This window comes from Cupressus sempervirens, chromosome 2 (genome assembly GCF_028749045.1).
Source record: "Cupressus sempervirens isolate cs-2001-9-10 chromosome 2, ASM2874904v1, whole genome shotgun sequence".
Lineage (NCBI taxonomy): Eukaryota > Viridiplantae > Streptophyta > Pinopsida > Cupressales > Cupressaceae > Cupressus > Cupressus sempervirens.
This window is the reverse complement of record NC_143119.1, coordinates 396,086,079-396,206,078: the sequence shown is the minus strand read 5'-3', so window position 1 is coordinate 396,206,078 and position 120,000 is coordinate 396,086,079. Positions and strand designations below refer to the sequence as shown.

The window sequence follows — 120,000 nt, the reverse complement described above, 5'->3', positions numbered from 1 at the left end:
GTCAATTGGTCAATGTTCTTCTTGGTAAAACCAAAGGAGGTAGGAGAAGGAGATCAAATAGCCAAAAAAGAGAAGAGAGGGAAAAAGAGAAAGGGATCATCAACATATTTGATTATTTAAGGAAATCCAAGGGAGTAGCATGCTCTATTCGTGAGAAATGAAAATTTCTACTTGGAATGTAAGGGGACTATTGGCCCCTGACAAGATATGTTTGGTAAAATGAGTGTTCAATAGGATGGAAGGAGATTTGGTATTCTTACAAGAGAAAAAAAAATTAATCTAGATAAATCACTTAGTTTCTTGTGGTTTTGTCACATTTTACAATTAGGAAACTTAAAGAAAATAAAGTGGGAAGGTTTTTTTCAAGAAGCGGCAGGGACTTCTGGAGGATTGGGTATCTTGTGAAATCTTAATCACATAAAGGTGTTAGATTTAGAAAGATCTTCCCATTGGATCTTTGGTAGATTAATCTATCATAAAAATAACTTGGCCTTCCCATTTTTTAATGTCTATGGACCCACAAAATCTAGTGACAAATTAAAGACCTAGACAGAGATTTCGAGGAGGCCAGCTTTGATTAACTGCAGCAAGGTGGTTATAGAATGAGATTTTAATGCCCTACTGGATCAATAGGATAAATCTAGGGGTTTAAGGATGCCTTCCTAAATCATGGAGGACTTTAGAAAGTTTGTGCATCAAAATAATTTATTTGACATTGTGCTAACAAATGGTAAATTCACATGGACCAACTGTAGGGAGAAATTGACCAAAATCTCAAAGAGATTAGATAGATTCCTGGTTGGTTCATACTGGGTTGAATTATCTTTTAACATGGATTCTTGTATTCTTCCTTTTTCTCTAGCAAACCATTTCCTAGTACAACTTTCTATTCAAGAATCTCCTCAACGAGGAAAACGAAGCTTCAGATTTCAAAGCATGTGGTGGAGAGATAAGGATTTTTTTTCCAAACATAGAAACTTGGTGCCAAGAGAGTAATATTTTTATTGGGGCACCAAGTTATTGCTTCTCAAAAAGAATGAAAATGATTGAAAAAATATTTTTAAATGGATCAAGGAATCATTCAAAAACATTTTTGCTGAGAAAATCAAAATTGAAGCAAAGTTGGATGGTCTTAACAATCACGTCATAGCAAACGGACAAGAAAAAAGTTTGAAAAATGATCTAGCAGAAATATTTCAAAGAGAAGAGTTGTTCTAGAGGGATAAGTCTAGAGATAACTGGATTAGTGTTGGCGATCTCAATACAAAGTTTTTTCATGCTTCGGTTAAATCTAGGAGAGCTAGCAATAGGATAGTTGTATTCAAAAGGATCATGCAGTTTGGTTAGAGGATGAAGGATAAATAGAAAATGAAATGGTAGATCATTTTAAATCTCTTCTAGGGGAACCTATTGATTCTTCATTTTTAAACCCTCAACAATCCCTTGATGTGATTATGAAGGTGGTCTCGTCTACAAACAATATGGATTTGATGCATCCTTTTTCTATTCAAGAGGTTTAAAAAGTTGTATTTGATAATCTACCAGACAAGACACTAGGCCCAGATAGTTTTCCTTTGGAAGTATTTCAAAAATGTTGAAGTTTTATGGGTGAAGACATTTTTTAAGTGGTGGAGGATTTTAGGAAGAAAGGGAGATTTGTGAGGGAGATCAATAATATGGTCATCATTCTAATACCCAAGAAACGGGAGTGCTCGTCAATGTCAAATTGTAGGCCAATCTCCCTTTGTAATTTCTTTTATGAAATCATCTCTAAGGAAATGGTTAACAGATTGAAGGTAAAGCTCGACAAGTACATCTCAGTCGAACGACATGGATTTATCCCTGGGTGCAAAATTTTAGATAGTATTTTAATGGTAGGGGAAGTTATTCACTCTATGAATTCAGGCAAGATACTAGGTATGATTATCAAATTAGATGTTAGTAAAGCATATGATAGAGTAAGTTGGTCTTTTTTGTGTGAATTTCTTTCCAGATTTCGCTTTTGTCAAGAGTGGATTAGATGTATCATCCACTATTTATCCTCTGTCCACTTCTCAGTTCTAGTTAGCAGTTCACTTTGTGACTTTTTTCAAGAAACTAATGGATTGAGGCAAGGAAATCCTTCATCTCCATTCCTTTTTGTATTGATGGTAGAAGTGCTTGGAAGGAACATTAAAAAACAAACAAATTTGGGCCATTGGAAAGGGAGTTATATTCATAATTATCCAAAACCAGTTTCACACTCACAATTTGCTGATGATACTGTACTTTTTAGGGAATCTTTGGTTAGGGAAGCGTTGGCCATCAAAGAGGTGATGGTTGGATATGAAAATGGTTTGGGGCAATGCATAAATAGGGTGAAGTCCAAGATATATTTTTTTTCAATTCCAGCAGGAGCCTAAAAAATAAAATTACTAATGTGTTGGGATTTGAAGTAGGTGAATTCTCCATTGTATATCTAGGGTTCCCTTTGTTTTAAGGAGGGTTTGACCCCAAGATATGGGAGGCTATTTCAAATAGATGTTAGCAAAAGGCTTTAGGGTGGAAAATCAATAGTTATCATAGGCAGGTAGAATACACATGATCAAATTTGTGGTATTACCCTTCCCTATATATTACATGTCAGTCTATCAAATGACTATAAAAGAAACAACATCCATTGATGGTTTGTTGAAAAAATTCATGTGGGAAGGATCGAAGGAAGTGAAAAAGATCTCACTCATAAGTTGGGATGTGACCTACAAATTTGAAAAAGATGGAGGTATTGGTATGAGAAAGATGGACCTGCAGAATTGGGCCTTAGGAGTTAAGTTGACATGGAAGATGTATAAAAATATGGAGAAGCCATGGTATAAAGTCATGACAGCTAAATACTTGGATTCCACTAAGCCCAATAGAATTCTTACAGTGGCCAATTTGAAAAAATGATCTCACATGTAGCGCTTCCTATGTAACAATTGAAATCTCAATACTGAACATCTTACTTGGAAAATAGGAAACAACATAGAGTAAAGTTTTGGTGCAATTCTTGAAATGGAGATCCTCCATTAATCAATTCTTTCGAGGATATAAATTGGGTGATTGAAACAAAAGCACTGATAAGGGACAGAGTAGTTGATGATTTCAATAGTCAAGAGAATACATCTTTGGTAAGCTAGAAATCAGTGGGAATAGGTCCCTTGGAATATTAGAGGAAATTATTAGATCTCCTATCGGACCTTGAAGACTAATTGTTATGGGGTGAGGAAAAATCAAGGGAATATAAGGTCAATCTCAGGTATGAGTTGCAAAGGTACAAAACCAGAGACATTGAATGGCCTACAATCCTTTGTTAGGGTAAATGGTTTCTCCCAAAAGTAGGAGTATTCCTTTGGATTGCACTTCACAGTAGGATCCTCGTAGGAAACCATTTGAAGAGTATTGGAATTGAGAGGCCATGCTAGTGCATTTTGTGTAAAGAAGAAGAGGAGACGGTGGAGCATCTCCTACTTTGGTGTACTTTTGTGCAGCAATGTTTGGAGTGGTTGGTAGGAAGGTTGAAATGGCATGCAGTTAGGAATGAATTGATTAGAGATTTCCTACTATCATGGTCATTGGATAGGAGGTTTTCTAAATGTGGAATTCTCTGGATAGTGAGTCCATCTATGATAGTATGAAATATTTGGAAGGAGAGAAATCGAAGGATTTTTGAAGAAATACAGATGGGAGTAGAAGTTTTGCAGGAAAAGATTAAAGATGTCATTGAAGAAGTAGTAAACAATAGATTCCAAGGGCTAAATTATAGATACCAATCTAAATGGGATCATGATATGGAGGAATTGTGGTCACTTAAAACCAAAGGGGGTCATCTCATGAGAGATAGGAAGGTGGTCAAAAGGTTGATTACATGGTAGCCTCCTCAACAAGGATGGATGAAATTAAAATTTGACAAGGCTAGTAGAGGTAATTTGGCAAGGAATGAGATAGGTGTAATCATTTGAAACAAAAGAGGGCAGTTGGACAAAGCAACCACATGTCCCATTGGCATCACTTCTAACAATGTTGCAGAGATCTCTGCATTGGAAACTGATCTTAGATGGTGTTCATAAAATGAAATAAATAACTTAGTCATTGAGGGAGACTTGCAGGTCATCATCAATGGGGTAGCGAAAGGGGAATTCCAATCATGGAGACTAGCAGATTAGATCCCAAAAATCTTGAAACACTTGAAAACATTGGGAGAATATTAGCTTTAGCATGTTTTTCAAGAAGGTAACAAGGCGACAGACCTTTTGGAAAATTTGGGGATAGATAACAATGAAGAGATGGGATTTGAGTACGGTGATCACATGTCGGTAGATTTATAGGAGATAATTACAGAGGAACTAGGGACATTCACAAGAAAAGGCATTAGGTAATGGCAGAAGTTGGTGCTCTGATTAATGGAAGTGGAATAATTTGTGATATATTGAACATTCACTTTCACATACAGATTTCGTGTAATTTTTATTTCAGCAATGCAAAGGGTACTACCCCCTAGGCGGAGCTTACTTTTATATTTATATATAATTTAAGTTGAGCTTTATATAATTAAACTAGGAGTTCAATGAAAATTAGGATGACAATGTATTTTGGGCCTCGGCACATGATGGAAAATATTTAGTCAAAGCAAGGACAACTACAATCAGCAGAGTGGTGGATATTAGGATGAAAAGGAGAGCTTTTTTGTTTTGTTGGAATAATTGTACATTGCCTAAGCTAGTTGTTTCTCATGGCTTGCCCTTAGAAAGAGACCGTTGACTAGTGACAAGCTGGAAAAATTTAATATTGCCAAAAGATTTAAGAGCTTGCTTTGTCAGCAATTTCTTGAGGATGCTAATCATTTGTTCCTTCAATGTGATTTTGCACAGCTATGTTGGAATGTTTTTTTGAGAAAGCTGAACTTTTTTATGTCACTTCCTAACTTGTTGTGGGACCTCTTTGAGTCTTAGCCAATTTTGTACTCAAATTCCCTATTGGCCTCTATATGGAAATGCTTGCCATCCATTATTGTTTGGGCAATATGGTGGGAAAGAAATAAGTGCATGTTTAGAAAATCCTCCTCTTCAGTGGATGTTGTTGTTGTAAACATTGAAAAGTTAATTTTTGAATTGGTTTCAGTTAATATTAAGAATAACTCTTCACGTATTTTCTTTTCCATTTGGGATGATTTTATACTTAAGCAGTGGAAATTTATTTCTCTCCCAATCTTCTTGCATCTCAATCGTAATGTGTAAGGTATGGACAGGACTAAGATCAAATGGCTCCGCCTAAGCATGGAGTTATAAAAATTAATTTTGACGGAGCCTCGAGAGATAACCTAGGGAATCAGGTATTGGTATCTATCTAATAAATCACTTTGGGATTCCAATTCCTTTGAAATCCTCAGCTATTCCATCAAACACAAATAATATTGTTGAAGCCACAACTCTATTGCATGGGCTAGTTTTGGTCAACTCCTTGAAGATCTCTTGAGTTCATGGAGACGGTGACTCATTGGTTATTATTCAAACATGTATTAAGAGGATAGTTTTTAATTGTAAGTTGACATATATTTTTGTCCAAATACGGAGACTCATGGATACTTTTGACATCTGTATAATATCCAATGCATATCGGGAAGGAAATTGCATTGTTGATTTCCTTTCGAATTTGGGGTGTGATTGTATTAATTTAGAAGCTCATTCTATAGTGGATTGTTTTAGTTCGAATAAGGGGCTCATTGATCTTCTAAAAAGTGAGCAATGTTTAGGTAAGGAATGTCGATCTAGCTGATGGATAATGATATTTGGATTCATCTTTTTTGTAACTGGACAGCGAAAAAATATTTTCTTCCTAGTTCTCTCCCTGTGGAGCCCTTGAGCTAGGTTTTTATTTTATATATTTATATATGATAGCTCCAGCTACATTTGCCCAAAAAATAATAAAAATTAAATATTAATATTGGATTTATATGGAAGTTAAAGTAATACTCTAAGAATTGTATTGATATTAATATTTAATATAATCTTTTATATTATTAACTAAGCTATTTATAATTTAAGATCATTTAAATTAATAATAGTGTGATAATATGAAATAGTTAAAATTGATACAATATTAATATTTAATTAAAAGATAAATTTTTAGTTGAATATTAAATTAATCAATAAAATATAGAAAATAAAATCATTATAATATTGATTAATCATGGTAATTTACTATATATGAAGAATCTATTTACACTTAAATAACAGGGATTCATGCATGGTTTTGAACATAAACTCTTATAGGAAAATCAATGAATATAAATTAATTTAATTACAAATCTAAACTTGTATTATTATTGTGATTTCTTAGTTTATGGTTTTGTTGTATTTTCTTTTATGATGCTTTGAAGGTTATGTAGTTGGCCATTTAGTATTGTACACCAAAGGCTATGAGATTTTATTTTTTATGGGGTTCAATTTTTTTAAGTGAAATGATATTACCATTTTTATGTCTCGATTAGTCCATGTATGGTTTGGAGTGTAAGTGTGAGTAATCCTTCTTGATTCAATCATTGTGTCTTTTAACCAAAGGGGTGATGACCATTATTTTTAAAGTTTGATTTATCCGGTCACCTTATGTCATTTATGTTGACATTTTTTCTTGATGGTTGTGTTGTGGAGTATGTTGTTTTATGACTTACTATATAATTTAAATGGTTAAATTTTATGTGTGATGTACTCTATGATGGAGATGGATGTTATTGATATTAGTTTATTGTTCTCGTGATTATGAGACTTTATGGATTGTTGCTATGATTATGGGATGTTCATTATGGGATGGATGATCCTTGAGATGTTATATTGAGATGGACAATGAATCCTTGTGAAGATGTGATGTTCTTTCCAATGCTCCATTATTTTACTTCGGTGACTTTCATGATTATGGTTCATGAGAAAAAATTTTAGTATTATTTGGATCTTTTTGAATGGAGCATTAAAGTAGGTTATCTAAGTGTATAGGAGGGAAGTGGCTTGCAATGGGGTTGGTCCCTTAAGCGGTTGCGAGGGTAACTCAATGTAAGTAACTTAATTAAGTGATAACACTACACATTAAATGGGGGGTTTAAATGAATTAAAAAGATTAAGTGTTCCTCATCAATGCCTTGAGTGCTAGTATAGGCTAGGATGGGAGTGGGAGAAGATGCTTGATTGTGATCTTGCACAGTTAGTTTCGTTGTCTATACGAATGGATCACTAATGTCGCATAGATTTAATAGGGGGTTGGTCTAGAGAAACTACCAGGGTAATCTTAGAGTTGACTCATGTGATGACACTTCCCATATGCATCTTAGGTTTCCTATTTATATTTATATTTTTGTTTTCATTTTGGGTTACCTCTGGGATCATCTTTTCATATGAGTAGTACCACTTGTTGTAGAGATCTTTTAGGATCCTTGCCTAGCATTTGTATTGTTGATTTTGTGGTTTAACTTTTTTTTTTGTTATCAGAGGGTATCCCCGCAACCCAAGCCCAGTGGTTTCCCTTTATGGGGCGATCTTGGGGTGAGACTAGTCCCTTTGGTCACACTACAATCTGTACTTGCCCCTAGGTAGGCGTGACAGAATAACAACTAGGCAGGTGAATCAAACCCGAGACCATGGGGATCTTCCCACAACCTCAGACCAACTCACCTAACTCGTGGGGGCAATTTTGTGGTTTAATTATCCATGTGTGTATCATACATTATCTCCCCTACACAGTGGGAGTGGAAACCTAATTAGATGACCACACGGTTGGGAGGTATTGACTTCTTACCATTTGGGTCCCCCTCGTATTGGCATTGATGTTGGATGTTCGTTGATGTAGTTGTACCATTATCATTCTTATTCTTATCTTGGAAACCTTCTATTCAGATGTTGTATCTATGTATTCATGTATTTTGTATGTTGAGGTCCTACGAGATGATGTATTGTTTATTGATGTACTTTGTATATGTTATTGCATACCCTATGACATGTGTAGTGGATGTGGTTATTTGGATGTGCTTAATTGTATTAGTTGTACTTATGTATCTATTTATGAGATTATGTATCTATTATTCCTTTATGATTATAGACATTGTACTTGAAATTAAAACTAATTCATTAAACTTTCTTAATGTGACTCAACTTGAAGGAACCCTTCAAGAATGGAAATTGTATGTGTACGTGTACATGTATGTTTCTTATGCATCATTATCTATGTTGCATAAACTATTTCAAAAAAAATGTTCACTAAAATATTGTAACATAGTAGGTTAGTTTCTCTTGGGTTCCCAAACAGGGCATTACAAGATTGGTCACTTCCAACAATAATAGGCTCAACGACATCATGTTGGTTTGAGCCAACATCATCATTCTAATCAGAAACAACTAAAGAAACACCACTAACAACATAAATAGAATCAGCCATAGGAGGGATCGTAGAAACATCAACCATTTGATCTTGACCAACGGCCAACTAGTGATCAGGAGAAGAGACAGTATTACCATCCTGGTGCACAACAAAAGCCTCAAAGGGAGCTTCCCCACCAAATGAAGGCAACTTGGACACTGTATAATGCTACAGCAAAACACCCTTCCATCATGAGGGGATATGTTATGCATGAAAAGTGTGGTTGATCAAAGTGAAAAAGGAATAGTCAGTGACTTTTGGGGGTAGATTATTTCAATGCACAATTAGAGGTACATATTTATAGAAACCCTAAAGAAATAAGCCCCAACAAGAACCTACCATTCAAAGGAAATAATGCAAGAAAAGAAACTTATAACCCATCAATTTAGTAGTCAAGAGGGAGTTATCTCTAAGCCTCTACCATTTTACATTTTAACTTATTAGTAAAAAAAACTAGAACAATTGCATGATAAGATCAACGTGTAGTAAATCTAGTATGCCCAAAAGAAAATGTAGTGGCATTACTATGAACCCAAAAATATAGTTCTTGTCAAGATCCCAACGAAGTTCGAGCTTTGTTTGTCTAAATATTTCCCAAAAATGTTTGGAATTATTCATCTTTGGATTGTATCCATATGTTTCTCAAAATAAATTACAATGCCAAGGTCAAAATTATAGAAATAACTATTGTGTGCTAAAATGTTGACACACTTCTATGAGTCATTATTTCCAAGATTGCTCAAGAATGAGATCTCAAATGGTGACTCATAGCTCTCTATTCACGGAGTGGAAAGGTTTGTGATGGAGGCTCTCAGTTTGACCTAGTTTGTGCCTGTGCAAGTACACCATAAAATGAGAGATTCAAAGAGGAAAAGTAGGAATGCTAGTCTCCATTATCATCAAATATGCATGCAAATGAAGATGCAAGCTAATCTAAATGATAACAATGCAAAGCAATGCAAGAAAAGAAATCAAACCTATGAAAGGAAATAACAATTCGAAATTAATTTATGAAAGAATATATGATTCTAAGCTGATATAAAAATGTAAGGATGAAGCATGATGATGGAAGCCATGAATGCATGAGAGAAGAAGACAAGAAGAGAGAAGTTGCAATAAAGCTCCAATGTCCAAATCCTAATGCTAAAACTCCTCCAAAATTTCTCTACAAACCTACAGCATAACAATACTATAGCAACTAACACTTCTTCTTCTTCTTCTTCTTCTTCTTCTTCTTCCTCTTCTTCTTCCTCCTCCTCTTCCTCCTCTTCCTCCTCCTCTTCTTCTTCTTCTTCTTCTTCTTTCTTCTTTATGAAATGATAAGGAGAGGGCTCTTTTATATTCAAATGTGGAGGTGGGAGGCTTATCCCAACCAGTATGGGATAATAGAGTTTGATCCATGTGAGACAAAATTCCACCAATGAGAAAAAAGTGAGTGTTTGAGAAGAAAGTGGAAAGAGGAAATTAAGGAATCCCACTTAGAAATATGTGCATTCAATGTAGAGAAAAAGGATTTTTTTAATTTCTTTTTCTTTTTCTTTTTTCATTACAAAGAGATATTTAAGTGGGGATTTTATGTATTTAATCAAAAGGGAGCAAGTTCTTTCAATTAAAAGGAGATTTATTTTATTTAATTAAAAGGGAGGTTTTCTTTTAATTAAATAGGAGCTATTTTAATTAAAAGAGAAGTTTTCCTTTAATTAAATAAGATTTAGAATAAGATGATCAAAACTTAGGAAATATTGAAATAATTGAATTAATTACAATTTGATCAAAGAAAATTATTTGAATTGATTCAATAAAATATTGCAATACATTGGTTCAGGAAATTGAAAAATTGAAGAATGGGGGCCCATAGTCTAGGCGACCATTTTAGGGTACATACAACTATCGGCATACATCACTTTGAGTACTAACCCCAAGCTTTGATTAGTGTTGTTTATGCTTTATTCGCTAAAATAGAGTTTTATCACATTTGTTATTTATGAAAGCTAAATAGATATCTAAAATGACCAACTAGGCATAACTACTAAAATTTGGACCTCAATCCCTAATAGTACCTTTGGTGGACAAACATGGGAACCTTTGTAACTTCACATCATAAATATCAAAAGAGGCATTAAATAGCCTTTGGTTCACAAACATGGGAACCTTTGTAACTTCACCTCACAAATATCAAAAGAAATATCAAATAGTTTATGAATGTTGAAGATATATTTTAGTTGTGCAAAGAACAAAATTAAAGCTAGGACTATCATTGTCCTAGTTTTCTCAAAAATAGACAAATAGAAAATCTTATAGCTTACAACTTAACTTCATTAATAATCTTGTCGCAATTCTAAGCCATAAAACAAGGTCGCAATGCATAATTTAAAAACCTATGAAAGCTTATACATATAAGGGTTCGGTACCTACTAATTCTTTGTTGAAAATTTTTTAGACAACCAATAACACTAATTGAATGGTTGTGATTGGTTCTTAATTAAATATTGTGAAGGATTTGTTTGTAAATGAAAATCACTTAAATTACTCACTAAATCCAATCTCTCACTAGATTGTTTCTTCTAATAATGAACAAATTGTTCATTTTATTAACCAATGTATTGCATTTGGTAATGAGCTAATTGATAGATTTTCTTTGTGTTTTTGGTTACTAGTCAACAAATTGTTCATTTTCAAAGAAAAACGTCTCACAACCAATATATTGCATTTGGTAATGAACTAATTGATAGTTTTTCTTTGTGTTTTTGGTTACTAGTCAACAAATTGTTCATTTTCAAAGAAAAACCTCAGATTCGGTGATAAGAGATTAGCCAGAAGTGGATGGGTCTCACAATTCCCCAATTTTATGGTGGTGCGAAAAAAGCATTATAAGAGGAGTGTAAGTGGTCCACTCTGGCAATGAGGTGGTACAAGCTTAATTTTGATAGGATTTCCAGAGGAAATCAAGGATAGGATATGTTCATTGGGATGGTACAGAAGTAGCATAAGTGCCAAGATCGGCAAGGCCAATTGAAGTAGAAACAAACAATGTAGTGAAAATAAATGTTTTGATAGAAAGGCTTTTTATTAGTAAAGATATAGAAATTAAAAAGCTAGATATTGAAGGTGATCTGGCATTGATAACCAATGCACTCCAATGAGGCAAAACAAAGATATAGAAATAAGAAAGCTAGTTATTGAAGATGATTCAATGTTGATAATCAATGCACTCAAATCAAACAGAACAATCAACTACATTAAATCATATATATAGGAAAGGAAATCAAAAAAAAAAGTTGATTATTTAGCTAATCTATGGCCAATGGGATATGGCACAAGAAAGTATGTCAAGGGTAGGTGAAGATAAAATACATTGAAATTAGTGTTGTGGTTCCACAACACACACCCCATTTTGATCGAAAATGGGGACCCCCTACTTTTTTGGGGGGCTTTTCAGATCCCTAGTCCAGGGTCCGAGTCATTTTGAGGTCTTACCTAGTCCCCTAGTTCACATCTTGGGTCTTGATGGAGAAACCCAGATGTTGAGGAATCAAAATTTTAAAGGAACAAGTCATTTTAAAGGTTTTTCATGCACCAAGTGCACCTCCCTAGGTGCGCTAGTGCACCAAAAAATTACAAATTTAGTATTTTGCACAACTTATGTGCAGTTGCGCTAAAGATCCTCAAGTCTATATAAGAAGGGGGGGGGGGGGGGGGGGGTCCCCTCCCTCCTCACCTTGCTAGTTTCTCTTCCACCTCACTTAGAGTCACATCTCCTACTCTGACCGCTCTCCAAACACCACTGTTGTGCATCCTTGAGGTGTGTCATTCCACCTAAAACCCTACAAAAGGCACAAAAGAATGTATAGGCAAAACATCAAAAAATGGTGCGCTTATGTGCACCATATTATGTTCTCCATAAACCTATTTGCTTTTGAAAAGGCTTCAAAACTTAGAAAATAAAAACTTACCCAAATATTAGGTGTGTTGATGCGCGCCCAAACTCCTTTCAAGGAACTTTAAAACAAGGCACACACCTAAAAATAGGTGCACATCAGTGCACCTGTCTGGGTGCGCTGATGTGCACATATTACATTGTTTAAAGAATCTTAAAAGGTAAAAAAATTAATGCCCTAAAATGAGGTGCACTAATGTGCACCTCATATATAATATCTTCTTATACGCATTAGGTTCACCTAGTATGCCAATTTTGGCATTTTAGGGTTTAAAACAATGTTTTTTAAGTCTTTTCGAACAATCATTTTTCGAGTTTTGTGCGAGTCAGTCTTAGGGTGCTCGTAATCTATTATTTCCTTCAAATCCAAACTAATGGACATATCTTTTGTGCAGATACAATGGCATCTTTTTCATCTTCCCTTGGAGAGAAAATGGCACCAAAACCAGTAGTGTTTAAGTTCCAAGGGGTTTCGACAAAATCAAGGTTTCAAGATGACAACTTAGAGATCAGAGATACAGATTTGGGACACACAAATTTGGGAGAATTCTTGAAGACATGCAACAAACCCACTGACAAGTCCCAAATGATCTATGCACTTATCTGATCAGGGCTCGTCAATGCAGCATCACACCCAGTGTCAGTGCAGTCTTCAGAACTTATTATGACACTTGTAGAACATTTTGTCCTCGAGGAGAGGGTTGTAAAGAGCATAATGGTAGAGATCGTTCTAGATCTCTAACCCAAGAACATTGAAAAGGTGTTTCATCTCCCATAGGAAGATCAATTCATCAAGCTAACCTATGAGCAAGCAAAGAGGTGGTATCAAGAACATGTTGAAGAGGCTTCTGAGATTATCCAATCTTCATACCTCATAGAGAAGACTCCTCTAGGAAAGAAAACTGACAAAGTGGACATGACAAGGGGATACATGAAGAGGATATCGGATACTCAATCATACTTTTGAGTGGAGTAATGGGTTTGCTGGTGGCCAAACACTTGAACATCTTCATGGCGCACTTTATTGAAACAATAGGAAATTCTACATGACATCAAACTTGGTGTACTTATTAGCCATGAGAGCCATAGATTATCTAGGGCTTTATAAAAGGGGCAACATGCAAGATGTAAACACATGGCTATATATCGTATACCCTTAGTTGGGGAAGAAGAGGCTTTCAGAGAAAAGAAAAGAATATAGAATTGTTAATGATGCTTCAATCTTTGCAAATAATATGGTTCATAGAAGGGGATTACACGAAGAGAATATCAAAAGAGGCAACTACACAAATATCACTAGTCAGAGCTTATTACATCCATTTCCGTACATTTACATATTTGAGGGTAGCGGGTACCACTATTAACCCTAAGAAGCTTCCTAGATATCCCAGTGATAGACTCATCCTCCTAGAGATCTCCCGACAACTCTTGTCTGCATATGACAGAGTTCAAAAGCAACATAAGATATGTTGGACATGGCCTATGACTATAGGACCTTTTCAGGATGATTGGAGACAAGACATTTCGTATTTTGTGTGAATGGGATCAATATCCCTTGGAAGAGTATAATTCTCCTTAGCCATATTTTGATAATATTGGGAGAGTGTAATACTTAGCGCACAAAGCATTCCAACATGAAGAAGTTATTGAGGATCATTGGATGAATGCAACAAATGACTATGATGTCCGCATCAGGGATTATTGTAGGATGACTTTGTATCTGGCAGAGAAGGCTTTAAAAATAAAGGTTCCATTAAAGATTGTGCAACAAGACTCAAAGGAGTTGCTTCATCCTTTGTTCAACAGGGATAAAATTGGTGAACAGTCTATTATGAATGTTGAGATTGATAGAGTAGAAAACTTGGATATTAATCACAAGACAAGGCACGTCATCAAATTGACGTAGGATTGGATCAAGAAACCATTCAAACTTGATCCAATTCTAGAGACAGTGATCTTTCATGCACAAGCTCATCTCACTAAAGGTAGAGGGAAAAAGGTCACCATCCCTACATTTACTGCTCAGTCAACAGTAAGGCCAGAGACAATGTGCCAACTCGATAGGCCAATTGGTTATTATAGAGCTCAAAAGGATAAAGGCAAGGGCAAGAGGAAGAGGAATTATCCCCAACCTAAAGAGGGGGAGATTCTAGCACATCCACGGCAAGGAGAGGAAAGTCCACAAGGGCCAGAGAGTGTGGAAGTCGCACCAACTCAAATTGATCCTCAAGTGTCGCCGGTTGCACCAAGCCATATAGAAACAAAAATTGATATACAAGAGGTTCCCCCACCTCGGCAAGTAGAACAAGCCTCCCCCTCAATGCCAAAAAGAAGAAAAATAAAGACTCTAGTGAAGAGGAGACAAAAGGTGATCAAGAAGGTGATCCATTTTCCATTAATTCCCAAACCCATTCTGGAAGAGGAAGAGGAAGGGGGTGATGAGGATGAAGAAGATAATCTTCCTTTGAGTCAGAGGACCCGATTAGCTAGAGCCACAGAGCAAGAATGAAGGAGAAGCTCTACAATTATGCTACCATCTATCTCGGATGAACCCCTGAAAACCACTACATTAGAGGATGAAATGCAATAGTGGATAGATGAGCAGGATGTGGAGGGCACTAATGTCTTTAATATATCAGATTTTGACTTTATGCCTGTGGATACTGAGTTGGTCGGGGACACAATCAGAGACATGCCCACCAATCAACCTCAATAGGAGGATTGGACTCAGATGCCCCCCGAATCACAAGGACCTAAGATAGTTCTAGAATCCCAGCTGCAAGTCACATTTTGTGTAGATAAGGAATCGACTACACCTCTTCCTCTAGGTACAGAAATTGAACAAGTCCAAGAAGAACATCAAGAAGAGCCACAACAAGTGTTCACCAAGGAAGTGTTACAAGAAGGACAGGAAAGTGAACAACCACAGCAAACTTCTCGTGACATAGAGGTAAGGACTGTGGACTCCACAAAAATAGAGACTCCTAGTGTGGATCCCTCACAGAAGGAGAAGACTCTAGAAAGGAGTGATAAGGGGAAAGGCATTGCAAAAAAAACTCCTTCATCCTCTAAAAGAAAATCCATGATGCAACATATTCCAAGGTGACTTAGAAAAGAAGTGATAAGAAACAAGAAGCAATAGTTCACCATTGAAGAGGAGGATATAATGGAATTGATAGAAGTTCTGAGGAAGCATGATTCACCTTTAAAGGATGCAAGAGCATTAGCCTTCATCATTAGTGATCAGAGCCAGGATTTGTTTGCTCATGTAGCTATCCCTCCTCTAGAATCAAATGTTGAAGAACTAACTTCTAGGGATTATCAAATCTAGGAGGTTATGCTGGGGAAGCCAACTTTGGAAACTACAAAGCTAATGGTAACAACAGGGATGAAGGAGGTGTTCAGAAGCTTGGAACAAGATGGGGCAGAATTGATAACACTTCGGCGGCAGAACGAGATCCTTAAGGGATATTTGAGCAAAGTTGGTGTCCCACCCTTTGGATCCCATTAACCCTGAAGAAACTCTAAATGCAACAATTCAAAGAAGGGATAGGGGAATAATGCAATTGGACCCATTTTTGAATGCCTATCAAAAATGGTGGGAAAGTTTTGAAGAAAAAGGCGTTTTGATTATCCAAGGAAATCTTAAATTATTACACATCATGAAGGATAATGCGGACAAGTTAGGAGCAATTTTGAATCAAGATTTTGGTTTAATGGATGAAGTGCATACTTGGAGAAAAGACTTGCAAGCATTACAAGCAATTAAAGGCCCGAGGTATCAGATGCTCATGGATGTATATACAGTTGAGGAGTTGGATAAACTAGATGACTGGATAGAGAAAATTGTGGATGGTAATAAAGTAATGGAAACATTACATGCAGAGATCCACAGGCTCAAAGACAAAGCCCAAGAGCAGATTTTGGAAGCCAAGAAACATTATAGCGATGTATGTTTAGACATTTTTGAAGATGATGCACAGGAGAAACTAATTCCGGTAGAGGTAGTAGTTGAGAGATTTTGAAGGACTTTTGAAGAAGTTGTCAATGATGATGATATCAAGCAGGCATTCTGGATGGAAGAGGCACTATTGGAGCTTGATGGGAAACTCGAGGATTTTGCATAAACCCATATAGAAGTGGATAACTACTAGCAGAAAGTAAAAGATAAATATGAAGCCTCAGATTTTCCATATGGAGTTCAGGTCACTGAGATAATAGAGAAATTCAAGTGCAAATATCCAGACATAGCTTTGGGATAAAGGGGAACAAAACCCAAATGCCAAAATTTCAACTTTGACACTTCGTAAAATTTTGCATTTTTTGGTCTATGAGGTGCGCCAGGTGCGATGGTGCGCCAGTGCATTTTTTCCAACATTATTTTGGAAGATTTTGAAGAAGTCAAAGGTGCACCGACAGTGATGAAGGTACACTCTAATACCACTTGATGGGGTCAAGCCAGATAACAGAATGGACACAACAGGAAAGGGGAAAACTTTATTAACTATGTAAATATGCTAATACATTCAATACAGAGAAAATAGACTTCGAAAAATGCCCTAAGGGCTTACAATAGCATAAATCTGGAGATAATTTCTTCTCCCAGTACCTCCTCTCAAACTCCACTCCGAACTGCCTTTTACAATGCCAAAAATGTTCTTAAATAGACCCTGAAGGGTTAAGGATTAGGAATACATTCTAGAAAGTGCTAGTTGGCATCCACCGACCAAATAGAATGCTCCAGAAGTCGCATTAGAAGTCGGCACAAAATTAGAAGAATCCAAAAATGGTAACCAAACTTTCGAGAGGCATACCTTTTGAACCATAGCTCCGATTGACGAACCATTTACATTTTCAAAAAGCTCTCGAAGCGCTCTATAGCCCTATGGACTAGCTACGTTTGCCCCCATTTTTTGGCCCTTTTCGAGGTCATTTAATGCCCCTAACTTGACTTTGAAGCATTCTTAGGAGGTCTCCAAAAATCGAAAAACTACGATAACTTTCAAACCGTGGGGCTTTTTGACCTAGTTCTTTTTCTGAAATGCTCTAAATTACAATTACATTCATCCGGCCAATTTACACCCTCTAATTCACCAAAATTATGGCTCAATTACATACTCCTATTTTTTCGGTATTTACTCGTATCCCAAGATGCTCAAATACTCTATCCTAGAACACTGATAGTGGAATTGTGAGAGTTGGAACCTTTATTTGACCCAAATGGGTATCCAAAAATGAAAACACATGAAACAGAAACTAAGTCTAAGTACATTTTTTTGGGTGACACAGGATTGCCCTTATACCTCTGGATGCTCCTGCATCAGATAATTAACTATCAATTCCAAAATTAGAGCTTTCCATGCATCGAAAATGCATTCTGACGGCAGTTTAACTTTGACAGATGCCTAGTAAAGATGGGGCTTCTATTTTTGGCACTTTGAGACACTCCTACATTAACTGAAGGCTCTCTTCTTCTTATTTTCTCATATTTTATTTGTTTTATGACATGTAAAGGCTCATGCATCCAATTAATGATATAAAAATGGATGGAGTCCTATTAAGCACCAATTAAAGAGTCAGTTTGTACATAATTAATTTGTTTTATTAATTTAGAAGCATATGATTGCAAGAAGATATCTCTCACTCTCAACACAAATTTAGGAGATGGTTTCTTATCAATACGAAATTGTAATGTCTAATCAAGGCCGCCGTTATTTTACAATAATATATGCTTTTGGTGCTTGCATTTGGAGTGTAGTGATTCTTGCCTAAGTGTGTTATGTTTTGTGAATGGATGTTCATGGAATGTAATTGAGCCAAAAGTTTATTGCATTATTTTTTGTTGTGTGATCTTTTGATTATGGTGTTTGCTAACGTTTTTACAAATTTCGCTGACGTATCTAGTTCGAGAAGAGATCACCCATTTTGTTCTTTCATAGCCTTTTATCTCACATGAGCACACTTTCTATGGCCTTGTGATTTGAAGAAAAGTGAAACATCTTACGGTTGTTAAAATTCCCATCGATGATTGCATCAGTGGAATTAAGGAAGTGTTGCTCCTACTTTCATTGGTTACCTACCAATTTCTTCGAAGGCTTAACTCGCGGATGCGTTGTTTCTGTAGCTTATGTCCGTTAAGATTTTACTTTCATGTTATTTGCTTAAACTTCTTGCCACTCTATCTTTATTATTTGCTTTACTAACCCCTCAGTTAAACTAGGAATTCATATAGTTGCATTGTTAGATTGCATTCATCATAGAATAGAAAATACAAAAATATAGTTCTTTTTTGGTGTCCTTTATTCTTTTGAAGCAACGAACAGATTTTACATCTTATCTGAAGTTATCAGAACTAGAAAAGGGCTTCCTCGTGAACACTCACATTTATCTTCAACTGAGCAGATTCCAGTAGGTCACAAGATCACCTTGAACTTTGGATTTGATCCCAAATTAATTTTCAAGAGAGGAGTTCAAAAGGATTCCTATTGTTAAGCATAGTGCAAAACAACAGCTCAACAATTAGTTTAAGAAAGATGAATGTAACCTGAACTGATTAAATGATTCATGTATATTGGTATAAGTAAATGCTCTGCTAAAAAGAGCATTAGACCTAGTGAAACATTTTAAGAAGTTCATCATTAACCACATTGTAGAAAGATTGGCTAATCTGGATGCTGATGGAGAAATGATAGAAAGCATAAGCTAAGAGATATAGATTTTTTAAGGGCTTGGCAGAATTATGGTACACACTTGATAGCAATTTACTTAATAAAGGTAGGATAATTTGAAAGATAGTATAAGAGAGCATAAGAATAAACAGGAATATCAAACTAGTGGATATAGAAGTTAAACCAACATTTTGGCTTAACATTTTGTTGATTTTATCTAGTAAGAAAATTAATAAAACAAGCTAACATCTATCAAATTAATTTAATTAGTAATAGGCCTAACCCCAGAGGGTAGAAAGTAGCAGTAATAGGTGGTTAACTGGATACAGATAGATATTTATATTTAGCATCTATGAGATATGCTATGAAATCTTATATTAATCTTAAAACAGCACAAATGAATGCAAGAAGTTAATATAAAAGATTGGGGAATATCTCAAGACAAGAGATAATTGTCAAAGACAAGCAATACAAGTGCTTTAAGTGTGTCAAGACTTAAAACACGTATTCTAATTAATAGTGACTCCAATGTCTTCTAAATTCAAGGTAATTGATAAACGAGGGCATATGCTAATCATGGTAATTCTTGGCACATCACAGCACAAAATAATTCTATCTCTCTCTACCTATACTACTAGTATTACTGCAAAGTGCATATCATAGGACTTAGTAATCTTAAGGCAAAGTGAATACCTTTTCAACCTGAACTAATAGAAAGATCATCTATGTGCGAAAATAAACATAGGAAATCAAAATAGGTCAAGTTTAAAGCTTGAGAATGTGGCAAAACACGTAGACTATGATGGCGAAATTGAGAGGCTTATAGAAGGCCTCTAAAATATAAACTAAAACATAAAGCTTACCAAGGGGACACCTAGTTCTTTTTAGTGTCCCGCTTGGTAAAGCGTTACGTTTTAGTTTAGGCTTTATCTAATACCCTTATAGAAAGACTCTAGATAGAAAGATAATGTTGACTAATAAATGCTTACGTATGGGTATAAACATTTTCAAAAAACTACCTCCTTTAAACTGTAAGGTGACTTTCCCACATGTGAAGGCATGTGGGAAGGCCTTTTCCAAAATAGCCACAATAAACGATCATTTAAGGGTGTAGGAATGGTAGGTAGTTTAAGGATTGGTAGGTTGGGGTTCTATGGAAAGGGTTGTCCTCAAAACTAGAGGGGTGATCATTAAGGATTTTTAGAAATATTTGAAGTTGAAAAGTCTTATGAAGGTGTCATCGTAAAAAATAGAAGGGGTGATCACTAAGAATTTTTAGGAATATTTGAAGTTGAATAGTCCTGTGAATTTTATAATATAATTCAGTTTAAAAATGTCAGCTCCTAAATTTAAGCTAATGGTCCTACAAATTCTATATTGAAGATTAAGTTAAAAAAATTAATTTATGGTGTAATAAAATTTATGACACTACTTATTTTATTTTCATGTGAAACTGGTGCCCTCTTTTGTAAAGATTATTGTGATTTTAAATCTTAAGCCAAAGAATTCTGTTATGGCTCTTATGTGCATTATGTTATAGTATCAGGTAATAGTCTATGAGAACTCTTGGCTCGCAGGACTAGTTTTTTTGGGCCGCTTTCGATGTATGGATCTGGAACTAGTAGCTTTTTGAACTAAATATAACTATGTTTCCCTATTATCCAGTTGGGGCTTGTCTATATCATTGCTGATATTCAAGTTTGATTTTCATTAATAGATGGCAACTTTTGATATGGACTATTGTAAGGTTCCAATCCTTATAATAACTTTCGTACGAATGTTTATGGTGATACTTCATTTCATTTGTAGAAAATTTCTAAATGAGTAGAGCATCAGCCATTTCTACAATGAGGAGTATCACTTAAATTTAGTTATCCCAAGTTATAATCTATGTTTTCTAGGATGGTATTCTTTCTCAATCTCTGAAAAAGATGCAATTGACAGAGAATAACTAAAAGATGAGCATACTTGTAAACAAAAGTAATTTAAATAGTATGTGTTAGAATGGTGAAGCTTTGATTGGTAATATAGCACCAGTTGAAAAGTAAATATCTGACTAGGTTTTCTTCCATGCACCTATGTATAGACGACGGACTTTGTTTATAGACAGTCTATATGAGTATGTCATGAAGCCTATGGATGTAAAAGATAGACGTCTAGTAGGTAATCTTAGAATCTAATGACAGATATGAATAATGGCAAACAGTAGAAGATCATATAAGGGGCCCTATAAGATCCAAATAGAGTGCCTCTAATACTCTGGCTTAGGGATACCGATAGCTCTTAAAATTATGTACTAAGTATGTGCAAATCGAGTCCTTAGAATGGTTTTGTAACTTGAGGTTCAAAATCATGACCCTGGTCACTATATTGAACCATCACTGAGGCAAGATAAAGGCAAAGATTATATTTAATGGAATAATGAACCAAGCAGAAAGCAGGCACAGTAGCTCATACTTTTGATAAAGATCATGCCAGGAGTATAATACAGGAATGCGATAGAAATTATAAGGTATAATTCTTATAACTTATCCACCATTAGCAACCTCGACATTTTTATGGGGAAATTAAGGTTTGATTTAAAAGGAAGATATAAATTTTGTAAAAGCCAACCAAGGGATGGACTAGCATAAACGCTATGAGAAGCAAAAGGATAGTAATTTGCAGTAATAGAAGGCATATTGAATAAAAAGAATTGCGGTTAAGGTAGATAAAAGTATGAAGGTAACAGAGTATTTTCTTTTCTTTTATCTTTTAGAGTTCTCCATTTGACTTCAGCCTATCATCCATCAAAAAAAATGTTCATTTTTATTCATCAATATACTGAATTTAGTAATAATGCAGCATATCAAAAATATCAATAATATCAATGAAAATCAAAACATGAGTTTAAATAAATAGATAAATAAAGACGATCCAAGTGTAAACAACAAATTATGTCAAAACAGACATTACAACATTTCAATACTGAGAATATGAAAAAACGCAATATCAAGAACCATTTACAAATACATCAAATGGGAAAAAATATGCCATTAAGGACCTTCAACAAATAAATTATGTGAAAAGTAACACTAACATCTCAATAGTGAGAATGTGAATAAATACATTATCAAAGACTATTTACAAAAACATCAAATGGGAAAAAATATACTATCAAGCACTGTTCACAAATATGTTGAATGAGAAAAGATACAATATCAAAGATTTTTTACAGGGTCTTTTGAACATGAATCAAAGATCTATAATACATTTGACAGATCATACATTTATTTCTCCATGACTTGATCAAAAAAGTGAGTTTTACTCATCTAACAAATATGTCCGAGTCAAAATATCAATTATTTGAACAATTAATTCAATTCGAATAATAAAAATAAGTCAGAATCAACATTGACTATATAAAGGTCACAATTAGCTATCATCAATCAAGTCAGAGTCAATATTCACTATACAAAGGTCACAATTAACTATCATCCATCAAGTCATAATCAACATTGACTACACAAGTTGCAATTAACTATCATTAATCAAGTGTTACTAAAACAATATTAACACTTGTGCCTTGGAAAAAATGAAAACAATAATATTATCTAACTAAAAAAATCAAAATTTCTAGTATCCTTGATAAACTTTTAATAAAATGGAATATTACACCAACCATCTTGTTCCCGGCATCATCCAATATATCATAACCAAACAAATATTAAACATTGCCAGCTTCAATTCATCACGAAGAAAGGGTGTTTTAAATACCAATTAAATACCAATTAATACCAATTATAACCATCGTGTTCCGAGCATCATCCAATATATCATAACCAAACAAATATTGATTACCAACTTCAATTCATCCAAAAATGAAAACAATTATATTATCTAACTAAAATAATTTTTTAACATTTCTAGTATCCTTGACAAACTTTTAATAAAATGCAATATTACGCCAACCATCTTGTTCCCCAGCATCATCCAATATATCATAATCAAACAAATATTAAACATTACCAGCTTCAATTCATCACGAAGAAAGGGTGTTTTAAATACCAATTATAACCATTAAATTTACCAGTCTTTGTAAAATATAAATCCTCCTTTAATCATTCGTCATATTTTTGTGTACTAATATTAATCGCTTGATTTTTTATATTATTTTCCAAAAAGGTACAGCAGCGAGGAATTGAACATATGAAATTAAGAGTTTTTCTGGCTTCACGTTCTCTTCACATTGCTTTATTAAACAATTCAAGTCCTAGCTTTTACCCTCAAATGTATTAGTTGATTCGTCTTAAACTAACTTGAGTTAAAAGGAGAATAAAATCATCATAATATCATGAATTTGGAAGAAAATTAGTCCTGATTAATGTCTGTTTGTTTGTCACGTTAGATTGCAATTATTTTTTAATCAATCCCCAAAATATTACAGAAACAAATTTGGCATTCATTTTTAAACCAATTCCCAAAACATGCAAGAAACAAATTTGGCCTTTGAGATGAATGCCACTATTGATCCCATGTTTATCACTTCTTTTTTGTTCATGTGCAATTCATTCCAACTCCCTATATATAGGTAGCAGTTCAAAGTCCAAGAAGGAAAATGCAAGCTAGAATTTGCCACCTCGTGGAGACTTCATTTAATCCCATACAAACCCTACAACAAGACCCACTTATTGTCGATATGTTTAAGCTCTTTCGTATAGTGAATTAATAATATAGGCCCAAATTTTTGAAGGCATAAGAAAAGGCTCACTGCCATTTCACAAACGTGACAATTCCTTGCCAGTATTTTTTTGTTAGATAGGGTCAGAGATCGTGTTATTTACGAGACATAAATATTATCGTTATACCCACCGTATTATTGACAGCTAGGTCTAATTTTTTTTATCAATGTAATGTGAAATGACCATTACAAGCTAAGCTTTGTCAGATGCTTTGAAGTTTGAACACGCATTCTTTCCATGTTAAATGCACCAACTAGAATACTTTCATCTACGAAGTTGCAACGCTCCTGTTGAACTCAACATTAACGAAGCTGCAGAACAACAAAATAGCATACAATCAAGCTAACTCCTTGCAACAGGAATCTGCCAATAATACGGAAAATTTTGAAAACATTAAGAGGGCATAGCAATCTTGCTCAATCAAACTCTATGTTCTACGCAAAGAAAGTACATGCAAAACAAAGTATTGAAGTATTGATCGATCTAAAACCAACCGAAGATGCAACAGTAAATCCATGGCCCGTTTGAATACTTTTATGCCATCAAAACTAGTGTTTCAAAATGAGCTCTTTTTGCTTGTAAAATCAATCATTGTGCATCCTATAGGGAACGCTACAATCCCATTTTGTGCCCTTGGATATAAGTATATCAGATAATCTACATTTACGCAAACATTGTGCAAGGACAATTTTTGATATAGTTAACCTGTAATGAATTTTTAAGAAGTTTTCTAATGATTGCATATTTGGCTTAGGTGGGTTAAAGCTGAAAGGACATAGTTTGTACAATGCAAATATGGTAAAACTTTTTGCTTAATGTAAATGTTTAATTATCATTTAACACAGTTAAATTAAACAAACAAAAATGAAAATTGAAAGGCCCAAATGAAAGATACACTCAGGACTGGCAGGTTGAGAAACAGGAAGCCTGCCACTAGTCCTCCGTGTAACCTTGTGTGTGCGCCACTTGTCCTTCATGCAAATTATACTCTTTCTTGAATCTAGCAAATTAAATACTTATAATTTTACTGCTAGTAAAGTCTGACCATTACTGTCTAGTCATATAAATTCTGTGAGATGTAATATATGACTTCGCACTAATATTCAAGATAATTAAAATATCTAACACTGAGCTTAATTTGAAATCTTTTAAGTTCTAAGATATCAATACAGGGAGAGCTGATGTAGGGATTTTGTTTCACTGTGTCCTACCATTGGTAGCAAGCAACATGTTTACGCTAAAGCGCCATTGGAAAAGAATGGGAGAGTTTCACACCAGGAAGCATAAGGCCAAGTCTCAGTGTCATTTGGGAAGATAGTTTACCTGAGAACTTTGTACTGTTATCTTCTGCTTCATCCATACCATCCTTTTGAAACTTGCAAAGCCATAAATCTTGATTCTTGGTAATGGAACAAGTTTCAAGAGAAACCACGCTGAGGAAAATCTTTAAGACTGCCTAAAGATTTGATGCAGTTGGGAGATAATAAAGAATTATAAATTCATGTTTTGGCATGAAACGATGTTCCATGCCATCTATATAGGTGTATGTAAGGGAAGATTATTAATAGGCACAATATAGGCAGTACAACAATATTAATATGAATATAAAAGTTAGAGTAGAATTGAGCTTGCTTAAGAAAGCACCATTCTTAGCCATAAGCTGCTTTTAGCCTAGTCTTATTTTAGTGGTTAAATGCCTATGCTCACTAAATTTAGCAGGTGAATTCTCTATATGTATCTCCCTAAAGATGTTTCATGCCATCTATATAAGTGTATGTAAGGAAAGATTATTAATAGGCACAACATAGGCAGTACAACAATATTAATATGAATATAAGAGTTAGTGAAGAATTAAGCTTGCTCAAGAAAGCACTATTCTTGGCCATGTGCTTTTTTTAGCCCATTCTTATTTTAGTGGTTAAATGCCTATTCTTAGAGTCCACTAAGTTTAGCTGGTCAATTCTCAATATGTATCTCCCTATTGTGAGTTGATTAATTCATTCAGCATCCAGATATTGCATTCAGTGTATTTTGTTAACCAGACATACCATTCTTGTGTTATTTGTTTACTTGCAGCAAAGAGCATGTGAAAACTTGACTAGCATAGCTCAAATCAGTACGGGCATTATATCCAATTGATCTTCAAGATTCTCACGTGATACTGGCGAAATACTGGGTTTCATATGCTGGTTAAGTATTACTTGTCGAGTTTTTTTGACACTATTTTCATATGCTGATTGATCTTTGCTGTGTATGTTGTTCATACTTTAGTTGACGTGTTTTCTTCTGCCAAGCCTGGTGCAGCAATTGCACTGGGGTATGTCCAGATGTTGGGATGAATTTCAAGGACAAGGAGCTTAAGGGCCTCAATTTGGGACAGCGGGAGGCGGGGCAGGTTGGGTGCTGTATACTGTACATATAGAACTTGAAATGCTAGTAATGAAATGATGCTTCAGCATAAAATGCCAAATCGAAATACCTGAACATAGCAAAATTGCAATATGAACCAAAGCCATTGAACATTCAACATAGTAACATAGTACATAACCAAGGGCCAATAGTAACATTCAAAAATCAAAATTCAAATAGAAATTCAAGTACATGTCCCGGCAGCAGCATGGTTGTGGAATGGTGGTACTTGGGTACTCCAAATACCCTGTGCGGGGACATCCCAGGGATGGGTGCTTTGAGCTTTTTTTAGAGGAAAGGGGGGGTGGGGGGTGAGTCCCCGGGTTTGACTGAGAATTTGTGAATCAATGACTAGCATTATTGCTGGCACTGAAGACAAATCATCTTCAAGGGGCGTGATGATATATATTTTGGGGCAGTGATTAAATCTCTGTGCATTGACAAGCTTTGAATAAGTGTGAATCTCTGATAGGATAAGTCAGAACTGCACAAACACAATAATAGAAGAGAAAACAGCAATAAAGCCAAAAGCGTAGACATTTAGACCAGTGATTTCATCTCACTTAATGTGACTAAAAGCAATTCAAACTAAAGGGCACAAGTCTGTTATAGGCCGCAAACCCTTATATTGTGCAACTCGTATATTGCAAGATGTGAAGATACCTCTATAAAGGCAGAAACTGATTAAAACTAGAAGGCCTGATCTGGAGTTTAGAAAGGTGCAATCTGGTGTTTGAATGCACCAAGTGGATCAATTCTTGCAGGTTGATCTGCATTCATTCATGCCATTGGAAATAGCATATAAGGTTGATGTTTTTCTAAGCAATTGTAACCTACAAGTAGGCATGCGCCTGTATTGTTTTAGGCCTTTGAACCAGAAAAGAACCATGAGTCAAGCTTAGGCATTTTTTCAGGCCAGGCTGCTAGATGCCATATAGAGAAGCACAACTTGAATCCAGCTACAGAGCACCAACCATGGTTATTCATTGGTAAAATGAAGGTGCAAGAACCCACGCAAAACCTACATAAAATAGTGGCATATCAGTGAGTATATCTTTGCATGTAAATTAAGACAAGAAGAGGCATTCAACCTACTTGAAAAAGGTTTGCTCGACTTTTTATGCATATGCACTAAAATCATTAAGTGCCAAAAATAGGAGATCTCAAATTGAATCATGGGGAGTGTTCATGTGTCATGTTTTGTGTAATTCAGCATAGTTTCCTTCTTCTTTTTTTACATTTTTGCACTTATTTTCTTCTGCAGCAATCTACTTCAAGCATGGGTTCAAATCAATTCATCGTAACTTAAACACCCTCTAACCATTACGATTAGAAACTACAAGAACTTGTGCTAAAGAGCAAAGGGTTGTATAAGGTAATAATAGGCATTGAGAAAGAAAATGTTGCCCAGGAAGCTAAAGAAAAGTAGTTTATCAAGTGTGCATTCCCATCTGAATGTGTCTTCTAAACTTCTCTTACATGTAGAGACCTTGAAAACAACCAATGAGGTTTGGCTTGCATCAGAAAAACACTTTTGGAAGGTAAAATGAAGTAAGAGGAAATGAAATGAATGGTCATGAATTGAAGAATGATCTCACCAGTTTGTGTCCCAGTTCTTTTACTTTTTGCCAAATTCAAATCACTAAGTTTGTGTTTGAAAGAATGTACTTCTTGACAAAATTCAAGTCACTCAGGTTGCATTTGAAAGAATGTACTTCTTGACAAAATTCAAATCACCAAGGTTGTATTTGAAAGAATGTGGGATAGAGAAAAAGAATGATCAACCATCTCATTCTAAACTCTCCAAAACTCTCCAAAGTTGGTCTTGAATATCTTTTGTTTGTATCTACCTTTTACTCCACCAAACAGGCTCTTGGAACTGCATGAATGAATGAATGACTGAAGGTATTTTAATGATGTCCACTAGATCAGCCAGCCTATGGGACCCTCTTCATGTTCTTTTCAATGTCAGCCCACCTGTTATGAATCTTCTTTAAGAAGCTCACTGTTTTATGCAGTCTTGTTTCCTAAAAAATTTGGTGTAATTGGCCCTCCTTCAAATTGTCCTCAAACTGCTCCCGGGTATCTTGGTATGCCACACACTCAAAGATGAAGTGTCATTCCGTTTCAACACATCCTTTACTGCAGTAGATGCATTTTCTTTCTTCCGAATCCTCCTTGGGCACCATCCACCTCCCCGTCTCACACCATAAATGATGAGATCCCGTTCGTAACTGTGCCTCTAACAGCCTATATTTACCTTTCATGTCTACACACAGGTAATCTTTAATCTCATGGCACCACGTGGGATTAAACTCTTTCACATAGTGGGCCTTTTTCTTCCCTATTTGTTTTGTCCACATGACTGCTTTAAATTTGTCCAACACGAACCTTTTTATCTGTTCATTGGTGTTAGGGTGTTCCAGTATGTTAATGTCCCACTTAATTAGCCATTTTTTGTTTTGCTTCATCCATGTTTTCTTTCTTCGAGCTAGCTCATCTTCAACCACCAGTTTAAGCCATCATTGCTTGTCCATATTTTCCACCTTGTTTAAATAGCTCAACAGACGTATAACTGCAAAGACTTCCACTAGGAACATCCCTGCTTCAGCCAAGAGGATCTTGTATGGTATGGATGATTTGACTCTAAGTTTAGTAGTGATGAGGTTCTTTTGTATTCTTTCTATTTGCTTCCATTTGTGGTTGGATAGGCTGCTCCCCCAAACCTCGCATCCGTATAACACAACAGGGTGACCAGCAATCCAAAAAGAATCTTTTTGGTTTTCCAATCCCAAAGCTCCGCCTGTCTAAACCTATTTCGCAGCAAAAAGGAAGCCCTCCAAACCCCTTGTATCCGCTTAGCTCTACAAGTTTCCCAATTAAGCTTGTTGTTAAAGTCTATTCCCAAGTATTTATACTCTTCCACTATCTCAAGAGTATTTCCTTCAAATTGGAAGTCAACTTCTTGTTGTTTCTTTCTTAGAGAGAACACCATAACTTTGGCCTTGCTAGTGTTCACTTGCATCCCATCTTTGTGGCAAAAGCTCTCCAAAGTTTTCAAGTGTTCTCTTAGATCCTTAGCTGTTTGTGCAATTAGGATAAGATCATCCGCATAGAGAAGCAACTTCACCACATATCTAACCATTCCTCCAACTTATCAATGTATAAGCCAAATAGGGTAGACGAGAGAGGGCAGCCTTGCTTAACCCCAATATCACCACTAAAACATTCTAACATGCCATCTTTCGTTCTGATTCTAGCTCTAACATTCTTATACAGTCTATGAACGGCTGCTCTTAGCTCATTCGGAATTTTAGTTTCCTCCATCCGTTTCCAAAGTTGTCTCCAAGTACAATGTCAAAAGCTTTTTTGAAATCCACAAAGCAACAAAAAGCCTCTTTGCCTTGGATCTCCCAAACCTTCTCAATAAGGTGCCTATGAGTGATTCAGTGATCAATCATAGAATATTTGGGTCCGAACCTAGCCTACCCTTTTACTCTCTTTTCTTCTTTTTCAGCCCAGCAACTGATTTTGCGCTCTAGCATGCCCCCAAATAATTTGTCAAGGGGATCAACCATAATCGTGTGGCAGTTAGACGGATTGTTGATGTATCCACTCTTGTGTGGAGGTATGACCACATTGGTGATCCAACTTGTCAGAAAGCTGTTTTAATTAACTTTGTTGAAAATATCTAGAATGTGCAGAGCGAGAAGTTCCATGCCCCACTTTAAAATTTCAGCTTGCAGCCCATCAATATCCTTCGCTTTATTACTTGCTAGATTCTTTATTCCTTGCTTAATATCCTCTACCGAGAAAAGTTCAATAGAGGTGCTAATTTTGGGAGGCATATTTCTATCTTGGATTCTCTCATAATGGAGTTTTGCATACTCAAACCATTGGCTGTCCATGATATTGTTTCTCATTTGCTGCTTCTTTTGTTGTAGTTCTTTCCAAAACCTCCTAGGATTGTTGTTCAGCCTGTAGGTGAACAGGAAAGAAACATGTAATAAATTACAAAGTAACAATGCTATATATTGATCAAATGCTTTCTACACATAACAACAATGTTCCATACAACAATGATGATGCAAATACATAAGTGCAAGCCATATTTATAATATCCAATACGATGCTAATGAAATGGTACAACCGTGTCCGCACCAGTAATCACCTAATGACCCGTTTTGTCAGATAACATCATCCCCCCCAAAAAAGAAAATTCGTCTCCTGGCGACTCAAAACTAACAAAATTAGAAGACAACATACAACATAGAAACAACATAGACTAGGGAGGAGGTTGTGTCCCTTAAGTGTTCTGCTATCAACGCAACTCATAAACTTGATCAATGCGGATGCCTAAGTCCTCTTGCGTCTGCGTGTTAACTTCCACTGCCTCTTTCCGGAGAAGTGTTGCCTCTATGGCCTAGGCCCAAGCTGTCTACAATCCTTGTTCAACCACTTGCAATCGTTGTTTAGCCGCTTCCTTATCTCGCAAAAGCATTGCTCGCTCAACTACCCAAGCTGCCTGTTGGTTGACCAATTCAGCTGCCAACTTCTCCTATCGTAGACCTCTCAGCTACAATCCTCTCTACTGCTCTATCCGCCTCTACACACCTATGAGCATAGTAGACGTCTTTATACACCCTTACTATCTCATGTGCAAGCTTCTCCATAGCATTGTTGCATGGTCCCAACTCAAGCTCTGTAGCCCAATCAGCCAACATCTCTGGTGTTTCCACTATTGGCCATCCCCTAGCCTCAAAGCAGGAGCGAAAATGCTCAAGACAAACCACCCGAATATAGGCTCAAATCAAATGTAACTGCTTCCTACGAGTCAAAGCCTAATATCCAATGATTCGTCCTCTCTCCATCACAACCTCCATGGCTCTGATGTATGCCTTGCATCTATCCTCATCCGACCCATAATCCTCTTTTCCCACAATGTCGATATCCCACTCCATATCTATATCCATCTCTACCTCTCTTATGGTAGCCACGTCCACATCCAGTGCCGCCTCCTCATCTTCGAGCGCACCCTCGGAGTGTGGTACTCCCCCCTCCTGTGGCTCTAATATGGCAACTTCTCCTCTGGATACCTCTCCCTACCTTAGGGACTGAATGGAGGAACCGACCTTTGCAAGAATGAGTCGGAACTACTGTCTCAAAAATACATTGGTTCTATCCATCACCTCAACCTTCTCCGATTGTGCTGCCTATGTCATCTCAATGCTTACTGGCTGTGCTGGCTGTGCTGGCTGGGCCTCAGCCAACAAAGATGAAGATATGGTGACAACAGCATCAGAGCCTATCACATCTAGTCAAACCTAAGGTTCAAGCTCTAACGCGTGCATCTCTACTAACTTTGTTGTTGGCACTACTGGTGCAACTAGATCTGCTGAAATGTTCGGCGAAGTCATAACAGCTGTGTTTTTGTCATGGTTGTCGGTGGAGTCATGATAACTGGCGCATGCCTCTAGCCAAAAGGGGGAATAAGTGCAGTAGTGGTTGTCAAGTGTGCTAAAGTCAACAACTAGGGAGGGGTGAAAAGTGTGGACCCTAAAACTACAGCATCGCTCCCAACCTCGGCCGAGGTACTCTCCTCCTCAGAATCCACCCCATTGCTCTCTACGGTTTCCTCCCTTCTGTTGTTCGTGTGCATCCAACTCTTGCAGTACCCTCTTCTGACCGGCCGCAATTCCACCCCTATCTAAATGCCTACAATAAAATACTGGAGGTTCTTCTTGCACCAATTTCCCCCGCGGTAGAACTTCAAAGTCATCTGCTAGAACTTGATGAAGGGTTGCTTCCAGAAACAAACCGATGGCATGATGTGGCATGAAAAATGTCCTAAGTTGTAATGGCATAAACTTCTCCATTCTATCTGCGAGGACCATCACCCAATCATAACAGTACCATTCATGATGTCATTCATGTATGTAATCTAAGGCAGGGCAATGTCTGAGGCCCTACTCACCCCCGTCAACCTACTTTTCATTACATCCATAATACATCTCCAATGGCCCTCTTGGATGAAATCTCTTCGTAGTCCTCAACTCTTGGTACCTTTCACTGCAAACTCCATTTCCTCTAGTGTGAGATTGCAGCCCACCAATTTTACCCAATATTCCTTGCATTCTTGCGGCAACTTGTGATTCTTGGTCACCACTTTGTGGCCTCCTTGGCCAGGAAGGCTAAGTACCCTGCTGAAATCTCGTGCTTTGAAGGATACCGTCATCCGCTACTTCTTGTAGACAAATGTGCTTGTTCAGCTATTCTTGTTGTATGTTTCGATCATGGTTCTCAGGATCGTCTCAAACAGTCAAATAAAGAATACCGAGAGTTGTATTGCCTAATGTACTTGGGCATGGATCAGAATTTGCTTGATTAGGTCTGTATCTGCCATCTCTTGCCACCGTCTCCAGCACTCACTGCCATTCAACCCTTTGAATTGAACTATGAGATGTGACAAGTCGGTCTTCACCTTTTGTTTCTTGCTGCTGGATGCTGCCAACCCTGCAACTCGGACCTCGGAAGCCAACACTCACATTCTTTTCCATGCTATTTTCCTCCAACTGGTCTTTCCACTGTTTTCTTTTTCCTACCGATTGCATCGTAACAATCCCTTGTTTTGTCTTGTCTGTAACAAAAAAAAAGGTTAGGTTTTGTTCTCCCACAATAATGCTTCTCTGGCTAGCACTGGCTTGCCATGCTAAATGCTTTTGTTTCCTTTTGCTTCCCTGTGGATATTCTTCTTATGTCTCCTATGGATGCTCCATCTTGTCTTCGTAGCAAACAATCTCTATAGCCCAACCTACTTTTCCTCTTCTCACATGATGACCTCCTTTCTCCACAAACTCTCCTTGCAAGCGATCTCCACGGGGTTCTTTTTGTTGAATGATGATTTCTCCACGGACAGCGGATTATACTTTTCTCTCCTCAACACTTTATGGCCTTGGTGAGCTCATCGATAGTTCATTGTTTGCTCTCTCCCTGTGTATGTCTGCGAAGGTTTTTAGCTTTTGTTTTCATATATGTCCATGGGACTTTTAGCTTTCAAACCGCGGAAGGCTTCTATCCGAAACCGCGGAACAACATGCAGCCCCGTGGGACCACATGTCCGTGGGACATCTACCTATGGCTGCTTGTCCGCGGAACAGTTTTTTTTTTGATAAGTCTAATTCCCGTCTAGTATTATAGCTTATTTCGCCTTGTTGTCATTCGTGATAAATTTTCAGCTAGGACCCATTGATGGCGTCAGTGCTTTCTCGCCCATCCAAGGTCCATAGTTTTATAGAACCATTGTCGCCTACTTCTCTCACCTTATACAGTCCAAGCCATTTAACCTTAAATTTCCCTGGTTTTATCTTGTTGCAGTCGTTGTACCGAAGTACGAGTTGACCTAGCTGAAACCTTGTTCTTTTCAAATGTTTGTGATGTCATGCCTTTCAACAGGTCTGCACCACCTCCGTCGCCTATTGTGCTATCAATCTCCATTCATCCAATTTGTTCAATTGGTATAAGCGTTCTCGTAGACTCTCCATATCCCCGAGTCTATTTTCGATTGCAATTCGCAAGCTTGGTACCATGAATTCAGCTAGTACCACAGCTTCTTGGCGGCCAAACATTAACTGGAATGGCATCTGTCCGTTGTCGGTAAATGTATAATGTAGCCGACAGGTAGAATAGTATCCAAATGGGCGCGTGACGCTTGAGTCACCCTTTCGGAAAGGTATATGCACACGTCCGAGATGGACTTTGGAATCATCATAGATCATTGTAGTCATTGTAATCGAATTGTAATCTGCAAGTGCATACATGAATAAAGTACCTGTTCTGAATTGAATCGTGCTATACATGTGTTAACTTCTTACCCTATACAGTAAACATTTGGCATCGTTGCCGGGGAGGAGACTCCATTTTAGGAGGGCGCGCAGGCACAGAATGGAGTACTGCATAGCGCTATTGAGCATATGGCGGATGTAGTAGAGAAGGCTATGGGAACATAGCAAGAACACCCACTAGCGCAGGAGACAGTGATGACGGAGGCAATTTTTCTTGATGATGTCACAGCTCTAGCATCTCGGGCTCGCGAGGTTCTGGCTTTGGCAAAGACGCAAGCATTGAAGCCAGTAGGGAAGGAGAGAGAGAGAGTCATATCCTTCATACGGACGGGATGTTCAGCTACCTTTACGGTTTGTTTTGAGGAGAGGGGATGGCCCGATGTGGAGACCACGGAGATGCAACAGGATTGGTCCATGACGAGGGAACCCGAGATGGAGGGTCAAATTGAGATACTGATTCAGGGGATCACAAGGTTACACAGGGAGATATATTACACCCTTCGGAGCAGTCAGACGGACCAGCTCGGGAGGAGTCAGCTGCCAAGTTTGCTTTGGAGAGAGCAGCTTGGGAATCGAAGAGGGCGGCCTGGCAATCCGAGAGGACAGCCCTGTTAGCAGCAAAAGAACAGTTAGCAGCAGCAAATGAACAATTGACGACAGAAAAAGAAAAGATGGCAGCAGAGAAGGAGAAGGAATTGGGAGAGGTCGGAGAGATGATGCAGTCAGCCCTAGAGCTTCAATTGGAAGCGGAAGCAGAAGCAGAGCTGAAGATCAGGAAAGAACAGGTCTACAAGCTAAGGGCAGAGGTGAACGAGTTGCGGACGCAAACGGCCACTATGCCAGGGACGCATCCCTCTGTCTAGTACTTATGCATTGATGTATTTCGTTAGAAATTTTGTTAATGAATTTTGTTGTATTGTTGTCCGAAGACGACCTTTCTTTTTGGGGGGGATGATGTTGCCGGTAAATGTATAATGTAGCCGACGGGTAGAATAGTATCCGAACGGGCGCATGACGCTTGAGTCAACCCTTCGGAAAGGTATATGTACACGTCCGAGATGGACTTTGGAATCATCATAGATCATTGTAATCATTGTAATCGGATTGTAATCTGCAAGTGCATACATGAATAAAGTACCTATTCTGAATTGAATCGTGTTATACATGTGTTAACTTCTTACCCTATGCGGTAAACATTGTCCAATTGTGACTCTGAATATGGTGTGGTAGGCCCACAATGCCAAAGGCAACTTTTCCTCCCAATCTACATGTTCTTCACACGACTTATATATGATGGCCACGAGAATCTTATTTATCACCTCCGCCTAGCCATTAGCCCATGGGTAATGCAGACTTCAGAACGAATGAAAAATCTTAAACTTTGTTGTCAATAATCTGATCACGTGGTTGACAAAGTGACCTCTATCACATGTCAACTGGATAGGTATGCCATACGGTGTGATAATTTGTTCATACAAAAATTTTCGTACTTATTGCAAAGTTGTCCGATAGTGCCCATGCCTCTCCCCATTTTGTTAAATACTCAATGGCCACCACCACATATCGGCACCATCGAGCCCTACTCGCCTTCAGCGGACCCACAAAGTCTAGTCCCCAACATTCAAACAACTCCTAGGCGTGGGACGGATTTAATGGCATGAAGTCCCTCTTGAGTAGTTTGTTGGCTCTCTGGAATGTATCGCAGCTCAACACCCATTCCCATGCATCATTGTAAAGTGTGGGCCACCATAACCTAGCAAACAGAACCTTTTGTGCCATTGTGTCGGGTCCCATGTGGCCGCCTACTGGACCTTCATGTGCTTCCCTCAGAACACTCTGCACTTCTTCCATTACACATCGTCTCAGCACTTGATCAGGACCCATCTTGTACAGGAGGCCATTTATCAGTTGAAAAGTTTGGCTCCTTAATACTAGCTTCCGCCTCTTGAAATTTTAGACGTCAATAGATATTCCCCGATAGGACTTGTACCATCATGGAAGAATGGCGATTCTGAATAAGTATACATTCGAAAAATCATCATTGACCCCTGCCAGTGGCTCTCTGGACTTGATTTGGGAGAGGTGGTCCGCACTGACATGACTCTTCCTGGGTCGCACAATGATGGTGAAGGTGAATTCCTGAAGTAGTAACAACCATCTGCTAATCTTGCCTTGGATAATCGGTTTGTTCACCAAGTACATCAACGCCTGGTGGTCTACATAGAAGGTAAATGGTGTAGCCAATAGGTAATGTCTAAACTTTTGTATCAAGTACACCATCCCAAGAGCCTCTCTTTCAATGGTGTTGTAATTCTTCTCAGCTTTTGACAGTAGCCGGCTTGCGAAATACACTGGGTAATCCATGCCATGTTCGCTCGTTTGTGCCTACATTCCACCAATGGCGAAGTTTGAAGTGTCCACTTAGACGTTGAACTCCTTGTCCCAATTTGGATATGCCAATATGGGTGCCCCCAATAATCTATTCTTCAGTTTTGTGAAGGCGGTCTCCTACTCAAAAGTCCAGATGTATGGTTCTCCTTTCCATGTCAACTTGTCCAGAGGCAAAGCAATTCAAGCATAGTTCTTTATAAAGTGTCTATAGTACCCAATGTGCCCGAGAAAAGACTCGACTCCAGATACTTTCGTCTAGGCTTCCATTTCCACTATCACCCTTACTTTATCGAGGTTAGTCTTCAATCCTGACTTGCAAACAATGTGCACAAGTAGTTTTCCTTGAGGAACCATAAACCGACATTTTTTTGGATTCAATGCTAGCCTTGCCCACTGACACCTCTCCATACATTCCTGGAGTGCCTTCAAGTGGTTGTCCTATCCACTAAAAATGGACCAATCATCCAAAAATGCTCGGAAGTTGCCTATCAACATTTTGTCAAATATGTGCAAAATGATCCTCTGAAATGTGGCAGGTGCACTACACAATCCGAAGGGCATTCGGTTGTACGCATACACTCCATCCTCCACAAAAGTAGTTTTCAATTTGTCTTCTTCAGCAATGGAGATCTGGTTATAGCCAGAGAATCCATCCATGAAGGAATACATCTCATGTCCTGTCATTTCTTCCAGAATCGTGTCGGTGAACGGAATTGGGAAGGGATCTTCTATTGTGACCGCGTTGAGGCACCAGAAGTCCATATATTTCCAGATTTGGATCCCGTCCTTCTTCATGGATATCACAATTGGTGACACCCACTCACTTGTTTGAACTTTGCATATTATGTTGGCTTCTAGCATTCATTGTATTTCCTCATCTACGCGGGCTACATAGTTCTTGTTCATTCTGTATGGGCACTTCCGCATAGGTATGGCTTCGGGTACCAACTGTATGCGGTGGACACACATCTCTGGCGGAGGCCCTTTTAAATCCTTTCAAGTCCACACAAATACATCTTTGTACTCCATAAAGATTTTAAATGCCGCGGCCTTCAGTACCGGATTCCAATCCTCTCCAACAAGTATGTTCCTCAGATTCTCGGTGTCACCAAGATTGGTAGCCTCCACTAACGGCTCTTCGTATCTTATCTCTTTACCTTCAAAGCAATGGGCGGGACTCCCATTGATCTCTATGTTTCCTTCTCTGCATTCCACGAACTGTGGTGAGAATACCGCCTCATGTTTGGGCTCCTCGATGCCAAGCATGTACGTATGAAAGAGTTCATAGTCATCCATCTGCCAATGGAAAAGTCCATTCAGTGAACTAGTCTCATCTCTTGAACACTCCTCCAATTCTACAATGCCTTGTCGTTCAAATCCATTCTTCCCTCATCTGTCTAATGCTCTCCATCTGACTCGAACTCCGACGACGATGCCATTTCTTCACTTACCATTTGAGTTCGGAGATCAATGGCAAACTTCCGCCCTCTGCTTTCCATTGACAAATATTCTTCTTCCAATTGTGATTTACCTTGGCTGCCACTAGCCATCCTCTTCCAAGAATGGTGTCATATCCATTTTTCTTCAAGGGAATCACTACAAAATCCAACACAAATGGTTGCGTCCTGATGGTTACTTGTTGAGCCACCAAGGTCCCTAGGGGCTTTATCCCATGCTGATCGACACCAAGCAAGTTGAATGTGGGCGGCCACAAGGTAGGTTTGCCCAATTTCTTCCATGTCTCCTTAGGGAGAATGTTCACTCCAGACCCACCATCTATGATGGTCCGTCAAGATGGTTCCAAGGATTCCCATCTCGACCACCGCTGGGTGACGGCCATTGCCTACGATCAGCAACATGGAATTTGTGGCCGACCCTCCTAGTACTGTGGGTTTTTCCTTCATGTCCAACGGGTTTGCATAGGCATTCAATAATGTTGTTCGTAATTGCGGTACCATTTGTAATAAGTCTTGAAGTTTAATAGGTACCTCCATTTGCAGCATCTGATTCACCAAGTTGTTCTCTCCCTCCAATCATCCAGGAACATTACTTCTCATATCTTTTGCATTCTTCATCGCCTTTTCTATCTCTTTTTGTGCCTCTTGCATTCTCTACTTCTCCGTGCGGGGGTCAAGATAGGTTGCTTGCTTGGCCTGGTTGGGGGTGACAACAAAGACTTTCTCCTCGTCAATGTTAAGAAGGTTTACTTGTTTTGGGCAATTGACATCTTCGTGGTCCCCTAGACCACACCATCAGCATAATTTTTGAGTGTCATTCTTCGGACACTCTCTGGCAAAGTGGCCCCATTGGTTACATGCCCGACATTGGATTATGGGCCTTCCCTTACAATCATATTGTATCTGATTCCTATTGTCATTCCTGCCCCGTCCTCCTTGGCAATTGTTCCAATAGCTGCCAGATGTGGCATTATTGTTGCCCTAGTTCTCATTATTAGTGCCAGAAGTGGATGGTTGTTCCTATGTGAATAGTATCTATTGGCTTCTGGTCTTCATGTTGAACGGACACTCCTTTGTAGAATGACCCAAGACCTGAAAGATATCGCACATTGCCTTTTTAGGACACACTCCCTTTGAATGACCTTTCTCTTTGCACTCCATACACCAAATTTCTCCTTCCTCCATGCGGCCAGTTCCCTTCATGGACTTGAATTCCTTCCTCATTCACTCCAAGTCCTTTTGGAGGGCTTGTAATTTCTTACTAGGCTCCTTGTAGTCTACACTACTTCCCTCGTCGGAGGATTCATCACTCTCGGAGGAGGATGAGGATTTACTTCTCTTCTTCTTTTTCTTTGTTGTTTTGCTCTCACTTTCTAGATTCAGGGCACGATCGTAGGCATCTATGTATGATGTGGGCAGAACTATCTTCATTTTCCTTCTCAATGCCCCACAGAGGCCTTCTACAAACCAACATTTCTTTAGTTCATCCGCGGGTTGAGTACCCATCTGGCTAAGAAGATCTTTGAGCCTCCGATTTTAGGCTCGCACGGTGTCCTTCCCTTGTTTACAGTTATAGATCTCAGCAACAACCTCGTTGTCGTCTCATAGCAGTCACAATTCTGCTTGGAATTCTTTCTTTAGATTGTCCCAAGTGGAGATCTTTGCCTTGTCCATGTCACAAAACCAATCCACCACCACTCCCCGTAGACTAGCTGGAAACTAGTTCAACCATTCGTCTGCATCTATGACCAAGTTGGCAGTCCATATCGTTTCACATGTAGGACAATGTCGTATGGGGTCTTCCTTCTCGTCACTTGTGAACTTTCGGAGTTTTTGCTTTTGCAACATTGTATTCTTTGTCCTTGTGCCCCGGTGTCTTCCATTGGCCTCGCCTCATTTCCTACTTCCTCTTGGGTTCCCTCTCGTAGTGGTGTACGGGGTGAATGCAGAAATTGTTCCCTTATCTCCTCAAGCACCGTTAATCTGTGTCATGTTTCCTCGAGAAACTCATCGTTGCTCTATACTCACCGTTCCGACAAACTGTGGCACCCTTCGACAGTTCCGGTGCCTTCCGCATAGTTGTCGTCAATCACCCTCAATGATTCCTCTGATTGCCCCACAGTCCGATCTTCGGCAAGTTGTCTTAGCCACCACCTTCGCTTGGCTTGGATTAAATCTCCACACACAGATTGTAATTCGTCAACATCTTCCCTTGAGTTTCTATTTTTGTTTAAAAGATTGGTCATTTGACATATACCACAATATAAAAACAAACAAAACACTCTTTTATTTATCTAATCTGTATACATCATATGTCAACTCATGCGACAGTTACAGACTACTAAGTGCTCTTAGCACCACGGCTCAAAAACTCATGGTTCTGTTTTGCAATGCCGGGCATCTTGTAATGTCCCCTTTTTTTGGAGGAGTTAAATTATTTATAAAGTTATCAATAAAAATATATTACAAGATAACTTTATATTTAATTAACTCAATAAAGTGATATTTTATAAAATCATTAAATAAATCAATCTTCTAGAGGTTGTTGGAAGAAGCGATGAATAAATAAAAAAGAGGCTGACCTATCGAGAAAAAAATAAATAAATAGGCATTGAGGGCTCATTGCCTATCATCGAGATTTATTATTTCTTTTTGCTAATGTGCGTTGTGGAGCCTAGGGTTTCTTCAAGTAGTCACAATTGGCCATTGAGAATGAAAACTCTCAATTGGTACGCAATTTTGAGGGTGTGAAAGATCACTTGAATTATTGCAGCTGTGGGAAGGATATTTCAGTCCTTTCACTTGTGCTTAATTGCTGATTTGGAGTTTCAAGTGGAGCTGCACTTTCATCATATCATCTTCAGCGTTCAGTCTCCACCATTTGATCAATCCAGGTTCTTCATTTCAATCTGTAGTTGCAACAAGTTCTCAATTGTATACAGCCAGTTAGGGTTTCTCTGTAATGTGCTATGTCATAATGTTTTGGTGCTGAAATTTGCCATATCATTTGTAAAAACATTTGGTTTTCATTGAATGAATACATTGGCACTATTATTTCTTTTATTCAGCAATATATTTTAGCAGTATATTAAATTTAGGGTTTTGTTTAATGGCCTATTGGTACGGGTCATTACAGTGGTATCAGAGCGGTTTCCTACCAGCCTGATAGGGTTACCCAACCACCATTTAATTTAGTTTACAAAAGAACCAACATAACTAAGAATATGGTTGAGAGACATTTTCAAAGCCCATACAGAAGTGTGCAAGATGATGAGACTTTACAGCAACAAAAGAGGCTTCTACAGTCAATAGAGGCAAGTACACAAGCAATGATGGTTATGATGCAACATTTGATTGGGGAAAATAGGAGGAATAATCATAATAATGACCAAGATGACAGGAGCATAGCAAGATCACAACATAGGACACGATCTGGAATAGCTGACAGACCCACACGTCTTACATTCACAGAAGAAACTCCAACACGCACCCCTGATGCTATAGTAACAGATATTGTAGATTAACTCTGACAAGCGAGGAATGAGTGGGATTCATTACCAGAATATGTACAGGATGGATGGACATTTGACAAGTACTTGAACTATAGAGCTGCCAGGCAGAAGCAAGTAGATAAACGTAGTGAGTTGCAACAGGTCACCAACAAGTTGGTATTACCCACATTTGATGGCAGTGGAAAAATGGCTGCTCGTGCTTGGATTCATAAGGTGGATACTTTCCTATCTTTCAAGACGACAACAGAATTTGAAGCACTCAAGTATGCCACTTTACACTTAGATGGGGCAGCACATGATTGGTGGACACATGGCATGATCACATTGCAACACAATCAAGTAACCACTTACCAGGAGTTTGTGGATAGATTGATAGAAAGGTTTGATAAAAAAATCCTGAAGTTTATTTCCGGGAGTTAGCCCAATTGAGACAGTCAGGAGGCTTAGAACAATTTATCGATGACTTCCAGAAGCTTGCAGTGATGGTGCCTGACATTTTAGAAAGGAGGCTAATCATTTTATTCACAGAGGGATTAACTGAACCGCTCAAGGGGTGGGTAAAGGCCTTTGATCCTCCTACATTACAGGAAGCCATGAAGAAAGCCTGCAGTATGGAACTTGCAGCTCCAGCAAACCAGTTTAGTTCAAACAGTTCTTCATCATTTAGAGATAATAAAGGGGAATTCAGCAAGGGTAAACAAAAGGTTAGTGTGAGGCCTCGCCCCAACCCTTCGTAGCCTTAGTTGTTATTTTATCTTTTTGTTACTCACGACTCGAAATGTCGAGACATTATCAGATACTTGAACATATCATATTATTTCATGTTGTGTGATGTTATTTTCAGATATTTGATGTCTGTCATTTAATGCTTTATGTATATATATGTTGATGAATTAAGTAAAATGTAGGATTAATACATTGAGTTTAGAATCTTTATGGTTAAGGATATAAGTAGAATGCAAGAAACCCTGATTGATGTATGTTTCAATTTATGTGAATTTATGATACGTATACATACATATGTACATGTGATTTTCGGGACTACTGATGTGTGCAATGAGTGTGCAGATATTTTTAGCCGAGGAAAGCGACAAAGGAACATAACTGATCTCTATGTGCTAATTTTGGAAACCTTGTTGTTCGTAGTTCAAGTATTTTAAATTGAGATGTATGTATGTATCCTTATGTGATCAGTAAATGTTAGTGTTCGTAATTATGTTCTGTTAGTGTCGCTTGACACTCGTAAATTGGTTATGTTCTTCTGTATGTTGTTTAGGTTAGTTGTGTAACCCATGGACCTAAGTCGGTTTAAGTTAGTGTCAGTTTGCTAATTGAGTTCTTAATCGGGGTTAGTCATCCCTAATCCGAATTAGTGCTTAATTTGCATTTTAGAATTGTTAGTTGGTCCTAATTATTTCTTAGCTTTTGTTTGGCTCTAAACCTATTCCTAAGGCTTTAAATCATGAAATTTTTATACCCAAAGGGTATGGGTATGGGTTAGGGGTCTTTTCCAACCCCTAAGCCCCTTTTATTGACTTTTGAGGTCACTCAAAAAGTCTCTTTTTACCTTTGTGCGAAAATTGCAAGTGGTTACCATGAGTTGTCTTACCTCACCTACACTTAGTGTTTAACCATAGTGTGGGTTGAGTTAGGAGTTTCTAGAATTGTAAGTGGGTGGGAGTAGTTATTGATCCCTTTGGTGGTTGAGTTTGAGGCTTATTTAGAGGCCCTTCTTGGTCTAGTTGAAGTTGTTACCCAATCTCTACATTTAGAGAGGAGTTCTTGAAGGTTGAAGGAAGGAAAGGGAAACTCTACTCAAACTTATTCATTGCCATTACCTCTCTGTGAAGGTTGGAATTCTCATCTCCCTTGTTCAGAGTTCATTCTTGTTTTATGCTTATGCTACCTTGTTGTTGTTTCAATGTTTGTATGTTTGTGGGTATGTTGGGAAGCTTTGAAAACCATGTTATTTTTGGATGATTTTCTTTCATGTTTATGTTTGCAATTTTGAGATTTTTCTTGCATGGGTGTTTTGGTATTACTCACCCTTGGAGAGGGCAGAAGTGACCAATTTTGGGAAGGGTCTGTTTAGTCGGACTCCAACCAGTGTAGAGTCTCTTCTCAGGATGAGAAGAGGGAGAAAGGGTAGGGTGTTATGGGCCCCTACCTGTCAGCACAAACCTTGTATGATTATGGTATGTTGAAATTGAAGAACGAAAGTTCTTGGTTTATAGCCCCGATTGGGCATCTGTTTGGTGTTGTGCTTGACTTCTCCTGGTTGGAAGAATCCACCTTTCCCTAGTGTTGATTCATTGTAAATCTTTTAGTGATAACCTTGTGTGAATTTGCATGGTTGAATTGTTCTTGGTCATGCTTGTTGTCACCTGATCAGAATTTTGTTTCCATCCATGGTTCTAGAAATGTGTTGTAGAAAACATTATAAATACCTTGATGAGGATCATGAAGAAAATTCGATTAAATTGTTGAAATTTGGGATTGATATCCTATTGTAAATTGTATTTTTAAACTTTGTTGTAAATGGCAACAAAGCCGGGTTTTCTTCCTGGTTCTTTCCCGGCTGAGCCTTTGAATCAGGTTTCCCAATAAAAATGGTGATTGAGATTTATGTTGCTTACCATGGGATTTATTCGTATTTTTTTTTTATTATGTGGATGCTCATTAAAAATTAGGATGAATGATGATGGTTTAATTTAGCAAAATTTTCAAGTTCCTTATATGTTCAAAATGATAATTATGTTAAGGAAAGAAAATAACGTCTATGGTTGATGTATTGCAATCCAAGTTGTATAGGAGATCATATTAAATATGGTGTTAATATGCCTCAAACTATTGCATCCATATTTTAATTCTATTCAATATATCGACAAAAAAAAAAAAAAATACATTGCCATATATATCTTTACTTAGAAAAAAAAAAAATTTAAAAGTGTTCCAAGAGAGCAAAAACTCTTTGGTTTTTGTATGGGGAGCAAATTTAAATCCTCCTCTTGAAACAGAGAATCTTTAAAAGATTCTTTAAAATATCTTTAATATCTAAAATATGTTCTATTTCTTATTTCAAAAGAATAAAAGACAAAAAAAAAAAATATATGTATATATAAAAATAAAATAAAACAATATCTTTTCCTACCATATAAACTTTATGTCTTCAATGCTTTTCTATCACCTTGGGGTACGTCAGTTTTGCAATGATTATTTTAATAAGGTTGTATTTAGAATTGTGTTTAAATCTTGCAAAGTCAAAATTTGCTGCCACTTGGTGACATCACCGTACCTCCACCGTCTTGGTTTGCGCTAGCCCTCTTGTCATGGTTAATGTTGGTTTTGGATTAGTCTTGCTTAAAATTTTGTTTACCTCCATCTGTTGTCTCGTCGTCACCTTGCTTGGGGAAGGACCTGCACCTAATCCCCTTGGGCAGAGCGCTGTACTAATGGCAGCGCTTGATATTGCGCAGGGGTTTGGGGGTTTCGCAGGTCGATGTGACCGGTGGGTAGGAGGGAATGGAGTGGGAGTTAGGTTAGTGGAGTAGGGTTCTAGGTTGGTTTAGATGTTAGGGTGTTGTGTTAAGTCAGTTTAAATTGTTTAGTTTTTTTTTTAATTTTTTTAGCATGTTAGTTATGTGATAAGGAAATTAGTTAGTTTTAAACTTTAAGTTAGTTTTAGCTTTAGTATTATGTTAGAATGTAAGTTTAGTAGTATGTTATGTTTTTTTTTTTTTAATTTATGATTATTTTAGCTAGTATTAAAGTATAAGTTTAGTTAGTATATATTGTATTTTGATTTTGTTATAGTATTGCTAATGTGTAGTTTAGGTTAGTTAAAAGTTAATTGGTTAAGTTTTTAATTTGATTAGTTAAAGTTTAGTTATTTTTTTAATATTAGTGTTAATTTAGTTTTTGAATTATTTCTCTTAGGTTAAATTTTAAGATAGTTAGCTAGTTAAATTTTTGTTATATTAAAATTATATGTTATTCTTATTATTATTGGTTATCATTTGTTCATTTGTTTGTATCATATAAAATTTCGTTAATTTAAGATTAGTTTTTATTTGATATGAAGGATTAAATGTTATAGTATTAATTTAGTTAGGTTAATAATTATTAATATAGGCTTTGATTTAACTTGTTGAGTTAGAGTAAGTTTGTATGTTTTAAATTATGCTCTTAAATTATTCAGTTAGTCTAATTGATTAGGAAGATTAAGAAATATGTTTTCGTCTAAATATAAGATTTGTAGTATAATTAGTTAAGTTAAAGTTTTAGACTTAATGATAAGATTAATGAAATTTCTTCTTTAGAATTTGTATTAAAAGCTTGAGTTAATATTAGTGTAGAATACTAATTAATTTTGGAATATTAATTAGTTAAAATTCAGATATATGTATAATTGAATTTAGTATTTAATTTAAGTTAAATTTTGTTTAGATTTAAGTTAAGTTTTAGATTTTAGAGATGTTAGTATTAAATAGTATATATAATTACCAATATGATAAAACTCTTAAATTAGAAATTTGATTGTTAAAATAATTAACCGAGTTAATGATGAAAGATTAATGATTAATCCATGCGGAAGATTAAAAACTTAAGATGCAATGTAGAACACCTTTATTTAAACTGTGATCACAACCTTATCAAACTTAGAGCACTCTAATTATTATAATTTTAAAAAAAAAAAAAATTGTGTTTTTGCCCTCGTAGTTTGGGCATGACAGTTAGTGACTCAAAAGACAAGCTAGCTACACCTTGGGATAAGGAAACACTTAATGACCTGCGTAGGAAGAAGCTATGCTTCTTTTGCAAAGGTCCCTATGAGTTTGGTCATGATTGTCCTATGAAGCCTAAGGGGAAGGCTAACCGGGTGATGTGGGCTTATTACGAAGGTTCAGATTCAGACATCTCAGAGCACCATGATGAGGATCCTGATGAGGCAGAGGGTGAACAAGAGGTAGATAGTGCTGAGAAAAAAGAGGCTCCAGAGATACATTTACAGGAGGCACGTCTGTCTAGTATTCAAAGAGAGGGATCTTTCAGATTTCGGGGAGTCTTGGCAGGACAAAAGATTATTACTCTGTTGGATACATGTGCCACACATAATTTCATTGATGCACGATTTGTGGAGAGGCGTGGACTCATTCAAGAGGAGTTCGAGGGACTGAGAGTTAAGGTAGCTGATGTATATACTCTTCGTTGTGATAGGATGGTGCGAGATCTACCTTTGCGCTTGAACAACTATGAGTTTAAGGCGGACTATCATGTGGTCAACATGGGTGACGTGGACATAGTACTTGGGACGCAATGGCTAGGTTACCCTGAGATTGGAGGATATGGAGATACGATTTGTGGTGGATGGCAGGACTCATGTGCTGAAGGCTATCCGTAATGGTGATGTTAGGACTATCTCATTTAGGCGGTTGGAGAGATTAGCCAAACATAATAATATAGAGTGGGCGGCAATATGCGCTTTGATGCCTATCCAGGAGGGGCAACACAAGATTGAATATCATCCAGATATTCAGAAATTGAGAATCAAGTATGGGAAGGTATTCGGTGAGATTCCACCAGGCAAGCCACCAGATAGAGGTATTGAGCACATTATCGAGTTGGAGGAAGGTGCTAAGCCTGTCATGATCACACCATACCGGCACCCAAAACGACTCAAAGATGAGATCGAGAGGACCATCAACGAGTTGCTAGCAATGGGACACATCAGACCAAGTAAGTCACCCTTTGCATCTTCTGTTGTTTTGGTAAAAAAGAAGGATGGTACTCTACGAATGTGTATTGATTACAGGGTGTTGAGTAAGAGAACTATAAAGAACAAGTATCCCATCCCACGCATTGATGAGTTGATAGACGAATTGCATGGGACTTGTTATTTCACAAAAATTGATTTGAGATCAGGCTATCACCAGATTAGAGTTCAAGAGCAGGATATTGAAAAAACTGCTTTTAGATGTCATTACGGGCATTTCAAGTTTGCAGTCATGCCTTTTGGTTTGACTAATGCACCTGCCACTTTTCAGTCCACTATGAACAAGGTCTTCCACCATCAGTTGAGGAAATTTGTGCTAGTGTTCTTTGATGATATTTTGATCTATAGTAGGACATGGCAGGGACATTTAGAGCACTTGGAGATAGTATTAAGCATTTTATAGAGCGAGTCCTTGTATGCCAAGGAATCCAAATGTGATTTGGGGATGACAAAATTGTTGTATCTTGGACACATCATTAGTGCGGAAGGAGTGCGAATGGATCCTAAAAAGATCCATGCTATTGTTGATTGGCCACCACCAGAGAACCTTACACAGTTAAGAGGGTTCCTTGGTCTATGTGGATTCTATCGCAAGTTTGTTAGTGGCTACTCACGACATGCAGCACCCATGATAGATTTGCTGAAGAAAGGGGCATTTGTGTGGACTCAGGAGGCACAGGAGTGTTTTATGCGATTCAAGGAAATAATGACTACATGCCCAGTATTAGCATTGCCTGATTTCACGAAGCCATTTGAGCTTCAATGTGATGCTTCTGGAGAGGGAGTTGGTGTTGTACTCATGCAGGACAAGCATCCTATAGCTTATGAGAGTAGGAAACTCAGAGGGCCTAAGAGATCATTCAGCATATATGATAAGGAGATGCTGGCCATCATGCATGCCTTGGCCAAATTCAGACAATATCTTGTGGGCAGCAAATTTTGTATTAAAACTGATCATAGTAGTTTGAGGCACTTTTTGGGACAGCGGGACCTGAATGATCGTCAAGAAAAGTGGGTGAGTAAGTTACAAGCATATGATTTTGATATCACATATGTTAAGGGGACACAAAATATTGTTGCAGATGCTTTATCCCGTAGGCCACACCTCACTTCTATTATTCGGGTATCAGAGGATTGGCGACACTTGATTGTAGCAGAATATGACAAAGACATGTGGACCTCTACTATAGTGGAGGGAACAACAATTGACACTAGATACACTCTCATAGATAATTTGATCATTTACAAGAACAGGATTTACTTAGTCCCAGGATCGAAAGTGAAGCAGTTGATTTTGAGAGCATTCCATAATTCACCTACAGCAAGCCATCCTGGGTATTTCAAGACTTACAGGTTAGTATGAGAAAGGTTCACTTGGAAGGGACTTAAGGCTGATGTTTTGCAGTATGTGCGAGAGTGTCATGTTTGCCAGCAGAATAAACAAGAGCACACTTATCCAGCAGGGCTCCTACAGCCACTTCCTATTCCTGACAGGAAGTGGGAGTGCATCTCTATGGATTTTATTACGGGCTTGCCCAGGGCCCAGGGGCGCGATTGCATCTATGTGGTGGTGGATAGGCTAACAAAATATGCTCACTTCTTCCCTATCGCTACTACATACTCAACAGCTCAGGTGGCAGAGGTTTTCTTCAGGGAGATTTTTAGATTACACGGTTTTCCTCGGAGCATTGTGAGTGACAGGGACAGTCGCTTCATGAGTCACTTTTGGCAGGAGATATTTTGGTTGTGTGGCACTGAGCTTACACCTAGTCCCAGTTATCACCCATAGACTGATGGTCAAACAGAGATTGTAAACAAATGGGTGGAAGGGTATTTGAGGAATTATGTGGCAGATCAACAGCGAGCTTGGGTCAGATGGATATATCTCTGTGAGTATTGTTACAATACTACATATCATATGACTATACAAATGACACCCTTCATGGCACTTTATGGTTATGAGGCACCTAGTTTCTTAGATTTGTTGTTGGGAGACAGTCGAGTACCCCGTGCAGGTGAACTATTACAGGAAAGTAAGGATATAGTTGCTACTCTCAAAGACAACATTGCTAGAGCTTAGAACCAGCAAAAACAGTATGCAAACAAGAAGAGGATTGAGCGTAGTTTTGAGGTAAATGATATGGTTTACCTCATATTGCAGCCATATAAGCAATCCACTCTCAAGAAGAGTGGTGTAGAGAAACTCAAGCCACGCTATCATGGACCATTTAGGATCATCAAACGAGTTGGTGAGATGTCTTATGAGTTGGAGCTTCCCACAAACAGTACAGTGCACAATGTGTTTCATGTATCACACCTCAAAAAGGCGTTGGGTCAGAATGTGATGCCTTCTATTGTATTACCTCCCTTGGATGATGAGGGGAAACTGATCTTAGTGCCAGAATCCATTCTGAATAGTAGACAGAAGCAGCTTCGCAGGAGAGTAATCAGAGAGTATCTGGTTAAGTGGAAAGATTTACCTGTTGAAGATGCTACTTGGGAGGGAGAAGTGATTTTGCAGCATCCAGCATTAAGATTGCTTGAGGCCAAGCAATTTTAGGAGGGGCAAACCTGTAATGTCCCCGTTTTTTTGGAGTTAAATTATTTATAAAGTTATCAATAAAAATATATTACAAGATAACTTTATATTTAATTAACTCAATAAAGTGATATTTTATAAAATCATTAAATAAATCAATGTTCTAGAGGTTGTTGGAAGAAGCGATGAATAAATAAAAAGGAGGCCGACCTATCGAGAAAAAAATAAATAAATAGGCATTGAGGGCTCATTGCCTATCATCGAGATTTATTATTTCTTTTTGCTGATGTGCGTTGTGGAGCCTAGGGTTTTTGCAAGTAGTCACAATTGGCCATTGAGAACGAAAACTCTCAATTGGTACACAATTTTGAGAGTGTGAAAGATCACCTGAATTATTGCAGCTGTGGGAAGGATATTTCAGTCCTTTCACTTGTGCTTAATTGCTGATTTGGAGTTTCAAGTGGAGCTGCACTTTCATCATATCGTCTTCAGCATTCAATCTCCACCATTTGATCAATCCAGGTTCTTCATTTCAATCTGTAGTTGCAACAAGTTCTCAATTGTATACAGCCAATTAGGGTTTCTCTGTAATGTGCTATATCATAATGTTTTGGTGCTGAAATTTGCCATATCATTTGTAAAAACATTTGGTTTTCATTGAATGAATACATTGGCACTATTATTTCTTTTATTCAGCAATATATTTTAACAGTGTATTAAATTTAGGGTTTTGTTTAGTGGCCTATTGGTACGGGTCATTACACATCTCTCTCCTCGTAGAAATTCTTGAGGGTCTCCTGACGGTGTTCCTCGTGTTCCACTTCCTCCCTGTGTCTCTTCTAGGCCAGGTATGCTTGCGCAATCAAACGGGGGAGTTGGTCTAAAAATTTGTTCATGGTTGGGCTTGCGTGCATAGCATCCCACACATTGTCTGGTGTATCCTCGTTCTCCACGGCTTCTCTCCGTACGAAGGTTTCCAGACTTAACGCGGTATAGGATGTGAAAGTTCTGCGTTGCCTCGTGCTCTCCTTCCAGAATTTATGTTTCGTCGTCCTCGTTCATCTTCCAATTGTCTTGTACTGTTATTCCCATTTATCTTCGTCCTTCCATACTACTCTGGATTAGAACTGGCAATGGCGCCAAATGTTCAGCCCATAGGTGAACAGGAAAGAAACATGTAATGAATTAGAAGTAACAATGCTATATATTAATCAAATGCTTTCTGCACATAACAACAATGTTCCATACAACGATGATGATGCAAATACATAAGTGCAAGCCATATTTATAATATCTGATATAGTGCTAATAAAACGACACAACCATGTTCGCACCAGAAATCACCTAACTACCTGTTTTGCTGGATAACAATTGTGCTTCCCCAAAGAGATCAGCTCTTCTCTTCTTGCTGTGACATATCTCTCCTTTTTAGCTCTTATCAGCTTCTCATATGATTTTTTTTTACTTGTTCAATTCATCCTTTTTGAGTGCCTTTTTTGCTGCCTTGCACTCTTCGTCATACCAAGGGTTTGAAGGGAAAGTGTTGCTGTCCCTCTTTTTAGACCAAGATCTTTTACATGCTTCTAAAGCATGGAAAATCCCTTCCTTAGATATTTTATTGCTCGCTTGACTAGGGAGTTGGATAAGTTAATTCAGATGGGCACATTGAAGTCTTTGAAACCTCAACCCCTCTTTGCTGGGACTAGGAAACAACAGGCTTCAAGCAATCAAGGGAAGACACAAAACAAACAGAAGGACAAGGAGACCAAAGAAGACTAAAAATCTGAGACCTCCAAAACCTACACTAGAACTACAAAAACAAGGGAAACTTAAGAAAGAGAAACGCAAGCATATGTATTGCAAGAAACTTGGGCATGATAAGCACTAATGTATGAAAAAGCATATTGACCACCTCATACATCTTCTTGGGAAGAATAACAAAGGGGTTATTGAATCTCCATCTTCATCAAACCAAGAATCTGCTAAGACAAAGGAAAAAAAAAAAGCCGTGTTGGTAATGTTTCTACATCATCAAAAGGAAAAGCTATTTGTGCTACTACAAGTATTGGATTAGGGAGATGGTTGATTGATCTTGGAGCTTCACATCATATGGCTTCTTCAAGGTGTATGTTCTCCTCTGCAGTCATGTTATACCACCTATTTTGATGGGTAAACAGATCTGTTGATGTCAAGGATGGCACTTTCAATGATGTATTGAGCAAGCCTCACTTGTCTAATAATCTTCTTTCCATCTATCAGAAAATTTATGATGAAGCAGGACTCTGGAATTTACACCTGATTCAGTTATCAATAGAGATTTGCAAAGCAGAGAGATTATTGCTAGTAAGATGGTCCATCATGCATCTCAGGTATACCTTTTCAGACTTTGCTTCTGATGATGGCTTTGACCCTTTGACCATTGATCACACTTCTTAGTGTGGACTATGATTCTGAGGAAAAATTGGGTCTTCACTATTCTCAAATGCAATCCAAAGTGCATGGGTGCCACCTATTGTTGCTTCCACAACATTTAGTGTTGCTTCCTCGAGACCTTCCAATGATTCAGAGCAACAGGCTATTCATCATCTTTCAAATACAGATACATAACAAGATTGTTTTGTGAGTCCTATCTTGCAGACTTGGAGGACACGTTGAGGATATTCGTACTCTTTATTGTTAGCTACTATGGAATCGTATCATCTTCTTTAAATGTTGTGAGAGCATCTTCAGACCCTCTAATTCCTTCTCTACATCGTCATTTGTCATAGTTTGGAATTAGTGTGGAGACCTCTGAGTAGCATTTGAAGGAACGATCATCGCTTCTGGATTGTGTTCTACATTTGTTTCCATTATGTCCCGGATTGTCATCTTCATCAATGCGGCCTAGAACACTTGATTTTATTGTGGAACCTTCCAATATCAACATCGAGACATGTAAGTTCAAAGACTTCATTAGTTTGCTTAGGAGGGAACTATTCTTAGTCTTTCTATTTTTAACATAGACTTAATTTAGCGGTTCAATGACTATTCTTAGGCTCACCTAATCTTAAGGTTCACTAAACTTAGGTGGCTATCTTTCTACTTGTATCTCCCTATTGTTAGTTAATTCAATCAGCATTCAGCCACTGCATTTGTATTTTTTGTTTATTTGCAGCTATGAGCACGTGTGAGTTTGACTCACATAGCTCAAGTTGGTACAAGTATCAACCGAATTGACCTTGTGGATACTAGATTTTAATCTCCCTTGGATACTTTTTTTTTTTAATAATTTTTGGGCCATTGTAGCATTCCGTTTACAATTTTACATGCTTGGAATTCCATTCCTTGGGTTTAAAACAAGAAATGGGCAAAAACTTGGGTACTACATGATAATGTAATAATTATTAAAAACAAAGAAAAAGCTTAAAAAATAATATCCATTACATACAGTGTGTAACTGTATAGATTAAAAACAAACATTATACACAAAACAATCATAAAAATTTACATACAACTCGTAAAAAAATTGTTATACTTTCAACTACAGAGGTTTATGCATACAGCATACAGCTAGTCCTAAATTATCATGAAGTTCTACCATAACAAATGGCCTGATATTTTGGGGGCAACCCTATGATTTTCTACTTAACTGCTTAAATTAAGGCTTAAAATTAACTTCTAAAAAAATCTAATCAAGTATACAAAAAATTAAAAAATTCCCTTACCCTAACCTTCAAACTATAATTAAAGTCTTCTGTCTGCTACAGCTATATGTGTGTTTGTGTGTTATTGGTTAAAGCATTGCCCTCTCATTGAAGTAAACTGTAAGGTGGAATTCTCAGTGGTGATTCTTGGTCAAAAACTATTCCAAGTAATACTTAAAAGGAATGTCCAAGTTGTTAGTCTAAATGATAATGCTCTTAAGGAGCCAAGTCTTAGTATCATCAAACTCAAATACTTTGTTTAAGCTATATTTGGAAGCTATTGGAAATTATATTAAGTGGTTAAAGCATTGCACTCTCATTGTGGAACCAAGTCTGAATCATCCAAATGACATCTAAGGTGGACTTCTAAGCGGTGATTCTTACTTTTAAACTATTCAAGTGATACTTAAGAATTTCCAAGTTGTTTCTAAATGGTTATGCTCTCAAGGAACTAATTATTAATATCAGTGCACTCAAATGCTTTGTTTAAGTCTGAATAATCGAAATGACATCTAAGGTGGAATTCTAAGCAGTGATTCTTACTTTTAAACTATTCAAGTGATACTTAAGAATTTCCAAGTTGTTTCTAAATGGTAATGCTCTCAAGGAACTAATTATTAATATCAGTGCACTCAAATGCTTTGTTTGACCTACATTTGGAAGCTACAGGAAATATTTAATTTTTCCAATTCAAGAAAAAAGTAAAACACAACATATCCCTGTAATGCTATTATGTTTTAAGCCGTGGAGAAAAACTATGGAGTACTCATGTCACAAAATGGCAGCAAGTTGCTAATGTCACTGAGTTTTGAGGGAAATGCCCAGTGATATTTTTAAGTAAAGTTCACAAAGCCGTGTGTTTTTGCCCTAGATTCATCAAAAACCATCAAGACCTGATAAAAAAGCAATTCATAATGAAACAAGATTTTTCCTTTTAGAGTTTTCAAATGTCTTCAAGGAAAAAAGACCAGGCGACAGAGGCACTGCACCAATCCATGACTCTAGGTTCCTATTCAATGAATCTTTCAGATGAATAGAAGGTGATGTTTCATGTAATTTGTACTGTATATATCTATAGCTAAAATTACCATTTCAATCCCTCCAGATTCATGTCTTCAAATGTACAAGTCAAAAAATCAAACCATTCAGACATTCATCTTTCTTTTAATAGTGTTAGACATCAATATTGACATTTTAACTTTGGTATTTATTCATCTCTGTTCACAGCTTATGATCCTTGATGCTATTTTATTTCTTCTTTTCAACGTTTTCCCAAGAGGCTACATGAGAATATTCTCTTCTTTAGTATTTGATAGGCACCAGCAGATATTGGTATTTAATATCTATGATTTATTTCCAGATATCTACTAATAAGAACTATTGACAGCATTAAAAAATTTAATATCTACATTTTAATAACTGCATTCACATGCTTGATAATATGGAGGGTGGAAAGAGCGGGCTGGGGCATGTAAAATTTACTTCCAAAGTTGCTTCTATTATGAATCTAAATAGCAATGTGTTTTAGTCCAAGTTAATTTAGCAAAATCTACTAAATTGAGGGGGAACTGCTGACTATCAATTCAATAATTGTATGCTATCCAATAGAACTTTAAAAATATGTAGTTTTCAAATGTCTAATAAACGTGCCAAGATATTTCCGAGTTCTTGAGTTTTTGCCTGGTCCCAAACTTTTCCAAGTCTCGAGTTTTTTGCCAAGATCTGATATTTTTAATAAATTTGAGCCTGCCAACTTATTTCCAAGTCCTGCTGAGTTATTGCTGAGCCCAAGTTTTACAACTATGATTTGAAGCACACTCAAACAGCTTCATTGTTGCTCCCTGTCAAATATCTTTGAAAATCACCACTCCAAATTCCTTGAATTTTCCATGTTCCCTGGGTTTTCAGCATGCTACCATGCATTTTCAGAAACTGTGGTACCATTTATGAATTTAATGATCCTGTTCTCTCACTGCATGTTATAACATGTTTTTCACATTGCACTCACGAAATCAGACTTTTTTGTGGATAACTTTTAAATGTTCTAAACTTTAAGAAATGGAAAGTATTCACAGCCCTCAGGAGAAATTACAGGATTAGAAATTGACATTTTAGCTATAAGTTCTTCATTCAAACCGTTGCTCACATAAGATAAGAAAGTGGGCAACTGGTCAGAAATATCTTTAAGAAGCAAAATATCTGGTAACAAAAATAACTAACCGTGGCAATCAACAAACATATTGACCTAAGAACTTGCAATTAGACAAGCCTTTTCAGTCGTACCCCTATTCTTTTTTCTATGTTGGAAATACACTTCAATTCCAAATGTAACAAACTTGAATTTATTTGTTCAAACATGAGAGTATCTCTCTCACCATTTTTGTTTCTGACACTTCATCTAAAGAGCCATCGCTTCCAAAACCAGCAGCTCCAATTCCAACACGAGGTGAGCAGTTATTGAGAGGTAATGTAGTGAGCTGTGTTCCTGAACTTTGTATGTCATTGGCACCATCCACAGAAGCTGCTGACCCAGCTCCCAGCAGAGGATTTCCACTTGAACTTGATATGGCACTGGCCAGTGCAATTGGCATCAGACAGAGACCTTTATTTTGCAAATACTGCATAGCGCTTGTCATATTAGACTCCATGAGCTTTGCAACTTTGTGCTCAAAAGCTAGACCATCTTCTGGCAGTGATTGACATGCTTGAGCAAGAGCTGTTGATCCAAGACTACCAGATCCCTGAAGAGAACATCAACTAGGACATTATTTATTCCAGCAACTGACAGACTTGTATACAACAGTCCACAGCACTTCCTCAGGGTGCCAAGATAACTGCAAACATGAGATACATAACATAATTGAAGACACACCTGGGTAGGAACATCGGCAATTAGAGGTGCAACTGCACCTGCCCCACCTAACCTGCTCATGCTCAGAACCTGCATAAAACATCTTCAATTTAGAAACAAGGACTTCCAACAACCACAAGATGCAAGATTAGGAAACCTTTAAGTTTAAAACCACAACCTTTACTTGCAGCTGTAGAAATTTGACATATTCAATTATTTCATCCAGCATAGATGCTTTGTCTGTCTGCATAAGGAAAAAGTTGAGAATTCAGAAGCTCCGCGTAGAGAATCTTGGTATATCAACAATCACTAAAAACTGATACAAAGAAGTATATCCTCTGCAATTCATGTGCCCCACTTTCTCTATTGTTCCATCTGTCATGCTAGCCATCATAATGCTAGGAAGCAGAAATAATTCTCAAACTAAAAAGACTTTCAAACCAACCTAGTCATTATTTCAACGTGACTCTCTATAGTTATTTTATTAATTTTTATCTACGGTAACCTTCACATCTAAAACTTTATCTGAGATTGTTGTAACAATTTATTTCGCACGACTCTTTCTAAATATTTTATTAATTTTTATCTACAGATCACCTTCACATCTAAAACTTTTTCTGAGATTGATGTAACAATTAATTTGCATATGCAGAAAAACTATAAAAAAAAAAAGAATGACTGACATTTTGTTGCCCATGTCACCATATGTATATTGAGTTTATTTAAATGAGGTTCTGTATAAAAGTGCAGTTTACACAACAATCAATTTGCATCTGCTTAGTTCTTAGTTTAGATCACTAATGTGCCACTAATTTTTCTGGAATTTCTAGTATGTAACATCATTTAGTTTTCCATTAATTATGACTTATGGGATCATCCTTTCACAAAGTATTTAAACATCCAGGGGAAAAAAATCTCTTGCAATGCATGAAATTATCCTCAGGTAGGACTACACTTTTTGCGTGAAAACAATAATTTGATTTTCCTTCACCTCGTCAATAGCTACATTTGATTATAAAATTTCCATCAGAACATCAAAAACAGTTTGGAAAAAATCAGAACACACTATTTCAATAGCTACTGAAATGAAAGCTAAGAAATCATGATAATATCCTGAAAAAACTAATAATGCAATGATAACAGTCTTTTCAATCCAACATTGTATTTACTAATCAGCATTTAGTTGCCCCATTATACCTTATTAGAATTTGGAACAAGTTCCTGCAAAGCCTTCATCCTTTCTGCAATCCTTTCCCTTCTGAGCTGCAAGAACCAAAACAATATATCAGTAGGCATCACTCTTCAAGATCAACAACACTTAACATAAACTCACCCAATCCTTTTTTTCCAACACACCCAATCTTATTTGCCAATTATTTTTCCATGGCTACCAAAACTCTTTATGGCTATGTAAACCACTGCAAAAAGAAGCCCATGGACATACACATTACGAGGATTCTGTAACAATGCTTGAAATGGGAACATTTTCTGACCCGCTCAGCTATACTATGTGGATCAGTAGCTTGACCTCGACGAGCCCTCACGCGTTGTCTTGCACCGCCATTAACAACAGCACCTGCAATTGCTGGTGCTTGATGTTGAGGAATACCAGAATGATTTCCATGCTCCTTTGACACATTTCCTTGGTCTGACTGCAACATCTGAAAACCAACATTACATTGCAACAGTGCAAGTTCAGAAAAGGTTCCAGCATATAGTAAATATAACTACAACAATAAAATATGAGACAAGTAACATAAATCTGAATACCTTCTTGATGGAATTCTGTTTGTCCACTTAATGTTGGCAATTTCTGATCTGCCTGTCCCTGGATGTAATTGGTAAAATCAGTTCCCTGTAGATCATCAAGTGCCAATCCACATGATATATTAAAAGATCACAATCTAAGAGCTATTTATTGACGAGTAGATTACATTAGAAGATTTGCAACAATTACATCACAAATAACATCTACTAGTCATTATGAGGTGGCAAACTACGGCGACAACTTCTAAATCTCAAATAGCTATTATGCATATCATAGATACAAACCTAGTTTGATACAGGCATTTGATCTCACACCATGAAGTTAGCAAACGAAGCTTGAGAAATGGAAACAAACATTGTCCTATTTCATGAATCTGAGAAAAGAATGATGGCCCTCCTAAAAAAAATCAAACCCAAATGATGGAATCATATCCTCAATGACCTGGATGACCTTGCTAGACACACAGTGGAGAGAGTTTTAGGAGAAAGACATTTCAACTATGCCAAGTCATGGATAACCAATAGTGACATAGTAGGTACGTGCATAGCTTGTCGGTTTCAAGCAAATCTTAATAAATGGCACATCTTGAATTTGTGCCAAGCTGTTTTTGATAACATATGGCTTAAAGTGTCAAACAATGTTATTTTGAGTGTCAACAAAAAGGAAGAAATTCCTTATCCTGAAGAATACATGGATGCTCCTACTGGGAGTTTGGTTACTGTTAAAACTCAGAGACACCTATTTTTGGTCATCGAGGATCATGTGGTCTTTGAAAATATATGGCCAGATATGGAGAAAACCATTTTCTTCCTTATGCGTTGGTTTGGAATAATTAGGGAAGAAAAATTCAGAAGGATAGAGGCATATTTCAGTTCCTATGGATACAATATCCCATGAACTTTGGATGTTAAAGATCTAACCCAAATAAGGTTCAATCTCCCAAAATTGTTCACGTGTAGCAGTGATGCAGGAGCATCCTAGGATTGTTGGCAATCTTGCATGTTGGAGGGATTTTGGCTTTAAGTTATGGACTCAATCACCAAAGGAGCGGTGTTCGGTTGTTAATGGGCATAGTTTTGGCTGAGGAGCTTCGCAAAGCAGCTCGGCATACACTGTGGAGCTTGGCATACTCTTTGGAGCTCGGTATGCTCTAGGAGCACAGCATTGCTTACGGTTTGGCTGATGCTCGGCTTAGTTTTCTCTAGCACTCGGCTTGGTCTTGGTTCCTATTGGTGCCAAGTTGTCTGTGAGCCGACTTTTGGCATTTAATTTATGTATGGGTATTTAATTTGTGTTGTAGCCAACTTGTGGCTCAACATATATTTCATGTAAGGGATTTAACTTAATTTGCAATGAATTGGGCTGACTTGTGGCTTAGTTGGGTATAAGTAGGGGGTTTTGTGGAGTCTTTAGGCAATATTATTATCTTCCAGCTTGGACAAGAGGATGAAGGGTAGAGCTACGGCTTGAGAACCAGAGGATTGCTTGGTGGACCTGAGGGTACAAGTGTGGTTCTTCTTGGTGTTCTTATCCAATTGTGGGTTTGGACTAGCTAGGATTGAGATTTAAGTTGGATCTAGTGGGATCTTGCAAAACTGATATTGTAATTGTCGTTTGTATTTGGCGCTAACCCAGTAGGCCTTACAGCCGGGCATATTGAATGTAATCTGTTATTTTATGAATAAAAAGTTGTGATTTGGTATCAAATCTTGCATTATTGTTGCTTGTTATTGTGTTTCCGCTGTGTGGTTATTTGCTAGGGGTTTGGACATCACCATTGGGGATTCTCCTGCCTTGCACTACATCAAGCAGGATGAAGAAAGTGGCAAAAAAACCTGATAGCAAAGGAAAGGCTAAAGAACTAGTGGGACTGGACTCTGACAACTCGGATGACAATATCATTGTCATTCGTAGGCTTTAGTTTGGCAGCTGGCTTATCTTTCAGGTTGATACAGTTTTAAAATATAGTATAGTCACTTTCATAATAGAATAGAATTATGTCATCTATCTATATATAGGTTTTATTTAAGTCTGTATTTTGAAAACTCTATTTTAAACTTTCAGTACTATGCTTTCACGAAGTATGTGTATATTTTGAAGGCTTTTGAATATGGACATGTGAAATACTATTTTTATATAGCTTCTAGTTTGTATCAATGTGATCTGCTTTATCTTTTAAACTTGTTTGACTGTAATCTCTGATAGGATCAAAATAGAATAGGGATTTAGCTTATTACTACAAATTAAGGAATTCTTAGAAATGCCTTTGAGTGTATATTCATGAATGTAACTTCATTATTTAAGACGAAAGTAGTTAGGAAACTAACCTTCTAAAATTCCTTTCATCTTCCATAACTTTATAGATGAAGCATCAGTTATAGGTAGATTTTGTTTATCTTCAATTTCGATCTCAACGTTGAGGACAGGGTATGATGGTTTAACTTCCTCTAAATTGATTAATTAGTAATGGTGACACCTCAACTCCCAATTGGTTCCTTATATATTTATATTCTCATTAGTTTCAGAGCATAATGTGTATGTTCATCAGTATGGATACTATAATCAAACTTAAAGGACCTAACCTCCAAACTGCTTTTGAAGGTCCCATATTGGCAGAAAGGTTTAGAGGAGGTACTTCTCTCCACCCACTTTTTGGTGGTTAGCGCTGTATTCAGAATCCTTGAGAAAAAATTCATCACTTTTTCGGATAAGTATTGACTAAACAATGAAATTTTTGTTTGTATTTATAGTCATGGCGATTATGATTGAGTCTGATAAATTTAGCATTAGTACCCTATGTAGATGGTTATTTAAACTATCTGGCAGACCTAAAGAAAGTGATATCAAATATTACTGCAGACCTCACCATACCTCAGCCCTGTTTCTATGATGCTATTTTAATTAACAGACAATCTGTTCCTCTTTATCCCATTCTGACTCTCTGAGCCCTCATAGGCTCATTGATTGGCTTCAAATTGTGCAAAGGAATCTGGATTTTCTGTTTTGATTACATGTGAGAATTCCTCCTTTTCCAAATTGGATTGAAAGATATATAGTGGCAGATAGAGCGGGTGCCTGGGAGAACAAAAGCTCCACTACTTAGAAATGCTAGAAGATGCTCTGAACATGCCCAGTTATCATCAGGATGAGGTAAGGGATTTTCTCCATCGATATGAAATTCCGAATAACGTAAAATTGTGTATTCGAGGATTATTTTGCCTTCAAATCTCAAATTTGATAGTCTGTCCTTACAATTTTCATAATCTAATGTGTGATAGTCGTTTTTTGAACAAGTATTCCTTGATTTCTTGCAATTCATACTCATGTATATATCTCCTGCTTTTTTCCATCAATACAAGTTTGGATTAATATAGTGAGCATTTGAGGACTGTTAGGTTCAAATCGGTTAAGCCTGAAAGTTAACGTATGAGGAACATTTGAATAAGCATTCCTCAATTTGTGGAAATTTATAGTCATGTAAATATATTTACTCCAGAATAAATGAAATTGAATGAAAATGTAAATGATGGTGTGCCAGCACTAAAACAAAGAAAGTATAGACTTAGAACATCACAGTATTTATAAAGAAAGGTTATAGTCGTAGTAATTTTAAAACAAATAGCCAGGATAGTATACTTTGAAAGTATTAGCGTGGTTGATTTTATTAAGTTCGAGTATTTAAAGTGATAATAAGCGGCCTAATTTTCAATGTTTTCATCTCCCCCTCAGAATATTCTTTTTTAGGCCTATTGCAGCTAGTTGCTTTGATTATTCCTTATGCCTCGATGTTGTCTGCAGCTTATGCCAAGTACTCTGATATTCTTCTTTCCTACCTACTTGTCAGGCATCTTTTGACTTGTTATTGCTGCCCCTTCCTAGTTTTGTTAGCCTGCAAACTTCATAATCTACCCTCCTCCTCCTCTTCAATGCATTGGGTCTCTATCTGATAGCAGAATAGGAAGGTATTGTATGTTTGTGAAGCAGAAAATGATCTCAAACATAACAATATCCCCCTGTTCTCTATCATGCATCTTCCCCTGTTTTTCTCAGTCTTTTTTTCCTGTGGTCCTTCTCTCTGTTTTGCTCCTCTTTAGAATTTGTTGTTAGCTGGCCATGTCTGGTTATCCTTGCTTAATATTTCTCCTTCTCCCCCTCAATTTGTGTTCTAATATTCCTTCCTGTTCTATGACTGTGTGTTCTGGATAATCTGGAATTATATTATTTGAGATTATCAGCATACACATACATAGGCTTTGCGGGTTTTTCTATCCTATTTGGTTGGTCTTTCTCTCCCCCCTTCCCGTCCCTTTTTCTATCTCATGCGTCTTATTTGTCTTGGTTGTCTTGTCATGCTTTTTGGCCTAGTCACCTTCCTTGTTCTTAGTTCCTTTTCCTTCTTAGATTAGTAAGGCTTTTGAATGTTGTTTAGAAGTTACCTATAGTCTCTCTGATTACATTTTTCACCTTTCCTCCCATTGTTCTTTCTCCCTTTTGTTTCTGATTTTTCTTTCTCTAGGATTCTCCCTGCAGCCTTTCTCCCTTGGTGTTTTCTCTCCTTCACCCTCCATTAACTTTTCTCCTGGTTCTGTCTTAGATAGCCCTGATTGGTCCTTTTGTTTTGCAATATGGCTAGCCATTGCAATTCTTTGATCTAGATCGCTTAAAAACTTGAAATTAATCATCAAATTCAAGACAGCTTGGATTTTCTCAGATTTTCCCTTGGCCCTCTTGGGTAAAAGGATGCATCCCCTTTTGTTATTGTATCCTTAGAATTGAATGGTGTCAAGGATAGAATAATTTTGTGGATCTATCCATTCTCAAGATTTGTGGTGGTTGGTTGGCTGATGTATGTGACCTCCCTACTGTTCAGTTTCCCCCTCTGGAGATCTAGCTCTCCCTGTCTGTCTGGAGAAGACTGGTATTTTAAGTCCCTCTAATTTGAGTAGATGACTAGAAAGTAGATAAACATATTATTCCAAAAAAAAGTAAGAATAAGGAAAAGTTTGCATCTAAGTTCCCTTATAGTAGAAACTCACAAAGGACGCTGAATGAAGGAGTTTATTTATTTGTTCATTATAAAGGAAAGTTTAAAAATTTCTTCGCTTTCAGATGAAGGATTGATCCGGATAATTATTCTTATTAATGAAATTAATATAACATGTTTGAGAAATTTTATAATATAATCACTAAAATGGATTAAAATAAACAAGCTCTCTGTTATTCTTTTTCAAAAATACTAAGAATGGATCTTAGTCAAAGCTCAGATTTTTTCAGGAAGCGTCAAAAGCATACTCAGAAACACCAATAAAAGCATCAAAAAATTCAACAAAGGCAATGAGATTAAAGTTAAACACAAATTTGGCAATCAATTCAAGGATCAAAGATCCCTATGTACAATATCTTGGCCCTGTGCCTTTTACCAATCAAAAAAATAAAATTATTAGTCATGCACGTCAAGGTATATTACTTAGTTGTTTTTCCTTTAAATTCATATCATTTTTTTTGCCTTTTTCTTTTACTTCATTTTCATTATTTGCTTTATGTTTTTGTGGTTTTCTTGGGTTATTTGCCTTTACTCCCCTTGTCCTCTATGCATATAATCTCTCAGTCCCAAGGACCAATTTGGTCTCTGTAGACATCAATACATAAATTAAATCAAATTATATTCCTGACATTTCTTCTCCCTGCCTTGACCTTTTGGCTTTTAACCAAGACAAGCACTTTGTCAGCTGTTGCTTCTTCAGACACAAGCATTGATTCTAGATCCTTTTGTCCAAGAACAGCAGGAACAGGTTAAACACTATACACGTATAATTATTTCCAGCATAATTTCATCAAAGATGGCACATAGCATCACTGTGGCATAACCATATAGTATATTCCTCATTGTAGCTCCTCTGGAACAGAACTGAATATTGCAATGGCTGTTCTCAGTGAAAATCCAGTAATATGGAGATAAGGCTCATTGTGGAGAAAACAAGACAGCTGTTTCCAACTGTAATCTAACAGATTCCCCAGTAGCATCATTTTGAGCATGTTTCCGTAATGGGAGCTGCAAACTATCTTGGCTTCCATGAGCACGTGTTGCTGGTCACTGCAGGCTTGCTATCATGTTGAGCATAGCCTGCTACAGGAGATGAAATGACTGGTTTCCAAAAGTCATTCTGATGTGTTTGACTAATTATTAATGTTCCACATCAGAAACAACACTGGAAATAGTAAATACTGTTCAGAACGTCTATACTTTGAGGTTGACACTTGCATGACTCAATAGCACTAATGTCATTATTAACAGTCAAACTACAGATGCAATTTCCTGGTCCTCCAGCACCACTGTCCAAAGATGATCCATCAGCAAGACCATCTCTTCACATGAAGATAGAATATAGTGAATAAATTCATACATTAAAAAATTCAGGATTTATGTTACACTCACTCAGGAAAGACAAAATGCAGAGTAACTTATTCTTGGAAGTTAGATAGGATATAAATTGCATCTTTTATCCCTCTAAAACAATGTCAACTCTATTGACAGTACAGATTTGAAACCCTAGTTGTCAATACGTATCCAGTGACTGGTCAAGATGGGTATCAGTCAGATGAAAATCAAATCATAATCTCAAGATCCTCAACTAAACTGAATAGCACTCAAGATAGGTATCAGTCAGATGAAAACCAAATCATAATCTCAAGATTCTCAACTGAACTGAATAGAAGCCATCTTGAAAAGCCTAATCTATGTACAAACAAATGACATTTTTGGAGTCTCCTTGCTCTTTGAAATTGAGACTGCATCTTTCTCTGGAATTGCTCAATCCCATCTTCCCTCTACTTTGATTGTTGGTGCAATTTGAACTATATTCTGACCACTTTTGTGTGTTTCTTTGGAAATTTGCATAATCCTAAATCAAAACGTTTGTTCCGCTCCTCTTCATCATGTTGTGGAGAATTGCCTGCATGCAATGAAGGCAGGAAATAGCAGTTGCAGGTGGGGATATGTGAATGGAAGAACCCTTCCCACATGTCATCCTACATGATGTTGGAGTGGAACAGATTCCAGACTAGGAATAAGGTCCATATGATGATGATCAAAGGATTATAGAATCAACCGTTGTAGATGTTGGATTGAATATGTTGAGTACCACTACCACACTTACAGATCAAATATTGGGTACCGCCTTCAGCCTCACGTGGAGATTGCCACAGTAGTTATGATCCTCTTGCTGAAGATCTACAAGATCGTGCCATCTCTTACAATATAATCGACTAGCATATGCAACTTAAAATATCCTAATGATTATTATTGGAAATGTTATTGGTAAGCAATGATTAGCATAATGAAAAGATATTGAAAGACTCGCACTCCCACACAATACCGACATTGTATATTGTGAAGCCCGTGTTATCACTTTGTACCAAAGTTTTAATCTCTATTGAGACCTATGATAGAATAATGATCCAAATCTGAAGAGAAATCTGATACTAGTGACATTCTATTTGACTTGGCAGTTAAGATATTCACATCAGCGACTCATTGACTTGTGTTGGCATTATGGTTCCTCCCATATTTGCATAATCCATATTTATTGTTCGACAGCTTGTGTTGAGAATGGAGGCATGTTTCATTGGTGAATTTGATTATATCTATTATCAAGAAATAAAAGGAACATTGACAATTGTAGACAACTTACCAACCATTTCATAAGATGCAAAATAAATAATCATGATTGATCAAAGCAATGCAGCTAATAATTGTTAGAGTTTATTAAGGAATTGATCCAAAGAAGCATACAGAAAGCTCCATAAAACAAAATTAATATTCATTGTTCAACGACCTAAGATGAGGTCAGAGGCCTATTTCATTGGTGAATTCGATTGTATCAACAAATAAGAGAAACATCGACAGTTGTGGATATTACGAAGTAATTGGAAAATATTTGTTTCATATTAACAGTGACCAAGAGACGAACAATGTTTCCTTAGGAAACAATTGTAAAGAATAGAAACATTCTATTCTAGAAACAAGAAACTAAATATTAGAAACATTCTATTATTTACAGGAGACTACAATAGATAACCATTAGATACTAAACAGAGATAATAGAAACTATTTATTATCGTAATACCCTCCCTTAATGGTAAATCTATCCAGAGCATGAAGCTATCAAAAGGCATAAAAGGCAGATTCTGTCTACTCAGTGTCTTCCGCACTATTCGGTATGAGTTGTGAACCAGATTGCTTAGATAGGGTATCTAAGCGCTTCCAACATTCAACCTTCATGTGCCCATACTTGTGGCAAAAGTTGCATTGAATGTTCTTTTTCCCAGAACCTTCTAAAGCTGGAGCAGAGGACCTCTGCTAAGAAGACTATTGTGAATGAGACTTGCCCTCATCCTTTTGAAAGATTCAACAACAAAGGCTTTCTCTGTGGAGGGAGATTAGGAACTGCAACCAAACTATTTTTTCCCCCAATCTTGTTGAAGCAAAAGTGTGCAGAGATCTATGAACTTCAAATCAACACTAGTAGAGGTGATGTTGAGAGTCTCGAAAAAATGCTCGTAGGACTTGGGTAAACTCCTAGGGGTTATGACCACAATGTCCTCTTCCTCCGTCTTGCGTCCAATGGCAAGTAACTGGTCATGGATTTCCTAAATCCTATTTAGGTGATCCTAGAGCAATTTTCGCTCATCCATGACAATAGAAAACAGAGCGTTCTTGAGAAAGAAGGCTTTGTTTTTGTCTGAAGTCTCATGAAGTGTCTTGAGATGCTCCCATATCTCGGCAGCTGTCTCACTGGATGGAATCTGAGGGAGTTGATCATCACCTATGGATAATTTGAGAATCATCACCACCTCCCAATTATGCTGATCATATGAAATTTGATCAGGACCAACTTTACTAGGTTAAGTTGTAGTACCCAGAACCACATGATCATTGTTGCAATATTCGAAGTTCGTTAGCATCTGTTGTTTCCAATTGCCATAGTTGCAACCGTTGAACTTCTGATTTCCCTCGAGCAAAATATTAGTCTAAGATGTCATAGCACATTTTTCAATGGAAAAGCATGGAAATATATGAAGGCACGTACTTCAAGGCAAAAAAGCGGAAGACCCAAAAAAAATGAAGAGGTACCCAAAAGAGAGCTCGGAAAACCCAAAAAGAATATGTTGTCGGATTCTAGATCTGTTGGCCTCAAAAACTGAGGCACGAAAATTGAGACAACCCGAAAAATAGATGACAACCCATTTGAGCTCTTGAAAAACCCACCAAGAATTTCTAAACAAATTTCAGATTTGGTATAGAAAATTAGGGTTTCGATTTGACCAAAAAGGCCATGGCTGCAAAAAAACCCCAAAATAATGATGAATTTCCAAAAAAAAGTTGGTTTTGGATGCAAATCAAGACCATAGGTTTGTAAAAACCCAATTGAGCTCTTGAAAAACCCACCAAGAATTTTTAAACAAATTTCAAATCCAGTATAGAAATTAGGGTTTCAACCAAAAAGGCCATGGCTACAAAACAACCCAAAATAATGACGGATTTGCAAAAAAAATGTTGATTTTGGACGCAAATCAAGACCATAGGTTTGTAAAAACCCTATAGGCATCCAAACACTGCAAAAAAAAGAGCACTTTTTTTTTTAAATGGTAAAATACAAGCCATAATATGAACCCTCAATTTTCAAAGAAATCTGGATGCGAGTGGCAAAAAAATTTGGGGATCAATTGCAGAGAAATGCCACTCAACAAACCTCCCTGTGAACAGCGGAGAATAACCCTCGATTTTCAAAGGATTTAGTCATGCTAGTTGCAAACAGAAGGGCCTGACTTTGCAGCCCAGAAAAAATCGCGAGTTGCTGAAAAAATCGCGTGATTTTTTCAGCAGAAAACCCTAAACGAATCAAAGGTTTTGGAAGTAGATATGCATTAAAAATAATTTTGAAACTAAAAGGCAAATAACTTCAACCAAAATATTATAATTATTTTCGAAAAAATTTAGAGTATTGGCTCTGATACCATATTACAAAGTAATTGGAAAATATTTGCTTGATATTAATAGTGATCAAGAAATAAATTTGAACAAGAGACCGAACGATGTTTCCTTAGGAAACAATCTATTCTAGAAACAGGAAACTAAATATTAGAAACATTCTAATATTTACAAGAGATTACAATAGATAACCATTAAATACTAAACAGAGACAATAGAAACTATCTATTATCGTAATAGTAGATAATTTCCCATGATTGATCCAAGTGATACAGCTAATAATTGTTGGAGTTAACTAAGGAACTGATCAAAACAAGCATATAGAAAGCTCCATATATCAAAATTAATATTTCAAGCAAGGTGTGTTGTATTATTTCTCCACAAGCCTTCATTGAAACAAATACAACTATCTTTTATTATGATGAATATTTATATGGGTCTGTCAATAATCTTGGTTTGAGGGCTTCCTTCTTATTTTTGTACAAGCCAAGTTGACTTCTATGCTCATGTTGAGCCTAATGGGTGAAATGCAAGTAGATTATCATTGAGTTCATTGCAGATTTATCATCAGATTTATTAATGCTATCGAACTAGGCAAATGAATACACACAAAATAGAGCTGATGAGATTAATTGACAAGAACTATGGTATTTATATGTCGTATAAAGCAGTTGTCATTAGTTGGTCACTAGCGACAAGGATCACCCAATTTGGTCAATCTTTGTTGCTCATCACTACTTCAATTGACAGTCTAGTGGTGATGGGAATGAATGTCAGCCTTTGCCTTATTAAAGGGTGATTTTGTAGTTAGGAAATTTACAAAGGATAAGGATAGGCTTTGTCAAATCTCAATAGAAACAAATGAATTAAGTCAACCTAAACTAATCCAGAATTAATGATTCATTATTAAGGATTAAAGAGACACAAGTTCTAGTAGAAGACTAAATGCGCTGATCAGCAATCCTACCTGAGTAACAGGCAAACACAATAATAACTAATCATTAATTATGGTCAAAAACAAGAAAAGATATATTAATGTTAAGGATGATAATAAGAACTAATGATGATCTAGCACTGATTAGTAAAGCTAATAACCACTATTTACACATGGATGAGGGATCGATAACAATAAGAATAACGATGCAATAGATAAGGTTAATATTTAGAAAGATATGATTAATGATTGTCAAGTATGCAGAGATGATTATAAGTACAAAGAGATAATAGGAAGTATTTTTACTAGAGTCTATTGACTCTATTCACTCATGTAAGACAATAAAAGAAGGCAGTCCTCTTCATTCTTTTAAATCATTACTTGACATTTATTCCATCTCATCAAATCAATAAAAGTCACATTCCAATATTAAATGTCAGAGATATTTATTGCATCAATCTAATATTTGATACCATATATTGTTTAACTTATAGGTTGTATGATCTAAGAATCATCACATTAGAAAGAATTAATATGACTAAATTGTAGATCATAAGCTCTCATTATCACATAAGTGGTATCTGTTAGAATGTTGTCATTGATGTCAATGACGCAAAGACAAAAAGAGAGATAGATGAGATATTATTAGCGATGCCAAATTTATACAAACAAATTACTCATTGATGTTAAGGGGACATGTTGAAGATCCAAAAGGAATAGCGGCAAAGTTAAGTTCTTTTCATGAAGTGCATGATAAAAGTAAAAGCCACAAGGAAGGAATGCTTAGAAAGGTTAGATATACTCAAGGATGGAACAAATCAGATATACAGTTAGTATGGCAATAACAGTTAAAAAGATTCTGATTAACTACTTCACAAGAGAACTGTTGTTACACAGGACAAAGTCAATCCTACATTAATGAAGTACAACAGATGAAAAACAACAAATAAATTGACCGTGTTTTTGGTTTCATTATTATAAAGAAAGTCTTGGAGTCTGCATCAACAACCTTTAAAAGACACTTCAACAATCAGTGTTGAAAAGAAGCAAAGTTGGAAATTAAAGAGTTTATCAAATTTGGCATATCGCTACTTCTTATGAGGTGTTGTGGGTTTCATATCAAATCTTGTCTATGTCATCCTGAGTTTCCATGAATGAGTCAGCAATGAAGATGCTACAATGGAGTCAAACATATATGCAGCAAACTAGCACAGCAATGCATATGAGAGTCGAACAGTGATCCTGCATCGTGGAATCTGAAGTTGTGGTGGCATCTGAAGTTTGAGGATAAAAAAATTCAGGCAGCTTATGGAGCTTTCTAATGAATGGTTCATAAGGCACAACACTTGGTGAAGGTTTTGCAAATGGGGTTGCAAGCTTTGGGTTTGACCATGGAGGAAACTCCGTAGTTAAGCGCGCTCAGGCTAGAGTTGTACAGGGACGGGTGACCTCCCGAGAAGTCCCGGTGCTTCACCCCTGTGAGCATCACCTAGATCCAATGAGTCCTAAGTGTTCCATTTATTCTCATGAGAGATGGACTCATGTTGAATCACTACTCATGAAACATGGATCAATGAGTTTGACTCAAAATCACACAGTTAAATCCTGATAGCAATATCACAATTTGACTTGCTGTGGAAATTATCTCCTACTTATCAATTGATGAGCTTAAGGGGCTTTCTAATGAGTGTTTCATAAGGCACAACACTTGGTGAAGGTTTTGCAAATGGGGTTGCAAGCTTTGGGTTTAACCATGGAGGAAACTTCGTAATTAAGCGCGCTCAGGCTAGAGTAGTACTGAGATGGGTGACCTCCTAGGAAGTCCTGGTGCTTCACCCTTGTGAGCATCACCTAGATCCAATGAGTGCTAAGTGTTTCAATTATTTTCATGAGAGATGGATTCATGATGAATCACTACTCATGAAACATGGATCAATGAGTTTGACTCAAAATCACATAGTTAAATCCTAATAGCAGTATCACAGAGTGGAAGATGAAAAGAAGATACTGAAGTGTAGAAGTATGACATAGAAGAAAAAGTACATGAAGCAGAAGAGAAAGTGCAGAAAAGAAGAGAATTAAAAAGTGTGAAGTTAGTATGATAATGGGAAGTCAATAATAAGATGCGAGAAGAGTATGTAAGAAGATGAAGTAAGCAATAGGAAGTTGATGAGTATGAATGAAGTAAAATGAATAAGTGAAGTCAGCATAGAAGAATGAAAAGAAAGAAGAATCAAGAAGGGTAAAGAGAGTCAAAGAAGAAGTGAGTACTATAAAAGTATAATAAGAAGATATATATTCAAATGTATTGAATCTAATATATTGATATACATACATATATATATATATATATATATATATATATATATATATTTGAACGGTATTAAAATATATAATCAGATTAAACCTGATATATATATATATATATATATATATATATATATATATAGATTGATTTTTTTGGAGGCTGACTTCAAGACAAAAGAAGGATGTGTGCTGAAAGATCTATACAACGATAAGAAGAAGATTTGTGTGCTAAAGTGTCCATCATCAATTGAGTTAGCAACATTACCAAAGTGAAAAGAAGTTGTGTGCAGTGGGTCGGTGCTCACAAAGACAACAGTGGGGGTTGGTGCTTCTAGTAGGTCAGTGCCTACGAAGTGTGGGAGTTGGAGCTTCCAATGGATCAGTGCTCATAAATATAGGGGTTGGAGCCTCTAGTAGGCTGGAGCCTAGAAATCTTTGTAAAATAACAGTTTATAGATAAAGCAATCATTTTCCATGGCTTTCTCTCGCATCAGGTTTCCACGTAAAATCATAGTGTCAATGTTCATGTGCATAATTGTTGGTTTCAGCATTTAAAGCTATTTGAAGTTACTTGTGTGGATAAAAGTTTTAAATTGGCAAAATTATTATTACACTGATTCACACCAACACCCCCCCCCCTCAATATAATCATAAATCGTGTGCTCTTCAGTATTGACTACCATCAGTATAAGTTTTACAAAAATTGAATTCGTCTACTATGGAAGAATGAAAGTGACTTGAAATTGATCTTATGTTGTCAAGAAGACATGACCTTGATTGGAGCAGCTTATATCAAGAAGGATGTTGATAAACATTTTCTTTTGACTAATGAGATAAGTATTTTCTCATTATTATATATTGGGTATTACCTTTATTTATTTTTTATAAGAGCTAGTTGCCTTGTTCTTTTCTTTGGTCCTTGAGGTTGTTCTTGCAGGAAAAGAAGAATGGTGCATTAGGAATACTGATGAGGCATCTCTGCAAATGATGGTAGCATATGAGATTATGAAACAAAGACAAGGGGCTCTTCCATCGAGAGGGAGCAGACTGTGAGCAGATTTTGTTCAAACCTCAAGATGGTCACATAACTGTTTGGTCTAGGGCTTGACCTTATGACAATAGGACCAAGGTGGTCTTGGATCTAGCATCTTCAACTGCATGTGAATCATGTCAAATGATAAGAGTCTCTTGGAGCAAGATATCTTCCATGATTGGGAATCTGGGACTATGTGAAAAGGGTATCCTTTCGCGATAGAGGGAGCAGCTAGAGGATCTACTTTATTTTGACTTCCAAGGACCTTGGTCATATTGACTCAGATGGAGTAGAATCATATCAAGATGTTTTCTCTTGAGATCAGTTTCTTCCAAGAGAAGGATATCATAATTACTGGAGCTTGAGCAACAGAGGGAATGCCAAAAAAAAAATTGAGTATTAACAAGCTCATGTGACAGTATAGCCTGTGTAACTCCTTGTTTGATCAACTTCAAAATGAATTCTATTTTTCTAAGTTACCAATTTGAAAGCAGATTCCGAAGCAGATGCGGGATGCGGAATTTTTTTTTTTTTGGGGTGGGGGGGGGGGGGAGGGGGAAGGGGGAGATGCGGATATGTATATGTATATACATATATACATACATATATATAACATATATATATATTTTTATTTTTTTTTATTTTTTTTTTTATTTTTTTTAATTTTACAGTTATACTATGTAATATCTATATCAATATGCAAAGAAATAAGATAAGTAATTTCAGTCTTTATTCTTACCTTCAAGATCAAAAGATGATCTACATTATTTGTTCACAAATAGACATCTACAATGTGCAGAGGCTTAGAAAAGTGATTAGAATATATGCATGCAACATCATTGCCTCCAAGGAAGTCTCGGTGCTTCACCTTTGTGAGCATCAGCTAGATCCAATGAGTGCTAAGGGTTCCATTTATTCTCATGGGAGATGGATTCATGTTGAATCACTACTCACGAAATATGGGTCAATGAGTTTGACTCAAAAACTACACAGTTAAATCCTGATAGCAATATCACAATTTGACTTGCTATAGAAATATCTCCTACTTATTAATTGATGAGCTTAAGGGGCTTTCTAATAAATGATTCATCAAGCACAACACTTGGTGAAGGTTTTGCAAATGGGATTGCATGCATAGTAGGTTTAACCGTGGAGGAAACTCTGTAGTTAAAAGTCTCAATGCTTCACAGCTATGAGCATGACCTAGATCCAATGAGTGTTCAGTGTTCCATTTATTCTCATGAGAGATGGATTCATGTTGAATCACTACTGATGAAATATGGGTCAAAGAGTTTGACTCAAAAACTACACAGTTAAATCCTAATAGCAATATCACAATTTGACTTGCTATGGAAATTATCTCCTACTTATCAAAAAATGGGTATTTATTGCACCTCAAATTTGTCAAGGAAATATTAATCAGATAATCGAAATATCAGAAAATTATTATATGATCGATCTCAGACAGAACAGATAAGCAATTGATATCAAGTGAACAATAACAGTTATCGTTGATTATCTAATCATATAAATAATAAGACAGTAGACTAGTGTCAGGATCGGAAGGAGGCTAATGTAGATTTCCTTTAAATTGCAGCATGTCTTCTTCACAAATAGGTATCTACAATCCTACCACTGAGTTTGGATTCCTCTAATATAAATCTTGATAAAACTTAAACATTTCAGCACATTTAACTCAGTTTGAATTGCAAATGCAATGGAAGTGAATGACATACTAGCATAAACAGCACAAATCACCATTATTAATCATCAAGAAGAGTGCTATGTTAAAACAATGCATTTAAAGAACACTAAAGGCATCTTCATCTAATGATACAGAAGCTCTTTTGTACAATTAAAAGGAAGATGATATCCTCATGCTGCTTCTAGCACAAAACTGAAAATAATTCTAATTAAGATAATCAGAATGAATAAGACAACCTCTAGAAGATGCGTTCAGTAATACTGTTGAAAAGCGTAGGGGAAGAATGGACTTTAGTTACATCAGAGGATAAGAAAGAAGGATTTTAGTTGAAGATGCTTGTGGATGCTCTTGGGTGCCACCCGAATGCATCCAAATGTTTGTTTCAAGCATCTGGATGCATCCGAGTGCCTATGAGTGGTATTCGAGTGTAGGCATATGAATGCATTCGAAAGCCTGTAAGTGCCATTTGGGTGGCACACACAGGGCACCCTACCCTAATGCCACTCACAGGGCACCCATCTGCTTCCAGCACCTGTCTGTATCCGCTTTTGCCTCTAGCCTCCAAGATGTCGCATTGGTATCTTAGCTATTTTTTATAGTAATCAAAGCAGTGAAAATGATGATCTTATTAAGAGGGATTCTCCATTCAGAGGGAGTTTGACGTTTCATCATAAGCGACCTTGGACGAAGACATTAAAAAGTTGACATCTATTTAGAGAAAGCCACATCATCATGAAGAATTGTTAATGAACCTTTCTCTGTGAGGGAGAAGTTTGAGGTACAATCTCTAATCAATGCATTCTCTCTGTGTAGGAGAATTGAGTGGTAAGCCCTTATTACCATCCTTTGATATGGTGCATGGTAGATATCATAACAACAACACGTTAGAGTATATGGTGATTTTCTTATACATGTGATATGAATACCCTTGTGAGATGACAATCTCACAATGATAAGACACTTGTATATTGTTATCTTCATTGTGAGGTCATGATCTCACAATGAAGGTTCACGTCTCATAAAGTAATTTGCATTAATTGTGTATATTTCCTAAAATCCATTACAGTGGGTAGTGCATGTGATGATACCTGACAACATGACATAGTGGTAGATATCTTAAATCCATTATGGTGGATAACACATGGTGATGCCTGACAACATGCCGTAGTGGTAGATATCTTAAATCCATTATGATGGGTAACACATGTGGTGCTACTTGACAACATGCCATAGTGGTAGATATCTTATATCCTTTATGGTGGATAACACAGATGGTAATATCCGACAACATACCATAACCCATTATAGTGGATAGCACCGTTAGCACATATGGTGATATCTGACAACATGCTATAATGATGGGTATCTCTAAATCCTTTATGGTGGATAACACATGGTGATATCTAAAGACATGCCATAAAGGTAATCTTTTAAATTCATTACAATGAGAGACTCTTGTAATAGTTCCCGACGACATATCATAATGGTAGAAATCCTTATTCTTTATGGTGGATAGCACATATGGTGATATCTGATGTTATGTCATAAAGATAATTTCTACATCCACTATGTTGGATATTGTATTAGTTAATGTATTTCCACCTAATATAAAAAGCCTCCCTTGCTAAAGAGAGAGTGTTGAAAATTAGCATCAGGAGGACAAATATAAGTTATCAAGAGGGTTTCCTCCCTAGCTAAGAGGGAGTGTAGATTTTGTTGTAGCTATGGTCGAATTCATTTAGGTCCACATAGATAACATAAAGGTCGTGGTTAACAATTATTATATTATGGGAATGACCCCACAATGTGATGGTCAAGTCACGAGCCTCATTGATGTGAGGCCTATTGTTTGAACCTCATGTCGCCCCTTCAGATTGTTGTTGACTGTCGACCGCCACATGTTGACTCACTGCCTGCATGGAGACTTGTGTTCTTGTTGTCGCCACCCTTTGCACATTGATCCCTACACTACCATTACACAAAAAAGGTGCCCTCACACAGTATGGAAGTGATTGATTCAGAGGGTGACTAGTCTCAATATCATACCTAGTGACAACTAGCGTCCTACAGCATGCCCTTCACAAATCGTGCCCACGTCTTGGGAAATGAACCTGCATTCAAACAAATGCCTAACCAAAATCTCACTTCATAGACATCAACACAAAATAGGGAGGTATAAGGTGGTTTCAATGGAGCGATAAGGAGGTAATTTGTGGAGATAAGGTGGTTGAATGGAGTGATAAGGAGGAGCCATAAGGAGCTCATGTGGAGGGATAGGGAGGAGCGATAAGGCGATGTTGATGGTATTGGGTGTGAATCTTGAGTGATATGTTCTTTGCGTAATTAGATGTCGACAAGATACACTAGGGGGATAAGGTCCCCCAAAATGTGATCCCACTGGTTCAAAGCTCTAGTCAAAAACGATGACCGATCAAAAAAACAATAATTATATTATATATTACATGAAATTGAAAATATTATTATTATATTATTATATAATAATAATTATAGTATATTAATAATTGCTAGATTATATAATTATTATATTATATCATATAATTACAATTATACCATAATGAAATGTGGTGTCCCTTGGTTACAGGGCTACAGGGCACCACCAACATATATGTAGGAAGATTAAGTCTTTCTCTAATATAGATAAATATACACATTCTGAAATTTTCAATAGATGCAAACTCCAATATTCACCATATCTTCCACAAAGGACCTGTGATGTATTGCCACAAAATGACATAAAATGCATGTTCTAGGTTTGTATTGCACTTTTCAAACTTTTCCAACACCTTACAAACGATCTTCTATACGATTCTGAGCATGTAGCATGATTGTAACAACATTCTTAATTTCACGATTCTTAATTCAATGTAGTCAAATGCTAATCAAAGGACCACAAATAGCAAGAATTAACTACCAAACAATAATAAGCATGTTAGGGTGAACTTGGAAGGAGGGGTCCACTTTAAAATTTAAAGAGTTTTATAAAAGAAAAATGTTTATTTTTAAATGTTGATGTTGCATATCTCATCAGGAACACCCATCTATCTCAGGGACTTCCAAGGCGTCCCCCACCATCTCCAGGATGTACAGGTGTCCCCAAAAAGAAATTCCAAAGTCCCCAAGTTTTTGTGATGATTCCTGTGAATTTTTTTTTTAAAGGAGGGTGGGGTGGGGGCATCCCCTCCTAGCTGTCCCCAAGTTCCTAAAATGTTTCCAATACGGTTTCCAATAGGAGGATGAGGAATTTTAGGTTGGGGACGCATCCTCGATTAACACTATTAATTACTAATATTAAATTTTACATATGGCATTCTAAACATATATATTATTATATTAATACATTAGAAATATTTAACTTTAAAAAATGTCAAAGCTCACTCTGGAGAAACTTTCCAATCAATAGATTGATGCGGGATCAATCACTCGATACAAAAAGCCTACTGCCATCTTTGGATGTAATGAAGATATAGATTCAAGGAAGACTTTGCTGATTGAGCTGAAAGCTATTCACAAATCCACTATTTGCAGATTTATCACTGAAAGTCATTGTTGAAAGCCATTGCGGCTCACAAAACAAATACAATGAAAATCCTTAACTCATGTCTTTACTAAAGTCTTTTCGTTTTTTACTTTTTCATTTTTAAGAATTCACTATATGACTTTTCTGACCAATTCATTTGCAGAGAATATGCGACAATTCCTTTCATTTCGAGCATCAAGAAGGAATCCTCAAATCTAGTGCTAGTGTCATCCAAACTAAAACCGACCACTAAAACTATTAGCTTCTCGATTCAATTGTGTATGATTTTTTAGTATCAACGTTTTGGACTACACTCTATGATCCATCATCAGGATGAGAGAGTGAAGGAATAGAAAAGTAAAATGTGCAGACTCAGCCTCAGAAAAGAGAAATAAGAAGGGATGGGTAGAAAAGAAAACACGCTAACTTCTTATTTCTCTTTTGTGAGGCTTTGTCTGCACATTTTACTTTTCTATTCCTTCACTCTTGCATCTTGATGATGGATCCCAGAGTGTGATCTGAAACATTAATACTAAAAAAGCATATGTAATCGAATCCAAAAGCTAATAGCATTAGAAATGGATTGTGTACATACAATAATATTGACCGGTAAATTCCAAAGAACTTGGAGGGAACTGAGTGAAACTGTCAAATTGTGGTTGTAAAACTCCAAGGGATTATGGTGGGTCTTATTTCTAGTGGTTACAACCACTCCACCTCCACTCGGCTCACTTGATTATTTACATATTTGACACCTTGATAAGCATCATGTGTTCTTTAATTTCAACTTGCACACACAATTAGTCTTTGTAGCTCCCCTTAAAATAGCTAGTAGATTTCTCTAATTTGATTTCAACCAAGATGGCTTATCTAGTTCTGTACACTTCGTCACCATTATGATCATTTGGAGCTCATGACATGAATAGTCTTTAAATTTAGATTTTCATTATTTTTTATCTAAGAAAATGTCCCCATTATTATTACATTTTCAACATTTGAGCATCAGTCCTAAATCTTTTTAAGACTAGAGTTCATCATCCTCTACTCTCACTGCATTTTTACTTGATATTCTAGTGTTTTAATTGTGCCTTTATCCCCCATTTGATAGAGTCCATTTCACAATCGTACAATTTGTTTGTTTTACTGTCTTCAAAAAAAAATGGACATTTGCTAAAGTCAAGAGCTATTATAATTGAAATTCCCTAGTACTCCACCGCATTCTTCGTCTATCTGACTTTCAATTTACGTTTTAAGCACCATGAATTTACTCTTTCAAATTGTACTTATCATCTTCATAATTTGGCAATTTTATGGTTTTGCCTAATTTGAACTCATGTCCATTTTCTTATCTCTCTACTTATCTTTCTCTTTTCTTTTGGAAAAAGTTCTGCAACTCAACATCCAATATAGTTGATATATACCATAGAATTTTAGTGTTGCCACCACCCCAAGGAACTCTTAGAATACTTTCCTTAATTTCTTTACAAATACTGTGGCTTTTCCAAATTCATATCCTCATATCTGAACAAGTATGGGTTGGGGGAACAAGAAGAAGCCATGTGTGTATTATTGGTTTAAATTTGTCCCCCGTTTGTAGTTCAATCTTCTTGTCTAGTTATGGATGTTTGATTTTGGTCCTAGGTTTTATTACTATTTGTTTAGTCAAACAAAGTATGCCATCTTTCCTACTTAGTACTAGTTTCAATCCTCTCAACAATCAATTGCTCTTTGGAAAACAACATTGGTAACAATAAATCTTGCTTCATTTAACATAAAATGGCATAAAATCCAACTGTTAATAACATGGAAAATAAAGAAAATAACCGTTCAATAAAAGTTTTTGAAAGGTAGGCAAGAGCCTACAACACAGCAATAACTTGTGAGCCTCTCATCGGGGAGGTCTTGGGTTCGAAACTACTCAAGCTTAACACATAATAATAATTAATCTTCACAAATAATAATAAATAAATGATGAATAATCAAGGTTTCGGTCGATTACCTATCAAAAAAAATTAAAAAATTGAAAGGTATCTCGTTTGTGTTTGCAGTTAAACATAGAAGTGTCCTTAAAACCATTGGGTAAAGCAGTTGCAAAACTAAGGTGAGCCTCCCTCTACCCTCTCTTAAAAGTTGAGCCTCCCTCTACTGTCTCCTTGGTGACCAAAAAAACTATGCAATTGGACTTAGATAAAAAAGAACAAGGACTCAAAGGGTGCCAAAGTCTCCATAGTATTATTTTCTTTGATGAGTGAATTGATTTTGTTTGGGTGAAAAAAGCTTTGGTTGAACATGAATTTCTACATCATTTTGCAAAAGGGTTTTTTTTGTTTTCTTTGTTGTCTCCAAAAATGATAACATGCAAAAAGTTGGTGAATGTTAAAAACTTCTAGAAAGTTGGATAGCCCATGTCCAAGTACTTCCCATGAGACCTTATGCTTAATTCAAAAGAGCTTGTTTTGCAGTTGGCTTGTAGGTGGATTGAAAACTGCAATGTCTCTCCCCTTGTGGAGTTATTGCTTCCTCGTGTGTTGAAATCTTTAGGGAATGTTATAAAAGTTGATGATACAAGGTGTTCCATTCCTTAAATAAAAACAAGAGTTATAATCTCTTGACCATCTTTGTGACTTCCTAATTGTGTATCTGTTGAGCTTCATGGTATATCTTTCTCATTAAAATCCAATGAACTTGGTAGTAGCATTTCTTGTTTTCTTTGCACAAATTATAAGCATATCAGGAATAAATTATGCCCTCTATTAAATACAGGTCCCTATAAAATAGACATTAAGCCTGACTTAAAATCCTATAAAAGAGAGAATGAAGATTGACAAGAATGGTAAAAACCTTGGGTAGAAAACCTTTGGCCGAGAGTCTCAAATGCTTCTAGGGGAGAATTTCCATCCTACACTTGCTCAGGTCGATCATGTAATTTTTCTTACTACAATACCAAATAATAATAATGAAATGGCGAACAACAATACTTTTAAGAAGGTAGCCCACAAGAAAAAGCACTCTTCCTTCACAATGTTGTTTCCAAGAAATGGAGGATTCTAATAAAATAAGTTCAGAAACTTTCAGCATGTTCATTCCTTGTAAGTTAATACCCATTCTTCAATGCCTTCCTCTCTGAGCCTGGATAAACCAGGTAATAAATCTAGCATCTTCTCTCTACTAAAAGGCATAAGTAATTGAAGCGCTCTCACTTTAAGAGGCAGAAGGTTTCAATTCATTAAGAGCTCACAACTAACTGTAATGACCATTTCTTGATCAAAAAAAGGAAAACGGTCTATACATAAGAGAGTAAATGCAAAGTCAAATTGCATTACCCCACATCTATGTAATTCATTAGGCACTCCCCAAATAAGCAAATACATGTAACACAACATTGATGATATACACAAAACATGAATGATATCATGCCATCACTAATTGACTCATTAACACTCAATCATGTCACCTTGAATCATTGCACTCACTATTGATCATGCCATACGCAAGCACCTACATTCTCGTCTTTGTGCCTCAAAGAAATAATAAGGGTCACTACTCCTTGAGAAAGGACAAAGAATCTAATCATAGCTTCTTATGAATATATCACTATCCATTGCATACCTTGTGTTTTCCCTTACAATCTAGCACATTGTCAAGATGACTACACGTGGATAGACATCCAGTTCTACTTCACAAGCAACCATGTGAATCTTGATGATTTTCCATAGCCACACAAGCTCCAAGAACTCTTCACTTACACACCAATCTCAGCAACTCTATGTGCAACCACACAAGGTCCAAGAACTATTCATTTACAAATCAATCCCAACAAGTCTTTATTCAAATAATGCAACCCTAATAATCATTCAAAGTCAAATGTTCTATGCCAAATCTGTGCAATTCATTAGGCATTCCCTAAATTGGCAAATAAATGCAGCAAAACATTGATGATATCCGCACACCGTGTAGACTATCATTCCATCGACAATTGATGCGCAACACTCAATTGGCTCACCCTAAATTGTTACACTTAGTATCAATCATGCCTTGCGTAACCACATACATTGTTGTCTCTATACCTTGAAGTACACAATAAGAGTCATTACTCCTCGAGAAGGACAAATGAACTAAGCATAGGCTTGTAACAAGTCATCGATATTCCATGTACACCTTGCATGTTCCCTTTCAAGCTAGCACAATGTCAACAGTGACTTTGTACATAGATGAAAACCTAGAAGCTTTGCTTCACATGCAACCAAGCTAACCTCAAAGATTTTTCACAACCAAACAAACTCCAAGAGTTCGTTGCACACACAACAATTTCACCAACTCTCTATGCAACTACAAAAGCTTCAAGAGTTCTTGATACACCACATCTAGAAGTTCCAATGGCATTGTGCAACACCATACATACTCTACACACTTCAGCCATCCACCCCATCACACATGCTTTATGCTTTCATCTAACTACAAATACATATGCAAGACATGGCATAAGCTCCAAAAAAGAAACATCAGCATACACGTGCCACACTTGGTGGGCTTTCATACCATAGGAAATGGTTCCATATATGTTTAATATTTGGCACCACGCATGCTCCATGCCACAAGATATGACACCATCTAGATTTGACACATGATGACATTCTATTCACACATTCCACATGACCATACACATTGGACAACTAATAACATAGACATGGCACTTAGCCATTGACCATATATAAGTACTTGCACTAGACATCTTGTATAGGCACACAACAAACATGAGAATTATCAGCATGCTCCATGCATCTGGTAACACCTTCATCAGAATCTAGGCAGATCATAAAGAATGCATTACATGTACCTTTCCTAATTGGGGGGATACACCCTCAGCCTTGGTAGCTTTCTATACATACGTATCTTATCATGTGCCTTGAAAAGAAGTAAGTTATTTACTAATCTCAAATCATCTCTGTAATATTTTTTTTGTGTCTTATCTTGTAAGATTCTAGTGCATATTGTAGGATCTATAACCCTGTATGGCCAATTCTCATCCCTTACATAAATTATAAATTGTCTTCGACACATCTCCTGTGCTTGGCACCAATAACCAAATTCAAAACATACTTTTCTAGTAAGACAGCGTACACAATGACTTGTCCACTCTGCAGGCAAGGCAATAACCGTAAATCATATAATCTGTAAGACTGTTGGGATACACTATCTCAGCCACAGGTACGAAATACATCTTGAAGAGGGCTACCACAACTTGCAGTCACTGAATTCCTCACATTCTCAATGAACGGTCTAATATTAAAGTTCTAGCAAAAGACAGATACGCTGCAACTATGGAAACCTCACTCGACAAAAAATACTCACCATCGTAGCTGAATGTCAAAATGCTTTTAAAAAGAAGATTCAAATAACCAATCCCATTGCATAGCTTGTCTGTAAAATTTCTACTGATAGAGAAACTCTCGGTGGTAGTAAAGATTTTATTTTGCTTATCAAGGCATGCCACCCACTCTGACCATCAATTAGAAGACAGCGTATATCTGTTCCTCCTAACCACGTCTTCCCCAGTATTTAACATCAAGCAGAATGAATACAAACCCCATGTGCAATAACTAATAACATTTTATAAAACTTAAATATTCCAACGGAGTCTCAGACTGAAGAGGATTAAACAACAAAAGTAAATCGTAGTGAACGAAGTAGAGTCAAAACACTGAAGCTCTCACTATATGCCTTCTTAGGCTTCTTCTCGAGAAGAGCACGAACTGGATGGTAAAAATCTCGCATACTATATCCGACATGCTTTGGAAGCCAGTAAACATTATAGATCCACTTTAACAGCGTTAGCGGCCAACACCTAAACATAACCAAACAACCCGTGATCAAATTCAAACGTATCGTATATGTACGAGTACGCGTTTCTGCGGGTATATGCACATATGGACTCGCCTCCATGAGATATTTGAAGGTTTGGCACAGACAAAACAATGATTTGCCAAGGAATTCAACATTTACCCTATTGGAAAGGAAAGAAGCCAAAGAACTGGAGGACTTGTAATTACATTTAATGGTGGCACGATCGACCCTTGGAAAGAATCAACGGAAAAACCTCCAAATTATGTCCGGCCTCTCCTATGTGTCTCTTCAAAAGCATCTCACTCGGTCAGGATGCTTGTTGTTCTAAAAACACAGACTGTTTTCATCTAGCAGCCTCAATACAATTTCTACATCTACCCAAGGAGGAAAAGGAAAAAAATTTAACAGGAATTGATGTTAATAGCTGGGAACGAGCTAAAAGCGTACCGAGAGGAGCGTTTCGCTGTAAGTTTTTGGTCGAACAAATCCTTGAGCAGCTGGCAAGAATCGAACCAGGGTTTTAATGCTCACTTTCCCCAAAAGTCGATACAAGTAGTACACCGCCAATAGTAAATTTAACTTATTCGGTAAGAAGAGGATCAAAATTTCTGTTCATCAGAACATATTCTGTGTCACATCATGCCAGCCTGGCGTAAACTAGGAAGCGCTCCGGAATGAATGTAGATATCATACCTAGTCTTGGCACCGGCTACCGGAGTGTGTCAGTCCGCCGTTCCAAACTTCCATGGGATGCTACGTCCAGTCAATTCTGACATGTCAGTTCTGTCAGATTTCTTACCGCCCCTAAAGGGTAGTTGTAATTTTATTTAGATTATTATGTTTATACTAGCTATTGTATTTGTATTGTGTTTTTTTTTAATAGTTCCTAATTTTTTTGAATAGTTCTTATGAATAGTTTCTATTCTATAATATTATTATTTTTTTGGATAATAGTTTCTATTCTATAATATTTTTTTTTTTTTGGATAAGTAAAAAAGTGATAAGTTTATAATTACATATAAAATAATTTGTATTATTGAAAATTTTAAATTTTAAAGTAAAATGTTTTAAGGAAAATTTTAATATATTAGTTATAATAGAAGATAAAATTAAATCTCACAAAGCAAATTTACACTATTATCGATAAATAATAATAAATAAATTGACATTTTATTAAAATCAATTAATACTATAACTTATTATATTTTAAGATTTTAAAAAATTTTAGTATATAATAATAATAATTAATTTAATTACGTCGTAGGCGTTTCTTCTATGAAGTTGAGAGGCTCAGTTTGACATCCAACGGTTGACAGCCATTGAGAGCAAATGACTACCATTAAGATGCTTTCAACCGTTGATCTTTTTGGTTTTTCAAATAATGGCTTGAGAAATTGCAGCATCACTATAGCAGTGAGAGGATGTCCAAATTGCATGCACTAAGCAACTTGACAGGCATTGTGTGGAGATATTTAAACGTTTACAGCGTTCTCACTAACACCAATGGGATAGCTATTCACATTACGTTTTTGCCGCCGAAGATATTGACTACGTCACCGGTGGCTTTTGTCTCTTTCTGAGTTTAATAAAAGGCAGTTGCACTAACAGCGATGGTGAAAGAGCCCTTGATTCTTACGACTCTCATCGTATTTAATTGTGTAATGCTGGCACTTAATTAATACGGAAATTACAGCTATGGAAGGAGTAGGGATGGACTGTTGAGCTTGTCATTATGGTCATTCATCTGCCAGAGCATAGAACAAAAAGACCTTAAACTAAATAATTTAAATTCCTCTCTTGCTTGCGCAACCGAATGATGCTCTAAAAAGTCCAGACTGAGCAATAATATTTAACAATATTATACACTTATATTTAATAGAGGGAGCACACAGTCCCTCATGGTTTCTCCCTTAGTTTCTCTTTCCGTTGTTTATTCTCTGTTGTGTTATATTTTCATCAAGAGAGATGATCCCCTGTTGGATGGCATTCAAAGTGTCGAGTAGCTGGAAGCTCTCGGGGAAAATTTCAAGGGCTTCGGATTATTTTCTGATTACATTTCAGAATCAAAATATTCTAAAATTGGCAAGCGTTGATGAAATGTACGAAGTAGGAGGCTTCCTCAAGAACATGCCCTAGAGTTATAAATTACATGCTTTTCGTGATTCCCACTGTCCAAATCCAAAGCTACATCGTTTTGCACTACAACTTCTTGGCAAAAACTTTCTCGGTGAAGACAATAGAGATGTTTGGAAGACATGGCAAAGAAGTTAAGGAAGGTTCCTTATATACAAAACAAACACTGAACCTCCTACGATACCCTTGATGCTCATTATATGAGAGGAATTTTTTAATGCTTTTTATAAATTAAACTGGTATAAAAATCTAATTAGTATGAATATTTTACGTTGATTTTTTTTTAAATAGTTTTATTTAACATGAATATAATATGTTAAATTATTATTTAAAATTTAGTTTTGTAATTATGATAATTTGAGACAAATTTAATCATGGAAAGTTTACAAATATAAACAATATAAGTATAATATTTTAAAAATAATTTTTTTGTTTTAAAATATTATAGATAGTTGAAAGAATTTTCATATTTTTGGTTTTAGAGAATAGTTGATGTGATTATTTTTATTCGTATATAATTTATTTCCAAATTTAATCTTTGATTATTATTTTTTAATAATATCATATTAATAGCATAGAAATTTATATTTATTTGAAAACTATTAAGAATATTCTTATGGTATATTTCTAAAATTATTTATATTCTAAATATTTTTTTCTTTTAGAATATTTGAGAATTATTTTAAATTAATCTTTAATAAGATTTAATATTGAAAACATGAAAAATCCTTACTATGATAATAAAAGATGATTATAAAAATACATAATCAAAATTCAAAATCATTTTACTTTCTTTCCAATGTTTCATCTTACTTTCTAATACATACATTAAAATATAGAAAGAGGGACAAGCAAGAGGACATTGCTAAAAATAAAGACATATAGGGTGACATTGGATTAGAGAAGAGAAGTAATGAGAAAATATAATATAGCAAATTTAACATACATTTGTTTCTTTTCACATAAGAGAAGTATTAATGGAAATTGAAATAATTTCATATTAACATTATATAAAATTAATATATAAAACATATTTCTCATCAATATCTCTTAAATGTACTAAAGAATATTTCTTTCTTTTTCTTTAATAGTAAATACATACATTTATTTGTTGTTCTCTTTATTAAGAGAAGTTTCAATAAAAATATAGTAAAGTTGGTCAATCTAAAAATATCACCGGACAATTGTGGTGAAAGAAATCAAACTATTGACATTACATAAAATATATTTTTCATTATTGTCTCTTTTAAGAATATACAAAGGGGGGGGGGGGGACGGGGGGGCGACGAGGGGGAGGGTTGGCTGGGCAGGAAGAGAAAGGAATGGATAGGGAGATAAAGATTGTCATGTCCCCTTTTCAAATAAATAAAAATAATAAACTTTGTTAAGGTAGGCAGGCTCCAAAAAGGTGAAGTTTCGGCAAAAGGGGCTAATCTTTGGAAACCAATGGACTAATAAATAAAGATTATTATTTAATTATATTTTATTAACCCCTCTTGGACATGAGTTAGGGCTATGCCCTCTTTTAAGGGGTTTGGAGGCATTTTGGGCTCATTCCAGAACTTGATTTTTGCTCATTTCTTTGTTATTCTTTAGAGGCTGCCAAACCTGTGGAGAAGGAGACCCAAGAACGGGAGTTTGCAGGTTTCCAGGAAGGCTAAGGACGGGAGTTTGAAGCCATTCCATGTGCATACTCATGCCGAGTTTGCCTTTGTGTTGAACAGTGCAGATTTGTGGTTTTTCGAGTGTGTTTTTGTAAGAGTTTGGTGTTTCCGGTTGAGTATTTCATATCAGTTTGGGTTGCTGCTATATTTTAGACTTTTAGATGTTAAAATAGAGCTGAATATATGTATTGGGATGTGGTTCAACTTCTGAGATAATTTATTAGTGTTTTTGTGGTGTTTTCGAACATTTTTGTGTTATTTCGGGAGCCCGATGAGCATAGTTTTTGTCCTACATTTGTGAGTTGTTGTGTCGATGCTATACAGATTTGAAAATGTCATTTTGTAGGCCGTTATGCTGCTAAATTTTCTATAAAAAATGTTCATTTTCAGATTTATTAATAATATGTGAAGCTGTGAAGTTTTTGGCATTATTTCTGGCATACCCGATTTGGGGTTTATTGAGAAATTTGGTGGATCTTTGTGATATTGGTTGTTTGATTTTGAAAATCTGATTAGAGGCTTGAAATATCATGTAAAATCAGAGAAAGGGACATTTCAGTGGTATCAGAGCAATGATCTTGCCAGCTTGAGGGTTTGTAGAAGTTTGCATGTCAGTTTTGACAACTACCCAGATCTTGCATGTCAAAATTTATGGTTGCATGCTACTTCTAATCATTTGCATGATTAGTTCTTGGTGAATTTGGTGGTTGCATGTTGCTTCTAATCAGCTGCATGTCAAAATTTATGGTCGCATGCAACTAAGTGAAAGAGAAAAAAGATATTTGCAGCGAGAAAAGAATAAAGAAATTTTGATCAAACCTCCAGTTGAAAGTAAAAGTACAAAATCCAAGGAAGGGAAAAGTATGGTTGATCCAGATGAGATGGCAAAGAAATTCTTCCAAGACATCCAAAATACTCAGAAGAAAACAGTGGATAGTTTGGCAGAAACTAGAGAGGCTTTGCGAATATTGACAGAAAAACTACAAGGAGTTGCATCTATTAATGAGAAAGGGAGTACTTCAGAGGAGCCAATAAATCTGAAATCCACACAATCTAAATCAACCAAAACTATTTTCTTGCCTGCAGATGAGCCGCCAGTACCAAATCTAGCCATTAATCCCGTGGAAGAGGTTACAGGTAACTTGATTGCATTAAGAGCTACTTACAATGGCTTAGATGATGACTTTCGTAGTTCGGTTCCTTTTAGAGAATATGTGGATATGATGAACACTTTGATGCCCAAGAAAGAGAACAAGAGGGAGCATGACATAAGTGGAAGAGAGCTCAAAAATAAAATAAGCAAGTTTACAACACCTACTTTTGATGGAACAAATAAAATTTTAGCTAGAGCATGGCTACAAAAATTACAGACTTTCTTCACAATTAACCCCATGAAGGAGAGTGATGTTGTTCAATTTGCAAGTCTACACTTGGAAGATGCAGCCTATGATTGGTGGTATCATGGAATGACTACTCAAGGTCATGATCAGGTAACTACACTTGATGATTTCAGTCAAAGAGTGATAGATAGATTTGACCTCAAGGATGATGAAGAGTACTTTAAAGAATTGTCAAAGTTGAAGCAAACCAAATCAGTTAATGAGTATATAGAAGAGTTTCAAAAAGTGGTTGTTATGGTACTTGATATGAGTGAAAAGATGATTGTTTATCTTTTTCTTGATGGTTTAGAAGATTCTGTTAAGGGTTTGGTTAAGGCTTTCTCTCCCTCAACCTTATAGGAAGTTATCAAAAGAGGCTTGCAACTTGAAACTTGCGTGCCTATGAAATCAGTCACTAATCAAAAACCCCCAAATCTTTGGCAACATAAAGGAAATTTTCAGAAAAAGACTTTCCCAACACTACCACCAAAAGATGTGATAAATGTGGCAAAAAAGAAGGTAGATGAAGAGACTAGGAGTGAATTATGAAGGAAAAAGCTTTGTTTTACTTGTAGAGAACCATGGGTTCCAGGACATAGATGTTTGGGGAAAGGTCAAGTGCACTATATTGAAGTTGCTTCAGAATCTGATTCAGATGAGCATGAGGAATTTCTTGATACTAAGGAGGAGGTAGAAGAAGAGAAAGAAAAAGAAATCAGCAAGGATGGCACTTTAGCAGCATTATCAGGAGTCCCAAGATACCATCCCTTTCGAATTCGAGGGGTACTAGTAGGGCAAAGGTTGACAGTTCTTCTTGATAGTAGGGCAACTCACAATTTTATTGATGAGGGATTTGTCATGAAAAGAGGGCTTAAAGCAGAAGATTTTGAGAGATTCAATGCTACTGTAGCTGATGGATTCACTATGCCTTGCACACGGGTGGTGAAACAACTCAAGATGACCTTAGAAAATTATGAGTTATGTGATGACTTCTATGTGGTTGGTATTGGGGAGACAAATCGTGTATAGGGTGTTCAATGGTTGCACTCTATTGGAGGCTATTACATGAACCATCAAACTGTGGAGTTTAAATTTCATTCCAATGGGAAAGAAGTCATATTGAGAGGCTTATCGAATGGAGCACCTAAGGCGGTCTCTGCAAAGAGGATGGAGAGGACTTTTCAAAGAGGACAAGTAGCATGGGCAGCAGGAGTCATAATCCATCCAACAAGCTCTCCAAAGAATCAAGGTAATTTCCATTTTGGAATTCAAAATATTATTGATAAGCATAGTATAGTTTTCAATGACTTGCCTCCAGGATTACCACTAGATAGAGATTTTGAGCATGTTATAGAGTTAGAACAGGGTGCCAAGCCAGTTATAACAACCCCATACCGCCATCCAAGAGGTTATAAGGAAGAAATTGAAAAAACTATTAAAGAACTCCTGGACATGGGATTCATAAGGCCCACTTTGTGTTCCTTAACATCTATCTCTGCTGATTGGAAAGTCTCCATAGTTTCAAAGTATGCTAAAGATTCTTTTGCCACCAAGATTTTGGATAAGTTAGTGGATGATAACAGGTACAAGGTTGTTGATGAATTGATTAATTACAAGAACAGAATCTTCTTAGTGCCAGGATCAAAAACTAAGGAGAGGATATTGAGGGCCTTTCATGACACACCTTTGGTTGGTCATCAGGGATACTTCAAGACATACAGGAAAATTCGAGAGCGGTTTTCATGGAAGGGTATGAAGGAGGATGTCCTTAAACACATTAAGGAATGTATGTTATGCCAACAAAGCAAGAGCGAGCAAAATTTTTTTGCAAGGTTGTTGCAGCCACTTCCTATTCCTGAACAAAAATGGGAAAGTATTTCTATGGACTTCATCATTGGGTTGCCCAAGGTTCAAGGTAAGGATTGCATATATGTGGTGGTAGATAGACTAACTAAGTATGCACATTTCTTTCCTATCACATCTGATTTCAAGGCATCACAAGTGGCCGAATTGTTCTTCAAGGAAATTTTTAGATTACATGGCTTGCCTAGAAACATTATTAGTGACCGGGACAGTAGATTCCTCAGCTCTTTTTGGAAGGAGCTCTTTCATTTGGCAGGAACTGAACTCACTCCTAGTACTAGCTATCACCCTCAAACAGATGGACAAACAGAGATAGTTAATAAATGGATAGAGGAATATTTGAGGAACTATGTTTCAAATCAACAACATGCTTGGGTGAAATGGTTACACTTAGGGGAGTATTGTTACAATACATCTCATCACATGTCTATTGGTATGCCTCTTTTTCGTGCTCTTTATGGTTATGATGCCCTTTCCTTTGTTGATCTAATACTTTCTGATAGCAGAGTACCTGCAGCAAGTCATTTCGTCAAGTAAAGCCAAGACATAATAAGGTCCCTCAAGGATAATCTACAACATGCACAGAACCAACAAAAGTTATATGCTGATAGGAAAAGGATTGAAAGATCTTTTGAGGTGGGAGATTTGGTATTTGTTAGGTTGCAGCCATATAAGCAAAGCACCTTGAAGAGGAGTGGGACAGAGAAACTCGAGCCAAGGTTTTATGGGGCTTATAAGATCATCAAGAAGGTAAGAGAGGTAGCTTATGAATTGGAGCTCCCACCAAACAACAAAATACATAATATTTTTCATGTATCTTGCCTGAAGAAGGTTCTAGGCTAGCAAACCATAGTATCTACAAAATTACCACCTCTTGATGATGAAAGAAAATTAGTTTTGATACCAGAAGAGATTTTGGATACAAGAGAGAAAAGATTGAGAAACATGAGCGTCATAGAGCATTTGGTCAAATGGAAAGGATTACCACTAGAGGATGCAACTTGGGAAGGAGCACATATTCTTGAGAATTCCAACCTTCATTGCTTGAGGACAAGCAATATTTGGGAGGGGAGGACTTGTCATGTCCCCTTTTCAAATAAATAAAAATAATAAACTTTGCTAAGGCAGGTAGGCTCCAAAAAGGTGAAGTTTCGGCAAAAGAGGCTAATCTTTGGAAACCAATGGACTAATAAATAAAGATTATTATTTAATTATATTTTATTAACCCCTCTTGGACGTGAGTTAGGGTTATGCCCTCTTTTAAGGGGATTGGAGGCATTTTGGGCTCATTCCAAAACTTGATTTTTGCTCATTTCTTTGTTATTCTTCAAAGGCTGCCAAACTTGTGGAGAAGGAGACCCAAGAACGGGAGTTTGTAGGTTTCTAGGAAGGCTAAGGATGGGATTTTGAAGCCATTACATGTGCATGCTCATGCAGAGTTTGCCTTTGTGCTGAACAGTGCAGATTTGTGGTTTTTCAGGTGTGTTTTTGTAAGAGTTTGGTGTTTTCGGTTGAGTATTTCATATCAGTTTGGGTTGTTGATGTATTTCAGACTTTTAGATGTTAAAATAGAGCTGAATATATGTATTGGGATGTGGCTCAACTTCTAAGATAGTTTATTAGTGTTTTGTGGTATTTTCGGGCATTTTTTGTGTTATTTCGGGAGCCCGATGAGCATAGTTTTTGTCCTACGTTTGTGAGCTGTTGTGTAGATGCTATACAGATCTGAAAATGTCATTTTGTAGGCCGTTATGCTGCTGAAATTTCTATAAAAATGTTCATTTTCAGATTTATTAATAATATGTGAAGCTATGAAGTTTTTGGCACTATTTCTGGCATACCCAATTTGGGGTTTATTGAGAAATTTGGTGGATCTTTGTGATATTGGTTGTTTGATTTTAAAAATCTGATTAGAGGCTTGAAATATCATGTAAAATCAGAGAAAGGGACATTTCAAAGATATGTCCAAATGGAGAGATTGCATGTGAGAGAGTGGTATGGAGATGTAGATTAAGATGAAAATGGATATGGAGAGAATTAAAAAAGAGATAAGTGGAGGAGAGTGGCATGAAAGATATAAATATATAGAAAAGACAAATGGAGAGGTGGAGATATAAAGATAAAGATATATTTAGAAGTGATATATAGAGAGGTAGAAAGGGAGAGATAAATGGGGATAAAGAGATACCGAGGTAGAGATAAGAGATTTAGGGAGATTTATAGTGGTAGAAATAAAGGAGTGTTAGAGAAGAAGAGATATAAAGTGGCATAGCCATTGCACACTAAGGTGTGATTGCTAGTTTAAGAAACTTTTAAGAATTTATTTGTATTATTTCAGTTTTATTTCTTACATTTGATTTTGTTTCATACTAGTGATAGCATTGTACTTATGTAAAAAAATTCACATCATATTTTCTATAAAAAAATTCTAATTAGATATTTAAATTTTATATTTAAAATTGTCACCATCCTTTTGTATCTAAAATTTTGAAAATTTTCAGTTTATTTTTAATGCATACCTTCCTTAAATTTCAGAATTAAAATTTTGAACATCATGGGACCGCTAGCCTTAAAATATTTCTTAAAAAATAGTAAGGCGACTTTTGCTGTATTTTATAACAATAGTGTTTTATTATCTAAATTTTACTTTTTGTTTTGTTCTATTAGAATAAGATTTGACTTTATTTCATATTAGTAACATTATGATGCATTAATTAATATAACATTTTTATAGATTTCTTTTATAATAATTAAATTAAAATTATTTGGTTTTGATTTTTTAAATTTTTATTTGGTTAGATCTTTTGACACAATAATTTAAATTATTTTATTTGATATAATTAGTTACTTTTTAATAATTATAAAAGAAACATATAATACAAGTGACGCAAGCGTCATAGTTCCTGCCATTTGAATTTTTAGTTTAAACAAAATAGAAGTAGCAATGTTCCCATTCAAACATTGATAATTACATGAGACGGTCTATGCTGAATCTTGATGTGAGTGACTTGCTATGGTTTGAACAGTGTAAAAATAGCTTATTTGCATTAGATAGAAAATCTAGCTTCAAATAAGATGGTGTCCTAGTATATTAGCACCAAATTCACCTTATAATATAAGAAATATAAAAGATAAATAAGTTAAAAGAAAATAATGGAAGAATAGAGAAAAATATTCATAACAAAATATTTGAATTGTTGGTCTTTATATTGTTTAAAATTTACAAATATAATTTCAAATGTAAAAAATTGCTAAATTTTTATCGTAATTTCTTTGATTTAATTACTATTTGATCTTTATGTTTAAAATAGTTCTAAAAATTATTTTCTATGGTAAAAAAAGATTTCTATAAAAGATGACATAAGCTATAATTAATGCATTAAATATGGTTTAAAAAGATTTTTAGAAAAGATGACATAAACTATAATTAATGTATTAAAAGTAGAGTGTAGAAAATATCTTAATTTTCTATGAAGAAAATTAATTTTACTCCCTACTATTATTGCTCTAAGCCAATCAAAGAAGAAATAAATTATTTTGTTTAAGTCATTTAAATAGATGGAAAATTTAAAACTATAGTTTGTAGACATATGTTGTAAAAATTCTTGACTCTGAATGGGTATTTAAAAGTTACTATTGCATCCTATGGCATCTAATGAATGCAATAGTATCTGCCATGGCAGAAACTAAATATTATATTAATTAAACAAAGTCAAATCTTATTCTAATACATCAAAACAAAAAGTAAAATTTAGATGATAAAACAATACATAAAATTGATTAAAAAAAACAAACAATTTAGGCCTTAGATGAAGATTTTTATAATTTTAAATATATAATTAGAAAATATATTTAGAAAATATTATGTGAAATTTTTTACATTAGCATAATGTTATCAGTACTATGAAACAAAATCAAATATAAGAAATAAAACTCAAATGATAAAATAATACAAATAAGTTTTTAAAAGTTTCTTAAATTAAATTAAATTTTTTATTATTAAATTTTATAAAATGTGTGAAAGATTTTTTTAAATGTTAAAATTTAATAAGTTATAATATCAATTTATTTTAATAACATGTCAAATTATTTCTTCATGATAATGTGTTAAAAAAATCGTCATATTTAATCCCATCCTCTATTATAATTAATATATTAAAAAAAAATTTAAAATATTTTACTTATTAAATTTAAAATTTACAATAATACAAATTATTTTACAACAATATAAATATTAATTATAAAAATTTACCTATATATTTTTTAAAAAATTATTATTATACAGTTTATAAAATATGTTAAAGATTTTTGTAAATGTTAAAATTCAATAAGTTATAATATTAATTTTTTAATAACGTGTCAAATTATTTCTTTATAATAGTATGTAAATTTGTTTTTTCATATTTAATCACATCCTCTATTATAACTAATATATTAAAATTTTCTTTAAAACCTTTTACTTATAAAATTTAAAATTTACAATAATACAAATTATTTAGCAATATAAATATTTAATTATAAAAATTCACTTATAACTTTTTTACTTATGTAAAAAAATTAATAATATGGAATAGAAACTATCCATAAAAACTTAAGAACTATTCATGAAAAATAAATTAGAAACTATTAAAAAAACAATACAAACACTATTGTTATAAAAATACTATAAACATAATAATCTAAATAAAATTACAACTACCCTTTAGGGCGGTAAGAAATCTAACAAACTGACATGTCAGAATTGACTGGATGTAGCATCCCATGGAAGTCTGGAACGGTGGAGTGACACACTCCGGCCGGTGCAAATAAGTTGCACCATAGCTGGTGCCCCTAGTCTTGGGTTATTTCAATTCTTTTGGATAGAGAAACTGAAACGATCATATATATCTGCTTTAAATAGTTCACAACAGGTCAGCAAACGAAAACAATAGGAGCAACAAGTGTTGAATGACTAAAAATAATGTTCCCAATAAGAGAATAAGCAAAGTCTTTTTGGTAATAGGTACTAATACTAATATTGATTTATATCAGGATTAGGTATTACTAATATTGACCTAGTGTACGTGTGAAGCTTCATGTTATAGTTTATCTCTATCGTGTTAGGTTGGAAACTAGGTCAAATTTGAATGGTGCACATGTATCGTAAAGGGAACTAGTTTCATCCTATTTGTTTTAAAAATAAGCAAGTTGGGGAGACACCCTCTTAGTTTTTTTTAAAAATATTGATATGTATTAAGTATTAGGTAAGTCAATGGGTCCTTGGTATATTAGTGAAGTTGAATGGCTCACAAAGAGTCCACCATAGATCAAGTCTTGTTGAGTGTAAGGCTCCAACATCATAAAGGATGAGGTTGAGATCATGTCTTGGGTGATTTTGATGGTGTGGATGTCCCTCAATCCTTGGTTATAAGCCGAAGGGGTTTTAGGCACGAGTGGGCCCGTATTGGGTTCCTAAATCGTTTCAATGTTGGCATTTGTTGGTTGGTGGCTAGCAGACCTTGTGCCTTCACTGAGTTGTCTTGCTAGTCTAAACCCACCATCAAAAAAAAAGTATTAGGTAAAAAGTGTTAGGTTTATTGCATTAATTAGGTTTTTTTTGTGTTTAGGTTAGATAAATAAAATCAATTCAATATATAGTTGCTAGGAAGTTAATATATAGTTATTCCCGTAAGTAGTTGTTGCAAGGGAAAATAATACTATATAAAGATGCTTGGACATCAATGTAAATATTATTCATATCATTCCAGTATATTATTCAGTATTGTTTCAATATCATTTTCAATATCAAGTCTATGTGTATCTAAATGATCTAAATCAATGGTTTCAACATTTTATATTTTCACCCTTTCATTTTATATTTTTAGTTTCACATGCTTTGGGCCTGTTACAGTGGTATCAGAGCAGGTTAATCAATGGGGAGAAGAGTTCTTCTAATGGATTTTGGATGACCAAATCCTATTTTTTGTGAATAAAATAGGAGGATGGAGGCAATGGAGGTTGGAGGATTTCTATCATCTCAAGCTAGCTTCTCACTTAGAGATGATTACTGCATGAGAAGCCACTATTTGTGTCCCTGTAAAGTTGGGGCTTGGCCAATTCCTCCTTGAAGATAAGAGGGGAATTGATAGATTTGTGTCCCTGAAGAAAATAGGGGGCTTGGCTACATGATTTTCCTTCTATTGAGTAAGGGGGGGTGCAGGATTTCTAGAATGGCATTTGAGACACTCGGAGGAGATGTCGACTTTCGAAGGAAAGACGTCCAAACATATTAGTGGTGATTGTTTCTAAGACACTTGAGGAGGCGTTAGACACACTCGAAGGAGATGTGGACTTTCGGAGGAAAGGCGTCTCATGTGCAGCACCAAAGGAGGCATCAGGAACACTCCACAAAGATGTGAAATTGTGGAGGAACTATGTCTCATTGTGTAAAAGAGGTAGAAACAATGTTTTTTATGAGGCCAACTTCAGGATTTGCAATTTGAAGTTGGGATATGAGGGTAACTTCAGGATTAAGATTTGTAATCTGAAGTTACAAACTATTTTCAAAGATTGGTGAAAGAGCTCAATTTCAGGATTAAGATTTGCAATCTGAAGTTGCAAACTACTTTCAAAGATTGGTGAAGGAGCTCAACTTCAAGATTAGGATTTGCAATCTGAAGTTGCAGACTACTTTCAAAGTTTGGTGAAGGAGCTTCATCAAAGTTTATCATCTTGATGAAGGTTTTTCAATTTTATTGGATTAATGTAATAAGGGGGGGAATGTTGAACTTATTACATTAATTAGGTTAGGAATGTTGGACTTATTACATTAATTAGGTTAGTTTCTAAATAAGCGAGAATGATTGTTGAATTAATGTAATAAGGGGGGAATGTTAGGTTTATTACATTAATTAGGTTAGTTTTTTGTGTTTAGATTAGAAAAATGAAATTAGTTCAATATATGGTTGCTGGGAAGTTATTTCCGTAAGCAGTTGTTGTAAGGGAAAATAAAACTATATAAACATGCCCAAACATCAAAGTATTAAGATTTGCAATCTAAAGTTGCAGACTATTTTCAAAGATTGGTGAAGGAGCTCAACTTTAGGATTAGGATTTGTAATCTGAAGTTGCAGACTACTTTCAAAGTTTGGTGAAGGAGCTTCATCAAAGTTTACAATATTGGTGAAGCTTTTTCAATTTTATTGGATTAATGTAATAAGGGGGGGGGGGGGGGGAATGAATGTTGGACTTATTACATTAATTACGTTAGTTTCTAATAAGCGAGAATGATTGTTGAATTAATGTAATAAGGGGGGAATGTTAGGTTTATTACATTAATTAGGTTAGTTTTTGTGTTTAGGTTAGATAAATAAAATCAGTTCAATATATAGTTGCTAGGAAGTTAATATATAGTTATTCCTGTAAGTAGTTGTTGCAAGGGAAAATGATACTATATAAAGATGCTTAGACATCAATGTAAATATTATTCATATCAATATTCATATCATTCCAGTATATTATTTAGTATTGTTTCAATATCATTTTCAGTATCAAGTTTGTGTGTATCTGAATGATCTGAATCAGTAGTTTCAGCATTTTATATTTTTGCCCTTTCATTTTATATTTTCAGTTTCACATGCTTTGGGCTTGTTACAAAAAGGTCCAATGAGGATTATGATAGTAACAATATGTCAAGAATATAGAAATCTAATAGAAGCGAATGAAAATATATTTGATGGTAATGTGATGTTTTCATAAAAAGGGATCTAAACAAGAGAATAGAAGATATTTGAACATAACAACTAGCATTTTTAAATGATTTATCAAGATCAAGCAATAGCCATTTTGTCAAAATCAAAATATCAAGAATTGAGAAATCAAAACCATTATTAGTTCCTACCTAAACTACAGCATTCAATGCACTTTCACTTTTTAATTTGTTTGTCCAATTAGAACACTTTATTATTCAATTATTTTTTGAACTCTAAAGTTCTCATACTTATTGTATTTAAAATAATTCAAAACAATATCTTTATTGATAATTTGAGTGGTTGTTTTGTGCTACAGTAGGTAGCGCAACTTTTTCCTTTATTTGTTGTCCAATCAAAGTAATTTATTATTAGTCCCTGCCTTATATAAGGCAGGGAACTAATGTTTTCATTAGACCCCCCTAGCATTAGTTTGATAACAATTTTTTTTTTAAGGCTAAGGTTTTAAGACATGTATTTTTAAATTCAGTTATGACAGCTAAATTCTTAATTTTTCATTGGTCAGGACCAATTTCCTAAGTATAATCTCTTTTTTTTCAAATTGAAAAAATGCAAAGAAATAAGAAGAGATAAGATCATAATTAATACTTGTCAGAACATGCCAACAAAGCTTTGATTTCAGTGATCCATTAGTAGGCCATCTGCCTATGGAAATAATACTCCCGCTTTTGGAGAATGATATAGAGAGCAACTAACCATTATAGCAAATTAACCATTGAGAGAGAATAATTATTTAACTTAAATGCTAAGCCGATGAAAACTTTGGAATCAAGATATAGTAGCACTTTGAGTGTGGTGGGCCCTTCTCTATGCTTAAATTTTAGAAATTTGTATTATAAATAGTGGATTTTAATATTTTAATAATATTATAATTATGTTTATTTTCACAATTGTATGTATAGTTTAGTTCTAATATACTATTAATAGTATTCAACATAATAATAAAAAATTATATTCTATATATTATATAATCTAAATATAATATAATTTATATTATATTTATTATAGAAATTTTGAAAATGAATATTTTAATGATAAAATATTTAAAATATTTTCTTTTTAATGATTATTTAAAATATTTTAATTCTAATAAATATTTAAATATATAATCTTTTTGTTTAAATTTTTTTATCATTTTTCATATTTATATATAACTATATAATTTTATTGCATTAAAGAGAAATTTAAATCTAACAAAAATCTTTAATTTTGAGTCTAAATTTTTATGTACAAAATTAATTTGTCAATTTTTTCCCTTATGTTCTTATGTAGTGTGATGGTGAAAAATACAATTATACAATTAACTTTTAGAAGCATTGATGAACATTTATATGAATCGTGGAAAGCTCATAATTATTTAAAATTTAAATAAATATATAGATCTTATTAAAAAAATTAAATAATACTTTTATTTTAAAATGGAATGACATTACCATAACCAACCAAGGGGAACATTCCCACCAAAGGAGCTTAGCAAAGGATAAACATATTAATCTATAATACAAAGTGAAATGCATGCACCAATTATCTACACTATAACTTTTTAAAAATTAAGATTAATAAATTTGTTAAATATTAAATGTTCAATATAATACTACTTATAAAATTATGCTAGTAAGTTTTTAATCTTTAAAAACTTGTTTAAATTAATAAGAATAATTATATCCAACTAAACCTTGTCACTATATCTCTTTGTCCTTTCCAATCATAAACCAAACATAGCACCTCTTTTTAACAAAAGGCATGACTATAGCTTGATTAGAGCTCTTGTTCAATTACTTTTTGCAACATAAAGTTTTCGTCTATATTATGAAATAATTCATAAAAATATATTTATTGATTATTGTTTTCTAAGGCTTTTAATTTTTTGTACACCAAATGCAACAAATTATTTTAGAGTTGCTATTGCATAAAATTCATGTTATTTTCAAATTATTTTAGAAACTTTATACATTTTACTATTGTATTAAAATTCATATTATTTTCTTATATTGTTATTGATTGTTGTTTTGTCAGGCTTTTAATTTTTTATACACAAAATGCAACAAATTATTTTAGAGTTACTATTGCATAAAATTCATAATATTTTTAGATTATTTTAGAGACTTTATACATTTTACTATTACATAAAATTCATATTATTTTCTTCTATCGATAGGATCTAGACGCTTTGCATCCTTATTTTTTAGATTCTCCTTAGTTCTTAGCTAGTGATATTTTATATTCAAATGACAACTCACAGTTAATAAGATCCTAAGGTTCAAATCTTCAAATATTATTTTGTGTTGTGAGAAAAAACACCCAAATGTTCCAAATATTAAGGAGCCAAAGAGCCTTGCCACCATATCGTGCTAAAAGAAAAAAAATGAATACTGGATAAATGAGAATTAAGTACTTGTTAACACCAACATACAAATTATGTAAATAAGTTGTACAACATAAAGGTCAAAAGGCTACCACACAATTAAAGGATCTAGTTTCCTCCATAAATAATGAAATTAAGCCGTAAACCTAAAACATTAAGGCCCTGTTTGGTTGGGGAAGATGAATTTGTCGCATAACCAGGTTTTTGAAAACTTGGTTTTGTGGTTTGGAAAGACAATGGTCTATTTGGTTGACACGAAAGATGAATATACTGTGGACCCCACAATATTATTAAAAAAACTGTCATAAAATTCAAAACCTGGCTTTAATTTTGAATTCCACCTTTTTATTGGAAGAAACATCTTCCAATTTTGGTTGGAAGATGAAATTGAAAACCAGGTTATAATTTTAACCAACCAAACACCCATGTTTTTCTGCAAAACTTGGTTTTAACCTTGATAACTCGGTTTTGGCCCTCATCTTCCAACAACCAAACGGGGCCTAAGACAATGATATCACGAGCATTGTTATCAATAAGCCTATGTGTTGTATTGTAGAATTATATTGTCTTACCATTCAAAACCCTTATCTTCCTAGTTAAGCAAAACATGTGTTAACTAACAAACAAGGTGATATATCAACTTCATGTACAACAATAAATAGCTAACAATATTTTTATTTGAAAAAAATTAAAAGAGAAGGACAAAATAAGTAACGGTAATAATTATATACAAATAAATTTATTATTGTTTAGATGTGATAGTACCTATATACAAATAAATAGGTAAGTTTGTTGTTATTTTTGTTTAAATGTTGTTATGTGTGTCAAAAGTGGTAAAATAAATAATTGTATGAAAATTATCCGTACTTAAACTTACAAAAATATATTTATAAATGGTTTACATTCAACTTGAAAATAATATGATAAATTATATACTTGTTCCAATGCTCCTAAATGTCGTGTGTCTATTTCTAGAGAAATGTAGTAAATAATTCATTATTATCATTGTTCTCTAAATGTGGATGTACATTTTAAGTAGCAAGAATTGTAAATGAAAATAAAATATTGTCAAATCTTACCAAGAGGATTAACCTGCACTCTTCCTACCCTTTATCTTGTGCAGAGTGTTCCCTTGATTATTTATAAAGAAGCAACAATCCATGTTCAACATGGAGAAGAGCATGTGTTTAGTATGAATGACGAAGGAAAAAATGTTAGGGCACACAAACACCTCTATGGCAAGCTATGAGGGAGTACCATATTATTTTCCATATGTTGGATCCCAACAAAACTTCTACAATATTTTAAAAAGTATAAAAGAATTAATATTAAAACTGAATCTTTTTATTCACTTTTAAGCTAATAAAACTAAACTTAATCTTAAATGACATTAGTATGTTGTATCATATTGTAATTATCCTTTCACCTATAATCCAATTTAATAGTATAAAAACTATCCACCTTCACATTCATAAAAGCATTCATCCAAATAAAGATATAACAACTAATTTAAATACCTTTATCATTCCAAAGTTTGATTATCATGGCAATATTGTGTAGACGCCCTTAACTATCACAATGATTGAATCAGGATGTTATTAATTTAATTAGGATTAATCAAAGCAAATTAAATCAAATTTATCAAAAATAATTAAATATTCAATCATCACGAGCAAAATGTAGATATGTTGATTATTAAAGCTAAAAAATTAAATCAAATCAAAGCTATTAAGTAATTGTGTAATTGATTTTAACTTTTATTTATTAAAAAAATGACTCGCAAGTCATTTTCATTTGTCTTGCTCTCAAATAAAATATTATCACAAAACTCCTTCGAAAAGACAAAATATGGAAATTGTTAGAGGAGTAATTAGATATTTTCTAATTGACTCTATTTTACTTAAGCTAAACTTTAGACATATAATAATTAATTCTTTTATTGATTATTATAATTCAACCTAAGTTTTACCTTTTTAGGGTTTTGATCTCCTTTATAAGGATGATCTCTCTTTGTAATCGTATTCACTCAATATATTTTTGTTTGATTCAATTGCAATGTCTCCTTTGTGGATCTGTGGATTCCAACCTCCATAGCTTTTGCTTCTCTTTTCTATGACAAGTGTTTTCATGCTGATTCTCGAGAGCTGTGGAGTTGATCTTTTATCAACTTCAACATGGTACCAAAGCTCCAGATCTTCATGCCCATATTCTATTTATGAGAGGTTTGGCTTGGTTTTCAAATATGTGTTCTCTTTCTAAGGGGTTCAATTTTCAGAAGTATTTTATATTGGATCTAGAGGGGACCTATTTTTCAAAGCACTTTGAGCCCAAACGGACATCACTGTCAAGCTCAGAGCTCTCAAAAATCCCCATTTCCATATATAATACATTGAATTTGGACATTTTTGAAATATGTGGCAAAAATAATTTAGCCTAAGGTCGTACCATGCTTCTTGAGGAGACAATGATTTTTTATTTTATTTATCAAAAATAATTATCGCCATTTATGAGGGGAGATTTTTTTCCAAAATCTTATTGGTGGAGGCATATTTTCTGTGGAAGAAATCTTGCTAAAGTGCATGCTTAACGAACAAGAGAAAGTGCTTGTAAGCGCTTTAACAAGGAGGCACAAATGTGCACTTAGCTACATGTCTATCATAGCACAGTGTCTGAGGAGTGCATGCTTCATGGTCTTATTCATATGCACCCAATCCAGATTGATCAACAGTTTTAGTTTCTCTTGGAAGCCTGTGCTCCACTAGCTCAAAAGAACTCCACCATGGACTTTTTGATGATTTTGTCTCCAATGGAAAACACCATGCTTTCCAAATACCCATCTTTACATTGTGTCAGCTATGGTTAGCACAAATTACACATGATGATCATGGGTTGCGATCTATACTTACCTCAATTAATGCCTTAGACAGAATCTCTACCAGTTCATGCACTTTGTTTTGGGATGCATAAGTTTTTTTTGGCAAGGGTCATGTGGTCATGTGGGTTGGCATTGATTTTTTTGGCATGTGCATCTTTTTTGGCACTAAGCACTTAGTGACTATGCATGATTAACACTCAGGCCCCACCTGCTTAAACTCCCTGTCCACATTGGCTTGCACAAAGTTTTTGGTAGTCATCCCTCATTTTCAAGCCACTTGAGGCCACATTATTTCTACCTTTGATGTGACCCCTATATTTTCATATCCACACCTTAGACCCACTGTCGGTTTTGCCTTTGGGAGATGGGCCTTTTGTCTCGACAATTATTGGAGGATTTTTATTTGTCATATTTTTGTTTGCACCAATATTCACTACTACATTTGGACCCAAATTGCAAAGACCACCCATCATCCAAGTGATAGAATCACAAATTGGCTCTCGTCGGATGTGTTGACATTCCAGCCATGTTTGTTATAAGTGACATACACTTATTCAGATTGTGAGTTCAAACCGAACATATATGCATGGTTAGCAGTGTTAACCAAGCATTTTAGTTGTTACCAAGTTCTATAGTTGTTATCGATTCCTTTGGACAAATTCCAGTGTATGTTGAGTAGTTACAACTACTGTGAAGATCACCAGCGTAAACTGAGCATCTCAATTTATGCCGAGTTTACCAGTGCAAACCAAGTTGTGAAGTGGTTGCCGAGTTCACAGTTGATGTGATACTAGTCCAGTGTTGACCAAGCTACTCAATGTTAACCAAGTGACTCAATTTATACCGAGCTCAAGGTGATAGTGTTTATCAAGCTATGCAGTGCTAAACAAGTGATACAATTTATATGATGAGTTTCACAGTATTCACTAAGTCACTAGTGCAGACTAAGTTCAAGACTACTTGGAAGTGATCAGTATGGATCGAGCTTTTATGTCTACCGAGTGCATGATGATGCCAAGCAGTGATAGTGGATGTCGAGTATCAGAACCTCACTGAGTCAATTTTTAGAGCCCAAGATTCTACACTTTGGTCAACTTTGTAATATTTCGTGTAAACTTGCATTGTGGCTGACTTTGTAATTATGTAATTGGATTGATATATATGTAATGTGTTGTATCACATCCAAAATATGTATGGGATAAAAAAAGAAGTAATGTAATCATTAGAAAAGAGCAGAAGTGTGAATTACAAAGGCTACAACAGTTTAAGGAGTAACAAAGATTTATCTATCACAACAAGATGATTTGTACACTCAAGGGAATCTCATTCAAAAAACCAAGTTGCAGATCAAAGATTAGCTACTACTTCATCCTAATTGGTGGATCAGTCAAATCCTTTAACAAGGTAGACCTAACAGTCTTATGTAAATCTCCTTATCAAGTTCATACTTTATTGTATGTTTGTAAATCCTTTCACAAGGTGGACCTAGCAATCCTTATTGCTCCTAACCGAGTAGATCATCAGAAGTGATCAATGTAAGCCTTAATTGACCAACTTTATACTGCAATACTAAAGCTTGTGGGTATCATCCCTACCCCAATTTTACTTTCTATTTGGAAGGTTTTTGGGTCACCAAATCCTTGTGTCAAAGTGTTATGTATGCTTTCATGTTTTCTAAGTTTCTCATGCATAAAGTTAGATCAGAATTCATATAAAGAATTAATTGCTAATTGGGTTGAAAGTTTTAGAAGTTATGGATTCACCCCTCCCCTCTCAATAACTTAGTTTGTTATAATATTTCCAATAATTGGTATCAAAGCATTGTGGTTCTTAGAGAAAAGCCTAACAACTTGAGCAAAGGTCAAAGGCCATGGAGATATTCAAACTTGACAAGGCTATTGACAATGAGAAGCTAGATTTGGAAATGGCTATTGCCCAACTCAAGAAAGAAAAGGAGCAACTCTCTCGATCTCTGAAAAGAAGAAAAGATCTTGCAATTCAAATGAATGATCATCTCTAGATTGAAGACCATCATTTAAGAAATCCAGATGAAACCAATGAAGCAATCAAGGAACTCCTAGAAAGGAATGGTTCATTGCAAGAAGAAGTAAGAAAACTAAGAAGAAAGCAAGAAATATAGTTAGTAAGATTATGTGAAGTTATGGAAGAGAAAAACGAGATAAGAGAAGAGACAGAAGGAAAGAACAATGAAATCCAACACCTATCCCTTTAGCAAGGAAGCTTCATTAAGCAGCTCACCAATGCTAATGAAGAAATCATGAACCTAAGATCAGAGAATGAAAGATTGCATAATGATCTAAACTCTGAAAGGCAAATCAATGAAAGAATGATGAAATCCCAAGCAGACATGAATCATTTAAATGAGAAAAATCTCTATAGACAAAAGGGAAAAGAAAGAATTGGATATACATAAGAAGGAGAATCATCCAAGCAAGTAGCTCAAAAGAATCAAAGACCTACTTGCAATCACTATGGTAAGATAGGTCATACTTCAAACAAATGTTGGAGCAATGGGAAAGCAAAATTCAATGGAAAATGTTACAATTGTAATCAACATGGTCATAGAGCAAATGAATGCAAAGAGAAACCAAGATTTGAAGGCAAAGGTCACAATTGTAAGAAGCATAGGCACAAATCATCAAAATGCAAAACCAAGATATTAAATCCAGTAGAACAACTTATGAAATCTATATTTGGTTGAGACTATAACACCTGGTGCAGATGTCATTACTATGGAGAATTTGGACACATTGGTATGAATTGTGTAAAACATCACATGAGAAAAAGAGATACTACTAAAAGATGTTTCATTTATACTGAACTTGGTCATCTTGCCAAGAACTGCATGAACACTGAAAGAATTGAAGATGAGAAGAAGGCAAGGGTTGATAACATCAGAAAATAGATGAGACAACAATAGGTTCCAAAGTCTACCAAGAATACAAGTCCAAGCAATGATGATCAAGTCACTCAAGAATTGAGTGACTCCACCATTTCTACTTGATCTCTCAAAGAAGTATTGGAACTGTGATACTAAATGAGACATCAAATATCAATTCCAGTCAGTAGGATGAAAGATCCAAACTAGCATTCAAGATGCAAAAGGGATCACCAAGTAACAAATAGAAGTTATCACCAAACAAGGTCAGGTTACTGTCTTACCGAGCAAGGATGAGTTACAGACTCTACCGAGCAAGGTCGAAAGTAATCGAGATGCGTATGGTCACCGAGTCATGAGGACTTCATCGAGTGTCCAATAAAAGGAAGTGGATGATAGTTTTTCAATTTGATCTAACATTCATACCAAGCATTTATGGAAAATTTTCAATAAAAGGAATGAAATCAAAGTCATTTTTACTGTGAAATTTTCAAGAGCTATTGCGCAGTGTGATCTTCAAGGGTATTCAAGCGATTTGAGAAAATTGTTGACAAAACCTTTGAATTCTCTCAAACCCTACCAAGTGAAGATGGCATCCAACAACAAGGCAAAGCGAGGTTCAGATATGTTAGTTTGTGGTGTAGAATGGAAGGCACTAGACTTCAAGCTTACTCCTACAATCGTCGAAACCCTAGACTCGAGTGGAGCATAGTCTCAAATCCCTTCCAAGGTACTGTTAATTAACAACATCCATTCTCATTTCAAATGTGTGATTCAAGAAATTGGTACATTAAAAATGAACAAAACCCTAGAAAGGTTATTGTGTGAATGGTGTTTCGAAACTTGAACATCAACATCTTGAGGCTAAAGGATTAACCCATATTTCTCACATGCCCCATGAATTCCAAGTGAAATGGATTAGGTTTATTCTTAGTTGAATACATAATGGATAGCTATATTTGGAGCAACCAATTTTGATCATGAAGAAGATGATTCATAGGATCACCGGTCTCCCCATGCTCACAAAAGCTAAGATGACCAAAACCCTAGGTTGGGCTGCACTAGAGAAGAAAACCCTATCATAGTGGGATGGAAGAGGTATGAAAATAAGCAACATAACTAATATGGAATTGAAGTTTGGCATCCATATCATTACACACAAATTCTACAATTCAAGCAGGTTGAATAGTGTGTCGTGTGAAGCAGTTGACCTGGCATACAAAGTTGTCAAGAACAACCTTTCTCTTGACCTTGTTGAGCTTCAGTTGAAACAATTCAACAAGAACATGGAGAGCATCAGAACATTAAAGAACAATCCATGTAAGTTTGGCTCTTTGTTGACATGCTTATTCTTTCATGTTCAAATTTTTTTTCCCTCAAAAGGCACTATGGTATGGAGAAAAGATGTGCCTGTACTCTATCAAATTAATGAGTACATTTCTGAGATGGGTGAAAATTATAGTAGTACTATGGATACTTATTTTGATGCATTCAAAGAGAAAATGAATAATAGATTTAGAATCCCTAAGAAATTAGTTGAGGATTACAAGGATGATATATGCTTTATGGTAGATAGTGATAAAGTATACATTCAGGCAACTAGGCCTAGAATTGCATGGGTGAAACCTCTTGGATATGAGGTTAATATTGATGAAATGAAAGATATTATTGATGCACTGATAAATGAACCAGTTGATCCTAAGGTGGCCTATTTTGGTACATATGATGAAGCCAAGGCTAGGATAGAATTGGAAATAAAACTCCCTTAGGCAGTAAATAATGGCAAGAAGAGAATTGCCAAACTAAAAACAAGTTCTACTCTTTTGTTAACTGAGGGAATAGGTGAGGATAAAGAAGAAGAGGATGAGGAAAAATTAGAGGAGGAAGCGTCACTAAAGAAAAATGGCAAGGTAATCATTACCAAGCCTACTAAGCCATCCACTACAGTGTTCACCAGGAGATCCTCCAGGAAGAAATCAGACAAGGAAGGAGAACACATAATATTCAGGAAACCTCCACCCACCTTCTAGGATAGATTGAAGGATTTACAATTAGGGGCTGGCATAACCAACTTTAAGGCATTAAAGTATGAGATTAGGACTGAAGCAGAACATAAGCAAAATTGAAGATCTAGTGATGGATAAAATGGGTAAGTGGAAATACTCACCTAATCAGCTTACAATTCATATTTCTGGTATTTTGATGGATAAGATTAAGCCAAGATAGGAATTTTCAAAGCAAACTACTAAAGATATATATATATATATATATAAACCCTGAAGCAGCTTATGCCAAGTCTAACTGACAAGGAAGTGAAGGAATCCATGAAGAAGAATGAAGAAAAACTAACCTTGAAATTCAACACTAGCCTTGTATTGATGAAAAACATAGAGCATGTTGTGAAGAATACAACAAATACATGGAAGAATGTATATCTTCTTCATAAACTGGGTGATTTTCCTGTCACCATAAGTGACAAAGATGATGATGACGATAAAGAAGAAAAAGATGAAGAGGAAAATGATGAAGAGACAACACATTTTGATAACATTAATAATAAAGAGGAACAGGAGCAAGAGGCTACCGAGGAAGAAACTTAGGATACAGAGGAAACTAATTCAGTCAAGATTGTTGCAACGGTTATAGCCTCACTTCCTTATTCTCAAGAAAGGTATTAACAATATCAAGCATGGAGACAACCTTTACAGGATTGATTGTGTCCAACACTCCAAGCACAACCAACCAATCAATTTTTGCACCAATACAACTCAACACATCATTGACTGAAGTACCAAGTACTTCATCCACCAAGCTACAAACTCTTCCTTCTTCAACTGTGATTAAGACATCAGTTTTGGACACGATAGTTTTGGATACATCAATTTTGGCTTTAATAGGTACTCCTACTAGTATTTCTATAATGAGTGCAATATCAATTTTTACAGCAAGCCCTACTATTTCTACTATTGTTTCCATTCCAAGTACACTACCAATAAGTGCAAGGAAAGTTGAAACCAAGCCTAGAAAAGGAGGATGTTGATCTTGATGAGGAAATTGTGATTTTGAATTGGGATATTTCAAAACTTACTCTTGATCAAATGCAAACCTTTGGAGAATTACTCCAAAAGAAAGCCAAACAAGAAAGGTTGAGAGAGGAAAGAGATAAAGAATTCAAAATCATTGAGGATGCCAAGAATATTTTGGCAGAGGCTATAGGCATAGAGATTGATTCTTCTCAACCAATTTTGTTTCAGTTGGCAAAAGCAGTCTAGAAGTATAATGAGGATCTAGATGGATAAGATAAATTGTTACAGAAAGCAGAGAAAAAGTTTGAAAAATAAAGTGTTGGAGCACATTGCTCAACAAATTGCCATCTACCAAGTAGAATTATCTACTATTTTAGGTTCTCTAGAAACTTCTTGTACAAATGTAACTTTACTTTTCGGTAAACTATGTGATATTCCAAGCTTTACTATAGAAATAAAGGACAAATTGTCCAAGATTAATGAAGATCTCAAAGCAAGTGCTCAGCAATTACAACTTGATCCAAGTTTAAGCTCTGTACATTTCAAGAAGATCATATTTTTGACACATATGCAGGCTAAATTGCTTGGAGAAGAAGCAAGAATAAGGTTTACATTGGTAGATATCTAGAATATGGTACTCCCCAACATGGTTGCACTGCAGAAGCATATTGCTTATTCAAAAACTCTCATCCATGATAATAATTTCTCTATTGTAGATCATATGATTGAACTTTCAACAGAAGTGTAGGTGGTATTGCACACCAGCAAGGTCTTGCAGGAGAATCGGGACAAGACTTTGGCAATCATATTGAAGGTACATTCAAATTTCTTGTCTCATTTTGGCATTACTATGTAAATACATATAGCACAATTCGTTGGCATTAATGTCAAAAGGGGGGAGAAGATATTGGAAAAGATATTGGAGAAGTTATAAGGAGATAAAAAGGAAAAGATATTGTCTAATCAATATAACACCTTTTCAGTTACAGGATTGGACATCCCTTACTATCAAAGTACTATGCTGATTTTCATTAAATGTCAATCTAGGAGCGTGAACTTGAGATGATGTTTGCAAAGTATATGCTCTAGTTTTCGCTAAAAGTCACTACTACCTTGAATGCAATAACCATTAAGGAAATCTAGTTTATCCAAGGAAAGACAACTATCAAGTACTTGGAAGGAAATTCTAATTATTTAACCATACATCTATGCACCTACTACTGCAGGAATAGTGACTGGTTCTGTTTCCAGTGGCTACAGGAACGACAGTTCTAATCTTAACTTAGAAAACTAAGTCTAACTCCTACTTACTAAAGTAAACTCCCCCTTTCACGTGGGCCCCCATAGAAGAATGAAGGAAAGATAAGCTCAGATAAAAGTGTAGAAACTCAACAAAGTCATGTATTCATTCAAATATGCAGTATTACAATAACTTGGGAAAAACAACAAGATGTCTATCAACTCTATCTGTCTACTCACTACCTAACCTCATAGATACAGACGAGGTCTTATTTAAAAGGAAGGAAAAACAAAAAACTACTATAATTATGACTTCCTAATGAAGGAAAGTCAGTTACAACTTAAGACTGCAAGCATGCAATTGTAAAGACATTAGTTATCCCTTAAATTCCCCACAAATATAGATCATAGCAAATACTAGATCTACTCTTTTATCTGACTTTAAACAACTTCTAGGAATCCAGGTATCATGCGTTGCATGTTTAACCGATCGCTTTGATGCTCGCTTCCTTGCTTAGCCACTTTATCAGGTCTCGCTTTGTTATTCATTAAAACAGGTCCCTTTTGACTTTGCTGCCAAGTCTCCAGCTACAACGATGTCATAACGCTTCTCTTTAATACCATCAATGCTTTAGCACTATTCCTTCGCAGTTTGTTTTTGATTAACTCCCGCTCAGCTTGTATTCCTGTGATCAACATTTAATACACACAAGACTTCCCGCAAACATTTATTTACATTTATTAGTTTATAAAGAAAAGGCATTAATTATTCAACTAACAATTTTTGCAATCTCTTCAGCTGCAGGAAGATCTACCCATATCAAACATTCATGAAGAAAGATTTTTACCACAAAATGAACCCCTTTATAGATATAACTCTGATTATCATTTTTATGCCCTATGTCCATACTTTATACATCAAAAGTTCAAAACATTTATACTAAAAGATGATAAAGTTTAGTATGCTATAGACAAATGTTCACAAAAAGGGCCAAAAAGACTTCTATTTCTTCATGTCATCAGATATAAGATGATATAAAAGCAAGAAAGATGTAAAAGATAGGGGGAGAAAATTGTCAGAAAGTGTAAAGAAACATTGTATGTATAGTATATTATACAACATTACCATGTACAAAAATGTATCCTTTACTAAAACAATTTTAAAAAATCTCAAAAATAGTATACTCTACCAAGTTGGAGATATAAGGTGATGAATAATTTAGTTTTGACTAATAAGAGTTTTGTCACTAATGCCAAAGGGGGAGATTGTTGATATTTCAGTCATGTTTGTTATTAGTGACATACACTTATTCAGATTATGAGTTCAAACCAAACATATTGCACAGTTAGTAGTGTTAACCAAGCATTTCAGTTGTTACTGAGTTCTATAGTTGCTACCAAGTCCTTTGGACAAATTCCAGCATATATTGAGCAGTTACGACTACTGTGAACATCAACAATGTAAACTGAGTATCTCAGTTTATGCCGAGTTTACCAGTGTAAACCGAGTTGTGCAATGGTTACCAAGTTCATAGTTGATGTGATGTTAGTTTAGTGTTGACCAAGATACTTAGTGTTAACCAAGGGACTCAATTTATACCGAGCTCAAGATGATAGTGTTTACTGAGCTATGTAGTGGTAAACAAGTGATTCAGTTTATATGACGAGTTTCATAGTATTCACCCAGTCACCAATGTAGACCGAGTTCAAGACTACTTGAAAGTGATCAATATGGACCAAGCTTCTATGTCTACCAAGTTCATGATGATGCCAAGCAATGATAGTGGATTCTGAGTATTAGAACATCATCGAGTCAATTTTTAGAGCCCAAGTTTTTACACTTTGGCTGACTGTGTAATATTTTGCGTAAACTTGTATTGTGGCTGACTTTGTAATTATGTAATTGGATTGATATATATGTAATGTGTTGTATCACATCCAAAATATGTATGGGATCAAAAAATAAGTAATGTAATCATTAGAAAAGAGCAAAAGTGTAAATTACAAAGGTTACAACAGTATAAGGAGCAGCAAAGATTTATCTATCACAACAAGGTGATTTGTACACTCAAGGGAATCTCATTCAACAAACCAAGTTGTAGATCAGAGATCAGCTACTACTTAATCCTAACAGGTGGATTAGTCAAATCCTTTAACAAGGTAGACCTAACAATCTTATGTAAATCTCCTTACTGAGTGCATACTTTATTATATGTTTGTAAATCCTTTCACAAGGTGGACCTAGTAGTCCTTATTGCTCCTAACCAGGTAGATCATTAGAAGTGATCAATGTAAGTCTTAACTGGCCAACTTTATATTGTAGTACTAAAGCTTGTGGGTATCATCCCCACCCCAGTTTTACTTTCTATTTGGAAGGTTTCTAGGTCATCAAATCCTTGTGTCAAAGTGTTATGTATGCTTTCATGTTTTATAAGTTTCTCATGCATGAAGTTAGATCATAATTCATATAAAGAATTAATTGCTAATTGGGTTAAAAGTTTTAGAAGTTACTATTTCACCCCTCTCCCTCTCAATAACTTAACTTGTTATAATATTTCCAACAGGATGGGCATGAGACTTTTGTTGTCATAAATTGTGACAACAAGGGCATTCATTACAATTGCAATAGATAAAATTGTCATAACTTGGAAGAAGGAAGGGGAAAGAGTTCATGTTCACGCCGTTGCAATTGCAACATCCATATGACAACTGTGATGTGGAAGTGACATTGATCCATCAGAACAAGTTGTAACATGTTGTTGCAATTGTGATGGCTAGTCGAACTATTAAAAAAATATTTAGTAAATTCATGTTATACCCCTCAATTTGATTACTAGACGTCCTTCCACTGAAATAACTATATTGTGTCATCTTGAATGTTACAACTTACAAAAGCTAAGTTGTAAAATAGATTTATAAGAACATCTCATAATTACCAGATGAAGTTATTAGGGTTTTCTAGCCCAGATATTTTTCTCTCTATGTTGCTTGGTTGCCCATTTTATTAGCTTTTTTTGTAAAACCCTTTTTGGTTTATCTACATTTGTTGTTGTTTCAATTGGTTTGAAAATGCATTACGGTGTTTTTAAATATAATTGTGTAAAGGACTATTTTGTCATTAGAATGCAAGAGAACTAAAGAAAAAATCAAACATTATAGTATATTGTAGAAATCTTAAAACTTTTGGAGAGCTTTAATTTGAATTTCTTTCATCATATACCTCTGCAAATGGTACTACAACTACACGAAATGTATTGAATTTGATATAATACATTTTATTTGGAAAATAGATTAAGACAGAATAGATTTTTTAAACAATTCAGCCAATGGCTTGGTAAATAGGTGATGTAGAACAAAATTTTAGAATGTATTTTCTATTGCTGTTTAGTGTGTTGCTTGGAAAATAGGTAAACATAGAAAAAGGTTTAATTCCTTTTGTTACAATTCAGTTTGTTTGCAAAATAGGTGAATAAAGAACAATTTTTTTTTTTTTTTAGCAATTCAAATTTCTTCTTTTGTTTTAACAAACCAAATTATGGGTTAGTATCAGATGTAAAAATGTGTGCTATAATGTGCAAGCTAACACATTTCTATGGCAACATATTGTTGGTCTAATATATGTTTATCTTCGGTGCCATATTTCTAATATTGGGTTTTTTTAATGAGTATTTGGGGGGTGCCCATTTTATTCAATCTATGAAGGCCATGAGTAACTCAATGAAAAAAATAGGTAGAAAGCCTCTTCTAAAAGCTTCTTCAAAGCCAAGAGGGAGGAGAAGTGGAAGTATAAAGAATCAACGAGAAGTTATAGAAGTGACCAATTATATCAAGGCATTGATGAATGGAATGGATAGTTGTGATGAGATGGCTAAATGTTCAAGCCCTCTACTTGGTGAGCCCATTTTCTCTTTCTTTAAGCAATGGCAACATTACACCTAGTTTAATTTTACCTAGCCTAGAATTGTCCATTCCCCATAACAATCAAATTACTCATTGTGACTCCACTATTAAATTCTATGCACTTCCCCATACTATTCCTCAAGTGCAATAGAATCAAAATATATTTCTAATGAGATTTCCTTCAAAGAAACAACCAATTTAGCGCTAAATTCCCTACACTCTATAGTAACATTGCCAACATATCACATTTTCAAGGGTTTTTTTTTACAATTCATAGATAATCCTAACTATGGACCTTTAACAAGCCCATTGAACTCCTACAGTGATGATCAAAATAAGGAGGCTATGGTTATTTATGACTTTCTTAATACTCATAGCTCATCTATTACCTTCAGTCACAACTATAACATAATCTATCACATTCCTTCATATTTAGTTAGCTGTCGGAATGTGTTGTCCCGATTTAATTTGTAATACCTTCCTAGTATAGATATGAAGAATAACATTGTTGTCATGAATGAATCCAATTAATAAGAAATCAATTCATTGCCTTGAAACTTGACGATAAAAAAGGGATCAACAATCATACCATGAAGAACTCCTACACACTCTAGTGCTATATCCTAATTATACAAGAAGGAAAGAAGAATCCAAATATTCAAAAAGTGATTTTACTAAGTAGAGAAAATCATGATATCATTGTTCAGGTTTCTTAAAGCTATCAATTGACACACACCGAATTCAAATGAAGGAGTTCTGAATCAATGGCAGAATGATATACTTCAGTAAGCTACAAAGACCAACTATAATATGTTTGAAAATGAAAACACTAGTATATCAATCAAGTCAAGAGACTTACATGCATATTTGGAAGAAAACCAGCTTGGTTGAATGAACTCAAACTAAGTGTTGCCATTAGCCACACTACTGTAATAGTTGGGTTTTGAGTAGCATTTAGACTAAGGAGTGCTATTCCTAGACTTAGAAAATTGATTGATTATAGATCTTTGCAAAAAAAAGTAAGTAATATTTTTTTTTATTGAAACAAACAGTTTGTAAGTGTGCGTTGTGCTTGATATCAAAAAATGTAATTAGTTCAAAATAAAAAAGAAATAAACTAATTAAGGAGCAAAACTTCTCAAGGATCAAATTTAAGTTAGAACTTGTCAAACATGATTTGGATATAGCTTGCTTAAAATTATAGATATTTCTATGTCCATAATAGAAAACAAGATTAATTTTTACCACGTTTTAAGAGTTCATCAGTAAGGTTGTTGTAGTAGGCGACTCCAACTTTGATTCTACCATTTTTTCTCATAAAAAACAAGAAACTTTTTAAAGAAAGGCATTGTTGATTGCTAGTCACTTTTGTTTAAGGGTTAAAAAATTGGCTCACATGGTAATATCTGTGACTAGGATATGGAAAGCCTATATGCATCCAAGCCCACGTCCTTCATTAGTTTCACATCATCCTACAAATCACACAGTCCAAGATAAAAATAGTAAATTCATTAGGAGGCAAAAAACATAAAAAGCAGTAGATTCATGATCTTCCATGGATAGTCCATGGATGGTCTCTCAAAACTCCCACATTTTCTTTCATATAAATATTCATTTAGGTAATCATACTTTGGGACTTGGGTAATTCTTAAGGAAGAAGCTAAAATTATTAAGTCAAATGTGAAGAGACTAGATTGCAAAATCAAGATGTTGGGATAAATGGTTTGTACATTTGAAATCATAAAAATAAATATTCAAAAATATTAATCCTTGTGAATAATTATTTTTCTTAACATAAAAAGTTGTAATGAGAATGTGCTAATAAAATTGACATGCCCAATTCTATTAATTTAAAAAAAAAGTTAACTCATCCACAATTTCAAAAATTTGATGACCATTACTATATAGATTAGAAAAGTACCAAATACTACATACCTCACTTCATATTTTGATGAAATCCTAGTAAACTTGTTTGCATTCTATTTGGAAAGCACAATCCATTTGTCACCATCAGCAAGCACTGGAGAAACAAAATCTAGTGTTAGAAAATTGGCATAGTAAAAAAAAGTTGACATAAGTTTCAGATTAATACACTTGACATAAGTTCTAGAAAATTTATACACTTAACCATTTCTTTTCAAGTCATCCTTAAATTGGTCTCCACATCTCCATATTGCAAAGACAAAAGGCCATAGAGTGTCCAAGCTATAGGGTTCTACTGATAATACCATCTCACCCATAGAGGAATCATCTATCAAGTTTCAAGTGCCCACCCTACTTGTTAGATTTTGAATCGAGAATGCACATGCAACTACATTCTATATGCATGGACAATAGGTAGAGCTTAAAAATGCACCACATTTACATTTATTTAATAGGTCTATTAAGTTTTTAAAATTATAGACCATCATGAACGTTAGAACTTTAGCTGCTATGGACAACCAAACCAACACATAGAAAGTCTTGATTAGCTTGCATGTAGAGGACATTATCCTTGCCTATAAGAGTCAAAGTTACATGTTTGTGATGGTCTATAACTTGAAATACCTAATTAAAGACCTCTAACAAAAATGCAAACCTATTGCATTTTTCAACTCCATCTGATGTCGTATGCATATGAATTGAGATTGCATATTGAACTATGGCCTCCTACATTGCCTGAAACCAAGAGATTCACATAGTTAGTTGTCATGCAATCATAGCTTAATGTTGAGCTTCACTTGGTTTCAAGAATAATTTAATATTCTTTACTAATTAGGGCCAACCTTGTGAAGGCAGAAGCTCACTTGACCCCCCCCACCCCACAACATGTAAATTCCTCGTTAACATCTAAAATGTTTAAGAAATGATCAATCTTTAAAGTACCTTGAAGTTGGGCTACACTAAAGGGAAGCCCATCTTCATTGCTCACAAGGAATTCATCACAATTCTTTACTGTTCTCATACATCTAACACAGGTACATCCAGGAATGTCCTCATCGCCTTCTATATAAAATGAATCCAATATTATAAAATACCCCCTAAGAAATAATAGTTCAAGTGAAATAAACACATAAAAAATGAGAGAGAAAAGAGGAATCTACTTACTAGTAGGCATTGCCATCGCATTTGTGGCCATGCTACGTGTTGAGGTAAGTTTTATTGTTTTATTATTTGGATTCTAGAATATGTATGCAGTTAAATCAATAAGAACCTTAAAAAATATCACTATATATATATATATATATATATATATATATATATATATATATATATACATGCATACATACATACATATACACACACATGTGTGTATGTATACACACACACACACACACACACACACACACATATGTATACATACATTTTTGACATTTGGCTAATGAAGATATGTAATTGTTGTCATTTATGGGGACACATGATGTAAATGCTTGTAGAAAACCTCAAAAATAAAGATACTTAGCTTTTGGTACCCAAAAAATTGTATAAGTATGAAATTGGTTTACAATAGTTTATTGTTTTGTATGTAACTTGTTACTGACATCATATAATGACTAATGAGGTTACGTGGAGGAAGTAGGAAGTATGTTGGACATGTGGTTAATGTTGTATGCAAGAATACTAAATCTAACACTTGTTACTCAAGTTTTAGTGAAAGCAGTTTTGTGATTATCAGTTAGGAACATAGAGCAGTATTTAACATATAACTTGTTTATATGATGTCAAATATGGAAGAGAGGTTAAAAGTAGATGGTATACATATTGATGAAAATGTGTACAACCTCAAACTTTTGTACGTATTGTATGCATAAAAGATATTCAAGATTTACCAAACATTTGAATTGGAGGTAAAGGAATTATTTTGTCTACAAAATAATTACTTAAACAATTAGGGCCGACATCCTTGATGTTTACTCTAGGTTGAAAAAGTGTATTATGGTCTTAGCTGACCTAGCAAAAATTTGTGAAAAGGCATGGTATTTATGTAAAGGATATCTTGAGATAAGAAGTGTGAAAGTGTGCATTTTGTATTGTGATGTAAACCTGTTATGAAGCAATATATGTGAAATTTTGAGAACTTGATTTTGTGATCCAAGATCGAGCTGAGGTTAGAGATTAGTCAAGAAAGAAGTTACAATACCTATATACTAGAAGTTTAATTACTTGTTTGGGTAGTGAGCTCTTCTTGTAATTGTTATAATTCTTGGGGGGGGGGGGCGGGGGGGGGGGGGGGGGGGGGGGTGAATCAGTTATTCAAGGTCCAAATGTCATAATAAAACTTTTTCTATTTTCTCTACAAATCCTTAATGGTGCATAACTGAACTTATCATGCATGCAATTTAAATATCGAAACAACTAAGAAAAGTAAACATGCATCACACCATGACACTAAGAATTTGATAACCTAGAAACCCTCTAGGAATAAGAAGGTAAAACTGGGGTGGGGATGATACCACAAAATAACTATGCAATTGATTTTAACCACTTCTGATGGTTTGCCCTGTGAAAAGCCTGCCCTGTTAAAGGCTACAACACATTGTTAAATGTGACCTTGTTAGAGAATTTCACCAAACTATTAGGAATGGGCCTGGTTAAAGGACTTTGGAACATTCACTTGGAATGTCACCCTGTTAAAGGATTTACAACATAGCTATTAAACCAACCTAAGTCCATAGGTTTTATCTTAACTGTTACAATTGCTAGAAAGTAACAACAATGGCCTTGATCTGATTCAACTTACAACATATCTTGCAGATTACAGATCACACTTCAGTTCAATCCTTTGCTTGGTTTTTAATCACTTCAGTTCTGTTAGCTTGTCTTCCTCTCAAGCTTTGTTTCCTTGAGTCTTCTTTATTGATCAAACTAATGCAATCATATCTGTGGTCATCCAGCGAAACATAGTATTCTTTGTTCTCTTACTCCTTAGCATTTTTCTTCAGCAGCTCATGATTTCATACTTTCTCACCACCACACTTCTGCTTTGTGACCTTATGACTTCTTAAATAGAAATCTGAAAATATCTTTCCCGCTCAATTCTCCCTCTCCAATTTTAGGGTTTCAATGGATTAGGTAGGATACAATGTATCTACCCCATTTTTCTTCTTCATCTAGAAACCTTGTCTAGCATCCAGTTGTTTTCGCTAAAAACCTTTTTACATGGTGTTCTGTGCCACCAGCTCATCACTCTTATCTTCTATCTAGTTTACAAACTTTTAGGTAACAACCTTGTTAGCTTAGATCTAGCAAATCTTCAATTTCAAAATAATGTAGCAACTCGACATTATTGGTTTACTAATACTTGGCTTGTTTTATGTTACTCGGCACTTGTATCCTGCTCGGCATCTATAGCTTTACTCGGCACCTATTTCATGCTCGACACTTGATGTTTACTCGACACTTGTTTTTTGCTCGGCACTTGTTTTCTGTTCGACACTTGATATTTACTCGAAACTTGTTTTCTATTCGGCACTTGATATTTACTCGACACTTGTTTTTTGTTCGGCACTTGATATTTACTCAGCACACTCTAAAAGTGAACTTGCTCGACTTCAACTAAGAATCTTTTCGACACTAACTTTCTTGCTCGACTCTCTCTCTCTCTCT

At 35.5% G+C, this 120,000-nt stretch overlaps 1 protein-coding gene across 9 annotated transcripts; it reads right to left on the bottom strand.

Moving 5' to 3' along the window:
- Positions 1-23,446: 23,446 nt before the first annotated feature.
- On the bottom strand, positions 23,447-84,111 carry LOC149572805 (bHLH transcription factor RHL1-like). Of its 9 annotated transcripts, none has more exons than XM_089813882.1 (8): positions 83,771-84,016; positions 57,974-58,058; positions 57,697-57,864; positions 57,401-57,466; positions 56,382-56,447; positions 56,225-56,293; positions 55,728-56,093; positions 23,447-24,058 (listed from the first exon to the last, which is right to left on the bottom strand). In XM_089813882.1, exons 3-8 carry the CDS (start codon positions 57,862-57,864, stop codon positions 24,050-24,052), a joined length of 744 nt encoding a protein of 247 aa, XP_089670008.1. In that variant the 5' UTR covers positions 57,974-58,058; positions 83,771-84,016; the 3' UTR covers positions 23,447-24,049. The 9 variants fall into 9 exon arrangements, with proteins under 9 accessions (XP_089670008.1, XP_089670010.1, XP_089670011.1 ...); XM_089813884.1 differs by having other exon boundaries at positions 57,974-58,031; positions 83,771-83,982; XM_089813885.1 differs by having other exon boundaries at positions 83,530-83,814.
- Between the last annotated feature and the right edge of the window lie 35,889 nt (positions 84,112-120,000).

Coding starts and splice junctions, on each gene's coding strand:
- LOC149572805 (XM_089813878.1), bottom strand. CDS start 57,864: ATGTTGCAGTCAGACCAAGGAAATGTGTCAAAGGAGCATGGAAATCAT. Junction 56,294..56,381: donor TTCTACAGCTGCAAGTAAAG/GTTGTGGTTTTA, acceptor TGTTTTATGCAG/GTTCTGAGCATGAGCAGGTT. Junction 56,094..56,224: donor TTGCCGATGTTCCTACCCAG/GTGTGTCTTCAA, acceptor TGTTCTCTTCAG/GGATCTGGTAGTCTTGGATC.